The 134,368-nt window shown below is 39.1% G+C and overlaps 4 protein-coding genes across 4 annotated transcripts; 2 read left to right on the top strand and 2 right to left on the bottom strand.

Annotated features, from left to right (window-relative positions):
• Positions 1-1,278: 1,278 nt before the first annotated feature.
• Positions 1,279-14,590, bottom strand: LOC139716802 (trafficking protein particle complex subunit 12-like). The gene is made up of 12 exons (XM_071628334.1): positions 14,575-14,590; positions 12,561-13,942; positions 11,605-11,721; positions 11,005-11,118; positions 10,254-10,392; positions 9,336-9,448; positions 8,614-8,686; positions 7,478-7,551; positions 6,491-6,589; positions 4,417-4,514; positions 3,647-3,734; positions 1,279-1,683 (listed from the first exon to the last, which is right to left on the bottom strand). Exons 1-12 carry the CDS (start codon positions 14,588-14,590, stop codon positions 1,441-1,443), a joined length of 2,556 nt encoding a protein of 851 aa, XP_071484435.1. The 3' UTR covers positions 1,279-1,440.
• Positions 14,591-22,649: 8,059 nt separating this feature from the next.
• LOC139716801 (proton-coupled folate transporter-like) lies at positions 22,650-31,032 on the top strand. Its single transcript, XM_071628333.1, has 5 exons — positions 22,650-23,679; positions 24,304-24,435; positions 27,363-27,446; positions 29,225-29,381; positions 30,726-31,032. Exons 1-5 carry the CDS (start codon positions 22,650-22,652, stop codon positions 31,030-31,032), a joined length of 1,710 nt encoding a protein of 569 aa, XP_071484434.1.
• Positions 31,033-38,748: 7,716 nt separating this feature from the next.
• On the top strand, positions 38,749-49,981 carry LOC139716800 (WD repeat-containing protein 18-like). Its single transcript, XM_071628332.1, has 10 exons — positions 38,749-38,977; positions 39,384-39,494; positions 43,446-43,579; positions 44,056-44,200; positions 44,697-44,840; positions 45,808-45,875; positions 47,546-47,670; positions 48,196-48,374; positions 49,046-49,111; positions 49,838-49,981. The coding sequence occupies exons 1-10, from the start codon at positions 38,777-38,779 to the stop codon at positions 49,979-49,981; spliced, it is 1,317 nt and encodes a 438-aa protein (XP_071484433.1). The 5' UTR covers positions 38,749-38,776.
• Positions 49,982-63,382: 13,401 nt separating this feature from the next.
• Positions 63,383-127,898, bottom strand: LOC139716799 (tyrosine-protein kinase SYK-like). Its single transcript, XM_071628331.1, has 18 exons — positions 127,817-127,898; positions 114,565-115,187; positions 106,082-106,248; positions 102,196-102,334; positions 95,110-95,212; positions 91,576-91,596; positions 86,100-86,126; positions 82,615-82,680; positions 81,506-81,573; positions 80,564-80,729; positions 77,116-77,274; positions 75,297-75,406; positions 74,029-74,095; positions 73,176-73,257; positions 70,149-70,338; positions 67,121-67,261; positions 65,748-65,860; positions 63,383-65,224 (listed from the first exon to the last, which is right to left on the bottom strand). Exons 2-18 carry the CDS (start codon positions 115,174-115,176, stop codon positions 65,134-65,136), a joined length of 2,322 nt encoding a protein of 773 aa, XP_071484432.1. The 5' UTR covers positions 115,177-115,187; positions 127,817-127,898; the 3' UTR covers positions 63,383-65,133.
• Positions 127,899-134,368: the final 6,470 nt, after the last annotated feature.

Below are 134,368 nucleotides of genomic sequence, written 5' to 3'. Positions count from 1 at the left end.
CACACTCTAGTTTTAACAACGGCTGGATGGGAATGTATAATGTAATTGGCAGAGTGGATCGGTGAGAATTGGATGCGTAAATTTAACTTTGGAACTGTTTTAACCCACGAGCGCAGCAGATGTGTTACAGACTGTTTCCAAAGTTATACGAGAACATCTAATTCTCACTGATCCAGGAAACAGGCCTGTGCATCATTTGTTTTATAAAATGGGCCTGTAAATTCATGAAATTCAACCTTTTTCCCCATCATGCATCTGGAATACTTACAATACTATGCAAGGCTTGAGCGATGCATTCAGATTTTACCACACGCATGGCTCAGTGTGGATCAGTAAAAATCAATGCATGATAATTAACCAATCAGATTGCAGAGATTCTAAAGCCCATTTTATAACATACAATTATTTGCCTGTCTTCTCAACAACTCTGTATGCACCCATCAAAGAGGTTAAAATAAATTGTAAGAGTAGGTACTAGAGTGCTAATGCTTGAATTATGCCCTGTATAACTGCTTTGTGATTGCCCGGAGCGCAGCGCTAGGCTTGCCCCTCATAGCGGACAGTGCTCCATGCGAGCATACCAGTAGTCAAGGAGTAGCCAAAGAAGTGCAGACGCACAAATAGTTCAAGTAGTTTACCCATTCCGTCTGGGAACCTGGTGGCCTGCGCATTAAGTCTATGGGCATTTCATAATCCAGTATGGAATGGGTTAAGGCTTCAACAGTTAGGCTGCACAATTGTTCCGTAAGCATGCTGACCACACTTACACAAAACGCACAAAGCAATGTCCTCCATTGTGAAGTAGGGCATTCAAACCCTCCTGGTGATCAAAGGCATTACATAGTATGCCCTCTATAGGCAGTGAGTTAATCTCTTTGGCACCCATACACTTGGTTGTTACCTACCAAAACTTGCACCCATTTCCACATGCAGAATGATGCAAGTTAAGCTGAAACATGGATGTAAATTGGGTAATTGTGAATTACTTACAAACACAATGACCAGACAATCCTTATTCATCAATAGCTGGTTAATGAATACTTGTGCCAAACAATGAAGACTACACACAAGTAGAACAAATGAACATTTTTTAATGTTGTCTTTTTCGACATGGAAAGGGGTGGTCCAACTGATGAGCGTGATTGTAATGTGACCAAACAATACTAAACTCACATCATAATCATTACTTCATCATATTCTTGATGGTTTCCACATTGTAAAACTAGAAACATTCGCTGCATAAAACTTTTCGCGAATTGGATCCGACACTCTTTTTTTGCAGCATGAAACTTTCATGAATTGCCTCTGGCATTCAATGCATTGTGTAGAAAAAAAGTTTTGCATGCATTTTACTTTCGCAAAACTTGGCTCCTCGCAAAACTTGTGAAAGTTTTATGAATGCAAAAATATCTGGCTTCACAGCAAAAGCTTCTGCCCGAATCACGTCATCTTGAGGCAGCCAACGTTGAAGCCATCTCCCTTGCTCCGGCTCACCAGCCCAAGGAGGTTCTGCTTCTTGGCGGCGCTCTTCGACGACTCCAGCTCGTACAGCGTGCAGAGGTTGAAGACCAGCGCCTCGTCCAAGAACTCGCTGCCCTCGTGGTTCACCAGGTTTTCCAGGAGGGAGAGCGCCTCCTTGAGGCGACCCAGGTACAGGCAGCACACCGACACGTTGTTGATCGCCTGGTGATGACGGGCGGCAAAGGAGAGACGACGGGAGAAGAAATGTTGGTGAAAGCGAAAGCAACAGCACATACTTTCGTTTTCTTTCTGAATGTGTTTATTAAAGGGGACCTCCGGATGATTTTCAGACTTTTACATTTGAACAACTATAAATTAGTTAAAGTGATTACAGAGTTTCAGAATTTATAGTGATTGGGATGAGAAATAAGAATGTTTTCAAGATTTATAACAAATTGCACTGAACAAGGATAATGACATGGCAGCCTCACCATAAGAATGCATGAAATGGGGCTCAAGGAAGCAGAACAAAAGAAGAAGGCATGCATAGATTCTTCACAGGTGAACTTGTTGAGCAAGCGGTATTGTAATTGAATTCCACTGCTACATTTCTGAAATATGTGAGGCTCTGATGTCATCAACACTGTTCAGTGTAATTTGTTTAAAATTTTCAGTTAATTTGTTTCTCTGCTCAAGAACCACAATAAATTCCACAAATCTATACATGGAGCTGTCGATTTATGTACTACAAGACGTGAAATTATGAAAATCGTCTGGAATGCCCCTTTAACCATTTCTGTTTTGTCTCTGTCGTGGAGGAGAGTTGTGTGAGATCAATACACAAACCCCTCTATGTCACTTTCATCAAATCAATATTGGTTGCTTCAAAATAAACACATTTTCACAAAAGTTTGGTAAATGTACATTACAACTTTGTATAGCTGTGTTCCATATACAGGGGAAACTCGGTATAACGAACACTGCTATAACGAGATATCGGTTATAACGAGGAAATTTTCCCGGTCCCAAATTTCCTTCCACACAAGTCTGTGTAAAATGCTACTCTTATAGCGAGATCGGCTATAACGAAATAACTGCTATAACGAGATAAATTTTGTGACTTCCAAATAAAGAAAAACATAGTCAATCAAACCTGCTATAGCGAGGTAAAGCAAAATGCCTTCGGTAAAGCTTTACTTCGCCTGTGCTATCATCTTCCGAGCTTGTAAAGCTTGATGCGCCAAAAACTGTCTTGTACACACATTATCATTTTCTTCAGTGCACTCCAGATAGCACTGCATGTTGTACGTGTAAGTGTGTGTTTGCGCGCGCACTGACACATATGCAGAAAATGTGGTGGGACGGCCATATGTATACATGACATCATCATGACGTTTAGCGGGTGTAAGCCAATCTGATGCTGTGATTGGCCTTCTACGTAGGGAATTCCCCATCTTCACACACACGCAGTCATAATGTACATACAGCATGTGTCATATACATACACAGCATTGTGCAGACCATAATATTTATTCAAGCTTTCCACACAACACACACCTATACGATAACCACATACCAATCCACAGACGATCTTGATACAATCGCAAGCTATCTTATAAATTTACAAATTCAAACATCTACAATTAATAAGAAACTCATTCTTGATATTGGATTTCCTTGGCGAAAAACATCTTCTTACCCATCAAGGTGAGTAATTCCCTCACACACAATATCAAGTTATCAGTATTGATTGAAATATGATGAGTAGTCCCACATGTGCAAATTAATGTCTTTATGCTATGCCTTCTTTTATGCCTACTGATATAACGAGATATCGGCTATAACGAGGAAAATGACTCGGTCCCGACCATCTCGTTATATCGAGTTTCCACTGTATTATGAAGACAAGATCTGTTTCGTATACATCATATCCTTTTTTCTTTTTCAACCTCCTTCTTTCCTGTTTCCTGTGGTCTCCTAACCAACAGCCATTTGTATTTCGTTTTCTTTCTTCCCTCATTTTTGTAAGTTTTTGGTAACTATAACTCTGTTCCCTACAGGTTAGCCATGAAGTTAAGATGGAACTCAACTTATGATCCTTTGTAAATCTTTGTAACAAGGAGCTCCGACGATTCATAGATATGAGAGATATGAGATATTACAAGGTGACAACTGTTTTACTTACCATAAAGTTCCCTGGTTCGATCTTTAAAGCCTCATTGAAATGCTTGTAGCCTTCAGCATACTGGTTCTGAGCAACTTTCAGGAATCCCCTATGACGAAAAAGCATAAAAAATAGCACATATAGGTACAGAAAAGAACAGGATACCTAGTTCATTGGAGTACATTGATACGAGTCTCTTTATACACTTGTATTCCAATTCACCTTCTGTCTATATCGACACGGGAACATACACACAAAGCACATATATACAGACACACATACACATCCAGAAATATGTTTATAACATCAAGTGTGTTATTGAACAGAGGACACAGCCACATCCTTTACATTATTCCAGAGACTGCAATAGTTAAGCAAAAGGATGTTTACCCTTGTTTTTTGGACCAGTGATAATATAAGCATCTAAACAAAAAGTGTTATTCATTATGTTCACATGGGCTGCTGGGATAACAAATTTGCAATGAGTGGCTACAAAATGGCCACGCGGTACTGATAACATGGCTAACTGTCTCTTGCCAAAAGAGAAACGCTTGCCAAGTGCGCGAATACAGGCTGCTCTTTATTACTGTACACGTATGAACGGCAAGCCATCTCTTGGTAAGTGTGTAAACACATGTATGTCAAGTCCAGGAGTGACTCTTTGTTAGAAGTATGCGTGACAACATGTTTACTACAACTGTTGCCACTAATCAAGCGTGCTGCCAGTAAAAATTGATACACGGCTCTCGACCAATGAGATTGCAGGATTCTCTCGACCCTTTCTATGGTACCTGTTGATGTGAATTCTGGCCTGATCTTCCTTGCCTCCCAGAGCCAGCTTCTTTTCCACATCGCCGTAGGTTTCCTGGGCGGACTTCAGGTCTCCCAGCTATTGAAGACAAAATTAAAATTCATTCCTTTAAATTCTGTTTCATTGCCTAGTGTATACTAGAAGAATACACTTTTAATTTAAAGGGGTATAGTCCTGGTGGTGTAGAGGGCGCTGTTGATGATACTGCCGATCACCGTTAGCATTGATATGAAGATTACCAAAGTTGAGCTGTCATCAAGAGTAAAGTGCGTAGTTGTTGCTAAGTAACGTTGCCTGCGTTGTCTTCTCTGCGCATCGCGCAGTCTGTAGCAATGCCATGGTGCGTGCATATGTGCTTGTTATTATGACATCACAAAAGAACTTTGCTAAAGCTGTCTTCCCCCTCACCCAAATCATGAGCCGAACTGTGATCCGACCACTGACTACAGTGAATCGGACTTCTTCAGACTCGGGGAAGTGGGCCAAAGCGTAAGTGCTAGAGAGGGGTCGATAGCGTAGGTCTCTATAGGAAACTTGCGCCGTGCGCCCGCGTACGCATTTGACTAAAACACTGGGACCATGCACCTTTAAGACATGTACACTTGCAAGGGTACCTTTACTGTGTGAGCAATGAACTGGGATCATATAACAATAGTTGCAATCTCACTAAGTATTATCTTCACCCTTTACGTGCCCTGATTGATAGCCTAACTGGTTAAGATTTATCATCAGCACTCAGTAATCCATCCAAATTCGACCAAACTGCAAAGATACACTGTAGCAAGCAAAGATAGTAGAGATAACAAGATACGAAGGCGCGCAATAAAAATGGACATAAAATGGCTACCCTACATGACGATACAAAAGAGAGCTAAGTACAAACTCAGTACACCTAGAAACATCATTCATTTCCAAAGGTAGTGGTATTCTTATTATCTTAAAAAGATTTGAAAATTATAGTCGTAGCTTTTTTTCGACCAAGGGGATTATTATGAAGAACGGGATTTTAAAGTAATAAGGATTATTTCGTGGAGGTAAAAATTTGGCAACAACATGATCTAAAAATAGAGTTCAGGCTACACTAACCCTTAAGACGCTCGATAAACAACAACAACTTCAAAGACTGCGCGTCTCAGGCAAAGACGCACATCACCTGAGACGCGCTATCTTTTAAGTTAGGTACAGCTGTACTGTGGTCTCAGGTGACGTGCGTAATACGCTTGTCCATTTGTTTTGTACAGGATTGTGTAGCGCACACTTTCGTGTCTTATTAAGCCTACTCAGGTGTAGCATTGTGCCTCAGTCCAATAGGAAGGCCATGGTGACACAATGGGGATTAAGGGGATTAGGTAATCTCTGTTCTAAAAATCACTTTCCAGACACCTGTTCCAGTCGGGGAAGAAAGTGCTCCGGGATGCATGCTGATCGAAGAACTAACCAAGGTAAAGGTAAGCAGTGTGTTCAGTCAACTAAATCTATTCTCTACAAGTGTCCAAGATTCCCACAAAACATCGTACATAAAGTACAGTTCAACCTCGATTATCCGGCCATGTCGGAACCGGTGCTCATCCGGATAAGCGAATTGGCCGGATATGGGAGACACAATGTTAATGTACATAGCTGCCATCAAAGCTGCCGTCCCAGTGCACTGGCAGCTAGGCAGGTAGCGTACCCCGCAACGGTGGTTCTTATGGTGAATTTATAGATCATTACTGCTTACTTTTACGATGATAATGTGGTGTAAATTTATGTTAGTTCTGTCGGGAATATTGTAGATAAATCATGTGAGTTTTGTAGAAATTTTAATTGAGTTTAAAGTCACTGTTTTTTCTCAATTTTTGGATGAAAAAAAAGTCCTTCCCTGCGTGAACGCGTCCGGATAATAGAGATTTCCGGATAAAAGGAGGCCGGATAATCGAGGTTGAACTGTAAAACAGGGGACTTGCTGGTAATGGAGTAGAGATGAAGAAAGATGGGAAGATTCCCGTGTACACATGCAATGCCATCATGACCCCCAAAGTCTGGGAATGTTCATCAGAAGTGATTTCTCTCACCTGGAGATAAACCCTCGCTATGCCACAGAGGATGTTGACTTCATTGTCCGGTTCTTTCCCAATCAGGGATTTGAACACATTCACAGCCTGCAGGTACTCCTAGAAGGGGCGAAATTAGGCAAAATTAATGATACCTATCAGACTGTCAATTCAATTTTAATTCATTCCATTCAAAAACAATCATGTAAGGACATGTGTATGAAACACATGTCTTTACAGAAAGGCAGAGGAGCCTATTAAAAACACCTGTGGGTTGTATGCAGGGATGATGATGATGATGATGATGATGATGATGATGATGATGACGATAAAGATGGTGGCGGTAATAGAAATAATCATGATATAGTGGTGATGATAATGATGATGATGATGCCAATGGTGATGGCAATGATGATGATGTGGATGATTATCATTATGACAGGAAGTGTACCAACAAGGACAGGTAATAAACAAAATGATCTTTGTGAAAATATATTCCTTTGATTTTCATAAAAAGATAAAAATGTCAAGTAAGTTTGAATCCTGCTCAAGATTTAACTTCCATTCAACTTTCTATTTCTGTTTCTATATTCAAGATCTAATATTCCTCTCTAATTTGTAATTGTTCCTTTCTTTCAACCATGCAAATTTGTATGCATCAATCTCCCAAATCGTAAGAATAGCATTGCTATCTTTGAATGAATAGAGCCAACTGTATGAATGAAAAAAATAACCCAGAGTACTAGGAATAGCAGACTTTACTAACAGAAGAAAATTTACCCAACCACAACTATTTCATATCATTATAATTGTGACACTAAAAGCAACTCACAAGTAATAATCTACAACTGACAAGAAACAGATACTGACGCAACTAAAATCGTATGAAAGCATACACTTCATCTAGCAATTCATCAACTGAAATTTCCATGAACCAAATAATCTTTATGTTCATTTGACCATGAGATCTACTCAGAATATCTGCAGTAAGTTTTCTGAAATACTCACCTTCATGCTGACCAAACAGTTTCCAATGGAATGCAACACTCTGACCTCTCGAGACTTCCAAAGGTCAAGGGATGCTGCCGGAGTTTGAGAAAGGGAAATTACAAATTGTGAGGATAGTGTATGATACACACATGCACACACACACAAACACACACCAGCTGTTAATCAGCTGCTAGTGTCGAGGTGCACATAACAAATAATGCCCGATAGAGCAATAAACTTGCCCTTCTAACATTCGTCAAATACTTTGTACACTCTTACTGAGACCTATTGTGATATCTTTACAACACAAATAGAACGCTTTCAAATTCTAAACAGGTATCCGGCTTCTACACACTGGTGTTAATGTACACGCAGTATTAAAGGTGTTTTCTGCACTGCAATCAGCACATCACTTGGGTTGGTGATAACATGTCATCTATATATCCTTGAGAAGTTATGTCCGAGCAGTGCTTGAAATCTATAATAATTCTCTGAGACGTGTCTAGGTCCAACATAATGTGAGAGCCAGTCTTCTCTCAAAGTCCAGTGGAATATTAATTTATTTTCGTAGCCAGGGTAATTAGGATGACCATACACTTCATAGATATCATGGGAAGAGCTAAGGCACTGCTGGATATTACCTCCACCGAGGAGGTTATGTGTTTGCTGGCGTTGGTTTGTCCATCTGTGTGTTTGTTTGTTTGTCCATTTGCAAAATGACTCAAAAAGTTGTCAATGGATTTAGATGAAATTTATAAGGGAAAGTTGATACTGACACACGGAACATATGACTGAATTTTGGTAGTGACCTGGATCACCATGTGGATGCAGGAATTTTTGTTGAATGTTTTTCAGGATACTTTATCATTGGCTAGTGGGGCCAAAACACATGAAACTTCAAGCTGTGTGTATTTGAGATGTGCATACGCACGCTGAGCACATACTCACGGTACAGCAGGAAGCTATGAAGGTGGAGACACTAGAAAAAAAAAATGTTTATCATTGGGAAGCAGGCCCATTTCCAGCATATGCGTATATTGGTGGAAATTAGCTGGTCGGCAGAGGTCTGCACTCTCCAAGTACTTTTCTAGTTCCTGTCATTACTGTTGTTGTCTGTATTTCAAATCTCATCGCTGGTAATGAGAGATATCTACCTTTTCTGTTTTCCTCCGATAGTTCGATTTGTTGTCTGTACTCCGACTTCCCCTCCCTTAGGTTCTGGATGATCTGAAATCGGTTAAGGCACACATATGGATATATTGATGAAACTTTGAACTTTAGCATTAAGAATTTCATCTTTAGGAAAGTCAGAACCTGTAGTGGTCTTTGCAGCTGTTGTCATAGTTGAATGGCGATTTCATTCAGCTTCATAAAAGGCTGTATGCCATGACTTATGCTTATTGCCTGATGAAACAAATAATGTTTCACAATAATTATTTTTTCCCTCAATAACACAACTATCTGGAAATCTCTGCTTAGAATAATGGATTATGGTAGCAATAGCGTACTTACAAGAGGAAAAGAAAACAACGTAATCAAAGTGGCCAAACTACATCTTGTTTTGAGAGGCCCCTGTTGACTTGAATGATGAATAAATCCAAAACTAACAAACAAAAACCTGGACAATGCTGCAGGGCAGGCAGTCACTGATCTCACCCTGCCATTTCTACAGCAGCAATACACATTTGTCCATACTCAAAGATGTTCGTTGACCTCAGTAAAACAAAATTACTATAGAATGCCATTCACATTTGAACAAGCATTATCAAATGGGCTGGACAAAGAAGATCTCATCTATCGCCCACCAATCAAACTCAAGACAGGCAGGAATTCTTGACATCAACATGACCTTTGTGACCTCTGACCTCACTCTTACCCTCTGGCAGATGGTCAAGATGGCCGACAGTCTGTCCAGGCACACCTGGTGCTTGCTGACGTACATCGGCAGCTCGGCGTGGATGACACGGAAGGAGAAGGGAATGATGGAGCCTGTTAAGCCCACAACAAAAATATCCAAAGAGAGATTATGACATCATAATAGTTATGACTTGATAATAATTATGATGACATCATAATAATTGTGACAGAGCAACAGTGACAAGAACTCAAAAGACATAAAGCTTCTCTATGAGCAAACTAGAAAACCCTTGTTCATACTTCCTACTAGTTTAGCAATGAAGATTTGTTTTTTCTTTTTCACTTTTCTTCTGTGCCTCTTTCCAGTTCCTTCATCTTCTTCTGAAAGTAGGTGTCTGTATGTGCGTGTGTGTGTGTCTGTCTGTCTTTGTGTTTGTGTGTATGTACATGTACATGCCGCTGAAAAGCTGCTATCATTATACCGTTGTAAAATCAGCAAAATTTCGAATTAATCTTTTCAAATTACTAGTAACTCATGAAGCCCTTAAAACCAATAAATCAATGTTTCATAGAGTTACCATATCTATGTCCCATCCCTGGTCCAAGAATATTTGGGGAAAGTCATGTAGTTGAGCAGATTAAGATTGGAAATCTTGTGATGAATGTTGCATAATGGACGTCAAAAAATGGTGTAACACAGACTTTCGATTTATTCTTCCACCATTTCAATGGTGCGTAGAGCCAGTATTTATTCAAAATCATCGACGAAGAGTACTTTCGCCCTGAACTTGTATGTTAACTTTTCAGAGAAACCTTTAACAGATAGTTTTACTCATCACTCCCCCTCCACCTCAAACAACAACAAAAAGATGATAAATAAAAACAGGAAAATGCAAAATACATTGGGTTTGATTTGCTTTGCAGTTTCTCCACTCACCCTTTCTGCCTGGATAAAGGTCAGGGTAGTACTCAAAGAATAAATCGGGCTTGTCCATGTTCCCGAAGGGTTCCAGCTCCTGCTCGGCGACGGTGAACTGCTGCAGCTTCATGAGGACTGCAATGCGTGTAAACCAGACCTGCAGGGACACCATTCATTGTGAGGGCGCTGTTTATGGCATTCACAACCTTTACCCTCTACAAGCCCAGGAAACCAGCTGTTTTGCTATTTGGGTCGACCCCCCCCCCCCAGCGTAATTTAGGCAAATCTACTTTTAAAATGGGTAAAGATGCCAACATACTGCCAACTTTTCTACACTACGGATGACAAATATTGATCTTCAAATCACCTATTCTTTGGAATTTAGCTGCTGGGACATTTGTGCACTACACTAAAGTATTCATAAAGTCTTTCACACCCTGGTAACCAAGACTGTATTAATTGTTGAAAGTGATCATAGTACTTGCAGAAAATTACCATGACAACAACTTGAAAAACAATATTGTTCTTATGTCATGACACTCCCCATACACGTGTTGTGTTGCTTCTCTGTAAGAGTATATAGATACAAGAGCAGTATGAACACTTTCTCAAGGAAACCATAAAAATTTTTTCAACAAACTAAACTGTCAAACCTTGAGCACATTGCATTAATCACTTAAGCAATCAACTTTAGGGCATTACACCAAATCAAGCACCCAAAAGCACAAAAACATCACATTGTACACAAAATATTGCATGCTCTCTTTACCTGCATGAGGTGAGGTGTGTGTCTGGATGGCAGGCCTGATTGACCTTTGCCCTGACCTCCAGAGGTCAAGAGGAGACCTGTCAGATCAATGGCAGCTCGCAGACAACCAGCGTCCTTTATAGGGGTGCATCAAAAAAAGGAATACATGACCGTCAACAACCAGGGATTTTTGGTGCTGACAGCAATAATGATGATAGAAGAAATGAAGAAATTTGTGCACTTGCAGGGATTATCATTATATTATTATTATTCATTCAGCCAAATGAAAAAGACAATAATAGTTACATAATGTACATTCACATGGTAATGACACAGTTGACGCATATAAACACAAATGGTATGAAAAGGAATAATTTAATTTTTCAAGAAAAAGCAGGGAATTTGTTCTGTATGTACTGAAAATATCACAAACTTTAGATAGCAGACGATCCCAATATTTCACGATTGTGATTATAATCTTTCTGGTACATAATGATTCCACATACATTCCGGCTGAACGCATGTCTTTCGTTTCTACAATTTTACAAAATGAATAAAACAAGATTACACAGAAGCAAGCAGAGCCAAGCACTGAACGGGAGTGCGTGAAAACAAACTCACCAGCAGCCTCTTCAAGCCGGCCTCGTCTCTGGTCACCTGATTGATGGTCAGTACTGACCTCTTGGCACATTCCTGCTCACCCATGGAGCGGTAGACCAGCTCCTTCACGGGGTCTCCCTGCAGTTTGAGTGATAAGAAATTCCCCAGGGGCATCAGGTAGGGTGCAATGATCAATCAATCTACACATCATGTAAATTGAGCCTCGAGATTGGACTAGAGTATGTTTGGTGTACTGATGCTACTTGACAATTGAAGACTCAAAAAAAAAAAAAATGAAATAATGGAGGTGGATTGCCAGATCCTGTACAAACAGATTTACTTGTCTGTAGCAGCCGTCAGTTTCTGTTCCAATAATACAGTCAACCTTGCCTCAGCCAGATCTATTTGGACCGAAGAAATAGCCTTGACTTAGAAAAAATTTGACATATGAGGGATTAAAATCAATAGAATATAAACAGGACTTGAAAAGACCTTTGACTTAGTTAGGCAATTATTCAAATTTTGCAAAGGTCGACTAAAGCAAGGTTGACTGTAGTTGACAAGGACGAATATTATAGTCTCTTCATTTTCACAAGAGTAGCATAAACAGAGGCAGGTGTTGAGTCTGAAACTTTATGGTGAACTTTTCAGGGATTATAAATGCAATATAGGTCACACACTACGAGAACATCATGTTGTTGACAAAATATATGAATTTTGGCAATGTTTTGTTCCGAAGAATAACTTCAGCTGACATAATCCCCAATGTATTTATGACAAACAAAACAGACATAATGAAATTCCGCTTACAACAAAGTAAAAATTCAGGTCGCAACATTATCTGCTCTATGTCTATATTATTTATTTGTTTGGTTACAATGAAATTTCAATATAATGAAAGAAAACTGCCAGTCCCAAGGACTTTGTTATAACAGGAGTCCACTGTACTGGAACTCTGATTTTCATTGAGTAGTTACCTGAGGTTCTTCTACAATGACTCCAGGCATGGTGAGATGGTCCCTAACCACATAGTCAGTTCCCTGGAGAGCAATGCTTCTATTGGCAAGGATCTTCTGGGTGGCTTCCGATGGCAACCAGGCATCATGTCGACGGTCACTGTCGCTGCTCCGGAGAGCAGCCACGAATGGGTCGTCTCCTTCCTGCGAGCTGCTGGACTGGAACGGGGCCCGGGGGCGGGAGGGACTCGGGTTCACGAGTCCCGAGGGGGCACTGAAGGATGACATGAGCTGAGGCGGGGGGCTCAAGGTTTTCTTTGGAGGGTCCGGATTCTTCTCCTCTTCCAACGTGCTTGGGAGGGATGGCGTTGCTGGAGTTGATGGTGATGGTGGGGCATTCACTGTCGACAACGTTGGCTGAACTGCAGGAGTTGCTGCAGCGGTAGGGGTGTCAGCGTTGGTCTTACATTCTGGACCTTTGGCTCCCTCGTCGCATTCTCCATCCTGACCAGGGCTTGCTGGTGCAGCCTGGAGCGGGTCAGAAAAGGTGTCGTCCTCTTGGAGAGTGTTTTCACCCAGTTCGGAAGAGCTCTTGGTGATGCTGTCTTCCAGCAATGATGTATCTGTGTCCGGACTTTCCAGGGAAATGGCTGTTCCCAAGGCTTCCTGACTTGACTCTGCCTGGCTGCTGTCATCTCCAGCCTTCTTCTCCTCCTCTTTTCCTTCCACCACCTCCACCTCCTCCTCCTCCAGTTCATTCTTCCCATCAAAGCTGTCATTGCCCTGATCTATGCTATGTTCATCTTTGTCCTCCTCGGACAGAAGGTTAGTGGAGTCCATACTCACTGTGTCTGGGTTAACAGACATCCCTGGTTTTTGATCGTCATCTGCAAGCAAGTTGGCCGAGTCCATGCTCAGCGTTTCACTGTTCACGCCAGCTGCCTCAAGCGACTTGACCGACACCTCGGACCCAATGCCCAGCCGGTCTTCCATGATGCTAAACCCTGGTCCCTCAGGAGAGAGGGGTGTGACTCCGGTGGATGTTGGTGGGGTGGAGAACAGGTTGTTCTCATCCGCCCTCGCACTGGAGAAAGAGTCAAAGAAACTACCGCTGCTCTCCACCAGGGCTTCTTCTCCTCTGAAATAGTTGGCAGCAGAACTCAGCTTGCCTTTTCCAGCATTGTCTTCAGAACTTGGCAGGACCGCATCACCCACTCTCTCTAGGCCTCCGCTACCTTCCTGGTTTGGTTGGTTCCTGGTAATTTCCTCTTGGGCTGAGGGGTTACCACCGGTGGACATGAAGGGACTCTCCACTGGAAAGCCTGGTGACACTGGCTTTTCTACAGTGCCTTGGTCAAACAGGCTGGCATCAAAAGGTTTGGCGTTTGGAGCATTAGATGCTCCTATACATAGATAAAGATGTTAATGTGAAGGGAAGACAAAAATAACAATCTACTGTCAAAACAAGTGAATTGTGATGAAAGTCAAATAATGGAAATTATGCAAGTGAATGTGTTGTCATCCAGTGACTAATATTCAACAAACAGGTGTACTACCTATAGACATGAATATTCTGTTTTCAGTTGAAATGAATTAATCCGTTTGTATGACTGACCAAGTTATTGTTAGCATTCACTTTATTGATGTATGGAAATAGCATGCTATGGTGATTAATTTGGGATGCTTGTGACAGTCAAAAGAGGAATGACGTCCATGGTGCTCAGTGATCTCATTTTATGTCAAGCGGTCTATGATATGATTTTTAAAAAAAGAACAATTTTACAAGAAGCAGCGGGACAATTTATTTGAAAGTACACAAATGCTACCGTACTTGGAATTTCATGGCAATTCAAATGCATGTAGTACATTTCAGTCCACACTTCAAGGAATGGAAAGGAGAAACCCTATGTTGGAAAAAAAGTTGCACCAAATTAGCTGTATTCAATAAGTTTCATTAAGTACAATTTACAACCAGCACATCAGCACAGACATGCGGATGGGGGTAGAGGGGAGGTTGGTTATGCAATACATGTACCTATGGGGTCAGCCATGTAGGTTCCTTCTTTGTCAGTGCCTTTTCCTTTTTGATGATCTGTCTGACACACTTGCACGCACAAATAGGGAGAGAGAGGCAAAAGTAGAATGCATTGTGATTTGATACAAGTGTGTACACCAGCAAAATCCAGTCATTAAAGCCCCGGTCACAACCCACGGTGCGTGTTCTTAGTCGGTATGTTTTTGGTGTAGAGGAAGGCATTCAAGTTTTTTTCTGAAAACGTGGGGGAGGGGGGGAGGGAGTGGCAAGAGCAGGGAGAGAGTACATCAACCCATAAATATTTAGTATGAATCCATAGCCCGAATGCATCTCCATGTTCTAAAAGTGCTACGGGTGTCTGCATGGTCCAAAATCCGTATTGAGGCGGTACTCGTAGTACTTACTACGTACGGATCCCCAAATTTTGCCCACATATTTGTTAGTAGACAGCAACCGCTTGCAAATATGGCGTGTTGTGACCGAGACTTCATACACATCAATGAATCATTTCGCTGTAATGGCACAAAATGTATTTAGTGATCACAGTGAAGGGTTAGAGAGGCAAGTAAAACATACAGACAGAGAGAGATTAAAATGACAAATTAATGTTAGAGTCATAGATAACTTATCTGTTACAGACTGTCAAACGGCTCAAATAGGATGGATAGAAATGAAAGCATGATTGAGAGTCCAATCCTCACAAGCTTACCCCTGACGCATGAGGGTCAGATTTGTTAATTGGTGTAAGGATTGAGCAGAAAATAAGTGGCTCAAAATGTAGTGTTCACAATGAAATGTTAATGACTTGCAGTGGCCCTCTTGTGCAAATACTGTGCAAGCATTTCTAAAAGTGCAATATCCACATATATGATCTGAACAGAATGATAGCAGTTTTATAAAAAAAAACCCACATAATTTCACAAAACATGTTGGCACAAAAAAAAAGTCATATTTCATTGGTGGTGATGACATACATGAAAGCAAATAGGCTGAAGAAGTGATAGCGTTATCAATTCACAAGTCTCCCATTCGCAAATATCTGTAGGCACAGGCCTACGCAAAAAAATAACACTACTTAACAGCGGTCAGCTTATACTATACTGTAGCCCGCATCACAGTTCAACCTGCCCTGGCAGGCCAGGGTTCAACTGTGCGCAAAAGCGTATACATTATGTAGATACTACATGTAGCAGGCCGTTGAATTTTGGATATCGTTGTGGTCAAATCATGGGCAGGCAGGTTGTGTTTTTAAAGAGTACACATATTTGCACACACTGCACACATGTTCAGCGCAGCGGTTTGAACTGCTACCAAGACTGTATCAACCAATAAAGCATGCAAAATAGTGCAGTGTATTATGTATATTATAGGCCTCGAGGAATAAATCATGAATTGATGAGCTTAACTCTGTCCTTGGGTCTGATCTGATAAGTGTTGGCAATCACGGTTGGTTACATGTAAATTGAATTTAGAACTGTTTCTGATTCTATTTAATTAACGTTAAAATGGATAAAAGGGGAACAAATGGGAAATCCTAAGTAGTAGTAGTGATTCTACCCCGTGTCCGTGACGTGTCCTACTTGTCTGAATGTCGTTGTGCGTCGAGCGAGTAAGTCCGCACAGCATGCAGCAGAGTGAATGGAAGATATGTATCTGTCTGTTGTGAGGGGCCAATCATATTATTTACTGACCGCACAGTACCGGTAACAGTTAACAGGCCCCTACTGGGCTAGGCCACCGAACAACAACAAAGAGGCAGATATGGGTATGTCGGTCTACACTGCATTGCACTGTACGTTATTCTTGGAAGGAACACAAAATGCAAGGTATGGGACTGTGTCAGTGGTTGCTTGCTGAATATATGCGAAACTAACATCTTGCATGGGATGCATGGTGTAATGATGGATGCATCTTTATCACTCAGAAGCCCCATTTACAATATCACCCGCCAATATTCTCACATTTAATGGTCTAGATAGGTCAACATCTTGTAAACACATTCAAGCAATAACACTTACATCTTCCGAGAAGAGAATACGAACAACAGATGTGGCCAGAGAGGTGTATTATTGAATAATTGAACATACCACGCCCTCTACCATTGAGAGTGCAGTCAAAGATCCTTAACCAGGCGGGAGGTGGAACCAGAGTCCCTGATCCTACTGTTGGTGCCATCACTGTTCATCATCAGTCAGCAATAATGCGAATGGTTTCCAAATGACCTCTGAGAGTCTGATCCATAGATTTTTCAAAATGTGGATTAATCTTTTAATTAGATTGAGATCTGTTAAAAACTGCCATGTACAAAGAGGTAAATTTGCATGCAAGTGCTGCAAAATGGATTTGTTATTTTGGTTGAAAAAAAAAAAACATTCTCCTGTAGGTCCTACCTTAATGCACCTGCTGGAATAATTCCATTTATTGGTAGCCATAGTTTTCATTCAAATACACCAAGACATTAGTGTACCTCAGTTCCACCTCAGTTACAGCTTAATTTGAAGTGGAGGGCTAAAATGACCTATGACTTGCTGACGTTCAGATACTTATTGTCGGCTTGCTTGTGGTCTTGCATGATAATTAGAAGGCATTTTCTGCAAAGAAGAACCGAAAAAAATCATTGGGTCCATCAATCCAGACTTCTAGTAGGAAAATGCTTGGTTTTATGTTTCATGTGTTTTCACGAAACCTATAATTTGTCCCAAAAATTAGGCCCTAATACGTCTGAAGATTTAATGGCGCCATAATCTCCTCTCGACTCCAAAGGGACAACACAACTTCACCTCACACTCTGGTCACGGTTAGTAGGAATAGCAACTCATTAATATTTTTACAGTTTTCTGTATGGAGTGAACATACCCGGAAATGAAAAATATGGAGAGTATGACATATTTACCTTTTTCTATCATACCCAGCTTCTTATCTTTGTGATTCTAATGTCTTGACGTCAGGAATGTCACGAAGATTTGATCTGAATTGAAAAGAATTAACTAAAAACTATTAGTTTAACTGCAAAAGATGTAGGAATGATCTAACTAGTCAAAGTATATTTACAAAAACTGAAAATTAATGAAAGTGATTACTCAAGTCTTGTTTGAGGGAGTTTCAAGTGTATACACAATAAGCTCATAATTGATTCTTGTTTACCTCCTGAAAGTAATATTAAAAAAAAAATAGCAATTCAAAAGTACTCCCTTATTAATCTCGAGAATAGAAATTGCCATTTCCAAAGATTAAACTACCCAATTTCCAAGGGTTGATGTGGCGTACTTTTTTTCTTTCACGTCATTAGTAATCATTGTTTAAATTATTTACTTAGTGACTTAGATAGGTTCTCACCTGCGTCTATTAATTCATGAATCTAATCATTCAGCTGTATCTATCTATCTATCTATCTATCTATCTATCTATCTATCTATCTATCTATCTATCTATCAATTTGTTGCTCTGTATAATTCTCTTCGCTTGGACTTTCTCTGTCACTGTCAACTTGAACATAGAGTGAAGATGCCTTAATTCTTTCTGAAGTTTCTTTGAAATGAAAACAGGAAACTATAATAACTGCATACTCATCATCATTAGATCGAGTCAAATGACATCGAGAACAGAATTCAACAACAGGAACGCCGTAAAGAAACCCAAGAAGCTGCTAAACATTTCTGAAAACTCCATTATGATAAAGATTTGAATTTTTTGTTTCCTTCTATACGTGAAGACCATCCTGTAATCCAACTATACTTTGACTTCTGTTGATTTGTTCAAATGCTTTCTTTCAAACTTTCCACTACGACCACTGTGACATAACGCTAACCTCAAAAGCTATAAAGATGAATAAAATGAAATCAAGTTGAAATAAAAATATTTTCCTCTCGTGTTGCTATTACCAGAAGGAATGTGTTTTGTAAACAGCAGGACAGCATGACGCACTCTTCTAGGAATTCATCGCATTGACTGTTACCAGGTATCTAGCTCTTCATCATCAATATGCAGAAGGTAGTTGTCCATTGGACTGTCCTCGACCGAAGAGACATTGACAATGGTCAAGGCTCTATGACGTTAAGATCAAGGAAAATGTCCTGTCGATAAGAAACAAGAATTTTTCTCGCGAAACGGAAATCGACCGTGTTGTGACGCGTTCTTCTTTTCCCCATGGACCCCCACCCCCTTTTCAACAATGAACAAATTTACGTCACAGAGCTTCTCTGTAGAGTGCCGTCGCTTTGACTGTCATCCTTTTTTCTTTCTTCTTTTTTTTGTAGAGACATCGATCGATATCTCACCGTTAGCGTCGCTCTTTTCTTTGGCTTCCATGTCAATAAAGGATAGTCATAATAGCTTACATCAGGCTTTTGAAATTGAAGCATGGTTTCATGGTAGATCGGATGATACGACTATATCTCGTACGAGCCCGTCCCTCTCACTCTCCATCACACATGCACGCACACGCACACACACACACACATACTAGCACACACACACACACACACTTGCACACACTCACTTTTTAATGACAAAAGAAAACGCACGCACACACACACACACACACACACACACATATATACACTCGTCTTCGTTTTCTCTGTCTTACTATCCCTTTCCAATTTCTCTTTTCCGTAATATAGCCTGAGAAACTTCAATTAAAGCTCCTTAACATAACACAGAGAGAGTATGCAAATCACAGTTGTAGATTGGATGGTAAAGACACGCCTATTAAAGATCTTCACCAAAATTCATATCTTTTTCGAATTGAAGTGAAAAGAATATTGTTTTTCCCTCAGAATGAAATTATCGTAGAGTCGTGATGATGCACTTTAAGAGAGAAAGGAATTCGAGTTTAACTATATATCATGTTAAAAAACATAATGTTAGAATGACGTCTTGTGAATCGATGAAATAATTGTCTCATGAAATGTGTCTGTCAGTGTGGTTGTGACCAAGGTATTTTCGGTATTTACATTTTTGGAATTCTAACGCTCCATAACGTTCTTCGTCTATATCCGAAGTTGATGGCTCCAACAAGGAATAGAATTGACAATAATAATTTTCCAACCCTATTCACTACACACATCGATTACCTGTTGCATGTTTACTGCAAAATTAATGCATTACTGACTCCCAATTTTCTTAACGTTGTAAGATATTCAGGCAAATTGCTTTCCTTTCCGGTTTTCTGTGAAAAAGCATTTACCTTTTTTAAAACGTTCACAGCAGGAAAGACGAAATGGCGAACGTACAGCTATCCCTGAGGTTGAAATCTACTTAGTCAGAGTTATTCTGCGACGGTATAAACGGTTACAGCTCGTTATTCCGAAGGTTCGTTATTCCAAAGGCTCTTCAGTCCGAAGATTCGTTATTCCGAAGGTTCGTTATTCCGAATTTCATTTTCGGATTAACAAATCTTCGGAATAACGAACCTTCGGAGTAACGCCACAATTGTTCGGATTAACAAACCCTTTTTCATTTTCGGATTAACGAACCTCTAGGTATAGGGAATTTGTGTGTTTCGGATTAATGAACCTTCGGAATAACGAACCTTCGGAATAGCGAACCTTCGGAATAACGAACATCACCCGGTATGATGGTTTGAACACCCATTACCAGCAGATTCATGATTTAGATAGATTAATGAAGTCATCTGGAAAGTGATAGACACAAGCTTACTGAAATAATCTAAGTTTTGTTTGAGTAGTCTCGTTGTCATGCCCGAGAATAAAAAAAAAATCTGCACCTCATATCATCTGTCTGTTTGTTTTGTTTGTTTGTTCATTTCCATCTGAGAAGCTGGCTGGAGAGCCCATATCCAGCTACGTTAAGCTGGTCTTCCATGGGGTCCAGTTGGATGTGAGGTGAGACCACTTCATCGGGTTAAACACCCTGCTCTTTACGATGAATGAATGAGCGGGATCTTTTACGTGCATGAGTTGTTACTCTCTCATACACGGGACCTCAATTTTATGTCCTATCCGAGGGACAGAGTGTTTTGCGTCTTGCTAGAGGGGACGGTATATGCCAAAGACGCATTAGTTATCTCTACTATCTTTATGCTTATCACTCTACACACAACATTGCTCAGTCCAGACTCGGGTTCGAACCCTGGCCCTTAAAGGATCGTCAGGCAGACGCGCTACAGACTGAGCCAACTCACTTGCTTGTTTTTATCTGTCGATAAAAACAAGCAAGTAACGAGCAAAGACACTAACAAAATTTCACAAAGTGGAAACAAACACATAATAAACGACGAGTAAGGATATGAACAGGCTTCATAGAAATTGATCAGAATAAAACCACCGTACACCTTTCTGCCTCTTCCTCGCTTGAGCGCACCGAGTTACGCGTAGCTTTCCTTCTCCGACTTTGCCGAAAATCTTTTATTGTATTTTGTTATCACTGTAAAACCACGAGTGACGTCATATGAAAATGCGACATGCCAACTGAGCGCCCCCGTTTGACGTTTCAAAGAGAGATCAACGTTACTCAGAGAAGGACGACAGCATTTCAAGTCCTCTTCGTTTTTAGTAATGAGAGAGAGTGGTCACACAGACTGTACTTTGGGAGTGTGTTCATTTTCCTGCATTGCGGCGGATCCTTTTTGCGCATGTTTAAAAAAGTGAGTTTGCATAATGTCCACATCAGAATGATGTTTCAATCATTCGTGTTTTCAATCATTGATTTCTATCCGTTCCACATTAGAATGGTAAACGTTTTGCTAAAACTAAATGTTTAGTTGAAGTACTAAATGTTTTGCTTGTCTTTGTTAGAAATTAAAAGTGGTTAACACTTTGTTAATCTGCTGTAATGAGGTGTGAGGGCGCATGCAAGGTAGCACCTCCAGGGAAGGTTTAGGGCAAAGAGCTACTTAGTAGCTCTTTGGGGAGGTTATATCCCAGAGCATTTTTTATAGAAACGTTCACATCTCACCTCAATCACCCATCTGTCTCGCCGTAAACTAAAAAAACTACTGGAAATGCGAAGATTGAAACATGCAATATCATAATTTTGTTTATAAGAGTTTACACAATACGGCACTAAGACCTATGGAAGAAAGTGACATAAGTGAGTGTTTTGTAGTTATGGTTTGAGGACAGGTGATGCACTTGCTCTTCCTAAACCAGGAACAAATAATGATTATTTGATTATCGTGAAAATACCCGCTGGAGGTTTGCGATGCTGCATCGAAAATCCTTTTCCAGACCAAGTCTGTCGCCAAAAGTGTTTTTTTTTTCTAGAACTTAATTGGTCGTAAAAAGCCGTAGATAGGTCGCCAAACTATCCAGAACTGGTATTCAGTGAATTCTGATCCGTAGCATGGAGCTCTTTATTCGGTAACCAATTGCTGACCATTAATTTTGATTTGCCAAGACACAGTGATTACCGACGAGATTTAACCAACCAATCGGCGACCGATTTCTAGTGGTCTTCATGAAGTCGCAAATCAGATGCCATTTCTAAACCTTTCTGTGAAACAGTCACCTATTCATCTTCATTTTCATTCTTTTTTTGCTTTGTTTTGTTTTGTTTTTGTCCTGATGTTTTTGTTTTTAGCAAAATGTTTGCAAGTTCCAGCAAGGCTCGGTCGGTTGACGCCAAATGGTTTGGAAACCGTCGTCTACCTGTCGGCAACCGGTCGCTAACCGGTCTGCACCGTTGTGCAAATTTTGGTCGCCGATTGGTTGTCGATGTGCTTTTACGTTAATTCTATTGGTGTATTCACTTGCCTTTTTGGGATGAATTATGTCTACGTTTTGTCGATGTTTATGTAATTTACAGGACCCCTTGAAAAAGCAGAGATAGATCTTATCAAAGAAAATGACTCTGAAATGGAAAATGAGTTAATTTTTAATGAATTCAATATTTTGATTTTGCATGAGTCGGCCTATGTACATTTTTCATCGTAGCTTTCGGACAGAATTAATAGAAAAATAGATAAACAAGCAAGCAAGCAAACAAACAAACAAAAGTACAACGATTGTAACAAGTATGCAAATTGCAAAACTGTGCAATTACAGATAATTACTTTCTTTTTTTATGTGATATTTTGCAGGACTTAGGAAGAGAGCGCGGCGTTACTTTGCACGGCCATGTCGCCGTCCCTCGCGGATGAAGTCCAAAGTCGTGAGGTCGTTGAGGACGCCCTGAAAGGAAATGGAAATCGTGCTCGTGCTCGATCAAGGTGGATCACCGTCGAGCCTGTACTGCTGTTCGTAGCACTGGCCAGGAAAGCCATGATCGTAACGAGGCTGCAGTACCTGAAAGCTCGCATCAGCGAGGAGCATCACCAGCCCTTTAGCTTCGGCGTAACCAACTCTACGACTGAGTCGCTGTGCGCCCATGCCAATCACACTGAGGTTGAAGACGAGATTCAACGTCAGACGGCCGTATGGAGTTTGTACCTCTACGCGATTTCGACGTTTCCCGCGTTTTTCACCACCGTTTTCGTTGGCGCCATCAGTAACGTCGTCGGAAGAAAGGTCACAATGCTGGTGCCCTGTGTAGGGTTCATCGTTCAGTGCGTCTTGTTCCTTCTCATTTCTTACTTTCATTTTCCTCTGTGGACGTTCTACCTTGCCGAGTTGTTCCAAGGGATATCTGGTGGCGTGGTTCTCCTCTTCGCCGGGGCCCAAACGTACATAGCGGACACCACGGACAAAAAACAAAGGACACTGCGGATTGCAGTCACCGAGGTCGTGTATTTTTTTGGTAACGGATCCAGTCAGATATCGAATGGGTATCTCATTTCTTACTTCGGATACGAATCATCGTATTGGCTATCGCTCATTCTGCTGGTTTTAGCATTATTGTACGCTGCTTCGCCATTTATCCTGATCGAAACAGTCGATAAGGACAAGGATGCCGCTGTCAAAACGACTGCCGCCGCGACGGATGCAGCGGAGGGAAAAGGGACGGGTAGTACTTGCAGCCTCTTCAGCCTTGCCAACCGTTCCCGCAGCGCCAAGCTGGTCGCCGCAGGCTGCGTGCTCTTGTTCGGCCTCATCAGCGTGTCCGGTTGTCAGAGCGTCGTCGTGCTCCACGGGCTCGCGGAGCCTTTCTGCTGGTCAGCCCTCGACGTTGGCTTCTTCTCAGCTGCGTCCTTGGTGCTTCCGGGAGTAGGTAAGCATGGACGGGCAAAGACGTAGTTTCTATCTATGTCAGGAAATATGTGACGCCCTGATGAACAGTAAATAAAACCTGGTTCATTAATTGGCTTGTGATGGATTATATATCTGCACTGGAAAGACAATGATACACACTTACAGTCATAAAGGTCAATTTCATCTCGAATCAAACGGGTAGGATGGGATGGAGGTATAGGGGACGTGTCAAACGTTAACAAAAGCAGAAACAAGAACGCCGACTATGAAACTCTGTATTGGAAAGATTTACAGCAGTCCCGTTCTTACCAAGTTTCTACCTCGTGTTTACTCTGAAAGACATTTCTGTGAACGCCATTTCTGGTGATAGATATGTTTGAGACATTGTAATTACTTGCATAGTAGTGTTTTTTTTCTAATAGCAAATTTCATAGATTGTACTTCTATTGATAGACGGAGTATACGCTTGCACAGGGCATACAGTCTCTTCTCTCTATTTCACTCTATGTTTTTTTCTCTCTCTAATAATATCTCACTCTGCATGTTTTTGCACGAATCGGTTTGAAGGATGACTAATCCGTGATTTTATACTGACTGAGGAAAGATGATTGACAATTTTGTGTTTTCTTTCGGCGCATTGCAGGATCGATTATCGGTGGACAGTTAGTCTACTACTTCAGCAATGATTACTGGATGATGTACGCCAGCTTGTTCAGTGCGATGGCAATGAGCATGGTAACGGCTTTTGCAAAGACTACAACGGTTCTGTATATAAGTAAGTGTGGTTATCTTACTCACCAGTAGGCCCATAATTTTCTTTTGCGCTTGGTCACGCTATGCCCATGCTCTCAATGAATAGAAATAACAAATGAATAGTTAGTCTAAAACCATCAAAACATCGGTTGACACGAGTTTAGACTCACTTTTATAACTTATTTTACATCGCTGTTGATCGAAGCTCTCACACGAAGATACGAAATGTTGCAAGCCAGAGGGGGAAAAGAGTTAGAGGTATTAAGATGTATGTTGAAAATTTGCTTCTATATAGTCAGTCTTGTTCGTTCATCTATTCTACATACACAGTCAATATGTATTGGTATAGTAATGAACGTGGCGACAATCTATCACCAATGAAAAAAAAAATGATACGTATATAATTCAGAATGAAGAAAAAAAAACTCCGCATGGATGAAAGCCCCTCAGGCAACTCTCGCGGAATTTTTACTGGACCAAGTCATATTATTGTGTTTAATCAACGATGCTTGTTAGGATAATATGCATCCCACCGCTAGAAGTGAATACTGTATTATACCGTAGATCATCTATCATTGTTGGAATGCAGGAAAATGAAAATGCAAACACCATTCAGATTTAATAAACTCGACTAATGGACAGTGGTGAAGGGCATGAAAGTAAATCTTATGAAAGAGTTTTGTAAAGAATACTGGATAGCTGATTTCACCTATAGAAGGAACTGTTGGAGATCATGAACTAAACTAGGTCATACAGCATTTTCAATGTACTGGGAATCATGGTTCAAAATGACTTATGAAGGAATTACCATGACAATGATATTTGTCAGGTATCGTGTAGGAAAGAATTAAGCTTAACATGGAACCAGTCTCCTTGTTTGCACTTTGATGTGTGTGTGTTGTCAATTCGTGCAGCCCATGGTAAGATATTGTGCACCATACAGTTTTGCACTCGGGCTTTTACCAGAAGGAGATAAAGGGGAAAAATGAACAGAGGATTGTGATTGCAGGATTGTGTGATTGCAGTCGTGCATTATAAATGCTGCATCTCCAAACCCCTGAGGGTTAGTCTCCCCCTCCCCCCCCCCCTTTGGGACTAACCAAAATGAGCCATTTTTCTGATTTTGACTCACCACATAGAAAAGTAGCTATAGGAGCCTACCCCTGTGATCGAAATTGGGTATACCCGGGTAGTCTAGTGCCTCCTAACTGAAAATGTACCCCAAATTGCGTGTTGCTTTATAGTCTTGTGCCCTTCTCACTGCTCCAGTCTTCGAAATTGATCGGCCCTTTGGCCTGAATTCAAGAAGGTGGTAAAATCTTTGTTCATGGACAAAGATTGTACCACCTTCGTGAATTCGGGCCTTTAGTTTTAACCCCCCCCCCCCTCCTTTCAAAAAAAAAAATAACCCCCCCAAAAAAAAAACAAAAACAAAAACAAAAACAAAACACACACACACACACACACACACGCACACACATACACACACAAATGAAAAACCCGCCTGCCTATATATACGCAAATTATGCGCTGGTATGCGAAAAATATTAAAATGCTGTCGACAAAGCATTTAATTAATGTCATTAACAAAATACAAAACTAATACGCCACTCAAGAGGTCACCTGTTTTTTGAGTCATTCGAACCCAAATTGAGAGAGAAAAAAAGAAAAGTCACTTTTCTCATGTAATGCATGCGCATGATGAGAAGGTCTGTCGACAAACGATAGTATGCTATTCCGTCATGCCGATAAGAAAAGGCTTTCAAAATACAAAACTAAACAGCGCCTCGAAGGGGCATCCTTTTGTGCCCCCCCCCTTAATGAAAAAGAAGCTTACTTCTATTGTGCACATAATGCGAGAGATGAATAAAGTCGACAATGCAGTCCCCGAGAAAAGCCGTACAAGGGGGTCGTCGTTTGTAGTGTTATTCCAGCCCATTTTAATTGACATCTCCCAAATTTACATCAGGACATTAATGAGCACAATCTATCTATGAAAAGTGGAAGGAAGAATAATTCAATGTTTTGTGGGAAATACTCCAGGTAGGGAGGGGGTATTTAACATTTTATTAGCACTGAAATTCAATAATCTAGTGCGTTATTTGGGGGGGGGGGTATTTGGAAAAATTTAATCGAAAGATAGTAAAAACTAATAATCAAGGACATGGCTTAGTAGTACAATCTGCAATCCGTGTGTGTGTCTTCATTTTGTACTATGAGTCTATTATGGGAAGTGGACCAAAGGGGAGGGTATGGAGTTGTAACACTTTTAAAACTGAAATTCGCCGATTTGGTACACACTTTCTTCTCTAGGGAGGCTTGAAATAATATTGTCAATCGAAAAGTTTTAGCAGGGAGGTGTGTCTCACACCTCCCTGGTTTTAGTAAGAAAAATGAAAATTCAATGCAACGTGAATGGCTAATGTGGTATTTTGTCGCGTCATTTTCCGCGTCTGCGTCATTGCTTTACGTAAATGGATAGATATGGGAAGGATGTGGAAGGGTGTATCCCCCTCCAACACGAATAGAGCTTTTGCATTTTTAGAACTGAAATTGAACGATCTGGTGCACACTTGTATGTGAATATTTGGAAAATTTTCAATCAAAAAGAAGGGAAAATATGAATGTTGATGGACATTACGAATGGCTATAATTGTTGTGGTATCTGCAATATAATCACCTCTATTTCCGCGTGTGTGTTTTCATGTGTACTAAGTTTACAGCGCTGGAACAAAGGAGAGAGTGTGGAACTTATGTATTTTTGTTTTTAATGATTATACAATGTCCTCCCCACCTTGTGAACTGGGGGATGCATACCCCCTCCCCTCCCCCCGCTGTCTATACGCCCCTGTGTATTGAATACATCTACTTTAATAATCCGTGTACGCTGATCTTTTCTCTCTCCCTTAAAATTTCTGTTCCTACCACCCGTCATCGTCGTCTATACAGGCGTGGTAGCCGGTGCGATGTCCAGCTTCATCGCCCCGCTAGTCCGCGGTCTCATGTCCAAGATGGTGGACGAGCACGAGCAAGGTAAGAGATTAATCCTCCATAGCAATCTTCAAGGGTGGCCCCAGTTCTCCAATTCATCTTCACACGGGTGACGCTTGTCATTCGGAAGGGATGTTATTCTAAAACACACAAATTCCGTATTCCTATAGATGCTCGTTAATCCGAAAATCAAACAGAAACGTGTGTACTAACGAACCTTCTGAATGACGAACCTTATCGCGTTTTCGGATTTAAAAAATAACTTTCAGAATAACGACTCTTTCGGAATAACCCACTGTAATCGGGTAGGTCCTACTACCCGCAATTTTATCAGGCCAAGCCCTAATGGTCGTACACACCTGTTAAGGTTAAAAAAAATAAAAATAAAAGAATAAAAAATAAAACAAAAACTTGCCAGAGAAACTCGTGCCTTATATATTCTAATTTTTATTCAAAAATTTCAAGAATTTCATTTCAGAAATTTCCGCGAAGGCGACACTGTGACATCAGAAAGGCTGATCATTGCTGATGCTGAACATTAGGCTCTATTATGTGCTTGTAACCTCAAGACCATTCCTGGAATACAATAATTTATAAAATTTCAAAGACCATTGCATCGTATATTATCTCATACTATCATTCCAACCATTCAATCTACAAAACTGTTAGAAATTGGTGTACTGCAATGCAAATTATTTACTGCAATGCAATCTGTACGTCGTCACGTTATTATACATAAAATAATTATAGTGATAATAAGTACAATATTAACTTTTGTAATACACCATCTATCTAGCATTGTATAGTGGCCTATTCTGAGAAATATTTGATTTGATTTGATTTGATTTGATTTGATTTGATTTGATTTATTTCTGCTTAATTCCGTTACATCAGATATGTACAAGTCATTTATGACAAACAGTATATCGAACACATTGTTTTTTAGTACAAAACAAGACAAATACAAACAGCTTAGGGTAAACAGAAGGGTCTCCAAAATAAGCCGAGGCTTGACGGTATGGAGACTCTATGCTTAGCTACTCTGGATAGAATAGGGGATAGAGAGAGAGAGAGAGAGAGAGAGAGAGAGAGAGATAGGGAAGGGTAGGGGGAAAGGGGAAAATTACAGAGTGTATGTGTACCACTCCAACTACTTTACAATAATAGTAATGATAATAAATATGATATGATAATAATATTAAAGTTAACACGTTCAATTGCCTTTGCCATAGTAATGACCGAATATGCACTATGAAAATAGTAATGAATGAATATAAAGTATTCTGCATGAGGTTATCTGACATGAAATAACAAAATATATCATGGCTAATAATTGTGCACAGTAATGGTAAGGCACATGGTATGCATACATGCATACATGCTCACATACATAATATACATATTATGTACCTATCCTATGTCTATACACATACATACCCATATAACATTATATTGCTTCCATTTTTTTTTTCATGAACGAACAGGTGAAAAATAGCTTTTCATTAGGTATAAGGATCCGTCTGACATTTTTGGTAGACTCAATAAAGAAAGCATATAAAGATCCGTAAGGTTATTAGGTTGTCTATGACAATTATGTGTATTTGATATCATGACGAAATAGTATTTGCCCTTTTTAGGCCTACTAAAATACAACTAAAGATGTTTTCACAGACATGACTGAACTGCATCTTTGCAATTTCAAAAGAACCAAAGTTGATAAAGATTCAAAATTCACCTCACTCTACTTTCCTTGAATATACAACCATATATCTGTGACATCGTGAATAATTATCCTTGTTCTACCATGCTATTATGTCCAGCGTCCGTCTTCACTTACGGGGCGTGCATCGGAAACACGGTGAAGTTCATCGCAAAGGTCATGTCATTCGGTGTCTACGCGCACACCGTGCACACGCTACCGACTCTCACCTTTTACGTGTTGGCTGGGGTACCACTTATTCCTATCGTCTTGACCTTGTAAGCAATGTATCATGCTTTGTTTGTTTGTTTGTTTACTTTTGTGGATGTGTGATATTATTATATAGTTATTATATCGAACATTTTGGACATTTATTTTTTTACCTTAATATTCAGGAAGAATGATTCAAGTGTACCTTGATATGAGAGGAGATGATTAATTATAATGTTTCTTATATTCATTTTGCATAATTAAACATTCAAAGTGAAATGTTTAGTAACGAATGAAATAAGACAGACATTTGGAAAAATGTGTGTGTGTGTGTGTGTGTGTGTGCGTGTAAGTGTGTCAGTTTGCATACGTGCACAGAAGTGCGACATTGCACAGACACACAGAGATACTCACAAACACGCATTTCCACACTATATTATATAGAACGTCATGGAGATGAAATGTCACAGGTTTGTTTGAATGATAACTAAATAACCTCAGAGAAAACTGCATATCAGTATGACTCGGGGCATTTTTTTCCCGGAAGTAAACGGTCCAAATCATACTGCCATGATCCTCAACACATTTCTTTTAAAAGGCAAACATTTTTTTATTTGATTTGATTTGATTTGATTTATTGGTTTCTGTATCATCATGTACATACATATTCATATACAAACATAGATATAAGTTGCATTTTCTTCTTCATTGCCTTTGTACAATGTACAGCAAGAGTACAACAAAACATACAACAATGAATAATACAGAGGGACTGCAGCATTTATAAGCGTGGCTTGATTTGCGTGCAGCCCCCGTAGCATAACATAATATAATATACATCGGAAGGGGAATAGGAGGGAGGGATGACTTGCATAGAGATAGGATAGTTGCAAGGAGAAAGGGAAAGGAGAGGTTTGTCTGCTTTCACTAAAGGTTTATACAAAATAAAATCACCTGTGTCACTGATTAGCAAGGCATGACAAAATATTTTCTCACCGAGGTACATTACATTGTCATTACGTTGTCATAACATGTATCAATCATTCCTCCAACGTACTGAGTAGGAACCTGCTACGAAATTTCATTCGATTACCATTTGAAGCATACACGAATACTTCTCCGTCAAAAGTGAAATATAATGTAGCCATAAAGCAATAAGAAGGGGAACAAGACTTTGTGCATAGTGTGCTTTGTTTTCCTGTTAGTGAAGATTTAAGATTTAGAATACTTAACATTTTGTCCCCCAAAAAAACCTTTTTAAATGTCGTTTGACATCTGTACGTACATCTGTATAATATAGAAAACTATGGAAATTAACGACCTATTGTCACTCTATCTCCACTTTTAAAACGAAAATCCCTTCTCTTTCAATGTCTAATAAGTGAGAGGATCTTATCTTGCTTACTTTGCAGTATCTTACACAACTCGGCACCAACTGACTTTGAGACCACAATGAAGGGTGTGGCGAGGGATATCGCGGGAAGTGCCGACATCATGCAGAACCTTGGAGTGGCCTTCGGCTTCAACGCGGAAGAGATCAGGCGGTTGTACGCCGGAAGTAAGGGAGGCGCGCTAGAAATGCTCCGAGCTTGGCGGAGAGGAGTGGAAGAGGACGGGGAGAAGTCGTTGCCATGGTTACTGAGGCAGAAATTAATCGACGCAGGTCTGTCGAATGTAGCCGATAAGCACTTCGCAAACAGTGCAGAAAACCTTGCCTGATCACGATGCTCAAGACACGATGTTCGAACCAAAGTCTTACCTCAATGATGGTGCACTTTCTTAAGCTGATGTTACCGTTACAGGAAAAGTAAAGAAATACACTACTAGTAATATGATTCTTTCTAAATATTGTGAATAATCACACTTGCTGCACGTATGCTGTGTTAATCTCAAGGACTCGTTCACGACAATCATGTCAAAACGTTTGGTATCAAGATGGGCAGAGGTGAAGATAGTCTTGTGTCATCAGTCATCTTCACCTTACGATAGCATCTGATGATGACTTTGATGTTGGCATCATGTTAACTGTAGACAAAGTGTAATACAAATTTTATTGATTAATTGAAGCGAATGTTCTCACGCGTCCTTATTATATATATCTCGAATTTCTCTTCAAATTTCAAATCTCTCAAATTTCATTTCTTAATTGCTGCATTCACAATCTTCTTTGCAATTTGAGATGGAGACATGAAGTCTTTACGTATATAACTCCTTCGTTATTAGTCGATTTAATCGAGTGTAAGAATCTCTGTGTGAATAATGCTCGTCTTTAGATTTGGCAGTCGGCAATTGTATAAACTTTATGAATTGAGAATGTTGATACACTCTGTTTGATAAATGGATTACGTATCTATGCCATGCATATTATTTTCATATCATCTTTCACTTACGCACCAGACCAGTTTCATTTGGTGCAGATAGCTGTCATCTTACTTGTAAAAGTGTATGTTCTAATATTATGTCAACTTATAAGTATTCGGCTTTGGGTTTATTCACCCGTAGAGCAACTTATCAAACAAATTCAACCAAAGCGCAATCCTAATGGTAACTACATCGGAATTTCACTAGCTTTCTGTCAATCTTGCTCTTGGTACGAAAGCAATATACTGTACATTGTTTCTTTCTTTATATCATCTATTATCCACCTCACATAGCACAAGCAATGCACTGTGATCGGTTGTAACGGCATTTCACTCAGCCAAATCCCGTGATCATCATTGTATTAGTTGTACCTTTGCCAGTCTTATTTATTGGGATGGCACATTTCTTGGTGTACTAGTACTTACCAAAGTGTTATATTTCTTCTATCTATCGATAGCTAGCTCTTGGCACAAGCAATGCGCCATTTTTTCTAATATCTCTCGGCACAATATTATGCAAAGTAGTTGGTTGGAAAATTTTTTTCTCCATCAAATCGGATAATATTATTACGTTGTATTAATGTTGTACTTCTTTTTTTTTTCTTTTTTCCGGATCAATGCGCTTAGAAACATCAGTATTAAGCGCTATATAGATGTTATTCATTATTCATTATTATTATTCATTTGTATTATATTAATAAGTTTGCCAATTCACAAGACATCCCTGTTTTATCTGTTTTCTGCATCTGATCTCGAGGCAATAGTTTTTCTGTGCACGTGTGTGTATGTGTGTTATGTATCTATCCATCCATCCATCTATCTATCTATCTATCTATCTATCTATCTATCTATATATCAATCTATCCATCCATCCATCTATCTGTCTATCTATCTATCTATCTATCCATCTATCTATCCATCTATCCATCTATCCATCCATCTATCTATCTATCTATCTATCTATCCATCCATCCATCTATCTGTCTATCTATCTATCTATCTATCTATCTATCTATCTATCTATCTATCTATATCTATCCATCCATCCATCCATCCATCTATCTGTCTATCTATCTATCTATCTATCTATCTATCTATCCATCTATCTGTCTATCTATCTATCTATCTATCTATCCATATGCTCCAGCTAGGATCTTGACACAAACAATGCACCGTGATAATTATGTTGGAACGACAAATTTTCTTAACCAAAGTGATATAGGGTACATTATAAGTTTGCCAATTTAGAAGGATGATACACTTAGCGTACTTTTAAGCATTTTGCAGCTCTCGACCCGTGTCTTTCTATGTGTTTATCTATACATAGCTAGCTAACTAGGCCCTGACACAAACAATGCACAATTTCATTATATATTCTATCTCTTGGCGCCAAATATTGCATTGTGATAGGATGAAAAAGTATTTCTTCTTTCTACCAAATCGAATAGTTGTTGTGTAATATTCGTAGGATATATTCATATGTATAGAATTATACACTTGGTGTACTTTTACATGTATATTATACTGCCTGCTTTCTGTGACATCTGGAAATTTAATTTCCAATCAAATGCAAATTATATACAGTTCTCTACCTCTCTCTCTCTCTCCTTGCCTATCCATCTATCTATCTATCTATCTATCTATCTATATATCTATCTATCTATCTATTTTTCTATTGATCTATCTATCTATGTATCTAGCTATCTGTATCTCCTGTCTGTCTGTCTGTCTGTCTATCTATCTATCTATCTCTCTATCTATCTATCTATCTATCTATCTATCTATCTATCTATCTTTCTGTCTATTTATCTATCTATCTATCTATCTATCTATCTATCTATCTATCTATCTATCTATATCTCCTCTCTGTCTGTCTATCCATCTATCTATCTATCAATCTATCTTCCTGTCAGTCTATCTATCTCATTCTTGGTTTATAATGTATTGTAATGGTATGGAACGATAATTTACTCGGCTAAGTCGGGTAATTACAATACAATTAATTATAATTTTATATGTTTGCCAATCATTGCAATGACACGCTCAGTGTATATATTTATTATGCTGCCTGTTCTCTACATCTTGATTTTGATTGAATAAAAAAACATCAAATACCACACTCTTGTTGTATTTGCGTGTGTCAATTCGCATGGGAGCCATCAACATGGTCAACACCATAAACGTAATCTTGAGCTATTTAGAATAACCGCTGAAGAATTTTAGAATACATCACATTATACAAGAACTATATGCATTTCTCTTTTATCCTATGCCTGTCGCCTTTGCTATCCCCCACACAAAATTATTTTGATAGTCATTCTGTACAGAGTAATTAGTGTAGTAGGCCTATCATGAGCGCGTGACGATGTGTATCGAGTCATTATATTTGGTCCATGATCAATATGATAATATAATCTTCTATCAAGAATATCACGAGGCATTTCAGTGTAAGATTGCTGATCCGGTCTACGACAGAAAGATTAGTAGAAAGCCAATAAGATAAATCCATTATTCTTCATCGCGATATAAACAACAAAGATTAATGTCCTGCACATACAGCTATATTTCTATTTACACAGAGAGAAAAGGTACATTCTAGACTGCCATAGGCCTAACAGGTTACGTAAACTGTTTATAACCATGACAGTGGCTTGAAATATCTATATTTTGCATCACATGAGTGCCCTTAGGCAAATCTTTTATTTTCCCTCCGTTTTATCATCATAGATTCTTGTGAAAACCCTGATTATTTTAACCAACGTTCATATATCTCGTACACCTCACATCTCTCATGAGTCTTGATTGCAGAAGCAAATAAAAAAAGTGCATGAAAAAAAAAAATCCGCTTTATTGCTTTCTCAGTTTATTCCAATCTCGTAGACTCATTCTTTGGAAAAACGATTAAACATGCCCACCACAAATTGCAACGTCTGATGAAAACATGACTGTAGTTTATTAATCCCAGCGGCAGACAACCTTTATAAGGTCTATAAAAAGTTAATGCTAGCATAATTACTATAATAGGATTATAGCCTATGTGGGTATATAGGATTCATACGCCATGATTTATGAGCAAAACCTTTAATGCACTTCGTGATTTTGAACCATTGCAGTGACAGAATTAGAAACTGAGGTATTTTTTCTTTCTAGAAAATAGTAATTCTCCGTGCCATGCATATACAGCGCACAGTGGTTGTGGGTGAAATGAGTTTTTAAATCAATGTCAGTTATTAGCATTCTAAGCCTATCATTTGACATCTAAACATGAAATGCAAGGAGTTATGTAAAGTCATTAAGTATTACATGATACGATTCTAAGTGCATACCGCTGGATGCCGGAGGGTGGAGAGGGGGGGGGGGGGGACCGCCGAGGCCTCGCTCCTTCCCGACTGACACCGAGACGAGAAATCATTCGCGAAAACAAAAAGAAAAAAAAAACGACGCAAAATACATTGCTGACCTATATACATGAATACTATATAATAGACAAGTTGGGCACGTGCGTGATGGCCCACGTGTTGGTTCGTTTTTGTACAACACAAACATCCTTGAACCCTACTGCAGAGTTCAGCTAGTGATTCTATTATCCCTGCAGAACAGATTGCACATAATATCCAGAAACTTATTGAAAGAATTTCGTGGTTGTGGTTTCGAAATTGTGAGATTCTCGTGACAATAATTCATCAAAACTTTCCGTGAGACGAAGAATTTACGATGCCTCTTAAAGGCCCCCATAAAAGTCCATTGTAAAAGGTTCTGTTTACATAATGATGCCAAGTCGACCAGCTATACATTTTTCTCCCCAATTCCGTTAATCTATTCAATATGAATACAACATAGTCCCAGCTTTTGTGTTCATTCTTTGGATGCTCTTGACACAATTCCATTTACAGTGCATTATTACGAATACTGATGGGAGGCCCATACTCTAGTAGTCTAGGGGGGAGTGGGGTGAATTGGGACAAAAATTGTGATAAGATGAATTTTCTCGTATAACTTTCCTGATATTTAGAATGGGGCACTCGTGTATCGCACCCAAAGACTACTGATGCTGTAGGCCACATAATGGGTTGTTACTTCATATTCCTATAAGTATCATTACATTTTGTGATATCGAACAAAAAAAAACAAAACAAAACAAACTTCTTGAACGGGGTGAATTGGGTCACCTGGGAGAAGTGGGACATTGGTTGGGGTGAAGTGGGACAAACAGAAACTAGAGGCTTGGCAATATTACAATAAGCATATCATTAATAATGTGTGTGTATGTGCGTGTGTATATGTGTGTATGTGTGTGCACGCGCGCGTAGGCCCTATGTGTGTGAGTGTGTGAATATTCATGAAGAGTGATATATCCATTATAATACATACAGAAAGTTGCATATAGAGCATCTGAAATTTAAAGAAAATGATAAGAAAATCTTTGATATATGTTTATCATAACTGAATGTAGGGAGAACTTAGTGGCATAGTGGTGATGTCCTAGTTTACCCCAGAACCCCCTCCCCATTCAAAATGGCGCCTGAAATCACAATTGAGCTAATTTTTTTTTTGCATTTTTTTTTTTGCATATTATTGGAACTAATAAGGCCTACATATTGCGTGCTAAGTGCCCGCTAAAGCTGTGAGATGAATTCAGAAAACACTTCACACTGAATGAAAAAAAAATGCAATAAAAAAGTGTGGGAAAAATAATTCAAAATTAAACTTTCCCGCAGAATTCTTGCAGAGCAGTTGCCATGTGCTTGTACTCTGATGACAAATGCCTAATAGGCGATAAAACTTGAAAGCTGATTACTAGTAATTCAAAACATTTTGCTTGAATCTCCCGCGGCGTCTCGGGTCACCTCACTCTCTGATAGCATTAATTTAGAACAAGCACCAAACTTGAAATCACCCATTGTTTAGGTAAGCACTATTTGGGCGCCCGTCCCGCTTCATCATGAATATTCATCAGACAGTAAGATACTGTACAAGTAAGTGCCAAGAACGGTGGGTACGTGCCATAGAATGTAAAAACGTATCGCCGGGAAATTTAAAAATCTCGAAAAATTGCATCAACGGGGAATGTAAAAACGTTTCGCCGGGAGATGGAAAAATGTTCATCTCTCCCCGTCCCCGTTCACTTCCGGGTTTCTTCAGCTGACAAGCAAAAAAAAAAAAAAAAAAAAGAGGTCCTCAGCTCATCACTCCCCGTCCACTTCCGGGTTTCTTCAGCTGACAAGCAAAAAAAAAAAAAAGGTCCTCAGCTCATTCTCTCCCATCACATTTCCGAGTGTTATAACAAAAAAAGGTCTTCAGAGAAAACACTTAACCTTACCGCCGCCATACTTCAAGATCTCTATCTATTTCTATTTTAGTGCCACTTGCGTACTTCCGCGTTGAAAAAAGTGTGGGGGCCCAAAGTGATGACACCTTATGTATTCCTTTGTATGGTGCACAAAAAGTGTGGGGGCCCGAGCCCCCACGGCCCCCACGGCTGCGCCGCCCCTGCATGTATTAGATTTTCCAAGGTATTACGGATACATGTAGATGATAAAAAAATTGGAGTTTGGAGTTTTATGACGAATATTCATGATGAAGCGGGACGGGTGCCCAAATAGTGCTTACCCATTGCATTGTTTATATTGTACTTAGAATCACGCCATCTATTGACGGGCAGTAGCCTCAACATCTATGGGGCGCCAAGTCACGCATGGAATATTTCGTTACGATATCACTCATTTCGTCAACGAACGATCATTTGGAAACGAAAATATTAACATAGGGATCGAGTTTGTTAGGAAATGGCCATTTCATCGATGGACTTGGAAATAATGTTTATTTCGTTCTTTACACTGGACAGTAAAAGAAAGTACCTACTTCTGTCAAAGGCTGCACACAAATATTCACCAACTAGAAATAAACATGCAATTTTTGTACACAGGTATGCTGCAATAAAAGCACGTATAGGCCTAGTAATTACATACCCAATAGCAAGTGATTATCTTTATTACAAAGAAAAAAATGACATGCACAGCATCTTGGTCACTGAATCAAGAGTCACAAATGTAACAGAATGAGCGTTACAAGCCTTAAGACGTGGCACAGATTTCCTGGTGGAAGCTGGTCGACCAGTAACTATACACAGCCCGGTCGCTGTACGTAGGTACGTCGCGCACGGCGTAATTAGGGCCTATCACAGCGTCTGGTCGGGCTAGTCGACCAGTAGAATAATGTCCAGTCTAAAAGAGCTAACTGATTTTATTCTGAGAATTAGCATAATCAGGAAGGATAGCATCCCTAAATAAAGAATACACTCATTAACATTATTTTGAATAAAAAACAACAAAACAACAGGTGTTCACTTTGACACATCGGTTGTTTCAAAATGTTGTCCATTTAGTGGTCAGTTTTGCATGGTGGAAAGTGCTGGTGTGAAAGGGACTTTTGATTCAATGACCAAGATGCTGTGCATGCCAAGTTCTTCATTGTTATGAATACTACTTGCTTATGTGCATGTGATAAGTAAGGGGCATTGTAGCACACCTGTGTACAAAAATTGTATATTTCTACGGGGTGAATTTTTGTATGCGGTCTTTAACAGAAGTGGGAACTTTCTTTTGCTGTCCAGTGTACTTCATTACGAATCAATGAAATGTTCATTTTAATTGTTATAAAATGACTAGCCTATGATATTTTGTAACGACACAGCCATGATTTCGTCGATTAAATGTTCATTTATTTACAAAATTACTATAATTCGTAACGAAATCAGTCGATATTTCGTGGACGACGAAATGACTGATATCATGATGAAATAAATCATCTTGACGAAAATAATGGCAATTTCGTCGTCGTCGAAGTGACTGATTTCGTAATGACCATGCGACACTTGGCGCCCCATAGCTGCATACATGTGCTCAGACACGTGGAGTAGGTCAGCGAGAGCACTGTACTCACGTGTATGCAGCGAACACTCGAGTACCGACGAACGGGTATCGGGTAGCGGATATATAGCGAGCATACACAAAAACGACCGGCAAGCGGGCCGGTCCGACAGCTGCTGGTGATCCGATGGGGGTATGACAGACAGGCTCAAGAGATCATTTTCGAATATAACCATGGAGGCTCTTTTGACTACTGATACTTCTGGTCAACTTTGGACAGCTTCACTCTGTGACCACTTTACAGGTACATCTTTAGCCACGTTCAAGTCGGGATACAGCTGTGAAAGAAGCATTTGTGTTTCCAAGGACAGACTCGTAATCGCATCTAAAGACAGGCCAATTTTGAGCGTGTGGGATTTCAGGGCAGCTAGAAAGGTAAATGAAATATTTCTAATTGTGTAGTAGTAGTAGAAGTCATATCTAGTAGGTCTAGTATAATCTAGTACTAGTACAATCTATTTGTCAAGTACAGTATCATAGGCTCCACTCGACTGTGCAGAAATTCCCCCACACACAAGTGTGACCCATCAGGCATCACTTTTGTCTTCGGGCACATTGAAGTGCAGATTTGTCCCTTCTTTGTGTTGTTTCCAAATTTTGTCAAATTCTGTGAAAACCTCACTCTGTATGTTCATTAATAGTTGCTGTGAATTAGATCTTCTCAAATGGAGTATTAAAAAGAAAAGAGAATAGGTCTAGAGTGAGATGATGAAGAAACAATTTGTGTGTCTTTTTCTGGACCTATTAAAAGTTGTGTACATATCTATCACTTACTTCGAAGGATGGCCAACCCCAGCGGCAGACGTGCCCAGGTGTTGTCACTGCGCTGGAAGCCTCACCGGACAGCACCTACATCGCTGCTGGTATCGCAGAAAAAGTCCACATCTGGCAGGTACAGTGTGTCATGTCAACTTTACAATATGCCTCACGACATCAGCGTTAATCAGTCACAAGTCAACCAAATCACATGAAGTTTTTGTTGTCGGTGTATTTGAAGGGCTTGTCACAGTCGGGACTTGCATTTATGATTTGATGTGAAGGTGCTGGTACATGCAGGTCAAGTGTTTACAGATCCTGCCCTGCTTCATGTCATCTGCAAGGAAACAAAAGCCCAAAATGTTATATACGGATTGAGTGAAAGCAGCAATATTAGTAGAACGCATCAGTGAAAGTTTGAGGAAAGTCAGACGAAAGATATGAAATTTTGTGAATTCTTAAAGTTTTGGTGCTGTTATCACTGGATTTAAGGAGACTATTACACTTAAATATGATCATTATGGACAAGATAAAGAAAATATACAAAATTAATGAAATTCTTCCGTTTAGATGTTTTTCATTGCCACTGATTGACAAATTGCCCTACATCGATGTAAATAAGCACTGAATTGATCAGTGTTTTAGTAGTAGCCATGATAAAAGATCATGGGCGCACATACTTGAGCTGGATTTAAACCTATACAGCCGTACAACCTCCTGATCACCGGACAGGCGTCATCTCCACTAGACCACCGAGCTTTCGCTCGACAGCAAGTGTTGGTTCTAATCCTTATAGCATGCAGCTGGTACTGCATAATTATTCAAATTCTTATTTGCGTCGATGTAGGGCAATTTGTCAATCAGTTAGGTACAATAAAGAAAATAATTTATATAGAAAGTTCAACATACAGTGTAGTATCACTTTTCTATCTTATTGAAAGAGCACTTGTCTTACCTTTGCAGAAAGCAGGGGGAACATAACCCCAAAGATATGTCAGTAACAAGTTGATGGAATGTGTATTTTTCATGAGAAATAAGATTTTGTGGAATTGCATATTGGAAACTGGATAGATGATGGGGTGAAGAGATTGAGAGAAGTCATTATTCAAGGGCATACATGTAGGTTGTTGCCGCATCCCATGAAAATGTCTCATTTGTCTCTGAAACTTTGCTGTTTGCTGACCTGTTAGATGATAGTTTTCTCGTTCTAACTTTCAGCTGCCACGGTGTAACTCTCTCCAGACTTCCTCATATTTGGCAGCATGTATGAGCTGAATACGTGAAGAATCAAATCTCCCAGAATTATTAATGATTTCAGTGGGAAATACATGTAACTTGAGATAATAATGATTATGATAATAATAGTAATAATAATTCACATTTATAAAGTGCATAATACATGTAATTAACAAAATTCTCTATGTGCTTGACATTTATAACATATCGATTATGACATAACATACAATCAGCAATACTTGAACAGATAAGTTTTCAGTGCCTTTTTGAAAGAATCAAAGGAAGATATGCTTCTGATTGAAAGAGGTAATGAATTCCAAAGAGCAGGAGCTGATGTGAAGGATCAGTTACAATGTTTGTGTGATTACAGGATAGACTGACAAAAGATGTTGTGATGATGATCGAAGAGTTCGTGTTGGAATGTGATGATGAATAAGTTCTGTAATGTAAAAAGGAGAAAGATTATTCTGAGCTCTAAAACACTTACTGTAAAAGTGGTTTCTTTCGCGTACAGAAACTTTCGCGGTTTCCATCGGTGCCAACTTTTTCGCTTGTGTTTAAATTCGAGTACGTGTTTAAATTCGCGGTCGGTAATGATAGCGTTGTAACAAGCGACAAGTTCAAAACATTTTCGCGTGATGTTAAATTCGCGGTTCAACCTCAAAGCACGAAAAGTGCGAAAATAAAACCACCACGAAAGAAACCACCTTTACAGTAATAAGTATCTTAAATACAACACGTTTTTCAACTGATAATCAATGAAGTTTATGCGAAATTTGTGTAGTAAAGTCTCTAGAGTGTGCACCCATGCACCCACTATCAATCTATCTGCTGTGTTCTGAATTCTTTGAACCCAGTTGACATCTTTCTTTGGAAGGCCATACAACAAAATATTACAATTGTCTACTTGTACATGCTCAAGACATTATTAACGAGTGCACAAGAGTTTCAATAGAATTTCTGTTGAGATACTGCTGAATTTGTCCAATTTTCCAAATGGCTATGATTGCTGATGGACAGGTTTTAGTGATGTGATCAGCCATCGACAGATGTTTATGATGACACCAAGGTAGCGTGCTCTGCTGACTGCAGCCAGGGATACCAACACCATCCACAGTGATAACAGGAGGGAACAGAAGAGATGGGGCAAACCTAGATGTAAAGTGTACTTCAGTCTTTGACGCGTTGACAACCAACTTGTTCTTGAATGGCCAAGATGTGATGTCTTTGATGCAGCTGTTAATGCGAGTGATCGCCATCTCCCTGTCTCTTGGGAATGTCAGATATATTTGGAGATCATCTGCATATATCATCGAAAGAAGTCCATGCGCTTTGATGATATCATATACAGGTGCACTGTACAAGGTGAAAAGAAGAGGACTCATAACGCTGCCTTGTGGGACCCCACAGTCATCTGTGACCGAATGGGAATGATGATTTCCAATCTTCACTAGTATGGAAACGTCCAGACAAATGTGAAGAAAACCAGTTTATAACAGAACCTTCAAATCCATACCGCCTTGTGAGCCAGTCAAGTAAGATGGCATGATCAGTGGTATCAAATGCTGAGCTGAAGTCAAGCAATACCAAAATTACTTCCTGTCACCGATGTAAACAGAGTAAGATGTCGTTATGTGAACGCGTTAGTGCAGTCTCCACACTATGCTGTCTTCTGTATGCTGATTGTGTGGGAATATGCAAACTATTTTCCATCAGATAGTCCATGATTTGACTTGTGGCTGCCTTCTCTTTGATCTTCCCAAAGAAGTTCAAATTTGAGACAGGGCAATAGTTCTCAAGATCTTCCTGCGATGCACCAACTTTCTTTAGAAATGGAGTAACAACAGCCCTTTTGAACACATCTGGCGTAACACCAGACCTGAGACTTGCATTCACCATATCTGTAAGAATAGGAAGCAGTTCACCAATATATTTCTTGGTAAGTGGTGTTGGCAGAGGATCAAGTTCGCATGATGCAGAGGATGAAGACCTAATAATACGACTTACATCATCTTTATTGACCTCATGAAATAACTGCAATTTGATTGACAAAGATTGTGGAAATGATAGAGAAGAGAACTTTGAATGCGACATTTTTGATAAATTCTGTTTTGAAATACTGCTCTAAGTTTTTTTTTCTGTTTATTTACTTTACAGTGTGTTTTTATGTTCATTCTTTATTTTTTGCCTTTTTGAACTATACTCTCCCCCCCCCCCCCACTAACTCAAAGACTTGACAAAATGATAAGAAAATGAAAGCTGTATAAATCTGTAAGTGTTGAGGTCAGATGGGGAATTATGGCAATTTTTCAAGCATTTTGAAACAATTAGAATTATAGATGTACGTAAAATCTGCAGCAATCTGAAGGGCAACAGTGCTTAATTCTTTCTTCATTTTATTGAGTAATTCAACATGTAGACCATCATGCATGGAAAAAGTTCAAAAAAAATCTATGAAGTTCTGACACAGAAGGTGTCAGTTCACAGTTTTGCAACAAACGAAAATTTCTGGTTAAAAATGTATCAGTATACAAAGAGTTCATGGTCAAGAGCACAATGGTACAATATTTCACACAAGGTGTAAGATGAGGTGATCTATTCAGGGATGCAAACCCAAGTCGACTACGGCACCTGGGAAAATTTTCAACAAAAGTAGGCGAGTTTTGAGAGGTCACTGTCTGGGCACATGTACACTATGTATGTGTATCTACCACTAAGCTTCCCGTAGGTTGGAGGATATTCTGTGCCAAATAGCGCACAAACCTGCCACTACTGGTAGATCAGCTGAAGGCAGGTGGGGTTACAATCTACCGCTGATTGCAATGCCGCTTAATCTCAATATTTTTTGCAGTTGACCACTGGCATGCTGGTGGCAGTGCTGACCAGTCACTACCAGACGGTCACCAAGATCCGATTCTCCGATGACGGCAGCCACCTCGTGACAGCGAGTAGGGACAACCTTGTGCTCGTCTGGGCAATGTCAGAGTAAGTGATCATCCTAGATGCAGGGACCACCTGTCCAAAGAGAAACACCTCGCCATGTTCAAAGTTAACATATTGATATTCTCATCAAAGTATTGTAGGCATATTATCACTAGGCAACAATAACTTTTAGGGGTAAAGTGGTTGCATTTACTAATCATTGACCAAAAGTGCGACTTGGAGAAGATTTTGACAACATATCAGTGGGAGATGGGATGGGAGGAGATAAAAGCGTCCCCTCTTCCAAGGGACATGTATTGAATGAAAGCATGAAACTTTAAAAGCCCATGACTTTCTCCTTCTGGGTGGATGAAAGCATGAAGCTGTAAATGCCAGAAGTTTCTGATTTTACGTCCAACTCTGAGGAAATGCCAGTCATCATGCTCATAATCTTCATCTATTGATGTCACCTTGAGTATAGTTTGGGTCGAAATTGCCCTTTCATACCATGTCTCTTTGCTAAATTTGTCATTTTTCAGAGTCGTGCGTCAGTGCACTCTTGGGCGGTCATGCAACCCCCTCCATGTCATCTCGGCCCACTCCCTCACAGTGACGGACCTGTTTGTAGGAGCTGGTGGCCCCTTGGCTCACTTCATCTCATCTTCCCTCGACCATTCCTGCAAGGTGCTCTCATTAGAACTCGAAAGCCAACCTGCCTGCCGCCATTTTATCCCAAAATTTTATAATGGTATCAAGATTCAAAATAATGTGTGAAAAGTACTGTTTCAGTGAATGTAAACCAATTGCATTTGTCATAGACAAACTAGCTCTGTATAGAGCTTCAAGGGAGCCCAAAAGCAAAGGGGCAAGGCAGTAGGAATACACATTTTATAGATTCCAGTTTCTAGTATTATTATGAGATTTTAAGATGTAACTTGATTTATATGATGAAATTTATGTGATGATTTTCGTAGTGAAAAAACAAAAAAACAAAAAGAAAGAAAGAATGCTGGTACCTGGGGGTTAGTATAGAATTTCACAGTCATGAGTCTCCGCATGAATCAAGTACTGAAGAGCAGTGTAGCATTAATGCAGAGAAGTTTCTTAAAGCTGCTATTATCTCATTGTTGCTTTTTTGCAGCCATGTGGTTTGTAACATGTTTCTTGTCACACTCGACAGGTTTGGGAGCTATGTACCGGCCAGCTGCTTTGTAACTTGTTGTTCGACGCACCAGTGGAGTCCGTAACGGCCGATGCGAGCGAGACATGTCTGTTTGGCGGATGTTCAGATGGCAGCATATACCTTGTTTATCTGTTCCCAGAAGTATAACTGACAATCCTATGGATAATGGCTTGATATCTCAAAAACAGCTAACCAGCAATCCTTTCATAACTCATGAGTGGACCTCAGGTACACGCTGTGGTTCGCTATTTTTTAGATCCTTACCGTGCTCGTCAATTGGTAATATGCTGGGGTGCTTTCTTTGCTAATTGTCACAGATGTCTGCAAGCTATAAACTGTCTTGGAATAGAGATTACCTAATCACCCCTAATCCCTATTGTGTCACCATGGCCTTCCTGTTGGACTGAGGCACATTGCTACACCTGAGTGGACTTACTAACTTTACTACTAGGTTATAAAGTTTGGTAGGACGACTTTCTATTGATGAAAAAGCTTTGCAAGTTAAGCTGAGTGCCTGAGCAGATACAGGGTTAATCTACATTCTGGTAAATGATAGTAAAAAAAAATCATGTTGTTTGTGTAAAATCCAAAAGTCAAACCAATCCTGAGAACAGACCAGTGCAATCAAAATTTCGTTATCCAGAACAAGGATATTCCATACTTCTCTTACTGTAAGCAGTAAAAAATTCAATCATGGATTTGAGACTTGCCTCATGTTTAATAAGCTGAGCTGTTGGTCATCAACACGAAACCTGTATTATGCATTTCTTCTGTTGGTGCTGCACTGACTGGATTATAAGTTTTGCTACCAAGTGCTGGTAGCAGAGTTTGGTGATTCAAAGGCCCAGGTTAAGAAATTCAAAGAGATAGCCAAAATTCCTCTTGCTAGGTCTCAGTTTATGAGGTTGGCTTGACTAGTCTCACGTGAAGACCCTCTGCTTGCTCCTTGTGCAATCACCACAGAATCAGAAGGGTCTTTGACAAAGGCTAGTAGTAGGCATACTGAAGATAAAATATATCTCTACAGTGCATAGTGATCATCATTTTGGCTTCATGCCTGTGAGAATCGGTCTTCATTTTGTTTTTCTTTTTATGCTTTTCCTCACAGAATGCGAGTCAAGAAAGACACATCACGCCACAAGATTCTGAAAATACTTCTATATTCAAAGGGCACAGGTTGGTTTTCTCCCTTAAACCTTATTATTAATCTCTTACCCCCCTTTTCTTTAATTGTGGTCAAGTGGATTGTGCTCTATGTCTGAAAGTTCCAGGATTCAAGCCTTGTCAGGCCACTAGTGTCCTCAAGCAAGACTTCTTTTTTTTCCCATGATGCTCCTCTCTACCCTAGAGAGTATTTAATATACCTGATACGAAGCTGAACATTGAACCATCAAGTCATAGTTCGGGAAATTGGCTGTGGAAGTCATCATCTTGTTATCAAATGAAAAAGGGATTCTAAGGCACACCTAATCACACTGTTCTTTAAAAAAAAATACACACACACACACACACACACACACACACACACACACACACACACACACACACAAAACTGTTCTAGGAGCTCTGCTAAGAAGACAATTTCCCATTCATGTTGTGGTCTCACACCAAGCATAATGTAGAAGAAGACTTGCTCCTTCAGAACATATTATGAAAAACTTCAGATTGGTTAGGTTGACCCATTACACCTATTTTGAGCCCTCACACAAAATCAGTGCATGAGACTTTTCATGCCTCTGCCCGAAGGGTGCTGAAGGCATTATTGTTGGTTTTGTGATGCATAGTCACATATGCCATAAAGAGGCAGTTTGACCAGGGAGGTGAGTCTCACCTCCCTGGTTTGACTGAATTGCTCAGTGGGGAACGCAGTGTATGATATGGGTTGATATCAGCGATGGAAAAAGAAAATTTTATTTTGACTCATAAAAAAAGGGTCCTAGATTCAAATTCTACCCAGTGCACACATCGAGTCACAGAGTACATAAGCCATGATATATTGCAGTTTTGTTTTACGTTGTAAGAGTGACTGATGAAAAATAATTTTGATAAGCATCATAAACTGTTCAGACAACAACAACAACAAAAAAAGAAAAATCAACATCAACTCCCTGGAAAACTCAAATTCTTTCCAAATACAGTGCACTTGGGTTATAACGAAATGCTCGGGACCGCCAGTTTTCTTTCACTGTAACGAAATTTCGTTATAACCAATGTATAACGAAAACAAGGAAGCCAGTTATATTCTGTTTGTTGAATACTCGTCATACAATGGAAAACTATGTGAACAATAAAACAAATAGTTATTCAATTCCAGATTATTGTATTATAATAACGCAAGTTCCCCTCGGAAACTGTGCTTGACACACGAAGCGAACACACAGTGATGTGACGCGTTTGCGAATGCACTGATGCTATAAACGCTTGTTCCGCTACGTATTTTCGAAAGCAATCCTCAGTTCGTTATAATGGAGCACGTTTCTTTTGTTTTTCTTTGTCAGTGGCGCTTGGAAAAGACTTCGTTATAGCGAAAATTTCACTATAACCGTGTTCGTTATAAGCAAATTTTGTACCATAGACTGTAATGGCGATAATTTTGGGACCAGAAGTTTTACTTCGTTATAACCGTGTTCATTGTAACAGGAGTGCACTGTACTTTTGCATTTTGCAAACAGAATAGGATATGTTGCAATGAGTTTACAGTTGAAAATGAAATCCATAGTTTCAGGAGGCCTTGGTCATTATGTCATGTGATATAGCTGTGTAGCTTTCTTATTAGGAACTTTCATAATCCTACCGGTTGTTATTGCTACACAACTCTTATTGTTTTTTGTTCTTTTCGGTCGTAGTGCGTCCGTCACATGTCTGTCTGTCAGTATGGATGGCACAACACTTGCTTCGGGCAGTACAGATCAGACGGCTAGGGTGTGGGACATAGGGAGCGGTCAGTGTCTGAGGGTCCTTCAGCATAAAGGTGAGAGTGGGTGGACAGTTTAAGTGGTCGTCTTTATTGCACAAAAAATAAAAAAAACAAAACTGATTTTGGAATGCAGTTTCTTTGTGATATGCTCCTAGCATGATTTGCCCTGTGGAAACTGCAGCCTTGAATTGGCATTATTTGTTCAATCATTGTATCACTGTTTATCAATATATGACATGTCATAAGCATGCTTTGTTACATCTGGTTGATAATGCAGCCATGCTTCTGACTGTTTGTTGTTCAAGCCATAGTTCAATTCTGCAAGTAGTATTATTATTCATTTATTTTTTTTTTTTTGGTGGGGGGGGGGGGGGGGGGGGGGGAGGCAAATCACCACTGGCCTATGTATAGACTTTGATTTTGTTATGATAAATACCATTTTCAGTGTGAGTCTTGACCAATTCATACCTTACTTATTGTTCCCCGCACATCCAGTTTCAAGTTTACATGTACAGATGTAAATACACAGGTTTACAAATGCTATGCATTCCTATCATTCACTCTTCTCATGTATGCAAGGATCTGTTGGGGCTGTCCAGTTCGTCCTGCGGCCACTCCCTACCGCCGGTGGCACGGCTCTGCCCAGGGCCCTTCCGCCCCTCCCCGCCTTCCAGCGGAGCTTTCCCTGGGAAGGCGAGTCCACCGTGGGGAGTACAGCGGAGAGCGGATACGCTGTGAAGATCTCGAGACCGCTTGAGGTACTGTATGCTGCCAAGATACATGGAGTAGTCACTATTAGCGAGGTTTAGGTCTGCCACACGAATGCTAAGACATCACTATTTAGGCAAAAAAATAATGTTCTGCATATGCATGAGACAGCCGTTTTCATTGTCCTGCCCGGGAGGAGATGTCGTCTTAGTGTTCGCATTGCAGATCAAAAGCTCGCTATAAAGCGATTTTGTTGTGGGGAAAGTGTGCTGTGGAAATGATCAGCTTGGAATTGTGAAATAAGCAACATCATTTCATTGCATATCTCATATTTTGTAAAGATTTTTGTGATGGAATTATATAAAGGAACTTTTAAGTCTTCACAAAAATCAGAAAGAAATTAATGAAAATCATTAAAAAAATCATATTCCTATTCATTGTAGTTCATTGTAATCATGTAAATTTGGCTTGGGTTTACTCCAGATTTGGCCGTGAGAAATGAAAGAAGGTTACAGAACTTTTTAAAGCATCTGATTGCTAAACTTATGAATGGTCCTGAAAATGGCAAAACACATTTTAGAAGATTGAAGTTTACTTTTTTGCCTCAAATTGGCACACTTTTGTAAAGCTGGTTTTGATGACAAGATGGTGAATTTCTCCAGCAAAGTGTGCGCAGGACTTAACAATGGATTAATGAGTGTATTCTTATTACTCCGTACAGGAATCTGAGAAGAACTACGAAGAAGCCGTTGGCCTCCCAAGGAGTCTGAGAGAGGGAAATGCAAAGGTAAGCAGTCCGACAGTTGAATTCTCATGGCCTCTCTCTCTATGTACAGAGAGAAGAACAGACAGCAATCAATGTGCATGGAGGTGACCTTGTTTAGAGTAGACCCTAAACAAAAGTTATGAGCCTCACAATGTGAAGACCGTGGCAAAGGCCTTTGTTAAGGCTCACCCTTCTACATCATTTTCACATCAACCTCTCTCTCTCTAGATATTTGACACTTGGAATCAGAAGTGTGTACTGTATAAACTTATTTTCGCATACAGAAATGTTCGTGAATGAGGCGGTCACAGACATTTTCACAAGATGTTTTTTTTTGTGAATTGACACTGCAATGAGGCATTGAAGTGCACTATCACCCAAGCACATGGCGACATTTTCACGTGCTGTTAAATTCGCGGCCCAACAGTGATTCGCCAAATTTTCAAAAATTAAACCCTCGCGAAAATAGCAGCTTATACAGTGTTGAAGTATTCAGTTCAACTTAACTCTGAGTTGTGCAGTTCTGGTGAGAGATGATAATATTCCGGTAAGTTGCATAATAACAGTTACTGCCTGAGGCATTTATTTGTGTGTGTGTGTGGGGGGGGGGGGGGAAGCATTGATAACAAGTGATTTTTGCTACATGTAATGGTTACGCTATGACTCCATTTATACCTAGGAATTTGAAATGCCCTTACATGGTGAGTGCACAGTTTTTCAGTTCCACGCATTTTTGGCGTCCAACAGGTGTATCAGTTGCAGAGCCAGCCACGGTCAGACGACGAAGTCCGGCGGTTACAGCGAATCAACGCTCAGCTCTACCACCTCTACGCACAGACGATAATGGGAGAAGCTGACATCGCTTCCTCAAACTCAGACAACGAGCATTAGACGGATAGTTGCGTGCTTCTAGCGAGGGAAAAGATTGCATCTTAATTTGAACATTTGCCATCAATCAAGTCAAGAAGGTGATGGCTTTTTCTTGTTCTCTTTTCGTTCTTTTTCATGGTTACCACTTTTTGCTGCTGATATCAGGGATATTCATCAATGCCTTATAATTATTTGCTTTTCTTTAATAGTCGTACTTCTGCCTTTTTTCTTTTAGGTACACAGTATCAAAATTCAATGGATTTATGTAGTACCTTGAAGAATTGAAAGCCTCTAGACATTTTTCTTTTTCTGGTATGTTAATTTTTGTGTTTGTTTTTTTTTTAGATGTATGCTGCATCAAGTGTTGAGCAAAGTGCAAAGTGAAAAAGCCAGGCGAACATTCCTCCTCTTATGCTTGAAAGATTGACAAGAAATTATCAATTACATGTAGTTTGGACAAGATATGATTGTAATATTTGGTTATTTCTGGACGGAAACATCCAGATGCCAAAAAGGACAGTGCCTTAATTGTATTCAGAAAACTGAACTCTGGTTTCGGCAAACATTCAGGCTCAGTGCTTTATCGATGGAAGAATTTGTCAGTCCAGAGAGAAAACTGTACAAAGTGACCCTATGAAACTATTGTGTGCCTTTGACAAAAGTGCCTTTTTATGGTGGCATTATTGATATCATATGAAGACAGTGATTTTATTTTTATACTTTTTTTCCTTATATACCACAGTGCCTTGTACCAATTGAAATAGTTTGCCAAGAATGGCAAATATATTTTGTAATGTTTTCACAGCATAAGAGGAATGATGTTTATATTAATTATAAATCATGCTTCCTTTTGTAGCCATTAAGAGAGGATGGCGATTGTAAGTGGAGAGTAAGTTGTATTGAAAACACATATATGATGGTCCATTAATGCCAAACAATGAGCGAGGTTTGTACATACATGTGTATCTGTCAGCCTGTAAAAAATCTTATGTCAAAAATGACAGAAATCTACTACAAAAACCTTGATACAGCATGTCATGTATGGCAAGAATACAAAGTCCACAAACTTGTGATTACGTACAAATTTCATTGAGGTTTTTTTTTTAATGTATTTACCATCTGACGTACAGGGATATGTAATACTTCCAATATTTCTCTGCATGTATATGAATACTCAAAGATTTGACTGTAAGGAAATTATTTACCATGTTCTGGTTGTTTTACCAGCCCGAAACTGCCGTCAATACGTCTTGCCCCAAAAGTCTTTTCGAGTTCATGTACCACCGAGAAGTATATATACCCTGCAATGTGTCTGCTACTGTAGCTGTACTCAAGGGATTTTTTTTTTTTTCATCTGTGATGTAGAGAATGTATATGTAAAAATCTACTGTAAAACGGGGAATGTTTGCGTGCATTTTAGTTTCGCGAATTTCACGAGAGCCGAGATTCACAAAATTAAAATGCATGCTAGAATTCTTGTCTACCCTATGCATTGAATGCCAGTCACTAGCAATTTGCTAAAATTTCATGCCGCGAAGAAGGCCATCGGCTCCAATTTGTGAAAATGTCATGCCGCGAAGATACATGCATCTTGCTTTACAGTAACTTGCTGCATCCAGTATGATGATGAAGAAAAGCATTACAAGTCTTCCATCAATCCAGCGACATTTCTTATACTTCTGTATAGGTGCTCGTCGATCGATTCATCATTCTGAGAATGGAATCTAGATCGTCATGACAACAACAAAAAAGTAGTAATGTGCCAAAGTTTCTTTTTTGTTGTCCTAGTCCAGCCATTGAACGATAGCTGAAAAACTGGACTGAATACATTGTTGTACCTCAGCATACCATAAAGGTTAAGATTAAAGTGCCTCCCCCTTGCAATACAGTTGTAGTATGTCACCATGTGATTTGTTCTTCCTGTCAATGAGTGCCTTCAGTTGATCGCTGTCCGTTGTAGTCTTCCATTGTTTCCTATTGTATGGCACATATGGAAATCTGTGCCTGTTTATTGTGTGGAGAATCAATTGATTCTTGCCCAACAGTATTTTCAAAACAGCCTAAGATGCTCATAAGTGCCTTTTTTGAAGTAGTGTGTGACATGTGATTTGTATTTCAAAGAATGTACATCATATAAAGTAAGCTGTGCACAGGGCTCTATTTTTGATACAAGACAACCATAAAATGATCAAAAGTTCACTTTTTATTTATGTTTCTTTCATGTAAGTCATCATTACAACAGTGAAAAATGTGCTTGATTTCATTTATTTTATACTAATCTCTATTTATCCACCAAATATTTTTGAAACAGATGTTACAGTACCGTAGCAGTAGCATATTATGTGTAATTTAACCATCAATTCCTTGAATATTTTTTTTTTTCTGCAGAAATCATCTCTGATTTGCATTCTTTTTAGATGACATATTCACTATTAGAGAAAGATTATATTGAGTGCCACTGGGTTATTTTAATCAGACTTGTACAAGGGTGGATTATAATCCCCCAAAGTTGCCCTTTTCATTCAGAAATACTATAATCTTCTCAAAGGTGTTATCAGTTTAAGGTTCAAAGAGTTCAATTCCTGCAGTATTCCCATATTTTATGCAGCTTTAGTGTGTTCTGCATGGACGCCGAACAGGATATGTGTACTGTAATTTGCATGTTTATGTGTGTACACGTGTTGTATTCTACCATTCAGACAGATAATTATAATAGTTATTGTTGTCATAATCTTTGGCAAAATTTAAACATCTATGTATTGTGAGCATTGTATTTTTGACCAATATTCAAAGCCACATATACCTCCAAAACCAAAGCAATTTTGTAACAGAAATGATGAGATCATTCAGCTCTTTTGTACTTCCATTTAGATATTCGTATTAATTATGTGCTATAATCATTAACTCGGGTGTGTAATCATTTTCCTTGTCTGTAATGTGTACCGTATACTGGCATATTTTTGTGACTTACGATATTTTTAGGTGGTGTAGAATACACTGGAATCTTCATTGCTTTATACCCAGATACACTTACGATATTTTTAAATAGTGTGGAATACACTGAAATCTTAATTGCTTTATACCCAGATACACATACTGTCTTAATTAGGGAGGTAAGACAACCTCACCGTCTTAACACGGATGCATGTGGGTAGTATGACATGGCAGCTAGGTGCTGTCACCCAGATCTGCATCAGTAGCTTCATTACTCAGTCACCAAATCGACCAATCAGTATTTCATACATGGAGATTGTGAATGGTATTGTCGTTTAATAGCAGCAATTGATTACAAACCTCTGTATTAATAGAGGTCTTTTGGGTCCCAGCAGATGTTTCTCTTCCAGTATTTCCAATGTAGGTGCTGCCTTATGCCTTTGGTAACCATAGAAACATGAAGATGTCTGCCTGAGCTGTCCTGTCTCCTTTCATTATTTGCAGCAGTTGTGCTTCTTGTCTGCTCTGCTTCCATGTATCTAGGCTGCTCTAAAGTGATTTTGTCCATGCGTGTAGACAGTAGACCTGTCTGTGTCTACAACGTTCTTTTGCCTGACCTGTACACTTTTCCTTATCAGGCATAATGAAGTTGTCTGTTTCTCTCCCTGCAGAAAGCGATGATGGTTTTGAATGGTTTTTGTTTGATTCTGTTCATGTTGATGAATAGATGATGATGGATTCATGAGAAGTGTAGCTTATTGACAATTATAGTCGGTGATTTATGCTTTTGACATCTCCCCCATCCCCTCCTTGTTTTTCACATAAACATTGAGGACAAAATTGTGTGCACAATGATTTCAACGTACCAGTTAGGCAGAATTTCATCCCAAAAATTGTTGATTATGTGACAAGTGAATGATCAATTGATGATAACCGATGTCATGCAGGCAAGAAAACGTAATGCTCTTTCTTGTCAAAGTTATATTTTCAGATGACTGTCCCTTAATGGCACTGAAATTTTTTTTTTCTATGCCATTCATCCCTTCTTTTCTTCTCTCTTGCTCCACGCCAGGCTGAAAAGGTTCGGCCATTCACGTATTGTAATGGATAGCATGGGTTCTTGTCTGTCTCTCTGTGTGTACCCAAGAAGAATATCTAGAACCCGAATGTTTATACATAAATGTCTGTACAGATGTACATGTATCCCCAAGTCTGTGATGTTTCCAATGGATATGCAACACCAGAGCTTCAAACTAGTTTGTGTAGCTTTTTCTTAAAGCCATATGTTCCATACGCTTTATGTGTCCATCCAAAATAAGATGTTATACAGCACGTAAAAAGAATGTAGCTATCCGATTTGTTGATTGCTCGTCACGTGACATGCAGTTAAAAAATACCATGGCACGCTGTCTCTGTCGGCTGTGCAATTTTGTTTGAGCAAAAATGAATATCGCATGCGTGACTTCATCCATTGATTCCCGTGTTAAACTCACAATTCACACGGAAGTTTTTGTGCCATTTCACGGCTATGATGTCACAATAAACAAACATTTGCCACATGCACTCAACCATACAAGTGCGCTTACAAGCACATACGTACCTTGTCACTCAGTTAAGTTTGTAAAGAATTTAAACCGATCAGTTTTGCATGTGTACGTGTACATGACGGACTGTGACTGCTGCTCAGTTGGTTCCCATTTCTGTGCCAAAATTCAAGGATCTGTGTGGACCACATATCTTGACATGTGAGGTGTTAAATAGTGTATGTTCTTTACTTTCGCAATGGAACAAGATTTTACACTCAGTGAAAGATGAGGTACATGATTCAACTTAGCTTTGCCTTGTTGTATAGAGCACCTCTATATGTCACGTGGTGTGAAATCTTGTATCATTGCACTAGTTCTGACGAGCATTCACTATTTGTAGGCCTACGTGTATACCACAGTGTAAAATGAAAAAAAAAATGTTGTTTGCTTGTTTTTTACTTAACTTGATACTATCACATACGTGCAATTGCCCTCATTTTATAAATTGATTATTGGTATGTATTTTCCCTTCAGAAAATGTCTTGCACTGTCTATCAGTATTTTAACTTGTTGAGGATGGGCTAATTTTGCTACAACATGCATTTCCAATAGACCCCTGCCCAAGTATACTCTTGACTCGTCCTCAACGGGTTAATTTTTGGTAGCTAGCACCATTACCTATTTCATGTACATTGCAGCATTGATTTGCCCTGTACAAATCTGTACAGCTGTATTAAAATTTGTATATTGCATGACTGCATGGTATGATAAACCATGGGTGTGGCAATATGCCAGCTTTATTAACCTGTTACAGATCATGTTTTGACTACATTATTTGAAAGTCAACCCTGCAGAGTTTATCTTGACAGAACTGAAACCCTCCCCACCCCCCCCCCCCAAAAAAATACATTAGCTGAGATTATAATCGACTTATGTGTGTACAGAGGAACACCTATATCAAGCTGTGAATGTAAATTGGGATCTTCTTATTATCATACTTGTATCAAAGCTCAATGCTGTTTTCTACTTCATCACACTGTAATTAGCACTCATCCTTCCATTTCTGGCATGATGTAAACTTCGTAGTCGTGGTTTTGTTTGGTTTTCTTCTCCTTTGTTACTTTTTTTTTTTGCCCTGAAATGCACCTTGGTTGCTTATCTTTTCTCCAAATATGTAGTATCTCGCACTGTGTAGCTAGGACATGCTGAAAGTGTTCAAGTGACTTCTCTCATCATTTTGTTGAGGTTTCCTATCATTTTGAGAACAAGAGCAAAAAATCACCAAAATAAATCAAATTGCAAAACAAAGAAAACTGCATCCCGATGGCTTTGTTGTTGTTCTTGTACTGATATCAACAGTGGACAAGTATTAGTCCTTTCAGGCTATGGTTGGTGTGTATTGTGAGATATTAAATTCTGTCCATTGTATCTTTCTTTTGTTCTTTGACCTGTTGGTTATGCATCAATTATTGTGTAGCAATCAGCAAGTAAAGAGTGAAAATACAGGATCATTTTTCATGCTGGTTGTATTGCCACCAGATAGGGCGTGAAGGTATGTGATTCTAGAGTTGGTGTGTATTTATTATCAGGTAAACCTACATTACAAGCTCAAGACACAGGCACAAAAAATTTCCTGACGTGCTTTTCATTGGTCCAAGTTCTCAAAACCTGGGATATTGGTCAAGTACCTGTGCTTGTGAATGATGATAGGGGAGTACATGTTGCAAAGAAATATACCTCATGAATAGTTACATTGCATTACTTTTCTGTGCATTGTGAGCTTGTTACACTGTAAAAACAACCTTTATACTCCAGTTCAATGGATGCCTCTAAAATTAAGTGGTGTTTAAAACCCACACATCTCTATTCATTATTTCCCTCTAATGCCAGAGATATGTGGATCACCTCCTACAACTGGAAAAGCACTCTGAGAGCGCAGACCTCCGCCAAGCATGCAAATCATTTTCACCGCTGATCTTGTTCTTCCGTAGAGATATCAGTGATTTTAACCCATACGTACTTATAGCATTGTGTGCTGAAAGTTGCCAGATTTCCCAATACAGTGCACTCCCGTTACAACGAACACGGTTATAACGAAATTTCGTTATAACGAAGTAACACTTCTGGTCCCAAAATCATCGCCATTAAAGTCTATGGTACAAAATTCGCTTATAACGAACACGGTTATAGCGAAATTTTCGTTATAACGAAGTCTTTTCCGAGCACCACTGACAAAGAAAAACAAAAGAAATGTGCTCCGTTATAACGAAATGCGGATCGCTTTCGAAAATACGTAGCGGAACAAGGCATTTACAGCGTCTCTGCATGGGCGAACGCGTCACATCACTGTGTGTTCGCTTGGTGTGTGTCACGCACAGTTTCCGAGGGGAACTTGCGTTATTGTAATACAATAATCTGTAATTGATTAACTATTTGTTTTGTTGTTCACATAGCTTTCCAGTGTATGACGAGTATTCAACAAACAGAATGTCATATATGAGTGGCATCCTTGTTTTCGTTATATATTGTATTTGTTCGGTTATAACGAAATTTCGTTATAACGAAAGAAAACTGCCGGTCCCGAGCATTTCGTTATAACGGGAGTGCACTGTATAGAAGCCTTTGTTACGTCATAAACACTCAGCTGCACGGCGCGCCTCACCCCAGCAGAAACTAGAGCATGCGCTTTAATGCGCGCAGGCAAACCTCAAATGCGTGCAGGCAAACCTCAGATACGCGTAGCCTGAACTCCCAAGTTCATTGACCCTACCTGCCAAAATGTCAAAAATCCTTCATAAATTCCCCCAAAATTCTCGGATCACTACCAAAAGTTAATCGTTTGGTACTTGTGTCATTCTCAACCTTTCCTGCAAGTTTCATCCTAATCCGTCAACTACTTTTTGAGTTATTTTGCACATGGACAAACTAACTAACTAACTAACAAACCAACGGTAACCAAAACATACAAACTGTAACCTCCTCCCTTGGCGGAAGTAATAAATACATTGTAGCTTGAAATGTCTGGGGGCAAACATACACATACTGCAGTTTTTATAAAAGAATTTCTCATCTGCCAAGCTGTTTATATTTGAATGACAGTATTGTTATTGCTTTTAACTTTAATACTCATTACTGTGGACGGGTTGCTGCTTCTCAGTGAGGAATTACCACATCTTGATGATCACATACACTTTTGGATTTGCAGTCATTGGCCCAAATTTATGAACTTCAAGTTGGTTTAAATTTAGACCATGGCTTGCATTGTATACAAATTTCCTCTGCATGAATATGTGTGACAGATCATGTACACTGTCAGACGTCCAGTAGCAAACACGCATTAATACGCACATGTCAAAGGTAGGCTTATGCTTATTTTTATAGTCTGTGGACTGAATTTAAACCATGATCTAGATTTAAACCACCTTCATGAATTTGGGCCATTGTGTGTGTGTACAAATGTATGTGTGTGTGCTCATGATTTTCATTGCCTGTACCGTTTTCTGTACTATAATGTTGTGTGCCTCGTTGTACTTGGTGGTCCAGGAATGCTCTCGGGATGACAATTTTGTCCCTGTGGGTGTGTGTCTGCCAGATACAGGACGGTGCAGTTTGCATATCAATAAGAGAAATGAGTGAATGACTGAAATTGCACCACTTTAGAGCACACATCATACAAACACACACATACAATGTATATCTCTACCATAATCTCCCATTTTCTCTCTCTCTCTCTCTCTATTGATGGTATATATTGTACGTAGAATGGTACACATATAGAAGTACATTTAATACAACGTGTAATAAATTTCAACCCAAATATATATAATATATATATATATATATATATATATATATATATATATATATATATATATATGTATATATAACCTAAATCTCTCTATCCATCTACCTGTATGTACAATTGTATGCATGATACATGTACAGGCACACACGCGTGTGCACACGCACACACACACACACATGTATATACAATATATAGATATATATGTACAATTGTATGTATATAGAAAGATAGATTAGACAGATAGATAGATAAATGGATAGATGAATAGATACATTGTACTATTAAATTGAATATACAGTATCTAGAGATTTTTACTTAATAATTTCCTAGCATGACAACCCTCCCCCCCCCCCCAACTATCCAACATAATCCCTCCTAACTTTAAAGAACAGGAAACAAAATCAAGGGCATCCATCAAGTTTTCCCCATTGTAAAATCTCTGATGTCCATTTATTTTGGATCTCGCTTGCGACCAAATTACTGATCTTAAAGCACTTATACTGTACAAGAGTAAAGCTTCCAGACACACAGACAGCAAAGAACATAATTCGCAAATAACGTGGCAGGAAAACTAAAAAAAAAAAAAGTGAAGGAAAACTGGTGTGAAATAGAAGGCATATACTTCTTTGATATTCTATATGCTGCAAACTATGATGAAATTATAAATTTCATCATGGTCTAGACTTTGTATACACTCTCTATTAAGCAAGCTAGGCACACATTCAATATTATGTTCTAGAAGTACTCTTTCTCACATGTACGTACACTTGATTCACTGTTTTTGAGGGGAGGGGTCTCTTTACCAACCCCCTTGTTTTCTTCATTATTTCTCCATATACAACTGTACAATAGAAGCAAAGCTTTTATTAAATAAACAATATGCAGTGCAGATCATCCCCTTCCACAACTGCTGAGTCGCAAAACAGAACAAAACACAACATAAAAACTTCTTGGAAGTTTGAAACATAACAGAATTAAATGAATGACTTATCAACTTCTGCTCTTTAAATTAATAGTTCTACCAAGCACATATAAAATACATAATATTTTAGAACTACAAGGGAATGTACACACTTCAAAGTTTGAGCAAATTAAACCTCCCCTCAAACTAAATCAGAAGTAACAACAAATTATGTATTCCTTCTTCCAAGGGAGGGGATGTTGGAGGAAGAGAATTTTTTTCTTGACAGCATATTACGTTGGTTTCAATGAAAGTGCAAATAAAATTCCAATGACATGGACAGTACAACACATACATTAATTTTCAAAACACCCACAGACAAACTAAAGCAATGCAGAGTTTTGTTGTGATGAAAAAATACTCGTACAAAAAAAGAGTAAATGTGAGTTTATTCATTTCAAGAAATACTCAACACTGCATACACTTTATATTGCAACAAATATGTGCATGTAAATCATACCTTAAATGCAACAAATTCACCTTCAAAATATGCAATTACTGTATCCTAAAGCATTTAAAATGTAAGAGAAGTATTGTGTAAAAAATGCAAACACACCACGTGAACAAGTAACAAAATTTACACAGAACCCTGCAAGAAAATTTCACTTGCACAAGTAAAGGGGAAAAGAAGAAAGGAAATGAAATAACAAAAACTTCTGCAAGTACAATGCCAATATCCATGTACAGTTTTCTCTCCAGAGATAGGCAATACAAAGCCTGCAATAGATTTTAAATAATAAAAAAAGGAAGAAAAATTGGCTAAAAATCTCTGAGTAGGAGCATGATGATTTGACGTCATCAGACACTTTACGCTGTACATGATTCTAACCCCATTAGTCCCCACACAAAGACATTTCACTCTCACAATGCATGAAAGAGAAAAAGATTGACAGGTTGAGAGAAAGAATGAACTCACTATGATACACATGACACGTTTAAAGTATGCCCAGCCGCTGAACGCTAAAACTGAATACCTACAGCTACAGATGCTCCTGGAGCTATTGTTTATCACTACTAGTAGAGAATGAAATGACAAATGCAAAAGCCGCTAAAAAATGGATACAGGGCACCCATTATGCTTTGCTTTGTGGGTTTTTATGTGGGGGGGGGGGGGGTGGGAGCAGGATATTTTCTTGCTGATGGCAAATTTTGGCATAAAAATTGGGGAAATCCCTCATGACATCACATGCCTGAATCTAAAGGACTAGCCCTGAACAAATTGGGAGCTGATGTGACACAAATTTCACTTTTCTTGCATCATACTAGCCGGTTCAATTTTGGGAAAGGTGTAAATTCAAGATTTTTCCACGTTGTTTATTCAACATTTCTGTCGATTGCTCCATGGGAAATTGATTTGCACAACCATTAGGTGTGCCCAACAAATTTTGGGACAGAATAAATTAAACAAGAAACCTAAACTAAAAGAAAACTGGTATTCACATGATTCTGATCGATTGATGAAATACATGATATCAAGATATCCGACAAAAATGATCCAGAGATGAAAGAAGCAAATGTACCATCTCCTCATAATGGAGTCAATCATTATCTTTCGACTTGGATAATCATTTGACGGCCCAGTGATTGCCTGTACGCAGGGCTCGACACTAACTTCTTTCTCCAGTGGCCCGGTTAGGCCAATAAAATCCATGAATTTGAAATTTTTGTGGCCCAAAAAAAGAAATGTAGTGGCCCGAAATTCAAGGAAACGTAAAAATCATCTTAAATTTTAGCTGCCTGTTAGGGTCTCCAAAAATATAGCTTTCCTTTTAAAATTTGGTGGCCCAACATCAATTTTTAGTGGCCCGGGGCCACCCGGCCACCGGGCAATTGCTAATGTCAAGCCCTGCTCTACATCAATGTAGCTCTCTTTGAAGCTAATCAACTGTCCAAATGGCTTTCTAAATCTGCCCCCATCCCCTCACTTCACACGAAATGATTGACACTGTGTGTCACCCAATGCGAACATGTTTTATAGCTGAATTTTAGCTTCAGTTCCAATTGAACACTCTCTTTCTCCCTGTTCCAGCGAATTCCTGGAATTCAAACAAACAGCTGATCAATATTTTCGACGCTATCCACCGTAACTGTGTATATCTTATTACTGGATCTGTAGCCTTAAGCAAAAATCTAACACTACATTTCTTTGTGATTTTCTCTCTTTTTTTTTCAAGCCTTTGGCTTTTTTTCTTTTTTTCTCTCAACAAATAGTCTACTAAACAGCCATCACTACATTCACTGCATTTGAGGACAAAGTGGAGAATAGATTTATATAACTCACATATATATATATATCTATATATGTATATAAAATAAGACGACACAACTCTCCGTTATCACAAATTCTTACTCAAATTTCTTCATCGACATTTATAGTACCTCGGACTAGTAGTGCTAACTCGTTTGCAGCTTAATACATGATATATATATTTATATATCTATTTATATATAATATATGTATAGGAATATATACAATCTGTGTATGCATTTCCTTCGCTGCCTGCAAGACTACATTGCTAAATGTCATACATACATTGTACATGTAGAACACAATCAATTATATCATGTTTTTGTACACGGAGCGCTCACATGGAATCTTGGACGATCCAATCTATTTCATTTTTTCCCCACTTTCTGTTACACTCTTCAATTTCTCTGGACACACATTAAAAAAACAACAGTGAATCAAACTACCTGTCTCTAAAAATAACTGATAGGTGAAAGACAATTTCATACTCTTCATCTGTTTAAGGGAAAATATTAAAGGAGAAGACACTGAATATGGAATCACATCAAACATACAAGAAAACTTGCTCCTCTTATATTTCATTGTGAGCTATAGAAAGATTTTGAGACACTGAGAAACATAGTATTAAAAAAGCCACAGAAGCATATATGTATATATACAAATATACATATATATTTTGTTAATTATCCATTGTCAATGCATACCTGATCTGTCTTGGACAATGTCTATGGCTATCTTGGATTCTCGTAAAAATAGGGTGAACAGAGCCTACAATGCCAAATTTGAGCTAGGACATTTATGTGGTTTAATGGGTTCGGGTTGCTTCCTCAAATCTTTTTACTTAACTGTGATCAACAAAATTTTTAATCTACAAACGAGGCCATCGCAACAATTCAGTAATATTTTGTTTTCGACTGTTGATTTACGGGTAGACAATACTTTATACATATACCTCATATTTTAACAAACAAAGGCATTTATCTTTTTTTTTTTCAGAAAATTCCAAGAGATGGCGCAAAAAGACCTGGTTGAGCGATGTAGGCACGTTTAATCATTTAAGGCAAATGATGACCAATGCAAAGTGTGGACACACAAAATGCACGGGTACAAATGGATGGTACAGACATGTGCGCATGTGTGCTTGATAGGGAAGGATATTACTATTCTTCAGTCTGTATACTATCGGGAAATGATTACTGCATGAATACATTCATATCCTAAGTGAGACTCACAGGTGCAAAGGAATGTCAGATATACAGTATATCATGTTTAATATAGCATTTACTGTCGGAAATGAAAATTTAACGCCTTGGGCAGATGTAGGAATAACTGTGGCTCTCAATTACAACTAAAACACAGAGATCAATTATGAAGAAATGGACTTTGCCGATAGTTCCACACTTTAAAGTTAACACTCTGGGGGGATGTCACTTTATAAATGCTAGATTTCACCTTTTTTTTTGGGGGGGGGGGGGGTTGGAGGGCAAAAGTTGCCAGTGGTTCACACAATGGATGAAAATCTCAATATTAGACTATACTTCTGAGTATGATATAGTTCAGGGCAGATCTCAATTCAGTATCATGCTTTGAATGGCATACTGTAGCAGTCTGCTCACCAAGTAAATTCAGTGGTGCTAAAACCTCAAAATTTCCAGTAAAGTCCCCCTAACTCCATGTATATTCTGTGGTTTGGTGCTGTGTCTTAGTATAATTTGTACAGTTAATTGCTAAAGATAAAATAAAAATTCACCTTCATAATGAGCCCTTCATTACAGTGCATGTACATTTGTTTGTATTTGCTGAAGAATTTTGAAAAGCCTCTTAATTGCTGATTCCTGATCTGATTCTTAAATTAGCAACATATTATTTAAAAAAAAGATTAAATTTCCTGTTTCTTTCTTACATTGGCAATTTGTACATTTTTTTTTTTTTTTTTTTGTGTGCCAGATTAGTGAATTCACCCATTCCGCCATATATTCCTTCAGTATAGGATATGCTGTAAAAATTCAGTGATACCAATTTAATGACCAGGTGTATTTCTTGCAGCAAATCCTCTTTAATAGGATTTGATGTATTTAATCTGCAACCTGGTTTCATTATAATCTTCACGAGTGGATCATGTAAAAAAAATAGAAACGGGGAAACAAGCAACACAAAATAGACTTAGTGGATTTAACTTGACATTTGTACTACCTGGATTGCTGCATACATGATTCCTGAACACAGCCATGTCACCCTTAATTCTAATTCTGCTAGCTTTCACTCATTAACAGCCAATAGAATCAAGAATGATTGATATGAAATGAACACCCAAAAGAAGAAAAGAAGAACAAAAGGCATTCAAAGACACTTTACGGCAGAACCATAAAAATTCTCCCTCACTTTTCCTATCTCCTCCGTCACGCTGTCTTTTTGAGGAATTGCTCTGCATGCTCAAACAATAAGCTTTCTGCTACAGCGCCATCATTTTGCCTGCTCAAAATAAAAACTCTTGAACGGAAACAGAAACCTCTGTATTGCCCCATACAAAACAAACAAACTCTCTTTCCTTTTTTTCCAGTAAACCAATGCTTCGTGTCACATGATTTGAATGGGTTTAATTGGCACTGTTTATACTGTTACGAATCACTGTTGTCCAATCAGCTCCACCATGTACGCACAGCCCGCTCTAGAACACTTTACCATTGTACAAAATGATGTACACTCTCTATGAACACACACATGGTGGGGATCACATCATCACAGATTTGTAAATGTAGCATACTTTAAGGATCGCTGCGCGTGTAAAGTGTCTCGGCAAACATTTCCCAACAGAAGAGGTGGAAAAAACAAAACAAAAGCAAGAGTTGACATTTCATGATGCCTGCCTCATCATGACAAACAGAAGTTGCCTGCCTCATCAAAAAACAAAAATCAAACAGGAAGTACAGCTGTAAAGGGTGGGCATACAATCAAATGGGAACCAGCGAAAAGCAAATTGTTCTCTTGATGCTTAGGACGAACACAAAAGGCCTTCCTGTATTGGGTATGGCAGTATGTATGTGCATATGTCTGCAGCGAAATAAAAAGAAAGATGAAGCGACAAATATCTACTCCTCGTCCGCAAAAATGAGTGCGCTCCTACAGTTGCTTTGATATCATACGGCATCGCTCGCGAGGAAGAAGTTGTCGCTGACAGATCATGGAGATGAGTGAGGCTGAAAGCAGCGGTTTCAGCGCTTGACGTCTGTCTCTGCGTGAGGCTGCTTCGTTGTCCCTCGGAATGCAGAGTGCATTTTATATAAAAAGCAGATGGCACACAACTGATCACAGAAGCTCCTGGAAAATAAAGCACGACATTCACAGTGTCCAGGTCTGCCTTTTCCAAAATCTTTTGCAGCAGGCCCTCCGTGCACAATAGAATCTCCAACATTTTCCTTCCACATCGACCGTAAGTGTTCAAAATCCCGCTCGAGATTCCATTTTACTGGTTGTCCCGTACGAGGGGGAATGCCGCAAACATCGCCTTCGCGTCAACGTTACTCCTCTGCTTGCTTTAGTACCTCCTGGCCAGAGCCACAAAACGCTAGAGAGAAAGTAAAAATTCCAAAGATATCCACCACGCCGCCTTTTTGCTACCCTCATGGGGCGATGATCAGAGGACTGGTAGTGAAAAAAATGGAAGGATCGAGAGCCCATGGTAGGAGCTCTTCCAAAGTCCTATCTCAGTCGGAGTGTTCCCGCCTGCAGATGCTTCAAGATGTCAGACATCATGTTGGTGATTTCCCGGAAACATGGTCTGTCCTTGGCCCTACAGCAGACACAAAGAAAAGTATTTTTTTGCCTTATTCATATACTCATCTTTATGTTTTGTTTTGTTTGTCAATGACAAAGTAAGCACACTTCAAAAACATGCTAAGAAATGCATGCTTGATGCGTCTCTACAGGTAGAAGCATCATCTATTGTTTTTGCTCTTTGCAGGGGGAATAATTGCCACCCTCAACATATGTCAGTACCAAGTAGATGGGACGTGTAATTTTCATGAAAAATTATTTTTTTGCAGAATTCCCTTTATATTTCTTTGTATTGTTGTCCACATGTATGTCATAACCTCTAGTAGTCTCCTCATCCAGCAGTTCCAACACCAACACGTGAAAGATTTATAACTTTTGCATTGATTGTCCGATTTTCCTCAAACTTTCACTGATGTGTTCTACTAATGTTGCTGCTTTCACTCAATCCACATTGTTCTTTGGGTTTGGGTTTCCTTTAATCAGGAAGATTCCTACACCGGTATCATGAGAAATGACATTGGTAAAGAAAAAAGACTCACTCAGCCTGCCAGCAGCGTCTCATGAGGCTGTAGACATCGTCAGGGCAACGGTCAGGCTGGGCCAGTCGTTCTCCGTTCTCTATGAACTGCATCAGCTGCTGTCCCTTCATACTCTGTCCGCCGCAAGAGAGCAGTGCACACAAAAAGAAAGACAACAGTTACAAAAAGATAGACAGACAAACACACACACATGTAAGTCGGCAAAAAGCATTCAATAGTATAGTTACTATACCTAACAGTAGTACGATAATAATGATAATGATAGTAATAGTAGTTGTAGTTGTAGTAGTAGTAGTAGCAGTAGTAGTAATAATAATAATAACCACAATAATAATAATAATCATCATCATCATCATCATCATCATCACAATAATAATGATGACAATAATAGTCACAATAAATGATATGCTCTGAAGGTGCACTCAAAGACGAAAGTACAGCAGCATGATAGAAAAATTGGAAACGTTCAAAAATATCGTGAAACAAATAAGTCTTCAACTCATTCTTAAATGACTCCATCAATGACCCAATCCTTTTAATTGCATAATTCTTTCTTCTTATGCTTTTTTTTTTTTCCTGACAAGAGGACATTCAAGACATGATGTAGCTGTTGAGACAGTAACAGCAAACTTTGTGTCCACCAACACAGTCTATGTCTATCCTAAAGCAGGGCTCGACACCTACGGTGGCCCGGTGGCCCAGGGCCACCAAAAACGCACGTCGGGCCACCAAAATTTCAGAAATGAAGAATTTGGTGGCCTGATCGGGCCACCAAAAAGGTCGGATGTTTGTCTTTGGGCCACCAAAAATAAAAGTTAATGTGGAGCCCTGCCTAAAGGATGTCATCTCAACAATACACCTTGGAAGCGGTAGCAGACATGCTGTAACACAGTAGTCTGGATCATGTTCAGGTGGAATACCAAATGATCTGTATCTCTGAATATCATACGCTTGGAACGACACGTTACTGTGAAGTGCCTGCCAAACTTCTTGAGCACTGCTTGGCATGCTTGCTAAAGGCAGCAATACACTATCTGTAAAAAAATACTGAACTAAATTTGAATGTAACACACTGATGCCTTCTAAAAGCCATTATTGCCTGTGTCGTCTTGTGAGTATGGACATTACTCCCATCACTTCAAGACAGACAGAGCCTGCCTTGTGAAAAGCACCCCTAAGACACTGTACAAATGAGAGCCTGCTCTGTGAAAAGCACCCCTATGACACTATAAAAATGAGAGCCTGCTCTGTGAAAAGCACCCCTATGACACTGTAAAAATGAGCCTGCTTTGCGAAAAGTACCCCTATGACATTGTAAATAAAAAAAAATGATGTCATTTCTCGTTGGTGACAGCTACAGGTGTAGTACTCACAGCATACGGCCTCTTGCCAAAGGACATGGCCTCCCACAGCGTGACCCCGTAGCTCCAGACGTCACTCTTGCTGCTGAACTTGAACTTGTAGATGCACTCGGGGGCGTACCACTTGAGCGGCCACTTGCCGGCCGTTTCTGCCTACAAGCGACCAAAAACAAGAGCAACAAAATTGGTTACAGGTGCCACTTAACCCATTGAGGACCAATTGATTTTGTTATAACACACAGTTCCCATAGGCACCTGCCTGAGTATAGTCAAGACTAGTTTTCAACAGGTTAAAGTCCAAGTTTTAAGGGCGTGTCTCTCGACACTCACTAATTTTGAATTTGCCAGTGACACGATATGTGACTGTGTATCACAAAACCAACAAAAAACTGCATGCACTGATTTTTGGTGAGGACTCAAAAAACAGATGAAAATGATCAACCTAATCTAATATTTGGTTTTTATACAGTATTTGCTAGAAGAGAAATTCTTCTTCTACATGATTCTAAAGTTTGGGATCATAAAATGAATGTGAAATTGCGTGTTTGGTTGTTTTTTTTTTTTTAGTTTTTCTAAAACACACTTTTTTTTTAGAAAAGTGTGATTAAGTATGTCTTGGAGGCAACTTTTCATTTCTTAAAAACCCTCTACATACTCCACACTTTCAACTCTTTGACAACTTTTGAAAAGAAAGTTGGAAGTAGCCATAAGACATGAATAGAATGTACAGGTGTACTTAATGAGTTTGGAAAATTCCAGCCTAATCTAATAATCCCTTCATTGTAGTTGCTACAGAGCTTTACATCCTGTTTCATCCTATTCACTGCACAGAGCCCAGTACAATGAGATCGAGCACTTGAATAGACCCTATTTTATCAAAGCCTCTTTCCTAACACTTTTCCCAGAATGTGTACTTTCTTTCCACTATTCAGATAGGGTGCGAAGGCCCAATGTGTTGAATTATGCATCACTTCAAAGCTTAGAGTCTGCTCTTTTAGAATCTGCCTCTCACTACATGGTGGTGTGATGCAGGGTCACATATCGTCGCTGGGGTGATAAGACCTTTTATCTTTTAGTGATCGTGAATTCTGTAATCTCATTGGTCAATCAACCACTTAATATATCCCGTATTATGTGGATATGACGTCATGATACTGTATTACACAGCCAGCTGCGCGTGTACCAAAGACGCTTATAGGAAAGTGCGCGCTAATCCTGTACAAAACAAATGGACAGCGCGCGGTCCTCAAGCGTATTGCGCACATAACCTGAGACCACTAGACGCTTGATAAACAACAGCAACTTAATATCTATCTGGCTACTGCACTGTAGTATCTTATGGCGTGTACGTGTACGTATTTGTATGCGCGCATCGCATGCAGTAATCAGCTCGTGAGACGTAGGCCTAAGTCAACATGGTCATGGCTGACAGCCGGCGATTTCAACATCATTCACGAGGGGAAATCAGCGAGAAGAAGGTTAGCACTTACACTAAAAGATAAAATCGTTACCCCCTGCTTGTTCTTACGAAATACGGGAAATTTCTACGGTCTGGTGCCATATTCCATTCGGCCTTCGGCCTCATGGAATATGGCACCAGACTGTAGATATTTGCCCGTATTTCGTGAACAAGCAGGGGATAACTAATAGTATCTGCAATTTTGGTGAAAATGAGTTTTTTGGATTAATGGTCAAATAATGGGTTAAGTGATGTCCTGTCCAAATCCCAACTGTCTTACTCCAAAAATGAAGCCACCACGGCATGTCAAAGGAAAGGCTATCCCATTCGCCACAGTGCTTTGGCCGCCATGTTTTTTGGCTCTCCTGAACATTTGACATTTCGTACATACGAGGTCTTATCGCCCCAGCGACGATATATCTTTTGTATCAAGTGAGGATAAGAGAGTGAGAAAAAAAAAATTGATTAGTGGAAAAATGAGTAAAGAAAATGGGATTCCATCGAGATTCGAACCCTAGACCTCCAGATTGCTAGCCCGGTACTCTACCGACTGAGCTATAGAAAGCCCTAGTACAGTGTTCGGCCCAGAAACCCTTCATTCTCAATGCTCGATACTCCTTTCTTCACTCTTTATAATGTGTCCAGGCAGCTGGATTAACTTGCTGAGTATTTTTTCATCAGCAATTGCTACTCAGGGGAGGATCCAGGAATTCCGTAAAGGGAGGCGCCTTTACAAAATTAAATGGGGGGCGCACATGCTACCCCATTTTTTTTCCTTTTCATTTCTTTTGTTTTAACAAAAAATAAAGAGGGGCGTGAGCCTGGTGCGCCCCCCTCTGGATCCACCACTGGTACTCCACCCAAACCTGACCTCATTTTAATGCACTCAGGTGTAGCAGTGTGCCTCAGTCTGACAGGAAGGCCATGGTGGCACAATAGGGATAAAGGAGAATTTAAAGGGATGGTACAGTATTGGTGGAGATGAGAATTGGGCGTTTAACTTTTTGCGAGATACTTGTACTAAGAAAACACTTATGATATAGTACAGTCGCAACAGAGCATACCATTTTAAGAGGAAATCAAAGTTTATTTGATGAAAATCGGGTTTGGAATGACTGAAACATTAAAAATACAGTAAAACAAAGCGATCATAATAAAGTGTGGGTCCCACACACTTTATTAGAATCGCTCTTTTTTGGGTATCTCAGCCATTTCAAATCCAATTTTCATCAAATAAACGTTGAATTCCTCATAGAATTACATGCTCTTTCATATTTCATAAGATGTTTCTCATTATCTCACCAAAAAATGTTAGAAACCTGAAATTAGGTCTCAACCAAAACTATTGGATCCCTTTAACAGGTAATCTCTATTCATTGACAAGTACATGTACTAGTTTTCAGACATCTGTGCCAGTCAGCGAAGAAAGTACTGCAGCGTGAGGGCAACTGACGAACAGGGCACAGCAATGATTACGAGAATCTGTTTCTCTTTCTTATGACGAACAGTACAATCAAGGAAAGTCAATTTATATTCTTTCTTTTTTCTTTTTCTTTTTTTTTCCACCCCTGCTGAACTTACCACATAGTACTGGCTGTCGAGTCCAAGAGCCTTGGACATGCCAAAATCGCTGATCTTGGCGAAGGTCTCGTCGACGAGGAGCACGTTCCTGGCGGCGAGGTCGCGGTGCACGAACTGTCGGCTCTCCAGGTAGCACATGCCCTTGGCCACCTGGTACATCAGCTCCAGCACGTTGCGGATGCTCATCTCCCTGCAAAATCACGACATCAACACCATATCGTTAACTGTCATGGTTTTTTTTCAACAGCAATGACGCAGCTCAATGGCTGAGATGTGGTTTGTTTGTTTTACAAAGGTAACAATCCAAAGATGAAATCACACAGTAGGAACGCAACAGAAGTCCAACACAACTGTTTCAAAAGAAAATAAATGTGATTTATGCTATTGCTCATACAACTACAATGTAACTTTAATATCAACTAATGATACAACACTTTGTACATATGATCGCAACACACTGATAATTTGAGTGACCGATACACTCAGTAGAACGTTCCATCCATACGCCATGGCTAGTTACATAAAAAGGAATACAATCTATGCAGCAGTACTCGCAGTAGCTGTGCATTCTTGAAAATGTAGTATTTGAGGGGAAGAAAATTGAGAAAGAGAGAGAGGAATGGGGAGGGGGGGGGGAGGGAGAGCTGAGAAGGGAATGCAGCACTTTACAAGGATCCTGATTGAATTTGTTATATTCATCCAAATGCTGCATTTACGTACAACTTAAAACTCACAAAACTCCTTTGAGAAGTGCACTCCATGCAGAGTTGTACAGCTTCCTGACATTTAAAGTGTCATATCTTTGTTAACATTTGACAGATTTGCTTACAAAACAACAACAAAAGAGTACTGTACTTTTAGGTTGCTGTTTGTCCATCTTTGCGCAACAACAGTTCCTCTTTAGGGTACATCCTGAAATAACCTCTTATGCATTCAGAAGTCAAACCTTGCCATGGGTTTTTTTTCTTCTTTTTTTTTGGCTGGCATTCTTTTTAATATCCCATTAAACTTGGCTTGTGATTGCTGGAAGACAAATCCATTTGGGCGTGACGATAAAACTGTCCCACAATCGTAAAAGGCCAATACACAATAATTGAGAATTGTTTAATCTCAATTCACCCACTGGGGAGTGCTGATGCAAACAAGGTAGCGAAAACGTAGTTCTCTTATGCCAGCAAAACTGTTGATAATTGCCTGAAAATGGACACGTATGCATAAGAAATGTGTGAAAAGATACTGTAATAACACGATTTCAGTCGGGTAACAAAAATGCAAAATATTAGCCAAAAAAGTTCGCCAGAAGTCCATAATTTCAGAGCTTACCCGATTGTGGTTGCTAATCAATTATCAGCAATCAACAAATTGGGCCACAGCGACATTCAACGCTCTTCCGCGCTAGAGTCAGAAAATATGATTGCATCACGCAATGTTCTACCTTCCCACAATGCTGAACATGGGGGTTAACGGGAAGAGCTCTTCTGGAAATAAAGTTGTGTACTATGACCGAAATTATTCAACACTTGTGATCTCAAAACACTCCAAAACAACTCATCATTCTGGTAAATCGTATCAGCCAGGTAAGTTTCTTGGTAGACCCTTTTAATGTGTTGGAAGCAAATTCTAAATGATGGAAGATGAATTTTGAGCTCCTCCTAGAACAATGTTTCTGCTTCTAAGAATACCTTACTTTCATGAGAGCTTGCATCCCAGAATAAACACCAAAGTATTGGGATAAGTCAAACGCAATCGGGTTGTTATCTATCTTCAAAGACCTTTTCAGAGAAGGTGGTTCAAGGACGCTCAAGACTCCCATCCGTTCCTACAAATGCCTTGATTCGAATCAAATCCCTTTCCTCATCTCGCCAGCACTTTCTCCGGTGTGGTCAACACCCTTTTGGGGCACGGATGGACATACATCTGTCCAATTACGATTTCGTTGCTTGACACGGTCACGGCCATGTAATGTGATTAGTGGCACACCTTCCCCCATTACACTGGAAGTGACCAATTACATGCCATGGACACATTGTCCATCTTAAGTGGCCAGGGTCACCAATGTAGCGAGTAACTAATTCTCAGAGTTGGTCAGGGATGTAACCCCTTTTCTCCACTATTAGTAGCTCCTGCTGCTCAGATCTCGTTTATTTTGTTTTTCTTCAAGACAAAATTTAATGATAAATGTAAAATTGTTTATACCACAGTGTCTTGTCTTATGACCTGTGTTTGGAGAATGTGTTGTTTTGGAGCAGGAGAGAGTACGAATCACCATTAGTAAGCGATGTTGGTTTGTTTAGCAGAGGTAACCGTGTCATTGCCAGCACTGTTCCCCAGGCTGGCCCTGCCATTATTACTATCCCCGGCTCTTCTGGGTAGCCATTCATACACCCAGACATTATGGGTCAATTCACCTTTGGGGTGCATTTATGCTCAACTTTTCAGGGCCATAATCGAGAGTCTTGAAACATGATTAGCACAAAACACGGTTGCGTTCCACTCACTTTGATAGAAACACTGTTTCAAAACACTATTTCAAAATGCTGATTCAAAATGCACAAAAAGTTTCTGTAACGATTGGCCATTCTCTTTAATCAAGTTTTATACAGGGGGAGCATAAATGCAAAACACGTATAAAGATTTTAAATGCCTTTCCATTTTACGTGAGACTGTGAAACACAACTCAATTCATATCTCACGGCCAATCGATATTTTCCATTATTCGATGGCACATGCAGTTGACCATGGAGAGGAAACAAATGTATACACGTACATTGACTGCTTTTGCACAGGTAGATTACTAACATGTCCATTTTTTCTTGATGGGAAAAAAAGAATCTCGTTTGGGGGTATGGAAGATTCTCAAAGAATTGCGGAAGAAACAAGTTTAGACTTCTTCCTCTATGACACCACCGATATCTCAAATAGTGCGGTTGCCTCCAGTAATATCCAGGTTAGAGATTACTACAAGGCCTACAATCAAAGCATCTGCTGGGATACAACTCATAGTGAGCAAAAATTAGCGCCACTCACTGATGTTTCTTGAGGTATTTGTGGAGAGGACCGAGCTCCGCCAATTCCAGGACTAACATCATCTCTGCTCCATGACAGATTCCTAATTCGGAGGAAGAAAGACAAAAAGACAAATATACAGTATGAGACATAATCCAGCTCTCAATCCTGAAGATTTACTATTATGCACATAGTATACACTTAAGTTTCTTAAGTTTGAAAGAAAAATTATCATCAACCCATTGCCTATTAAAAGATATTGAAATTTCCCACAGAGTGGATACAGGGCTAATTGAATCCCATACCGGGGATGACAACCTTGTAACACAGCACTGCAGTGTTCTGAGGGCTGAAAAGGCATATTTTTGGTGGAAAAACTGTTATTTTCATCTTTTCTGCAATAGACAAGTGTAGAAATACAAATTTAAAAAAAAAAAATGTGCAAACAAGCACAATTTGATTCGCGATGCGATCGATTCACGCTTTTCCAATGCGTGTGAATGAGTCTATTGTGTCTGCATCCAACAGGAAGGCCATGGTGACACAAACGTGATTAAGTGATCTCTATTCATTGGTGGTAACGGTACTGTAAAACGCTGAATGTTCACATGCATTTTAATTTCGCGAATTTCGCGAGAGCCGAGTTTCGCGAAATTAAAATGCACGATAAAGATCTTGTTTACACTGTATGCATTGAATGTTACAGGCAACTCGAAAAAATTTCATGCTGCCAATAAGGCTGTCGGCTCCCATTCCCGAAATTTCACACCGCGAAAATATCGTGTTTTACAGTAGTTTCAAAGATATCTGTGTCAATCAGCACAGAAAGTGCTCCAGCAGGTATGCAACAAAACACTGTAACAATTTAACTCACCGATCATTCTGACTATGTGAGGATGATCCAAACCGGCCATCAACTCTGCTTCCCGCATGATTTCAGGCTTGAAGGATAGAAATCACAAGGAAAAGACAAAAAAATGTCATAACCCGTTCTCTACCGGAACCTGGTGGCCAATGGGGTCAATGGGGATTTCAGAATTCAGTACGGAATTCAGTATGGAAAGGGTTAAGTGGAAAATTTTCATACAAAAAATATATAGATATTAAAAAAAAATGAGTTATTTAATGCATGATCCTTGAAGATGTTTACATGTTGGAGTTCCACAATGTTACTTAAGGGATTCACCTCATGGCAATACCATTCACTTTGACATCTCAAATATATCTATCTTCTACCCTTTCTTCCCTCTTTTTTTTTTGCAAGTCTTTAGAAACAAATTTGTTTTCTTCCAGCTACAAGAGGGCCTTAGTGATGATATATTTGGAGACTAATTACCTACAAACACTTAAGAACAGAGATAAGGAACAGATAACATAAAAGTTTGATGTATATACCAAAATAGAACATTCTATAAATAATGAAAAAAATTAAAAAATCTAAAAATAACACAAACAGCAGGAGTGTTTGCAAGATAAAAGCAAAACAGAAAGTGTGAGTCGAGGCAACACAAATTTCTTGACCTCTAAAGAGAACAGTATTCATAGTAACTGAGACTGGAAAATGGGTCACTGTGACAGAGAAGAAGGGGAAAAAGGTAACATGCCACACAAACTGGAGCAAAACTGAGAACATAAACAACAGCAGTTTGACAACTTCAGTAATGTAGAACGTCAGCTAATCACTGCAGGACGGTATAATTATGGCAACAGCAGTCAGCTGATCAACTTCTTCTGTGAATCCCTATAAGCTCTTGGCAGTCTTCTTATTTTGTTTCCTCACAGATACTGCCTTCTCTCCTTGGACAATCTTCCAGATTTTAACGAACTCCGGAAGTCATTTATCTCATCTTCGTACAGAGATCAGTCGCACACTATCACTGCATCAAACTATTTAAAACGTGAACTAATTTTTCGTGCTTGGCTGGGTAAGAAGAGTTTCGCATGTTTTTAATTCCGCGGAATCAAGACATCAACTACTGGAACGTATGGCAGGCAAAAATATTCACGTGCTTTTATTTTCGCGCTAGTTTCTGGTTGCGCGAAATGCGTGAAAATTTCAACACCGCAAAAATGTCCCACTCTTACAATATATGAAAATGCAAGCTTTGCCAGTGGGGCGATATATTAAGATTCAATACTCACCTCTGAGTTTGGAATACCCAGATCTGCCTTGAGCGTTTTGACGGCGACTGGAATGGGTTGACCATTCACCAGACACTTTCCCTTCAGTACCGAGCCAAAGTTGCCCTTACCTGGTGGATCATACAGAAGTTTCAAGTTAAAGTTTCAAGTTTATTTATTCATTTGTCTTTCTTCCAACAATAAGCAATATAACAATAACATAACAATAACATTGACACTTTCTTTCAGGAGTATATAGGAACAACAACAACTAACACTAAAATTTTGTAAATACATAAATATAGAATTACATGATGTGTATGTGAAATGATAAGAAAGGGTAACAATATTTTGAGAAAGGCAAACGAGGAGACCTTAATGAAGCATAGCTTGTAAGACAAGGTCCCTCAGGAATAAGAGAGAGAAAAAAAATACATGTATATATATATATATATATATGTATACATAGTGGAAGAAAAAAAATAACAAAAAAATACACGATCTCAAACGAAAACAGGGAATAGACAAGGGAGGCTATGTGCAACGGGGTGAAGGGAGATTATTTACATAAAACAAGGGTAGGGATGAAGGGAGGGGGTGGAAAGGAAAGATAAAGAGAGGGTTATGTGAGACAATAAAATACATACACAAACACACACACCCAACAAAAGCAAAACAAAACAAAAATCAAAACAAAAAAACAAAACAAAACATAACAAAACAAAACAAAACACGACAAGAAGACAACTGGGTTTCAATAATATTATACATCGATACTTTCTTTTTTAAAGGGAAGTCAGACATAAAAGTATATGCATCTGTAATGTAACATACAGGACTTACTTTCAGGAAGTGAAAGTTTCATATTAGTGCCTGTGCTAGAGCCAATAACCAAAAGCGCTCCCTAAGCCCATGTATCCATAGGTATGTAGTTGTACCATGGTGATAACATGATTCTGCAATTGACGTAAGTTAATTGCTGCTCTCTGTTAGTAACTGTTGACTTGTCAGACATGTTGACATGGCTTTAAGGTCAAAGAGTTTACTGCTTATGATTACTGTCATGGTAGCTGACATTTCTCACTGATTACTTTTGAAAGGATGATGCTACTGCATTTTAAAGTTGCTATCGGTCATGAATAGAATGTGCTTAATAGGTGGGGAATCTGTGTGTAATCTGATCATTCTTTCATTGTGATTGCTACAGAGTTTACATCCTGTGTGTGTGTTTTTTTGTTGGTTTTTTTTTTGGTCTCATTCATAGCACAGAGCACAGCATGATGAGATAAAGCATTTGAATAGATCCCCATCACTTCTACTAGCCTCTTTTTCTCAGTAATCACTTTTCCAGAATGTGTACATGTTTTCTTTCCATTATTCAGATAGGTTAGAAATGCCCATTTGTTTGGAGTTACCCACCATTTTATAAATTATAGCTTAGAGTCTGCTCTTTCAGAATCTGCTCTTAACTCAAAATCCATGCCTGGCTATTTTTGGGTGGTTTTGTGATGCAGGCTTAGGGTCGCATACTATGTACTAGGATGAAAGTAGACAGTTTATTGCCACTTGGTATACTATCAGATGGTCTACATGTAGTTTCCAGTTTGTCTAACACCACTACAGCTAAACTCATTTGGATCATGTGACCTATCAAAAGCTAGTTTCTAATCATTTGTTTTTTTATTGCTGGAGAAAGTAAGCCAGTAAAAGTGCTGATCGTACTACCATATCATGTCAAAATGGTAGCAATCCTGGCTTTAATCTGGTAAATGCCCGGTATCACATCTGCTAGGAATGTTGAATGCATAATATTTCACACGGAGCAATGTGTAAAACTGACCAATGGGCTCGCCAAGGTCCAGGCAGGACTGGTCCAGCTGTTTGGTGGTCTTGGTTTTGGCTAAATAGTCATAGAGCTTCTCCTGGTCATTCGGAACGCCATATATCTTGTCGTCATCATTGGCTGGATACTCCCGTGGTCTGACGGCTGGCAGATCCTCTGGTACAGTGGAAAAAGAAAGTAACGAAAGCCTGATGACATACTCCGTATACTCAGGACATTCAACACAAAGCTGGTTCATTATACACCTACATATATTAAAGACTACACTGTACTAGAAAGTGTGTCCAATATTAAGATATCTGGTGCCATTATATGAAAAGCACCTATTGGTACTTCTTTTGTTCATAACAGACAGTTTATAAGACCATACACTTAGTAAAAGAAAAATCTCATGCTCAAATGGCTTTGAGGTCAAAACTGTGCTTTCTACTATTTTTTTTTTTTCACTACAGTATCACTGCCTACCAATTTCACCAATTGACACACACGCATAAAGGTTTCAAGCCATGCTGAAAAGGTAGCATTTTGAGAGAATTATACGATGACAGAAAGCAATTCTGGCTATCAATAAAAAGACAAAAAAAAAAAAAAAAAAATCACCTGATGTGTTGGACATGTATTTCTAAGAACCAGACACACTCACCAGCAGCAAAAATTTGCATGCATCAACCATTTACACACTGTATGCACAGAGCACATGCATTCGATTGCACACACTGTTTGTGTGTATGATGAAACTGCCACGCAGATGTGATTTTGCCGCATACATGTAGGAAACACAGGAGTGCTACTTTTGGCACAATTCAGGTTGACATTAGACATGTTGAGACAACTGTCAGTAACCACAGCCCACACGCAACCTTTTAAAAACACATATATGACCCAGAACTCCTATCCTTTCTGACTGAGAAATAGGAATGATTTGGCTCAAAAGTAGGAAAGACAGAGCAGTTACCACAGGAGTATGTTGTAAAATCATTAAGAAAAATAAGAAACTCCTTTTGAAACAAAAGCTGGGAATGGTCAAAATTCAGATTCTTTCCTCCGAATTGAGAATGGTTGGGAGGTCTGTTAGTAATGACTGCTTAATGAAAGCCTAGAAGAGTTGCTAAACAGCAACATCCAAGTTTTCGAGAGTCCTTTATAATTCTTCAAACTTAAAATGAATAATGAATTTTGATTCTTCAAGTGGTCTAGCAATGTTGAATTTGTCTTTTCAGTTGAAAAAAAAATGCAAACAAACAAGAAAAAAAAGCCCTACCACTGAAAAGCTGAAAAACCAAAACCTGTCACAGAGTTGAAAAAAAAATATCAATTTTAAGTTGCAGATGATGCTAAGCTCGAAAGAACAAGGGCATCCACACACAACGGCTCAATTTGACGTAATGTAGTAGCACATTTTGTTGGAAACTGAAACATGTTGAATGTCAAAATACATTTAGACTTCCACATTTAGAAGGGGGTTGAAAATATCCAACTTTTATATACTTTGTCAACTCTGTATTCCTTTTTTCCTATAATTTTGTAGTATGTGTAATCACTTTTCTGACGTATTCGCCTTCATATTTTTTTCGGTACTAATGCTTGTGACCCTATTAGGCCAATTTGAAAGTGGGTCGTATTTTTTTCAATGGACCAATCAATAATTGTACAAAAAAGTAATTATAAAGTCATATACCTGGCATTACAAATTACTCAAAACCAGAATGAATCCATGCAAAGAGTTTTGAAAGAAGACATTTTCATCTTATGTCACAATAATATAAACAGAATATTTCATGGCGTGGACATCTTTGAGAGGTTGGGCTCAACTGAACAGCACAAATGATAATACACAAAACAAAATTTGAAGTTATTAAGATGAAAAGAAATACTCTTATTCATCACAAAATTTTTTGAATAAGTAGAATTCACTGAAATTGGCCCAGAGCGACATACATGAACACTATATTAAACTGACAACAGTGTTTGCTTTGACAGCACTGTACATGACACTGTCACGCACAATTTTACTAACAAACAGTGTGTGCAATCAAATTATCACTGATTTTATTTAATAGGGATAAACATTGATGGCACATTCCCATGCAGCCAGAAACCATGCCGAGCCAAAACTATCATTTGGCATTCCAGATTTGTTTACGATGACCTCTAGCTGGCTGACTGCCAACGCCATACAATGCACAAATCCCTCATAGCATGTAGAAACATGGCGTGGCATGGGGAAAGACAGTACCATTTTGCACACACTTGTTTTTCCTGAGGCAGATCCATGGATTCAGAACTTCATGCAATGTAGAAACAATAGCAAACCTCAGTACACACTACACATGAATTAAGTCTTCCATGCAAACTGGGTGGCATACACTCCGTATCCAATTTGCTGGTTTCATCATTCGTGTTTCGTGCAGTATAGTTTTATGAGGATATGCTGACATTCCATGGAGTCGACAAGCTTACAGTGGATCTTAACCCGTTGAGGACGGACTGATTTTGCTATAACATGCCATATACTCCGGACTAGTCTACAACAGGTTAAACGGGTCTAGGGCAATTACCCCCGGACTCTTCCCCTGGCCCGAATCCTAATCCTAATCCTGAACCTAATCTTAACCCTAACCCAAACTCCCCACCCTAAATCTAAACCTTAACCCTAATCTTCACTCTAACCTTACCACTAACCAGTATTTAGCCAGGGGGTACTTGCCCTCTGGGGGTAATTGTCCGGATACAGATTAAACTACTGCCAATGATCATCAGGAATGAATTCTTCAAATTCATGAAATTCTTCCGTCGAGATGTTTTCACTGCAAATGATTGACTAAGACCCCGTTTACAGTGAGCGAAAAGGCCGGGCTCGGCCGCGGCCGAGCCCGGCCTTCATTTCAGTGTAAACGTGCAAAAGGCCAAATGCGGGGCCAAAATTGGCCGCGCATTTGGCCACGCTCTGGAGGTGGTCTTGGCCAAATAAATAAAATATTGAAAGCAAAACAATGTATGTTTTGATAAAATGCAAATTATTCTAAAAATAAAGTGTCTAGTGAAATCAATTTACATTCACTGTATTACTGATACTGTTGGTCCTTCTAGGGTAAGATATGAAGTGTTTAACAACAACAGAAAAAGAGCTGTAGGTTTGCGAAACTTCACACTCAATTTACTGGAAATGATGTTGGATGAAGATACGTTGTTTTGCCATCTCCAGGCCGAAAGACACGATGCACTCCTGGAGCATGCCAAGAAACTCACAATGCCCGCGACTCCGTTCATTCCGTTTCCATTCAGCATTCCAAGAAGGGAGGGGTGGGTGGAAGAGCGTGGGAGATGGGTGGAGGAGGGGTAACATTCTGCCCCCCTCCTTCCCCCATCCCAGCCTCATTGCTCCACCCCTTCCCCATGACACCACACTCACCAACAAGGATGAACTCTTCCACCGACGTCTCACCTTCGTGCCCCGGCTCGTCCCAGTGGGGCCCCTCGACCATGTGCGACAGGTGGGGGTGGTGCATGTCGTGGTTGAATTTGGAGCGGTCGGGCGGGGTCGGGGAGTGCCCAAAGTCTGGCGTCGCCCGCATGCCGGCCGGAGGGCTGGACACGGACACACCCAGGGGCTAGGGAGGATGAACAAAGCAATGCAGGGTTTCATATCACATTTGATAATCTCTTGTCTCACGAAAACTTCATTTAAGTCACCTACATGTGTACCTACTACGGCAAGCTCCATACTGACGTATATTTAACCACAAGAGCGTATAAAGTTTTTTAGAAAATAAAACTGAGAACTTGACCTGTTTTCATGCACACGCATTCCTGCACAAAAGTGCTTAAATGATTTGACATCTATACATTCTCTTGTGGATTTTTTTTTTCAAATAATAAGTTTGCAATGTAGACAGAACCTACAAAACATAACCCCACTAGTTGTATGTACAATGTAGATAACTTCCCAGTGCATGTAGGACATCGAAGTACAGCAACTGTACATTGATTATAATGCTGTATATCATCATGGTAGTAACAATAGTTAGTTATATCAGTAATGATAAAGATGCTGATATAATAATGATCATGATAATGACAATGATAGTAATAATCATAGTAAAAATAACAAGACTACAGAGAAGAAGAGAAAGCTGGAAAAAATCAGGAGAAAAGGAAGGATCAGAAGAAGAAGATCATAAAAACACAACAAACACTTCGGTAATATCTTGAGAAACCTGTGTTTGAATATGATCTCAAGTTGGACAATGTCCTTTATAGCAAAACACAAAACTATTATATGAGATACTCTGTGAGATCAATCAGGGGGCGGCCTAAAGATAAAAGCATCTCCTAAAAGTCAAGATCGTTCTTTGTTTTGGATCTGACAGAAGCTTTCCAAACTCACCGGTCTTGGAGGCGTCTGGGGAGAAACACCGTCTTCCACTGACTGAATGCGTCTCTGGCTACGGTCTCCTGCCGCACAAAAAAAAAAAAAAAATAAATAAATAAATGAATAAAATCACAAAATACTTTGCTGTTCATAATAATATATAGCAAAACAATGTATGTGCTCCCTCTTCAAATCATGAATGGTTTTAAAGGGGCAGATCCAGGAATTCCGTAAAGGGAAGGCACCTTTACAAAATTAAAGGGGGCGCACGCACCACCCCCTTTTTTTCTTTTTATTTCTTTTGTTGAAAAAAAAATAATAATAAAGAGGGGGCGTGCGCCCGGTGCGCCCCCCTCTGGATCCGCCACTGTTTTATATGATGACATTAAAAGTGTTTTTACTGTTTTGGAAGTTTCCTCGTTAAGACTTATTCAGAACCAACAAAAATGTAATGACCTCATAGATGCAATTTTACAAGCAACTACATCCTTCTGGTATAAAAACACAAAGGGAAGAGTCTGTGCCGAAGATTTTCATAAGTTCATCTCTCAAAATAACATTAATGATCTTGCATTTGACTCTTAATAACATTGTATATAAAAATATCACAGAATGTTTGATGAATACTGAATTTGCATGTGGTGGAACCTAATTCGGTCTTTGTAGCAAGTGCCTGAAAAGAATTGGCTATGCTCTGATTTAGAGACACGAAAGAAGCGTTTCTTTCAACAACAACAACACAGAAAAAAAGAAAGAAATAGTGAAATTAGATAATTACATGTCATGTATGCTCATATGCATTAGAAGCATTTTAATGGAAATAATGCCATAGCCACAAAGGTAGGGATGACACTTGTAGAGATGTCTGTAGGAAGGTTGATACGATGTGAAAAAATAAATATTCAAATATTTCTTTAAAAACTTTCCCCACTTTCCTTTTGTTTGTCAACGCAAGCAGAGACCTGCAAGAAATCCTTCAACTTTTAAATAGGTTTTCAAGCTTTCATTGCATTCTGGGCAGATGAAACAGAGAACACAGTGAGGGGATAAATACACTACACTGCACACAAAAAGGAGGCACACTTCTGCCCACTAGATACTGAGGGTATGATCTCTATGTCTACCAGTGGGCGTGGCATTGGAAGGGGCGAAAGCACTGGTATACTCACCCGGTCTCTGGGGAGGCACATCTAGATCGGTTCAGCAAATGGCAGAGCGGTGAATGGATGAGACAAAAAAAAAAAAAATACAAAAAGAGGTAAGGACAGATGACAAAAGCTTATTAAATATTAGTGAAGAGCCATCATGGACAAGAAAATATCTCTATTTCTTTTTTGCCTTTTTTTTTTTTTTGGTTTCAATAGCAGCACAATGCTATCTTTGTATTCAAGCTTCCAACCCTGCTCAAGTATTAATGAAATGCTTCTGAGCGGTGCAAAAGCATCGGTCCAGGCATATGTGACCCGCCACCACGTAAGCCTGATGCAGTCGCCAGATATCAAATTTCTGACTTTGGTATTTCTTTGAGAATTCTCCAGACTAAAAGCTTTCCAAACACATGCACCATGTCCTGTTCTTACTTCCAAATGCCTACCATGGAAATGATATTCAAGACAGGCATCCACCTGGTTAAAAGAGACTTGAGAAAATTAGCTAAAGATGCAGGCAAACATGTGGGAATTTCAACAGGCATTACAACTCCATGGGCAAATTCAAAATACATTGGTAAAACACTTTGTAAAAGCCAAAAATCATCACAGTTCAATACATTGCTGGATGTTGATATTTTGAAAAGAAAGCAATGCATACAGTGTATATCAAAGCTTTGATTCCTAACCAATTGTCTCATTCTTTTTATTAAGCTTCCCCTCCAAATCAGCTTTTTTTTTTTGTCTTTATTGTTTTCATTCTTTTTTTTAAATCTGATAGCCTCACTGTCTGCAAGTTTATAACAGTGAAGTGGTGACGGCTCACATAAAATAATGTATGACAGCATGGAATCAGGTGCAGCAGAGCTTTGGGGTCTGAGCGGAGGGTAAATTACCCTCCAACGCTTCCTTTGATTTTAAGCGCATCTGACATTCTCCCTCAATTGCTCGCGCACACACATACACACATACAAACAGACACAGACATAGACACACACACATATACAAACACATACAAATATAAGCAATCACATGAAAAAAAAAAGCCAGTACAGAAATAAGCAGGGAGAGCAAAAGAAGAAGAAAAAAAAGGGCTAACTCTCTCGCATATAGCGCTGGGGCATGGATGCAGCAAATCTTCCCAGCATGTGTAAAAGCAGAATCTCACTCCCATGTATATACATGTATTAAACAAGAATCTGATAGACAAGTGTGTCATATAAAATACTACATAATAATATTTCACCTACAGCACTTGTCTGATCACTCAAGCAGGCTACTACACAATCTTCTATAGCAAAACCTGCGTGCGGTGACCTTGAGGAGAATTGGAGCACAGTTACCACCAAAATTCAGAATACACTACGAACTGTCACCAGCAGCATGTGCTCAGATCCTATTATTGTCTTTAGGCATCAAATTTTGCTCACGTCTACACTACATCCTCCAAAAACCACTGTCTGAAGATCGTTTACACTAAGGAACTATCTAGTTCTGTTGTTAAAATGTCTCTTAAAAAGAAAACAATTAGAATTCTAACCACTGGAAGACTGAGTGATTATTGAGAATCTGCAATTTTCTCATGCACGATAATATCAAATTTATCTTAAACAAGGCAGGGTCAAACAAACATAGAAAAGGACAATAGCAAATAAGAATAATATTTTTTAAATGACAGAAAATAGATAAAAGAGTATAACTGAGCAAACAGCAACATAGAGAAAGTGAACAAAGGACAAAGTACAGGAAATGATCAATTGAGACATACTCAAATATAGTCTGAGTAAAAAATTACATGCAATCAACTTCAATCCATGTCTAAGTATCCTGAATACTTGTCACAGACTCAATAGATAAAGCAGTAAGTCTGCTGTGGAACTAAAGCTACCGTAACAATAAAAGATGTGTATGCCTCTTTGCAAAAACAGGGCTCGACACTAACTCTTTTTTTTTTGGTGGCCAGTTGGGGCTACTAAAATTTTGAATTTGAAATAATTGTGGCTCAAAAATGAAACCTAGTGGTACCAAATAAAAGGAATCTTAAAAATCCATTTTGAATCGTAGTTGCCTGATTGGGCCACCTAGAAATAAAACCTTTTTGGAAATTTGGTGGCCCGACATAAATTTTTAGTGGCCCCAGGTAACCAGGCCATTGCTAATGTCGAGCCCTGAGATACATATAATATATGTACAATGTATATATTCCACAGCACTTCCTTCAAGTGTGGTAGAAGAAGAAAGTGAGATCACATTAAGGGTGGGAAAGCATACACTGTATGTTAAAATAGTAAGATTCTCCTAATGCTACAAGTGTGGTAGTATTCTAGTTAAAAGGACACCAAGAGGGTTACAAAAAAATATTCACCCTTTCGGCTCTGGGTTGGAAAGGGGATAGGGGATGATGTGAGGAGAGGGGGGAGGTTGACAGGGGGTAATATGAATATCCATCCATCTGAATGATCTCATTTTTTTTTTGATCACATATCTTTCAACCCCTTTTTTTAAAATCTCATTTTCAAAGTCTTTCTGCATTTTACTCAACTTGATGATTAGGACTAAAAAAAAAGAGGGAGATTGTAACACATAGCAAACAAACACAAGTCAAGAACAAAAAAACAAAATTCGATAAAGTAACATTATTACGCATAGTGCATGAATGAAAAACAATGTCAAATCTGGCATGAATATTGATTATACTCTTCCTATTATCATTATTATTATTATTATTATTATTATTATTATTATTATTATTATTATTATTATTATTATCATTATTATCTATTCGGCATTTGCAAAACAATGCAAGTGATAACAGAGAAACAAATAAAACAAGCAAGTGTCAGGCTTTCCCTGTTGAGCTTCCCTATTTCAACAATACATTTAGATCTTGCTGAATACTTGTAATTTAGGGAAAATATGACTGCTATGATCATACATCTGTCCACTCCATTATGTCCTCATGCAGGGTTTCATTTGTCATTCCCGGATTGACTGGTTGACTGCAAATTGAACAAAGATTACAGCCCCCCCCCAAAAAAAAAAAAATAAATAAAAAATAAATAAATAAATAAAATAAAAGCTCAATCCCTCCAAAAACAGGAACAAAAACCCCAGAGATCAAAGCAAAAAAAGAACAAAAAATACCAGTTCAGTTAGGGTTAATAATCGCAAGGAGAAAGTTCTGGAGATATACATAGTACAAGGTGTACACCACTATTACCAGGGAGTAGAGATCTACGTGGGTCAGTGCCTATATAGAAAGTCCAAGGCAGTTACTGATAAGGATATCACTATAAACTATAATCACAGTCTAACAAAAAGTACTGTTGCATGGTGAGAAGTCAGTAATCTTGCCCAGACAGTGTGCAGCGGGGGTAAAAAAGAAAAAGAAGGTAATGTAATAATTTGGCTCTGTAGTATTGGAGCAGGTTAGATAAAGAAGAAGTACAATGTACACCTACCAGTACCATCATCAGGTATATCCTCTTCTGTTAATAGAAATAAGTTTAGAAAAAAAAAATGTATAGTAGACAAAACACTCAAGACATACATTTGTATGCATTCATACCCACAATGAAATACTGTAAATAAAATCAAAGCAACACCGATAGGTTTTTCTGTACTGGAAAGTGGTAGCAATTAAGAGTTCTAAATGTTTGCATGAAATGGAGATCAAATATCACTTGCCAAGTGTCCCTTTTGGAAGAAAAATAAATGGCACACCTCATGAATGATCACCATAAAAGGGTACCTACGATGACAAAGTGCTAAGACTTGATGATGAGCAATTATTATAGGGAAGTCACACCGAAAAAACCCCCAAGCATTGTAATGAAATACTATTAATATCAAATTCACCACCAGTGGGAAAAGGGACTTCAAGCAAGTTAGGCACATTTAGAACTGGTCACCCATGTCCCTTGAACCAAACATTTGACAGCAATGAAACACATTTCTTAATCCCCTTTCTGTGTTTTGAGTGCTGATTGGCACTGAAAACCCCATGGTGTTGTACACACTGTACAAAGTCCCCAGCACATGAGTTAAAAGCTCACTCTCTGTAATTTCCCATGCCAGATCTCATTAAAGGGATGGTACAGTTTCAGATGAGAAGAGGTTTCAGGGTTTTTAACATTTTTTATGTTTTTTTTTTAGATGAGAAACCTCATTTGAAATATGAAAGAGCATATAATTCTATTAAAAAGAGGAATTCACAGTTTATTTCATGAAAATTAGATTTGATATGGCTTCTTAAAAAACATACAATTTCAACAGGAATTCGAAGTTTATTTGATGAAAATCAGTTTAAATGGCTGAGATGTCCAAAAACAAAAGTAAAACATAATGATCCTTATAAAAGGTGTGCCCCACCTTTTATTAGAATCGTTTTGTTTTGATCTCAGTCATATCCAATCTAATTTCCACGAAATAAATAACTGTGAATTCCTCTTCGAATTATATGCTCTTTCATATTTCAAATGAGGTTTCTCATTACTGAAATTGTATGTTTTTTAACATTTCATGTAGTAGTTTCTATTTATATCTTACAAAAAAGTTATAAGTCTGAATCCCCACCTCCACCAAAAATGTATCATCCCCTTAAAATTTACTGTACACTGCAATTTTTAATTTTTCATCAATTCTAATTATCTGTCATGCTTGGTGGCATATCTCTTTCATAAGGAACACTATATAATATCTGCAAAATATGGCTGTATGCATAATTAAATTTCTTCAAAACGATCACCTGAACTGAATTGAATGTGCATAAAATAGTGCAGTGAGGAATAAATAATATAAACCTTTAAAAGGAAATAGAGAAGTTGTGTGCCTGTAAAATTATGAATTTTATACCTTTCAAGGTAATAAAAGCAAACAAAATGCAGGCCATCAAATGACACGCAAGGGGAGAAAATAGAGCATTTGATATCAATTCCATTATTCATGACTGAACTTAATACCTCCATTAAAATCTGCTATTGCAACAAAAAGAGACAAAAATAGAGCATTTCACATTTATTCCATTGTTCATGACTGAAGTTAATATCTCTATCAATATCTGCCATAAATTGCAAATAAAAACACAAAGCACAAAAAAATTCCCACTGCTCAGCAATCCCAAATGGAAAAAAAAAAGGAGAGCAGAATTGACCTATCAAACCAATGCATCTGATTCAAAAGGGGGAAAAACCCTATCACAAACTTTCAGAGATGTTTACTCAAATCTTACCTACTTACGAGGACTTTGTACCTACTTAACTAGCACCCTATCATGCATAAACTAATTTGTAAATACCTAAAAGCACACAAATATGTTTGCTTGCTATATGTTCCAGTAATTCATGTCTTGATTCTGCAGAATTAAAACCTGTGAAACTCATCTTACATGGCCAAGTGAAAAAAAAATATAAAAAAATTACTCACATGAAAATTACCACTTTAACAGTACTACAATGTGCACACACCAACTTGCTGTGTACTACCACCAACCAAGGACCTTTCAAGTGAGGACAGTTTGTTGAATAGGTAAATTGAGTGCATGGATTCCATCAATGTGGATTTGGAGCAAGTTTGTGCTTGTCTGAATGAAAGGGGGCAATGGGGGGATGTAGGATGTGTGAATGAAAGTGTTCATGTTTTGCATGTCTGTATTTGTATAGTATATACTAGTTTTGTTTTGTTTTTTTTCTTACATGGGTCAAAACAGAGAAGAAAAAGTACAGACTCAAGCTTTTCAGAACATATTTTTAACTCTATAGAAGAATTCTGATCTCTAACAAAATATACAGAATGGGAGAAAAACGATGGTACTAATTATTTCTCAGCAAAACACCACTACCTTGTGTATACACGTGTATGTACGAATTGACTAAGTATTTGCATATCGACGAGGAAATCTACACAATCTAGTAAAAGATTTGGGTGCAGGTTGGTGGGAGGTATTTCAGTTGATGCTATCATCATGTCATCTAATTTCCATATTGATGTGACATGTGACCAGTGCCACTGTGTCCTCAAAATGGGCATGTCTTAAAAATTCCTCAATTTGCTTTACTAATTTTCAGGTCAACTCTTCAAATAACTTCCATCATTGATACAGTTTGTTTAATTCTGTCATATACATATCATCGCTGGGGTGACAAGACCTTGTATCTCAAATTTTGGTGAAAATGACTTTCTTTGATTAATGGCCAGATAATCAGTTCAGTGATGTCTTGTCCAAATCCTAGCTTTCTAATACCCGAAAAATGAAGCCACCACGGCATGTCAAAGGAGAGGCTATCCCATATTTGACATTTTGAAGACACTAGGTCTTGTCGCCCCAGTGACGACACAGCACTTGGCTAATGACCCAATTCGGGGGTTCCACTTTGTGCATGATCAAAAAAAAAAGGGGGGGAAAAAAAGGTCATTTGTACCAACAGGGCATGTTCTTTTGGTTTTTGAATTCACCAAGATATGTATTCATGTACTCCTTATAAACACTGCTTGCCAGCACATCCATCTGACAGCAAAAGGGGTCTTGGCCAATATCAACAGAAAAAAGATTGTCCACATATTAATGCAAAATAATGAAATAGTATTACTTGATAGATGATTCTGGTCACCTTGTCTACCCAAGTTCATTCTTTATTTGCACATGAATAATGAATTCCATAAATTGTCACATCGAGCAAGCTTATGAAAAATGCATTTTGTCACTTTGAAAACAAGTGAACTGCCTATAAACCAACTTGCTGAGTGCAGTGTGAAGTGCAAAGCCTATTCAACATGCATGTGCACATTGAAAAAAAGTTACAGCCTCTATCACAAGTACTCAGTCACACACATTAAAGCAAACAAAATAATGCACATTTTAATTCAAGGCTAAAGCAGTCATCGATAGGGGTTCACATGAGCTTTGGGATTCCAACATACTCTAGGCTATAAAACCAGTCATTTGCACTTCAAAGTAATAGCATGCCACCTCTACCTGCCTGATAAAACACTCATAAAACAACCATTTACAGGGGGTGAGGGGATATCAATGTCCACATAATCATTGAACACTGTACAAAATGATATATTAACAACATTTCAGCCTTGTTAACTCTGAGAAATACCTATTACTGACACTGAACATGTCTTCTTGTATTTGATCAATGGGGTCATCCAGATGGTAGAGTGTCATATAAGTTTTTTCCTCTAAACATTGTGCTCTTATCTGTAGGAATTATTATTTTCTGTCTTCCTCCTTGATAAGGTAGTTTAATGTTATCTTTCATAGTGGGCTTATACCTCATTCTCACTTCATTTTATTGTGTCCATTAGGTCGGTACTCATTTTCACTTTTTTTTTTTCATGTTAGTATTGAACAAGAACTGTCACCATTAACTTAAAACAAAAAATAATGTCAAATCTTTGAGTTAGAAACTGTATAAAAAAAGCCCCAAACAATAAACATCATTATTAAAGTAAACCCCGTCAAATACTACTCCCCTTCGCCTCGTTAGAAGAGAGCCTGTATAGGAGGATTGTGGATATTTTAAAAACCTAAGTATATTTTAGCCAGAAAAATCAACATGTCCAAGCAAGCAGAAACATTGGAAATCAAAAATTTGGGTAAAAAGACAAGCACAAAAGAACAGAAGCATAAATCCTAAAAATGGTAGGAAAACAAATAAAATACAGCAAACATGTGGATATCAAACACAGAGCAGTTGACAGCTCTAGAGCACAGCACACACCATTACTAAAGCCTCTTTCCTTTGTATGTGACCAGTCATCACAAAACCCTGATATAGTTGCCAAACACCAACTTTTTTTAAAATGATTTTAGAACTTGTAAATTCTCTTGACTCCAAACTTTATGTGACCAATTGTTATGCATACAATTTAATCCCACTTCTCAAAACCTATCACTTTGACATTATAAAGAACCAGTCAAAGCAAACACTATTTTGACGAATAGGCTTGGACACTTTAAAAGGTGCTCAAACCTGCAGGAGATTAGGAATTTATTCACTTTTTGATAATTCAAGACACGGCAAATATACACTTCATAAAAATACCCATATCTTGACTATCAAATCATCGCAAATGCTGAAATTATGGCAGGTTGCAGTTAAGCTTTTGAGCTGTTCAGTATTTGAACTAACATCACATATTGCTCTTTTTTTTCCAGCCTTGTCAGTTACTTCATGAGTTATCTCAGCTTTTATGTCAGCAATTTCATCAGGGTATTGTGGTCACAGCTCACATAATACATTATAAGGGAAAGAAACCCAAATAAACTACTATTCCCAAATGTGGATAGAGCAAATGCAGCAATACTCAAAACACATTGATCAGCAAAGTTTGAGGAAAATTGGACAATGATATGAAAAAAAAATCCACAATTTTTTTTTTTTTAAAGTACACATTCCCTCAACTTGTTACTAACAGAAGTTAAGGGTAACATTAGTCCCCCTGCTTTCTAAAAGAGGTAAAGTCAAGTGCTCTTTCAGTATGCTAAAAATATTCAGATTTGTTGAATTTCTTTGTATTTTCCTTGAATATCCTCATGCGTGACGTCACAAAATATTGTAGTCTATTCATCCAGCGATGACAGCACCAAAACTTGCCAACTTTTATATGGACTTTCTGATTTTTCTCAAACTTCGCTAATGTGTTCGACCAACACTCCTGCATTCCCTCTATCAACAAGTACGAATATGTATACATTGTTCTTATATTTGGGTTTAATAAACCTTTAATGTAATACATGGCACACAAGCACACACAGAGCCCACATATTCATACACACAGGATACTATGTGACAGAAGTGAAGTTTGGATAATTTGTGTAGAGTGTTCTTCATATAACACATTCTTACTATAACTACAGAGAAACAATAAGAGGAGAAAAAAGAGAACCTCTGGAGTCAGATTACACAGCAAACATGGATATAAACCTACCGACTTTTGCATCAACTTCATCTAAAAATAAAAACAGGGAAACAGGAGAGGAAGCAGTCACATCACAATTCAAAATAAACCAGACGTACAACATTCGAGAAAGAAAAGAAAACCAATTTTGTGGTGTATTTACATGTACTGCATTATTCAATTGCTCTTGTCTACATTTTCAATTGATTTGAAAATAGTGCACTAGGTATTTCTTTCAGGTTAACTTAATACCTGCTCTTGTCATAGACAGTGTGATATCATACATTCATTTGTTGGTGTTGTGGTTGTCGAAAAGGCAGTTTACCGTGACTATGATTCTCTGGTTTGGGTTCCAAATTTATGTTCCATCAAGGCCTTGACAAAAGACTGATTGACCATTGAGACTACTACCTAAACTCACTATGCTCACATCGGTGTGATTTTTGGCCCATTTCCCTACATTTGCAAATTGTAATAATAACAGCAATATGGTAAAACTAACAACCCTTGGTATAGCGCAAAACATATAGTGTGACTGTATGTCCCTATGTGCTCACAAAAAAAGAAGACTATAATTGAAAAAAAAATATACAGTTGCAACAGTACCAAGATTCATGTATGCTCACACTGTAAAAAGATGCAATTTTCAAGGCTGATTTGAATCTATTGATATTTGGTATAAATTTGTCTTAGATTTTAAGATAGACGAGCAAAAAAAAAAAGGACTAAAACACTACTAAAATCATGCAGGGGAAGGAGAGGGAGACAACTGTCATTATTGTTCACAAAATTATAAGACACCATAGGGAATACACACCTACTGAGGTTTCAACACGATATTTTCATAGATGACATTCTAAACATAAATACATACATTAGTTGCAAGGTATAGGACATCAAACATTTCATATCATATCTCCTAAAAGTGTTTTGATGTTTTCCAGCACCTGTACACAAGCAGAAAAACCTATGTTTATGTTCCTCTTTAACAGTAGCAACCCTCTTGACTTTGAATAATAATAAAAAAAAAAAAAATGGCCTTACATACAATTTATTTCAGAAGCATTAATCTAAAACTTCATTTAAATGTCCTTCATACTATCCAAAAGTACTATCTTAAAGGGATCGTACAGTTTTCGTTGAGACCTAATTTCAGGTTTCTAACATTTTTTGTGAGATAATGAGAAACCTCTTATGAAATATGAAAGAGCATGTAATTCTATGAGGAATTCAACGTTTATTTGATGAAAATTGGTTTTGAAATGGCTGAGATATCCAAAAAAGAGCGAGTAATAAAGTGTGGGACCCACACTTTATTACGATCACTTTTTTTTACTTTGTTTTTGGATGTTTCATTCATTCCACACCCGATTTTCATCAAATAAATTTTGAATTCCTATTAAAATGGTATGCTCTGTACTATATCATAAGTGTTTTCTTGGTATCTCGCAAAAAGTTAAAAGCCCAATTCTCATCTCCACCAATACTGTACTATCCCTTTAAACTGAATGCTGTCCCTGATTTTAACTCTGCTCTTTCAATAAGAAAAACAAACTATAAGTCAGATCTATTTTCGTCACATTCTTCACATCAAATGTCAGACAGAGGTTGATAGACAACATGACAACAAAACCTATGGAATGAACATGCACATGGAGACATTTAATCCATTCAAGACACATATCAGGGGAAGAAAATATTCTGGCTGTCCATATAATTTCCATGCATTTAAAAACTGCAATTGACAATCTGTGACCGCTTTGCAATACAAACGCCAGCCAGGAAGTGCTATATAGATGCATTTTTTCTTGGGGCTGCTTCGCTAGCGCACATGTACTAGGAACAGCCATGCAATACATTACACACTACTTTCTAGGAATAGCACAAAAGTTTTATACATATAAGACGGAAGCTTTTCAGAGTGGCACAAGATACAATGTATAACAAAATATGACCTGTTGCGTAGGACACATGCATAACTTGTCACCATATGACCCTGATGAAGTCATAGATTTTTGAGCTGAACAATCTAATAGAATTGCAAAATACAGAAATTTACCTCAAGATAAGAAATTCTATGTTCCATTATCAAGGATCGATATCTTTGTACCTTTCTAAAGTCTGAATTTTTGAAATTCAAAGTATATGTTGAATAAAGATTTCAAGTTTTTTTATTTTACAAAGGGTGTTGCTACAGTGTTTTAAATTGGAAATTGTGTTTACATGACTTATGCTTGCTTGATTGAATCTGAAACTCCAAAAGCGATTTTATTCAAAACAAAAACTAAATAACAATATCTAGTGGCAGGCTCTCTTGCAGTTTCTGTGGTAGGTTGTTGGATATTAAAGTTGGACATATAATTCATCACCGGAAAACCTCAAAAACTGGCAAAATATGATGATGCTAACAATGGAATATCAATGCACTGAGACTTCATTAGGCTTTGTGGTGACATGCAAAGACTGCTCCTTGTCTGTATACCACTGTAAATACATCTAGAGGTGTACAGGAAATTTGCGATAGTACTAGGGAAATGTGCGATACGTAGTCATGGACAAATCGGATGACATCGCAGATGCAGTCTATACAGCCACACTGCGTGCTGAGTCTACGCACAGTACATCTACACTGTACATGTTGAAGCTGAGAATTCATGACGGTATGACGTGATATTGATAAAAGCCTATAGGCCCTGGGAGGTGTTTCATAAAGCTGTTCTTAAAGTTACTAAAGACTTAAGAACGACTGGTGATCAGTTCTTGTGCTGAATTATTGAAATTCTGATAAATAAGCACTTCAGAACTGATCACCAGTCGTTCTTAAGTCATTTGTAACTTTAAGAATGCTTCATAAAACACCCCCCTGATGTGATATGGGTCTAATGTTGTTGTTGTTATTGAGACGGAAAGGAGCAAACTAAGCATGGGTTGGGTGAGTAGCAGAAGGCACGGTGCCAGGTTTGAATGACTTCACTGCGGATCTTGTAATATCATGTGATTGCCAGTATACACTGTGTGAGAACCCCATAACATTGCTCGCCGACCATTTTGTTTATTACAAGGTATCAGCACAGTACCAGACACACCTCTAACATACATGTACAAACAGCACCTGAATAACAGACTTGAGACTGTAGGGAACAGATGGCGTCCTGTCAAAAGATGTTCATGGCTTTTGCTGATATTTTGAAACTACTTCAAATCTACATACACCTGTACCTATATGGGAAAGTACAGTATTACGGTTTAAAAGGGCAACTCGCAGGTTGAAAGATAATGATGATTGGAAAAAGCTGATCTCAATGAAGATTCTGTTAAGTTTGCTTATAAATGTCAAGAATAATGAATTAAAGGCAACATGAAACATGTTCACATTGTACGGAAACAAAAAGGAACACCATATGATTTCATTGTGTGGGTATGTGTGTGTGACTGAAGGATGCTTCAACATACATGTATGGCGGTTCAGTGTTTGGGAATGGCCTGCAGGCAGTCAAGGGATTAAAATGATTAAGCAGCCGCCAAACTCGTGAGGGCGTGCTTGGAGGATGTTGCCATAGTTACCTGAATGTCTCCTCTTCTGGTTCTTCTCCCTGGTCATGTCATTGCAGGGAACCAACAGGCAGCACAGGAGGCCATCCTTCTTGAGTGTGTAGTGGTCAACCATCTGGCAGGCAGGACATAATGAAAGAAACAAAACATTACAGATTTAGCGAGAACTCTCCACTCCCAAATTCAATCCTCAGTCTCAGCTTCAGCCTCTACACTGCTGGTCTTTTAGGTGTTGTCATGTTGTTGTTGTTTTTTCATTAGTAAAGTTACTTAAATCTTCACTGTTAATCATATGATAGACATACATTTGTAGACTGACCGACTGAATAAATTAATGAATAAACTTCATACATAGAGTGTGTTCGGGCGCTCTCTTAAAGTGTACCGTACTGTACCGTACCCATGCAAGAGGAGCATCAAAATACTCGCAAAGCTTACCGTACGTTACCATATCCTGCCATATGTGGACCACTTCCCAATGTGCTCCACAAGCATACTGTATCGTACAATAACATACATGTACCAGAGAGCGCTCGAATGCAAACTGGTCTAAAAGTGTACTTTACCAGAAGTTGTTGACATGAGACGAGTGTGCTTTAATAACACACTACATCATGCTACAAAGGTGTGATTCTCTTTGCTAGGGGCATCTGTACGTAGCGTAAGCATGCTTTGCTAAAAAATATGTGGCCCCTCTGACTGGAGTCCAGAAATCACTCATGAGGATACTAAAATCAGCTCCACAGAACGCTTGAACTCTCCCAATCTGGCATGGTATATGTATAGTACAGTTCGGTTCCTTTTTAGCCCTTTTTATACTTGTGTTTCTTAACGCCGGACTTTCTCTGACCCAGGACTATCGTTAGTCCTGTACCAATTTTTTCAGCTTTTTACACTGGCCAATTAGTCCCGTACTATCTCTTGTCCGGGGCTAAGGAGAAAACTGACCTTTTTACACTCGTATTTCTTAGTCCGGTACTTTCCAAACCACATGAATATTCATGATTTCGCTGTGTACTGTACACGTACACGCACGCACTGGCAGCACTTGATTACCTCATTTCTGATTGGTCAGTGAGGGTCGGACTTCGTCTCCATCGCTTAGCCCAGGATTATTTTTTCGTTCTGTTTACACTCACTTGCTTGGCACCGCAATTGCGGTGCTAACCCTGCTATTTTGCAGGGCCAGGTAGTACCGGACTATCGGTGGGGCTAGCCCACTTTGGCAAAAACGAGTGTAAACAGAAAGTGGGCTAAGGATAGTCCCGTACCAACTGTGGGGCTAAGGCCCCCCCCCCCCCCCCCCCTTAGCCCTACCGTTGGTACGGGACTAAGCAAAAATTTACAAATGTAAAAAGCCCTTTTGAGTGCTTGAACACAGCCATAGGTCAGAGATGGTGATGAGATCCAAAAGAGTGGGTAGCTTTTGGAATCTGGCTAGATGTGGGGGATCACACTATGCTTGCCCTGTTACAATAACAATATTATCATTATTCCCTTTCAAATATAAAAAAACAAAACAAAACAAAACAAAAAACCCACACTCATTCATAAGTGGAAAATGAATGGGGTGGCTAGAACTGATCAAAATCTACAGAGTTCATCTTAGCGCCTTCCAGGATCTCAAACTATGCTTTGTATAGGGCCCTATCATGATTTAACTCAGCGTCTACTGGAACATGGTTGGTCATGTGCCGAGTCTATGGAAAAGTTTGGAATCCAAAAAGGGAATGGGTTATAAAGAGAAAATGAGAGAGAGAGACAGCGAGATGAGACAGAGAGGGAGTGGAAAAAAAAAATCAGCCTTTTACAACGTTCGTGCCACCTAGAGGTCAATGGCTAACTTCTTTTGCAGGGCAGGCCACGAACATGAGCCCTCATATATATCACGATAATCTTTTCCCCCTTTTTACACTCTCCCTCACTTTCCAGGGGTATCGCCTTGCCAGTCTGCAGTCTGTGCACCACCCTTTCAAGGCTGCGGGAGCCTGGAACATCTCATATTTCAAAACATATCCCCCTCTTTACCCCTCTCATCCAACCAAACCACCTGCCGCAACTTTCATTAAGAGGGGGATAAGAGTAATAACGTTTTATTGCTCGCTAAGTGCACCTTTTGGCACATGTACAAGGGCAGTACATAAGCACCTATTTTCTTCTCTTGTAATTTGTATTGGGCCCACACCCACCTTTGGGCACACAGGATGAATAATCCCAGTCGCTTGGTCTCTAATATTGACAGTGAATAAATGGATTAACTCCGGTAGTCAAGAGTTGAGGCCCTATTACACCAACCCTGGAGTCACATCTTCTTTTTTCTTTTCTTTTCTTTTTCCTTTTTTAATGTACATTGTATGGCTCTGATTTCAGAAAAGCCTAGAACCAGAATACAAATGGTTTTATTATCCTCAGTAATGATACATCTACATGTTTGTATGTCTGAAACTTTGAATAGTGAGTGAACTTAATATTTCATAAGCTCGCGTACAACTCATCAGAATGACACACATTTTTTGAAACCTGTCCATTCACCTGAAATCTGACATCTTGGAATGTCAAAAACACAATGACCACATAAGTATACAACTCTCATCTGGTGTCTACAAAACTTTTCTGTTGGTTCCAGGACGCAAGTGTGTAGCTAATAATTGTATTAAAATGCTTTTATACCATGTACTGTCCGACAGAAGTCACTCTACTCAAGTGAGTTATGAGAAGAAAGACTGCAGAGGAGATGAACATAATAAATCATGGTAAGATGGTATTACGAGGTGAATACTAAATGCCTATAAATTTAAAAAGAGATGACTTAAAACAACCTTTTCAAGTTAAGAGAGTGCTTTTGATTTACAAAAACAACTTAAAGGAGGTGGGTATTTCACAAGACTGGGCTAACTATACTGCGAAAGCTGGATTTCTTGATGGATGAACTACTGTAGAAAATATGAAACATGAAATTAATTTTCAGGTCATTTCCCTCATTTTTTTTTGTGTGTGTCCCTTTTTCTAGGAGAGCTATCCCATACCTAGACTATTCAGAGCAAAACAAGAAGATCTTCCCTCCCTTCACAAATCCTCATCACCTGACACCCCACCCATTGCCGCGACGATGATTCGTCCCTCCTCCTCCTCCACAGACGCAAACATGTCGACAATCAGCGCCATCTCTCTCCCCGATCTCATCCTCCTCGTCTGCTCCGCCCCTGTCTCATTGTCACCGACTCGCAGGCTACTGGGGGAGAGGAGGGTTCGGGGAGGGGGGTGGGGGAAGGGGTGGAGGGAATAGCTACCATCTCCCCTGATCTTCTCACTGATGAGTGCAGATCCCCCCTAGAGCCTGACCTTGGCATGGTCATCCACAATATGTTTGTCAGAATGTGCCGGGTGTTCTCATTGTTAAAGACACCTCCACCGATAAAAAACATACCCTACTTTTTAACTGCCCATGTCTATCATTTCGTTACAAGTAACGTACACCACCCTCTGTATTATCATCCCATCCTTCCACTTTGTGGTATTGTGGTAAATGACGAATCAAAATGAATAAGGGGCATTGTGTGCAGTCTAGCGACAAAACAAAAACAGCAAACAAATATGCGGCAAAACCCAGATTACCCTCGCTGGACAAAAACACAAGGTGTCTTTCAGAAAAGAAAGACACAGTCACAGGTGCATGCACACTACTGCAGCAGTCTAAACTTTAATGCAAGATGGCAGGAGGGTGGTGTGACGAAATTAGCCTTTGTTAAGGGCTCTTCACTGTGGTAGCAGCAAGAGAAGTGAGCCGAGAGCTGTCTCATGTGGCAGAGTCAAGCCCCCAGCGAGGGGTAATCCCCCAGGGAGAGGGCCTATGAGAGGTCTCCCCATTCAAATCTCTCAACTTTACCACCCTTTGAAATCCATCGCTCCAAGCATGCTCACAGTGACGACCTGAATCATTCTCTGTCCGCATTATTCGCTGGGAGCTGATTTTTGCAATTTCTCCTGGCTCATGACCAACATTCACATCACAGATCTCAAAAGGCCCCTGTTTGGCATCAGCGAGCTCCCCTTGCAATTATCAATGCTAACAATTAAGAGAGGGCCTTTGAAAAGGCTACAGTGGAATGGATGTTAGTACACTGACTGGAAGTGTAGTTCAAAGGATGAATACGTATTGAAGCACACACTTTATACTCTACAAAGCGTTCTCATTTCATAAGATGGTAGATGTAAAATTCAAAGAGAATTGACCAAAGCAAAGTTGACAAGCAATTCTCATATCACATCATTGAAAATCTGGAGACTGGAAAATCTCAACTACACACGTACATTATGTCCATGTGTTTTTCTGCGCAACTAGCTACCGTTCTTAAGGTGGAAAAAATGACTCGGTCAATGGCATGACTGCCGCACACGCACATACACAAGCACAAGAGGTCCTTGGTTCAAGCCCAGATCAAGACCAACTGTGCAAAATGTTGTGGTGTGTTGTCAGACCGTCCCCTCTGGTATTACAGAGAGGAAGCCTCTGTCTGTCTGATACAACATAAGATGCTAGCCCGGTGTGAAGGAGGTCTTCACACTGTTGACTGATCCCACTTTACTCCTGGAGCAGATCAGAGAGCGATTTAATATCAGACATGGTGGGCATCTTCCCTTGACATCCAGAAAACTGATGAATGGTTTCAACCCCTTGCAGTTTCACCCACAGGAACTTCATACTGCTCAGTAAATGGTACAGTGTACCACCTGCTCATATCATGCAATATGAGGATAACACTGCCATCGTTATAGAAGAAACCTGGTGAGGAGAATGGTGAGAAATCCTCCATGGCTACAGCATTGTGATGTTCACTTTAATAACTACAAGGTGTGCTACAATGTGTTCTACACATTTTCTCTAAAAATCTATATTACCGGCATCGAGTTTAGAATATTTTCCAGTTTAAAAAATCTGACCTGCATGGCCAATACGTGTCTCTGGTATTGCTGGAGTATTTCTTCATTCATGTGAACATCATTATACAACTTGTTTAGCAAAGCTACCTTTTCTTTCTTTCTTTTTTTTTTTGATTGAGCCACCAAAATACTGAAAGGTAACAAGTGGGATCCATCTCTGTTGCAAAAGTGACGAGGATACCGAAAGGGAATTCTCGGTACCGACTGGCAAATCCTCGACACTCTGAACATTTCTTTCCATCATCTCTCCCCCATATTCCCCTTCTCCCCTCACAAAAAAAAAAGAAAAGAATTGTACATAAACTATCTAACTATTTAAACAATGCAATTATGCTCATGTCCTCTAAAACACAGACTAAACAAAATAAAAAAAATCTAAAAATGAATTAAATCAGAGCGATGCAACAAGAAGTTTTGACAGAGCTAAGAGACAATCATACAGGGACACAAAAAATTACAATAAGACAGAAAAGAACTTGAAAACACGTCCCATGGTGCGTGACAAAGGGAACAAACAGTCAAATTGGCACTTCTGCTGGGGAAAAGTCATCAAGTGGCATAAATTCAAGAGAGACAGAAAAAAAGAGAAATCTTAGCTGGATCTACCACTGGATCTCCAAACTTTCACCCGCCCCGACCCTGGAGTCGCGGGCACAGCAGAAAAAAAACCGCACGTTTTGCCTAATCGGTCGTGGATCTCCCGGCCCCGGGGTCCCTCAAGGAATGTCAACAGGACGTATTAATTTCCAGAGCCTCATCCAGACAGGGGCTGACTGGAGAAGCTAAGTGTTGATGCTTGGTTCCGATGGCTTCTCCATGCAGGAGTGCAACATTTTACTCCATTCAGAGTTTTGTTTACAATTTGATGGGCTAGCCATCAAAGATGCAGATGCATAATTTATTATTTCTTCTTCTTCTTCTTCTTCTTCTTCTTCTTCTTCTTCTTCTTCTTCTTCTTCTTCTTCTTCTCCTCCTCCTCCTCCTCCTCCTCCTCCTCCTTCTCATTCTTCTTCTTCTTCTTCTTCTTGGTCTTATTTTATTGTCACACATCCATGATTTATCTGTTTTACTTCTATTCCTATCATTTCTTATTATATTACATGTCCCAGATCAGGGCCTTGTTGCATATAAAGAATCAAAATCAAAACATAAGTCAGAAATCAAATGTAAGTCAGGTATCAGGCAATCAGAATTGAGCATTCAGAGACTTATGTTTGATTTTCTGACTAATGTTTGATTTTCTGACTAAAGCTTGATCTTAACTTTTATTATGCAACAGGGCCCAGGTTTATCATGTATGAAGAATAGAGATCAAATACACCGTTAGAGATGTACACTTTTAATCACAGGGAGATATGGAACATCAGGCCTTTTTCAGATCGCATTCTTGATATTTCTATTCTTATTTTGTTGCTTTACTCTCTATATACAAATGTATCTCTCTTTCCTCTTCTTTCCTCTTGCTCTCTTTCTCTTTATTGCCTTTTCTTCTCTACTCTCTTACTTTGTAGAGAGGGGATTGACGTGTTCTATCACAAATAGTCCCCCACCCTCCTCCAAGTTGGGTGCCACGTGCAGTTCACAAACTGTGGCCAGGTCAAACATTAAAGGCACTATTTAACATTGGCAGATGAAACAAAAACCCAGCTTTAGTGCTTCAAAATAGTAATAAAATGTGAGTTACGGATAAAAAGAACCAGAATAAAAAAAAAAGTTAATCAGTATAATCAATACTAAGTATTGTTAAATATACAAAATGTGAACAATAGTTTATCAGAATCATTTTTAGAATGAACCGTCTACATTTATGGTTTATTGAGAAAATTAGGGACATCTCCTTGTATTTGTGGCTTTATTGCAAAATTTGTATGGTACTATGTTTTGTGATATAACTAAACTATACATATGTATCAAATGTGATAACTTAGACACTTTTTTTTTTAATCACTGCTCCCAGTGGTAAACAGTAGCTTTAATTTATGAATGCATTCTTTGAGAGATGCTCATCCTCCCCCAAAAAACAACAACAACAACAACAAACAAACAAATAAACAAACAAACAAATTGATGCAAAAAGAGATTCTCTGACAGCAGAAAGAAAGGAAAAAAACAACAACAACAAAAAGTTTGAATGTAGTCAGAGCCATGATTAGTTACCTGAATGAGACTGTCAAACTTTGGGCCCTCCTTGATGGACAGCTGACCCGTGCAATCCTTGTCGATCTTGTAGTGGTAGACGAAGTTGTTGTAGCAGAGCGAGAGCGCAAAGCTGCCCTCTTCCGTCCGCTCACGAACCCTGCGTGCGACAACAGACAAAAGGCAGAATGTGATTTTTTTTTTCCGTCATCAAATCTACCTTTTGTGTCTTGTCTTTCCCTTAAGGATATAATATATCGGATGCAGTCTGTGTAATGATGAGGTCAGTGAGCCCCATAGTGATTGTGCCACAGTGTCTAGTCTTCTTGAATTGTTTCCAGTGAACTCAACTGCTCAACGTAACCAGATTCTGAAGTAGGTGGTGTGAGGTTAGCCCAATTTCTCAACTACCAGAGGGAATAGAAAGGGGCCAAGTTTTAATTCCAAGAAGTTGGTGGGGTTCATGGGGGAGGGGGAGGGGGATATTATCCCAAGAAATGATGGCCTTTCCTTGCCAGTGGAAAAAAAAATATTTTCCATCATTCCATTGCTTCGTTTGTCTTAATATACAGTTAGCAACTATGCCAATGCCTTCATTGAGAGCCCCATACAGTTTATAGAAATGTTGCATTTTTTGGCAATGCCTAATAATAAGACATGATACACCTTCAACTTAGCCCATCAAGTTTGATCAGAAGCCCATAATGCTGCCGCCTGAATGGCACGGTGACCTCTAGATATTAGCACGCCTTCAGAAACAGCTGCATTGGTTGCCACAGAGGAGGAGATGACGACATGCAACATTTTGCTTCTCGTTAGGAAAGTCATTAATATTTTTGAGCACCCCCTAATAGTTGAGCTGGTTTTCTTCCTGGTACAAAAAAAGAAGACCTCAGGAAAACTCATTGTCTTTTGGCAACGAAAACACGTTGGCCTCCGAAAGAATGCGATCTGCATTTGTTGCAAGAGCCTTCACGGCAGACGCTCTGCAGCAACAGAATGCATTCGTCAGCCAACTGTTTGAAATGCTCACTGCAGTTCATTCATCCACTCAAGAAGGGAATAAGATGCTACCTACTAGACGTTCATGTCCGATCTATTCTTACGCAGCTACTCACGTGCATCAACTGGGATAGATCTCAACAATTGTTCAAGAATATGTATACCTGTCTGGTTCTACAGTGATTTACTCACCAAGTGCGATGGCTCATAATAAGTGGTGCTGCATCATCATTCCTACCAGCAGCTTATTTTGGGGAACAAGCTCTTGCTTAGCATAAAGGTTTTCTTAAAGAAATATCAAGCACAAGTAGTCTGGCCTTGCCGGCACATGCGCAGCAAACTTGTGCACAATCTGACGCCACTTGAGAATGAAGTGTGCCATATTTAGCCTCCGCGTGCAACATAAGGTAATAGTGTGACCTTGAGTCCCTGTATGTTGTTCCCTGTTAACGAGCAAGGTGGGTTGGGGGGGGGGGTGAGCTTTGTGTCAACGGCAACAATTGTTTGGATGCTACCTAAATAGACCCCCAAGGCCTAAACTGGGAGTGAGTAGCAGTGCATTACCATGGCAATGGCAGGGGTTTGATACAAAATTATCAGCAGGCTGGGAGTGCATCTTGTGAGCATTGATTGACGCATTGGCAGGTTGATGCACGCAATGCAGTCTCTGTAGCACAGTTTGGATGCATATCAAGATCATTTGGGGGGTTACTTTGCAATAGCAATACAAACATCATTAGTATGCATCTCGATAAATCTTGTACACTCACAGAGCGAAAAAAATACAAATGGGAGACAACTAACCACAACTTATATGTACATTAATGAACAAAAATATATTATTATCAAAGATGAAAACACATTAGTTATAATTATAAACACACATCCAACACATACATGTGAAGAAGTCAATTGGAGTCAGTCACCCTGATTTTTAAACCATCAACCACTTGTATCCAACTTTCAATCCTGATTGGCACATACACATAAAGCAAGCACAAACACAAACACAGAGTAGACATACATGACAAACTCACATACATGTGTTGGATGGTCATTACTCCGTATATGCCTTCAAATAAATTTGTCTGCAGAAGGTAAAATCACTTCTTTTAGATGCACCTTGTACACGATGGGATGTTCCACCCAAACTATGTGTACAGTATTCTACAAGTATATGAGCAGAGCTTTTATATCATTGTTTAATAGTGCTTTACTCATTATATGTGACCCTGCATCACAAAACGAACAGAAAGTCGCCAGACATGAAATTTTAGTTTTTAAAAGAGCATATTATGAAAGAGCAGACTTTAAGCTTTAAAATGATGTATAACTCAAATCAAACGGACTCTCCTAACCTATCTACAATGTAAATACTGGAAAGAAAACACACACTCAGGAAAAGTGTGAACTGAGAAAAGAGGCTCTGAAATGCAGTGTCCATTCGAACGCTAAATCTTTACCAAGCCGTGCTAGCTGTGCAATGAATGGGACAAAAAACAGGATGTAAACCACCAGAGTAACAACAATGAAGGGATTATCAGATTACACTGAAATTGTGTGTGCCTTATTAACACATTTTGTTTATAATTGAAGCCAATTTTCAAAGCAGTAGCGTAATCCTTTCAAAAGATATTAAAGTTGAGAGTGATGAGCGGGTACAAGGTTTTTAAGAAATGAAAAGGGGACTCTAAGGAAACACCTAATCACACTATTCTATCAAAAAATGTTTGAGACAAACTGCTAAAAAACACACTTTCCTGCCCGTTTTATGATCCCAAATTTTAGCATAATGTAGAAGAAGACTTGCTCTTTCAGAAAATATGAAAATGTCAAGATCGGTTAGGTTGGCCCATTTCACCTATTTTCAGTCCTCACACAAAACTGTGTGTGCGACTTTATGTTCGTTTTGTGGTGCACGGTCACATATATGTCCAGCTTTAGGGAGACAGTGTGTAGAGAATGTACACTGTATACTAAGCAATGTCAGCAGTAAATATTACATAGCTGAAAACACTAAGGAGACACAATTGTCTCATTAAGAACGAGTGTCTCCTTTATTATAGTAATTATGAGCAAAAAATGTCTCCCTAAAGCTCAATCCATAGGTATAGATATCTACAATACCTGTATGTTATATGCACATGTACATATATGAAGAGCATGTTTGCAAAAACCGATAAGTCCATATTTGCCAATAGGAGATATTTGCGATTAAAGGTCAAGAAAAATAAAGAGAATAATAAGAAAATTTTTGCTTCTTTTGACCATAACTTCAAAAATTTACCTTTATGCAGTGACCAATATATGGTATTATTTTGTACTTTATGACAGACACCGTACTTCAAAATCTTCAAGAATGGACTTATCAGTTTTTGCGAACAAACACTATATATATAAATACATTTTTTTTCTTTTTCTGAGGGCTGTGGGGGAGGGGGGGGGGGGGGGGAGACAATGCAGAGCTTCATATGACTGATAATTGGTCCCTCCTACTCCCAAGCTGGACTAGTACTGTAAAAGTGGAAATTTTTGCGCATTTCGCGCAACCAGAAACTAGCGCGAAAATAAAAACACTTTAATATTTTTGCTTGCTGTACATTCCTGTACTTGATGTCTTGATTCCGCGGAATTAAAAACATGCGAAACTCTTCTTACCCGGCCTAGCGCAAAAAATGAGTTGCGCGAAAATATCCCCTTTTACAGTATACAAACATATCTATGCTATCTATCAATCTATCTATCTAATGGATAGCTGACATCAATACAATTAGCATCTTTAGTATCTATCTATTTATCTACATGTATCTATCTACACATCTCTCTAAAGGTGACATCTATACATCTACACTTTGTATGAATATATACAGTATCTCATTCTATATATTGTACTCATTATACTCACAGGAACTTGCCCTGCTGTAGGCCCGACGCCATGATGCGGTGCTCCGCCTCCTCCCTCGTCAGCTTGTTGTGGAACCAGAGCTTGTCCTGGTGCATCAGCTTCTTCAGCGCCCTCTCCAGCTGGGGGCGTTGCGAGGAGGACTGGAAGACCCTCTCGATGACATCACGCTGCCGGTGGGACGGCACGGCGGAACAGAACGGAACAAAACAGAAGATGAAACATCAGTGACATGAAGTGCCTAGCCACAAAATGTCCACGTTCTCTCTTGATTCAATAATTATTATGCATAGTTATTAAAATCTATGCCTGTACACTGACCCGCACTTGTCTAATAGTTGGGTTGGCTTTAACCCTTTTTAATACAATGTGCTTTGAGTGTAGATTGGTACAGAAAACCCCATAGCCTTGTGCACACTGTCTGAAGTCCCTGGCTGACAAGGGGTTAAGTGGCATGGAGTAATCACACACATGTTCACTGAGACATTAATAATGATAATAATAATAATATCAATTTATAAAGCGCAAAACTTATAGACATATATTCTTCTGCGCTGCAAAAGCTTCTGATGTGCTTGATAATAACAAACATTTAAATGAAAAGATGTGTTTTGAGTCGTGATTTTAAAGACTGCTACTTTGGGGGATTTCCGGACTTCTAATGGTAGATCATTCCAGAGTTTGGGAGCTGCACAGGCAAATGCTCTGTCTCCCAATGTTACTTTTGTTTTACATGTTGGAATTTGTAGAAGAAGAGTGTCCTTAGAACTGCACAAATTATGAGTATGTCGATGAGATTTAAACACTAATAATTCGGATATAATTATGTAACTGGGGGCTTGACCGATGAGTGACTTGAAATACAATCAACAAAATCTTAAACAATATTCGTTTACAAATCGGAAGCCAGTGTAAGGTCTTTCTAACATCTGATACGATTGATTCTTCACAGCAAATCAATATGAAATACCTAAACCATAGTCTAACCATACTTGCTGCCATATCAGTCATAATAATACATACTCTGCGGTGTAGTTTTGAGTCATTTTGAATACATACTATGTACATGCATGAAAATAAATCTGTAATAATACAAGCAAAATATTAATATAAAATCCACTTCAGGCTTTTATGCATATTGAGCCATATCACTGCTATCATCAGCATTTGCTATAATTTGCAGTTTTATACAGTCAAACCTATCTATAGTGGTCACCCAAGGAAGAGAAGAGAAGACAGGTCTAACTGTAAATTGTTGTTTACTTTCTACTCTTATCATCAATCTTCATCAAGTTATAAAATGAAGTGGAAAAGAACTCCTTTCATTCACATCATTCCACAGGTGACATTGCACCATGCTCCTACACATTTTCACAAACCTTTCTTTCCAGACACATACATGTACACGTATAACATGAAATAGGCAGTAACATATCAAAACTTGCTTTATCATGATCCTAATCTGAAAACTGAGAATACATCCTAATGATACAGCAGGCACTACAAGACTCGAGGACTTGCTGCTAACCACATCTTGCACTTTTCAAAGAATAATGTGAAACACATTCAACCACAAGCTTTCACAGTCATTCAAAACATTTTATTCTCAGGATACCTTCCTATTCCCCCCCCCCCCCCCCCCCACCCATGTGCTCCCTCCTACCTTCTTACCCCATCTGGTTTTTCATAATGCCCAGATTTTTTCCCCCTTCACACATCAACTGCCAGACCAAGAAATGTGAATTGACTGAACTCTGCCATTTTTATTCATGCCTAACACAAGTTATTTCCCCCGGCAATAACAATTCATATCATTTGTTGGCATCCAGAATCGCAGCAGCAGGACTTAATTGTATCTGGGGCCAGCGGCGTGAAGTTTTTGGCACCGCAACAATTATTCTGCATGCATCGGGAGATGGCCATGCCAAAAGAGGTGACTTTTCAAAAAAGAAAAAAAAAAGTGGACAATCTTCCGACTGTTTTCTCCTCCTTAACGTCTTCAATACTTCCCATGGAGTAATTCTCTAAAGTATCCCATTTCCTTCATTCATCTAAACAAGCCCTCTCCACCCTGTTTACCCCCCCCCCCCCCCCCCCCCCGAGGAAGGGTGCCCTCATAGGTTGCATTCCAATCAAGGAGGTAACACTTTTCATTCTATCAAGAGTTCCCTGCCTAAAAATGAATATGATCCTATTCACACCTCACAACACTGTGGCGTCACTGGCCAGCGTAGGTTTTGCATTGTTAGAACTTATTATAAAATGGGTTCAAGAATGTAGCCAATTGGAAGCGGTGAAATGAGTCACGTGTGCGTGCATTAATTTCTCACTAACATGTTCGGCCTGATGTCACAATGTTTACACTAGCAGTGCGCACTCAATCAGTTGTTACAAGTGCGTCGCGCGCTACTATACGCACTGTCAATCCTGTAAACAACTTCTAGTTCGGGCTGCCGGCCGGCCTTTCTTGTGCGCATAACATGTGTGGCGTACGTATACTCTTATACGTACAGTACTTATATGTGCGGGATTTCCGAGTGCGACGTGCGTAAATGTTTGGGACGAACATCTTCGGACATCGATTCTTGAGCGAGTGCTAAACGCACTCTATCCTGTGCATCATTTGTATATCACTACAGCCGTAGGTCATCCCTAGCCCAATGTTTCACTTGAGGTCTTTATTTGAAATGTGACTATAACATACAGTCTTTGTTTTTTCCCTCCCATTTTCTCTTCCTTTCTGGATACTTTTTTCCTTTGACTCTTTGAAGCACTACAAAATTCACATCTTTAATTTTTTTAACAAGCAGTAAAGAAGATATAAAACAAACATTAAAAAAAAAACATACACACACACAAAGTAGACAGTCTCATACTTTTGACCAACTTTTTTAAAGAAGGTCTATTTCTAAAACAACTATCGATCCATATGTACAACTTAGTAGATCGACAGTAAAGCTCTTGATTACAACTCATCTATCAAAGATACACTCAGCACAAAATTCAAAATTGTGATCCCACAATGTATTAGGTCCAATTTGCATTAAACATGCAATGTTATAAGCCAGTCAAAGTGAAAAGGTTCCCTACCCCAACCCCACACATACAAAAAGATGATAATTGAAATCATATTAAAAGTGTATGAAAAAGAAAATTATACACTGTATCCTGCAATGCTTTAAAGGGACTGTACAGTACTGCTTGAGGTATCAAGGATTCATGTTTTGAACATTTCTAAGTGAGATAATGAGAAACCTCTTATGAAATTTGAAAGAGCATGTAATTTTAAGAAGGATTCAACATTTATTTGATGAAAATTGGTTTTGAAATGGCTGAGATATCCAAAAAAGTGATAATAATAAAAGGCGACAGGCCACAACTTTATTTAAGGATCTCTTTGTTTCACCTTGTTTTTGGATATCTCAGCCATTTCAAAACCGATTTTCATCAAATTAACTTTTGATACCCTTTAGAATTGCATGCTCTTTGACATCTCATAGAACGGTTTCTGAATATCTCGCAAAACGTTAAAAGCTAAATCCTCACCTCGACCAGAACTGTACACACCCTTTAATCTCTAAACAAGTCAATCCAAAAGCTATATGAACACACCAATTTTAATAAATCTGACAGAGAGAGTGCATTCACAACCTAAAGCAAAAATGTTGTCACTGTCCATGAAAGTTCAACGAGGCTCAGACAGCTTTACTACTGGTCTCTCCAGACACACACCCCTTACCATGTGGGCTAGTGATTAAAACCCTGCATTATGACTCAAATAGGCCCCAACAAACCACTGATTGTTGTTTTCTGACTTTCTGTTCTGTATTTTTGTTATTCTTCACGGACATGTCTGAGTCATTTTATAACATTCTATCTGTTATCAATTGACAAAAAAAGAAGAGAAACTGTGAACGAACAACTACCGTGGTCATTTTAGAGAAAAGTCGTGGCAATGAAAATTTTAACCATTGTGCATACTTGAAAGCATGTGCTAGTTCTACCATTTAATCGATCTATTTGAATTCACTGGACATGTTTGTTTTTGTTTTTGTTTTTGTTTTTTTGTTTTGTTGTTGTTGTTGTTTTTTTGTTTGTTTGTTTTTTTTTTGGGGGGGGGGGGTATCAAAGAGGGCTTTTGAGAGTACAGGAAAGACCCTTGTGTTTTTTGCCGCTAAAATGACCACTCTCACGCTGACCGGTCTCACTATCACACAACTGATTGAATGCTGAAGTGTAAACACACTGGTCAACTATGAAACAAAACTAAAGGACAAAAAATAGGGGGAGAGAAGCCTATTAGATCAGATGTCTATTAATGTAGCATCCTGCTCATGATTATAATAAATAATACATTTACTGGCTCTCAAAATATCTCACAATTTCACAAGAGGAAATAAGTGCCAGAAAGATATACAAGGAAATCAGTTTCAAAAGGGACAAAAAGACACTATTTTCTTCTAACAAAAACAACAGTATTCCTCCCCCTCCCCTTCTCCTCACCACTCCCCCCCCCCCCCCACTCCCTCCCCCTCCCCTCCCCCTCCCCTTCTGGAGTAGAAAGTGAAACCAGTCTCTTTTCTTATCCTTGTTTTCTTTTCTGAAAGCATGTACTGCAGGAGTTCCTTGATATTTGACACTAACAAATGGTCATGTGGATTTCAACTGAAATACGATACATAATTACCGTTTCTTTGACATATCTTGTTTACAGTATAACCAAAAGATGAGCCGGAACTACCTCGAGAGGAAAAGACTACTCCACATCTCCTGCCCTGTGAGTTGCAACATGGCTAAAAAAAAATGTAGTTGAATGATTGGCTCGACAAGCCATCATCGCATTGTGATGAATAAAACCACAGGAGCCCATTTCTCTCGCAGACGCCATCGGCATCTATGCAAATAAGGTGCAGCATTGCTCCTTTCTCTCAACCAGTCTCACAGCAGCCTTGCCAACCACTCAACTCTGGCTAAAAAAACGATGTAATTACGTCACATCGTACCAAAGCATTGTTATGACACATATCGAGCGTCTAATGCAGGCGGCACGATGTCGAACAAACCTGAAGGCCTTGTTACTTGCATAGGCCGGTGCGTGCAAGTGACTCCTACGCTGTCACCCCCTTCCAACACGTTACCCCTAGACTACCAACCTATCCCCACCCCCTCACCCCTCCCCAACCTCACACACACACACACATGCATACCATGTGATAGTCATTGGATGCTAAAGTTGGAAAGCCACTTGTTTTTGAACTTTCCAGCCATTTTAGGCTTAATAGGACTGACAAAGTCATAATATGTGGGGCCACAAGGACTACTGTTGTAGCCCCAGCTCCCTATTTCTCCCCCACTTAATACTTCCATTGAATCATATATGATAAATCCAACCTTTCATGACCCATTTACAATTCTGTCTGTGCCGTACCACCGAGATTTAGATTCATCAACACCCCTTGATATAAATGCTAGTTGAATTCTTTACAGGCCTGAGGTCATATGTATTGTTCTATTGTCAAAGCTTTTCCCCCTTCAAGTGGGAAATCAGACCAAACAAATAAATGAATGAAACAAGACACAACAGCATCCAACTTTTAACCTGTGATTCACACTGCATTATGGCATTTGTTGTCTGTTGAAATGCAGCTTATTAGAATTTTTTTTTTTTTTCAAATCTAGTAGCGTTCCTTAACCTGCCTCACTTTCAAAATAGGTCTGTAACTACCACTGTATCTACTGTGAATTCGCAAAAGACCAACTTTAATACATGAAATATTCTGCATATATGTTAGTGTTAAAAATTATCAATTACAATGGTCCAAACGAGAGATTTTGATGTCAAATATACGCTTATTCCACAGTCACTGTTATTTCATATCTCAATTCTCTGAACTTTAGATGTGTTACTTAGAATTACAAATTGTTTCTGTTTAACCCTTTGAACCCGAAAGGCCGCACGCAGAACGTGCAAATACCCTAAAGGCTGGTATACCGGCCAGAAATCATGTGACTTTGATAACTTGAGTTTTAACTGCCAGGTGACCCCCTAGATGACGTCATCTCACTACAACGATGTGGAGAGATTCTTCAGTCTATACTTTCGTTGATTACGGCTTGGATTTGCAAGTTTTGAGCTATAAAGACGGCAAAAAGATGCTATTCTGCAGAGGAGGCTCGTGCGATAATCTTAGGTGAATCATCTGGTGATTATGAGGAAGCTATTGACAAGTCATACTATAGTCAAAGCAGTGATTTTGAAGATGAAATGGACACAGATGATGAGCTAGATGCTGCACAAGGTGATGTACAATCTCAGCCGGGTACCAGCGGGGGAAATAGCAGCTGGGATGCCGTTAGAGCTGGAGCTGGAGGTAATCATGTTGGTGATCGTCAAAGTCAAGGGGGCGTGGCACAGTCAGGGAGTGAGGTAATTATTTTTATAGCTAACATTACTATTGTTGATTATCATAATTATGATTATAATCATTATTGTCATACTGAGCTATTATTGCAGCTCAAATAAAATTGGAGTAATCATAACCACACTTCACAGACCTGCGGTTATTTGTTTTTGTTGTATGTATTACCAATGTACAATTCAGTCATTTAGCAAAATATGCTCAATATGTGCAAATAATGCAGGGTGAGGGTCACGACCATCTCAAATAATGCGGGGTTCAAAGGATTAAATATGCAAATTCCTGAAGACAAGTGTATGAATAGGCAAATTTCTGAAGACAGAACTCATAAGCAGATGGCATATTCTGCACTTACTTAACCCGTTGAGGACGGACTGATTTTGCTACAACACGCATACCAATAGACACTTGCCCGAGTATACTCAGGACTCATCCTCAATGGGTTAAGAATTAGAATTATACAAATCAACATGCCTATACATGCAAGCATCTAATGTTAGATGCACGGCTGGCATACTGCCGAGATTTTCGACGCAAGATATCAATACTAGAATGTATTTCTGTTGCTTCCAAATTAAATGTAAAGTTGATGTGACTATAAAATGCAACTTTATTCAGTCTGTGATGAACCCTAACTTGGGTATTTTGAGTTTTGAGTGTGATATAGACATAGCTTGCTACATTCATCCATGTATGTACATTTACATTCATTCTTTGATTTTGTGTCAGTGGCAATACTGTGCATTGAAAGGAGGAAAGGACAAGAGAATTTCTACCAAAAAAGCTGCTTTTCTTCTTGGGTAGCCGCTGACATAAATTCTTGCTTTGTTTTGTGTTATTTGTGAGATAATTGCCGGGTACATAATCGATATCTAGTTGCCAGCTGGTCAACAAGTACCAATATAGACTGTTGTACATGTATGTCGTAACTACTCGTATTGGTTTCTATCATGGCATTGTTAAAGCATAAAAGCCATAACAAAACTGATATGACACATTTGAAAAAAGGTCATCCCTAGATATCCATTACCTTTGTATAATTCTTTCATCTGCCTCTTTAAACATATGAAGACCATTTCAGCAACTGACAACTCTATCTTCACACATCCCAGCACACGCTAGTCGCTAGTCTCGTGTTGTACTGGCAAAATGGGTCAACTTCACCACACTTTATAAATATTTAGAGACAGTTATAAGGCACTGACCTTCATCGATCATAATCAGGGCAAGCTTTGTACTTGGAGGCACGGATAAATGTTCTGGAATCCAGTCTTCTCAACCCACTAACATGATCCTATTCTATTAATAGGGCAGTAGGGATTGATTTTCTGGAGACCACTTCCTGTCTTTCGGTACATTTCCGAAGGCTCCCTAATGAGCTAATTGCCGCGTTAATTGGGAGGAATTTGTACGGCTAACCGCCACTAAAACTGTTTTGGAGTGATTAACTCTGTTATTGTCGGCCAATCTCATTAAATCTCAGAATGCTTCAACAGCACTTTAATGGAAGTCTCCGGCACTCATTCACTCACTCAAACATCCCTACCTCTCTGTTGTTTTGACCCTGAAGAAGACTGCAATTCCAGCTGTGAAATATTTGTTCCGATCATCTGCAGAACATTATAGTCAAAACTTATGACACAATTCTTGATAAATCCGGAACCCATGCACACCAAGATTTTGGTTCACACATGGTGTGAGGCCTACAATGATCATGAAACATGCTACAAACCCCCTCTATCCCCCTCCCCCTGCAAAAAAAAAAAAAGAAGCCCTTTACTGACATACAACTCAACCTTATTGTTGTTCCTATCACAAATGTTATTCACTTCAGAATCTATATTCCATATAGGTCAAAATTTGAAATAAAAGTTTACATAATATATATATGTACACATCAGGTGCACTGATGTCAAAAAGGTCGGATAAAAACACATTAAGGTATTTTTTTTTTTTAATGAGAATATGCAGCAAAAAGAACCCTAACAAACAAATGACTTCATGATTGCAGTTGACTCTTGATGAAGAAGCAACCTTTTTATATCTTTATTTAGGATGACTACTTACACTCATGCCTTCTCTCTTGGCAATTTCAAAGAGGGCTCCCTCCATCTGCTCGTGGTTCATGTCGTTGAAGGCACGCGCCGTCATGCCCCGAGGCAAGTTGCAGGGGACAAGGAGACGCCAGAGGAGCCCGTCCTCGTTCTGCATGTGGTTCTCCACGAGCTCGATGGGGCCCGCGAAATTCTTGCCATCCTTGATGGCCACCGTGCCGTCGTACTGTCGCTCGATGGAATAGTGGTAGACGTCGTCATCGTAGCAAAGCGAGAGGGCGTAGTTGCCCTCGCGGCCGAGCGACTCGCGTAGGAGGAACATGCCCTGGGTGCAGCCGGCGCTGCGGAGTCGAGCCTCGGCCTCCTCCCGCGTGATGCGGCCATGGTAGAAGCGCCGGGAGAGGGGGTCCTGGGGCATGGTGCGCGTCAGGTGCGTGAGCGGCTGCCTTGCGTGCTGGTACTGCTGGGACTGGGGCGGCTGCTGCTGCTGCTGGTGCTGCTGATGCTGGCGGTGCTGCTCTTGGCTTGCTACGGGAAACGGTTGCCGATAGTGATGATGGTGAGATGGATGATGAAGCTGGTGATGATGATGGCCTGGTGGACTTATCAGGGGGGTGTGAGACATAATAGGCGGACCTGTTGGAATGCATGGAATAGAGGAAAACACATTAATTAACCAGCATGCAGTCATTAGAGAGCACACAGTCAAATGCTATGTTGTAGCTCAGCATGCCAGGCTGCATTCATACAGAGACATTACTATGCCTGTACAACATTTCGCCAAAAATTTCATCACTGCATGTACATTACATTACCCTGTAATTGCCTCACGATTCACAAAAAAATTTCTAACTCATGCATTCTAGTTCTATGCTTACAAATTATGATTCTTACTCACATTTTGCCCATTTAAAAAAATACAAACCAAAGAATCCATAGATTTACATTGAGAAAGAGATAAAGACTGTTACAACAGATGTATTCGATACTGAAACACAGAGAGATGATAAAGATACAGTTATATGCATGTACACACACTACACACAAACATGTACAGTACCTACCTACACAATACTTACTGTGCATGAATACATAAAAAGACAGCCTATGCATTTCATCTTACATTTTGTACATACGTACCAGTATGTACCCTACTATTACTTAATATACAAAGTACAGGTGAAGACACATTATACCCATACCTGCATATTATACAACTTACATACCTGTACAAACATGAGAACACGAAATGAAAATGTATCTATAGCCACAGAAAAGGTGTGACCAGGCAACCTCAGTCTGTGTCTACAGCATACAAACATAAATTTATGCATGACTTGATTTTCAATTACATACCAGTACACATGTCACAGCCACGAAGACTCTCAAGTCTGTGCACTCTTTGGAGTTGCAATAAAACATGCGTACCACATATTTGACCATGAATTCATATTCTATCCACAATCTCAATATACTCATATCCCAAAGCACAACACACAGAGTTTATTGGTAAAGTGGTGATTTCGCCCCTGGCTTACCTCACTGATCTCCCCCCCCCCCCCCCCATATGCTTTAACTGGGTCAGTAATTGAATTTAATGCTATCTTGCACTGATTCTATCCCTCTCAAAATGCCCCGTTCACACTTCAAATGTACTGCTGATGGTATATTCTGTTGCATACTGAAGTATAAAGGTGTGGGTTTGTGTGTATGTGCGTGTGGGGGGGGGGGGTTGATTGGGCAATGAAATGTCATGGGTATGCCGTACAGTTTGGTTGAGATGGGAAATTCAGATTTTAACTTTTTGTGAGATAATTAGAAACTGAAATAGTAAAGAGCATACAATTCTAGAGGAATTCAAAGTTTATTTGAAGAAAATTGGTCGTGAAATGGCTGTGATTATATCCAAAAACATAGTAAAACAAAGTGGTCCTGACAAAAGGTGGATCCCACCTTTCATTAGGACCTCACTATTTCTGGATATCTTGGCCATTTCAAAACCAATTTTCATCAAATAAACTTTGAATTCCTCTATAATTGTATGCTCTTTCATATTTCATAAGAAGTTTCTCATTGTCTTACAAAAAAGTTGGAAACCTGAAGCTTCATCTCAACCAAAACTATACAGTGCACCATCCCTTTAATTAGCAATAACATCTAATCAAATATACCAAAGCAGTGCAAGCTTTGAAATATTAATTTTGTACAATCTCATGAACACATTTTTAATTATCGGTGATTGATATAAGCTGGCCTTGAGACACTGAAGAAAATATAACATTAAAAAAAAAAGTTTAACATAACAAATATCTTTACTAACCATGCCAAGTAGTGTATTCATCCTGTTGGAATAATAACTAAAGGCCAAAATATTTGTGCAATACAGCTTGAAATCTAAATGCACTTTTGCTTCATAGTGAAACATCTGTGATTATTGGCAGAAACGATCCCAGTGAAATGCACTGTCATTCTGGGTGCACACTTGAGTCGCCACCCGATTCCACCTTTGCGTCGTGCATCGAAAACCTGAGCCGGGTGAGCGAGTCTGCTGCCCCCAAGCAGTGTCGGCAAAGTGGCTCGCATCCAGCCCGAGTGATGTCTATCTCAATTACCCTAATTGCCGCAATCCCCACTGGAGGGGAAGCATCCGCCTTTCAGTTAGCCTTCGGTCAAGGCATTGCGGGGTATTTCTGCAGTTCCACGACACAAACGGTACAACCACACAGACGTTAGACAGACAGACAGACAGACAGACAGACACAGGCACAGCAAGTGGCCTATGTTGTTGACATACAATGAGACACTTCCACTTTCATCTGAGAACATCAAAACAAGAGGATGGGGAGTGGCGCAGAGAGTGTGATGGGAAGGGGACGGCATCCTTGGAGCACAGAGGAGTTTCACACTTAAAAAAGGACCCCGTTCGTAATGGCATTACTAAACGAGTAACTAGCGTTGCACTCTGTATACAAAGAGTTACAGAGTGCCAAAACAGACAAATGTTTTTCCTTGCGGAAATGACTTTCCATACAACAGGCATGTCACACCATAGCCTGGCACACAAACATGGAACTCTCCATACACTTCACATGAAAGAGTGAATAAAATAGGGAATACACAGTAAATATGTGTAAATGCATGCCCAGAACTGAACTACACTCAAATGAAAAATGCTTCCACATCACAACCGGATTTGAGAAGTGTCTGGGGAGAGACACAACAAAAACGTGCTTTCACACTTTGAAAAAAAAAAATTACTCAATTTGTATAAAATGTATTTCTAAACCATTTTAAACGCAAGTTGTTCACCAATCTGAAAGGGGTCCTTGACTCTACCACAATAAAATGGATTGGGAACATGAATGGGGTTAAGCACACATCTGCTGTAGTCCCTCTTCCCAAATATTGCAAAGAGAGACCCCTGTGGGCATAATTTTTGATCATGACTGTAAAGACAAAACAAAGATGTGGGAAAAAATTGGAAGAGTGGAGCCTTCATTTCTGCATTACTGACAATACTCATAAAGACAGGTTGTTGCTCTTGAACACAGTATTGCTTTTAACAATCTATGATGGCTTTTTTAGCCCCTTTCTTTTGAGATTCTGCAATCAGAATGGAATTTCCATAAGCCTGAACAGGTTTCAGTAGTTTGTGGGTTGAAGTACAGTACTCGTGTGAGTATGAGCCTACGCAAGAAGCTTATGATTGAACACACAATTGAGGAGTTTTAATCTTCAGGATCATTTGTATCATAAAAATCCTACGATACTGATCAGATTGTTTTTCCATACTGAACAGTATCCTCAATTGAGGGGGGTGGGATAAGGGGGTGACCAGAATCATAAATTTTATTATTTTAAACCTCAGTTAAAAAAAAAATGAAAAAATAATTTGGACCATCCAGGTATAACCCCAAACTGTGTGTGGCATGTACAATAAAAATGATGTGTTAATGATTTTTTTTTTTTCAATAAACAGGATTCCTACTCGGATGAGGCTTACCACAAGTTTGTTTGTTTATTACATTGTGTTTTCTATCAATGAAAATTGATCAACTTTTTATGAGGTCAAATGAATTGTAAGCCATGCTCTCACAGGAATGCAACCTTCACACACTTTACTATTTGTACATCATCAATTCTAAGACCCCTCCCTCATTCTTTTTTTTTTTTTGGGGGGGGGGGGGGGGGGCATTGCTTTATTGCGGTCTGTCTTAAAGTATTTAAGGCTACTACAAACATGTGCTTTTCACTTTTATTTCAAAGTGAACATAATACTTGCACTGAAATTTTACAAAGTTAAGTCATACCATATATCTATTTGCAGTTAATCAAATGGCAATGAATGAAAAGAGATACACAGTAAAGAACTACTGTCAGTCATGTTGCATGCAATAAAGCTGAGATTACAGCAATTCTTATTTCTTGGACAGAGCCTACAAACTATTAACTGAAATCTGCTAGCTTCTGACAAGAGGATTCATCATGGCGGTTTTTCCAAGGAATTTCAGGAGAATTTGACAATGCATTCAAGTATCAATTCCAAGTGGACAGTGTCAATCTAAGAACTTACCAAGCAATCTTAAACATCTAACAGGATATTAAAAAGTCTGAATAGCATTATGATAATATTTGTTTCTCCCTCTAATGAAATAGTCTGGATAGAATCATGAAAACATTTTTTTTTCTCTCTCTCTTATGAAATAGTCTGGATAGAATCATGAAAACATTTTTTTCTCTCTCTCTCTTATGAAATAGTCTGGATAGAATTGTGAAAACATTTTTTTTTCTCGCTTCTTTTCTTCCCCATTTTTTTTCTTTTACCTGAAAGGATATCCTTTCCTGAGACCAACGCCTGTTCTTTTACAACAAAAACACTTTTTGAGTGGATTATGAATGGCAATATTCCAAAGGAAAAAATCTTCAGCAATAACACAGAAGTGTAGACATTGTGGCCGGGGAGGGGTAGGAGTTTTATACTTTTGATAACAATGCAGTAATAACACATAGCAAGACACTTTGCACTGAATGCCTGGCACAAATAATTTGAGAAGAGCCTGATGTGTTTTTTGTATCAAGTGCCACAATCTTAAAAACAAAATGACAATATTTATGATATACATGGAGATTTGAAACTCTCAGTATCAAAATGAATAATAAAGACTTGAAACAAAGCACAATAATCTGTTTTCCTACCTAAAAGTGAATTTGCATGTAATGATTCTTTAAATGATTTTTTTAAAGGATATTTAAATGATCTTTTAAAGGATATTTAAATCTAAAGATCGCTGACATCACGAGAGGCCAGATATAAATTTTCAAACCTTGTAACAACCAAAAAACTATGATCACACCAACACACACACTCCAAAAAGAAGACCAAAAAAGGTGAGAAAAAGTCTCAACAAACGCACTGAGAAAACACAGTAACAAAACAAACAAAAATTTTGAAAAAGCTCAGCACTACGACAAGTATCGATGAAAATGAACAGGATTAATGAAAAATAGCCAAAATGACAGTCAAAAGCACTTCAAAAAAATCCTCTGATGTCATATAAGCCTCCAAAAATACAGGTCAAGAGCATAAAATATGAAACGTGTGAAAGGGCTTACCTAACTGAAGACTACACAGCTTGTTATGGATCTCCATTGCCTCTGATATCCTAATGGACAGAATACACAACGCTAGATCACTGAGGGGAAAAAATAAACTTGCTGGTGCACAAACTTCTTTCCAACCCCTGTGTGCCAACAACGAAGGCAAATAAGTGGCCAACTCTACGTCGCGGGCTGCGAGAGCAGTAGCAACAGACCCATCACCCGCGAGCCGCGCACGCAAATCTGACAGCCCCGCGATCCGTAATTTCTGTCGCCATCTGACGACTGCTGGCACGACAGAGTGCGCGCAGACGAGTACCAGGTCGCAGAAAGTTTGTTAGAGATAGGCAGAGATGTGTCGGGAGAGAGGGTCAAAAGATAGACGGAGAGAGTGAGAGCAAGCAAACGATCAAAATTTCTTGACACTCCGTCGGGACAAACAAACAGGAAATTGAACTCATCCTCGGCTGCTGCGGAAAACGGACAATAACCGTTTCCGCCGCGGAGCAATATGAAGCCCGACGCGTTCCGTCGGGCGGGTATTTTCGGGTCCCCTGGATTTATTTATGGCGGCGGAAGCAGGGGCTTCTTACTTCCACCCGAAGGCAGAGGGGCGCAAGCGCACACTTGTGGGACTGCCAAGCCAGCACACAGCTGCTCAGATATCCGACAAAAGGGGGTGCTGTCTCTAGTCTTGCGCCCCAGGATACGACTCAAGCAGCGCAGTCTTTAGACAGCCATGTTGCATTTGCAAAAATCACACAAAAATCTAGGAATGGGAGGCTAGCCAGAATCCTTGCATTCATGATTTTTGTTTGTTTGTTTGTTGTTTGTTTTTTTCATTGAGACAAGGAAGTTTTCAAACTACAGTAGATATCTAATGAGTCCTGACTCAAACGTTACATTTGCAACTTTTGGATAGATTTCAGATACTTAAAGGGGGGAACTACCCAAATGTGCCAGAGGGTTTGAATGGATTTAGTGTCTTTCCGGGGACCATGGTGTGTACAAATCAAGAAATCCAAAAAGCAACAAAGTTGTAAATTTTTACCTTTCTCTCACCCTTCCATGGAAATACATGCGGTCATAGGCAATTCAAATGCCAGCATTCAAATCGGTTAACCAGCTGAGGACGAGTCCCGAGTATACTCGGGCAGGGGTCTATGGGATATGCGTGTTGTAGCAAAATCAGTCCGTCCTCAACGGGTTAAAAGCGATATTTCACAAATGTAATAAAGCTCTTCTGGTTCTCAGCTGATGTAACACCCAACTTTGTTTAACCTACTCCCCTCCAAATACAGTGCATTTCTGATTAAGAGTTGGACAAGGCAAAAGCAGTTAACTACAAGCAAAGAGTTAGATTTCCAACTTGTTACAACTGGTACACTAGTATCTCTTGCTTGAAAAGCATCTTTTATATTTTTCATAATTGTACAACAGAATCAAATGCTTCAATTTATTCCATGGCTCTTTCACTAACTCGAGGATTCATTAGAGGTGAAAAGAGAATAAATACATAGTATGTTTTCATGTACACCATTTTAAATAATAACCATTTCACTTTTAGAAAGGGATCTAATGCAAGATAGTTTCATAGACTATAACTGACAATGAATGAACAATCTACCAATGTCAGTTTTACTGTTAACACATCCATTAAACTCTTTATGTGCCATGTTCGCACGCCCGACTCAGTCAACGGCATGCCAACTTCACATATTCTGCTCAAACGCACAAACCCACCAAAACCGATCTATAAATCGCCAAATGCCACAGTATATGAAAGTATTTCTCGCGATTCTGTTCCTCTCACATATACATGTAGCTTGCATTTTATGGGTGATCAAGCGGTGTACCCATCTGGATTTGCACATAAATTCTAAGTTTCTGTCACTGGTTTGTTTGCAAAAGTTATGCCTTTACAATAATGTACACTTTTGTAGCTACTGGTCATTTGAAAGAAAATCAGTCATAAGACTTGTCATACAGTTTACAACAAAGCAAAGCTGGGCATTTTCTTTACAACATGGCTCACAATATTTCTAGCTTAACTAAAGTCTATAAAAGTTACATAGATTTGAAAAACAGAATGTTTTCCCAAAGCATGACTATGCTGGTTTCTCAGAATAATGTGGTACACAGGGAATTTCCACCATGGCACATAAAGAGTTAAAGAGCCTGACTTGTTGATACATCTTGGTCAAGATTATAACTAATCAAATTTCAAACTGCAGACATACCGTTCAAATTCTGAAAGCTGACAACTGTGAAATGCAACATGTAATTTTTTTTTATTTTTTATGCTATATAATCATTATCACAACAAATGATAAATCTGGATGCTCCATGGACAAAAGTAGTACATCAACTTGTCGGATGTTTCTACTTTAGAGCAGCAATGTTCTCCAGGGGGTCCTTCTGGTTTCTTGCCAAAAGTTTTGCTTTTGCCACAAATGAACCCCTGGTGGGCCAAATGGATGACTGTTCCTGACATGCCAGGCACATCTTTTATCTGGTTATTTCTTCCCCCATTCCATTCACGAACTTCCTGTATATTGATAAAGGCAATGATTCTTTATGCATCTTGTAATATCATGTTGATGTCCGTTCACGTTCCAAAATTTGTAGTGGATGATTACAAACTGTTTAAAATTATCATCTATCGCTCCTTCAAATGCTTGTCATTTTGCTTTTTTTTCACATCTGCTCATCCCCCCTTTTTTTAAGGTCAATCTATTCAAAAATGACATCTCGCTTGAAACTTTTCACAGAAAATTGACTGAATTCATAGATGTCCTCGCTCCAGTCATATGTTCACTTCCAGGCGAACCTGTTTTGGGAAAAAACACAATATTCAGCTTACACAACGGCACAATCTCACAGTCTATGACCACACTTCTCATCGGATCTAATTCCTGACAGGGAAGTGCTATATGAAACGGGAAATTGGGTTAACCCAGGCAACAATCTCTGAGATGTCATTGATTCTCATCATCCTAAAACTACTTCTGTATACCTCACACGCGTTCATTATTTTCTACAGCTTATCACTCAAGCTGATGCTAAATGCAGGCACTTTGGAAAGTGGCTGATTCACACCTGAAACCTATTTCCCAGAATAATCGTTTGATACCAAACACTAAATCTAAAATCATATTGGTAATTAAAAAAAAGGAAACAACAAAAACACCAAAGAAACAAGCAAAAAAAAAAAAAAAAAACCTCTTAGGACTAGTCATCAAATATGGACCAATTATGAAAAAGAAAAAAAAAGTCAAATACATACCTGTCCCTCAAAGAGTTTGAATATTACAACAAATTTTGTCTGACACAGAAAATAAAAGGGTGGATAATGATTCACATCTTTGATGGCACTGACAGTATACATCACAACATGTTGCATGAGGTATGTAGGGCCATATAGCACAAAGCCGAAGATGAGTGGATTGAACATGTGGACGTTCTGGGGAAAATTATTTCACCATTCAGTGACTGAACCATTAAAATCAGTAGCACTGAATCATGTCTACGCATCTTGATTTTGAGAGTTTATGCTGTGCTGTACATGCAAGGGCTGGCATTGCTCAAGATGTGCAAGGAGTCTGCGCATTTTCAATAATAATTTGATGGGATTTCAGGCATTATTGCACAGTTTAGCATCGACAGATGACAAATGGTTGCTCAGACAAGTCACCGCTTCTGACAATGCGTCATTTGGACCTGGCAAAATGTGTGCAAATAATTATATATCGTCGCTGGGGCAACAAGACCTCGTATCTACGAAATGTCAAATGTTCAGGAGAGCCAAAAAACATGGCAGCCAAAGCACTGTTGCGAATGGGATAGCCTTTCCTTTGACATACCGTGGAGGCTTCATTTCTGGAGTAAGACAGCTGGGATTTGGACAGGACATCGCTTAACCCATTATTTGACCATTAATCCAAAAAAGTCATTTTCACCAAATTTGCATATACAAGGTCTTGTCACCCCAGCGACGATATGTTATCCACTTTTCCACTTTTACAGTAATTAAAACTACCGCTGCCTGCAGACTCCAATCCAGGGACCTCACAACTGAGAATCCACGGCCTTTAAAATCTATTCTATTCACTGGATTATCACAGATAATGATAATTCATATCTGGGTGCACCCAGATATGAATAATAGACAGCAAGATTTTGTGTTTTATTCCTCACACATCATTAGCTCCTCATTACACTGCACGGAACTGGTCATGTCACACCTACAAACGTGTAGAATTTAGAGAACAAATATTTTCATCAACCGCAATGATAACACTGAGTGACAGCCTCCACTAAAAATGATCAAATAGCAACTTTTGTGCACGATATCAAACAGTTGATAATCATTATGATTTATACTTTGTACATAAACTACGTAGCTCAGTGTACTGCACATAATGTGTACATACATGTATTGTGTACAAGTATACGTACACATGTACATTACGTATCACTCATTTACGAGAAACATCAATTGGCATGCCATAGCAGATGCCCTCTAAGCACTAAGCTAAAGTGGAAGAATAGAAAAAAAATGGCAGAATATGACAGAAACAAAAGAAAAACATGACACATGCTCAGAACATGTTCAACTCTTTCTGCTGAAATGCAGAGACGCTTGATAATTATGCTAGACCTCTAGCTCTCCAAATTTTCTCTGAACATCACAGTTGAACCCTTGTATAATATTCAAATTTAAAAATTCATAACATATGCATGTAAAAAGAAATGTACTGATTTTTTATATTTCTATTTTCTAGACTTTGGCTGTGAATGAAGTACTGAACATGCCAACAGTGCTGTGTTGTGAGGGCTCCTACTCAATAGCAGCTGCAGGTACTAGCTCTGTATAGACAACTGCACAACTACTGTCTGTAGAGGGCAGCAGACCATTTTTGGCCCATTCTATTAACAACATACATGTACAGCTGTATGTGATACATTGAACTATACATGCTGTTCAACCACAGTTCAATGGTGTGATCTTACACCATTACAGTGTGATCAAGCAGCACACTGTACTACCGCGTGACCACGATCTAAGTAGAAGAGAGATCCAGTGCAATACAAGCCACAAAGGCCAAACTACACGGTATGTATACTGAAGTTGCCCTGAAGCCATCTGCCACTGACACGGATGTCCTAAATGTGGGCCTTGCCATGCAAAAGGGGACTGAAAACACAAAAATATTCGCAGTATAATGATTTTCGAGGTTTTCTTTTCAGATTACAAGCTATTTTTGGCAAGTCGGAATTCATAACCCTGTGAAATATCTTGATGATTTTCTATTATGTACATGTTGAATCATGGTACATGTATGTAGTGTGTGTAATTTGCAAGTGTGTACATACAAAAGTACCGTATGTACTCCTTGTACAGCTGTCTGTACTATATCCTTTAATGTGTCCTAGTATTCATTTGAGTACGTGTGTTTATATGCTTGTGTACTTGTAGCTTTCTATGCGGGCTGTCCATTAAAATGAATCATTTACGTGTACTAATAGGCCCTACATCAATTTTCATGCATGGAGATGTTAAATCAAATTCTGGCTATAGTGAGGTAGATGGAAACACACGTGATGTTAAGATCCCGCACAATATGTTTGGAGCCACTACGTGCAAAAATAAGGACGTTCACAGTACTGTTATAAATGAAGGCCTACGGACAATACAGAGGAGGTTTCACAGAATTGCTGCCGTCTACACAGTCCCACTCATATGTTTAAGTGTTAGCATTTTTATTTACTCATTACGACCAAGTTTTGGAGTCTGGGCAAGGTAAAAATAAAAATTAAGTACTTGGGCACCGAAAGGAATAACAACAATCTGCAGTGCAGCCTAAAAAACTGTATGACCTGTAAAAGAGAGGTATATGTGTAGCATTGAGTAGTCTACTTAAAGAAGTGGCTCAACAGACAAAGCATTTGATGTGCAAGTCGACGGAAGTACTCTCTCATTTAAGTTTGCCCCTGTATCCTCATATGGTGAAAGCCAAATGTTTCAACATTAGCTGGAATTTACATCAATCAATAGATTGCACAAGTGTGCAGTAAACCTGGTTGACAGATTCTCTTTGAAGAAAAAAAAAAACAATAACCAGTATATAGGAATATAGCCACGAATACTCAAGTACAACTGTGCACAGGGTTCTGTGATATTTATCACGAATGTCCTGTTTACTGTGAAATCATTGAGCAACATGTCACCTTGTGTTATCTGCCTGATACAATGGAAAACCCATCACTGCATATTGTGCACATAAATAATCAACCACATGCCAGTTGACAGTAGTCTATCACATCAGACTCTTCTCTGCAACTCGCCTCTTGAAACACACTGTCAGATTACATAAGCAACTACACTGTAGAAAAGCACTCTGAGAGCGCGTACCTCCACCAAGCAGCTACTTTCCACCGATGATCTTGCTCTTCCATAGAGATCAGTGATTTCCATCCGTGGATATGTATGCATGCGGAAAAATCGCCCGATATCCTAGAATAGAAGCCTTTGTTACGTCATAAACCCTCAGCTGCGCGGCGCGCCTCGCCCTAGCAGATACTAGAGCGCGCACTTTAGTGCGCGTCTGAAAACCTCAAAAATTTGAAGCTTGAACTCCCAAGTTCATTGATCCTACCTGCCAAAATATCGAAAATTCTTCAGAAAATCCATAAAAATTTCCGGATCACTACCAAAATTTAATCATCTGTTCCATGTGTCATTCTAAACCTTTCCTGCAAGTTTCATCCAAATCCAAGCTCAACTTTTTAAGTTATTTTGCACACAGACAAACAAACAAACAAACGGTAATGAAAACATAACCTCCTCCCTTGGCGGAGGTACACTGTAACAAGTTTAAACAGAGCATGGGAGCACCATCTGGTGGCTTCACTTGTAGAATATGATCTTTTGGACATGGGCAAGACTTTGATGCGTGCCTGCTAAAGTAGACTATAGCTTGACAGTTGCTTCCAAACACTTCATGGTTTAGATAGACATTACATGATGTAGCTGGAACACATTTAGTAGTTTAGATTCCAAACCTTATTGTGACAAAGAGAATTCAGTCGGGTCTGGGATTGCTAAAACACACAGAATTGAGCTACAGGGCACACAGAAAACTTGGCGACTTTTACAGAAGCAAACCTTTGCCAAGAGAACAATTCACTTGGCTTCTGCAGATATGAGCTGACCCCTACATTTAAAAAAAAAAACTTTACCCATGAATACATCAAAATTTGCATTTATCACTGATTGTGTCAGATCACTTTCTTGTTTACATTTGAAATTTCTGTAGATAGAAATTTGAGGGTAGCCCCTTCACTGTTGCCATTGGTCTACAGAGAGTCCTGCCAATATTAATCATAATCACCCTAGCATTGCCAGGTACCCACTTTCTAGGTCAAGAAGGACATGGTGGGTAAAAACATCTCATCAATGTGCACGGATGCACGTGATAGGATTCAAACACCAGGACCTTTGAGTGAAAGTTGAGTCTTATTCACTATGCAAAATTTTCCTCTCAGAACAACAAATTTATGTCAATGGCTTACTTTTTTTTTTGTGTGTAATTATGCAAGTACTATGTTCTACAGTAAGAAGAGTGATGATCTCAATTTACTTCCTTTTTGTACGCTGTACTTACACTCAAATTCCAGTACTGGATCCTGCGCACTTCAGTGTCCGCAGTGAGCATAATGATGCAGCTCTCAGAGTGATGCTATCCCTGCACCACTACTGTTGCCGTAGAAACCGCATCCTCCTCTGTTAGAGAATGTGTATGAGAGAGAGGGGGAGGGGGAGTGGGGATGGAAAGAAAGAAAAACTTAAAGAAAATGCACAGACGGATCCAGATCCACTTTTTATGTCATTCCAACTCTTTTCTTCAAGCTCTTCAGCCAGTCGCTGACTTGGGCATCACAACCTGCAGAGATAAAAAAGGAAAACAAGAAAGAAAGAGACAAAGGTGTCAAAAAGAAATCTTGCAAAGAAAACTGGCAAATATTCTGAAGCTCTGTTTTTAAAAGAGAACATCTTTACGTTCTCCTAATTCTGGCAGAACAGTGTATTACTCAGCAATGGAATATCAAATGTTCTAGTCATAAATGAGCTATATTTAATCACTGGAATATACTCGAAAGATGAGACCGAACTTGGCAGTGTAGCCTGGAAGCCAAGGAATCTCCTTTAATATTTCTTCCTTCTGCCTGATTTCTTCTGCTTCCAAACCATCACCGTCTGCATCAACTCTTCTTTTAACTGACCTCTCCTCTCTTTCTTCTGTTTTTTTTTTTCATTCTATTCCTCTCTTCTTCCACTTCACTAATATTGCATGCCACAAAATCTTGATACAATATCTTCCTCATTTTGTCGGGAGGCACCATACATGTCCTTTCACGTCTCGTCGAAATCTGAAATCGACAAGCGTCTCAGCCCCGTTGCCTGTCTTATTTATTTTCCTGGCTGCTGCAAGGCGTAGTCAATTGGATTCACGCTCTTTTCCGCCTGCCATGCACTGTAAACAAACAACTCCCGACTCCAGCCCTCCGAAAAACCGGCAGAGACGCTGGTTGGCCGTTCCCGCTGGATTTCGTTCAAAGTCGACCATCCTCTAGAATCTCTCTCTCTCTCCTCTCCGACACAGGGAAGCAGTGAATTAATTAGTGCCCAACAATTCCATTCTACTTCCTTGTACCGTCTCTTTGCCGTTTCCTGTTATTCGGGGGGGGGGGGGGGGGGGGGGGTCTGCAGCAGGGCCAATGAATGAAATAGCAAATTTTGAGCTACAAGTAGTCACTGCATCCTGATGGCCCTCACTGGCTGCACTGGGCGGTCAGCCCACCGAGTTTGCTTTTTAATAGGCTCTTACCATGCCATGCCATGCCAGATGGCAGGGTCTGTGATCTAGGATGGTCATCCACGCACCTGCCCCAAAGACGCCGGCTGCCCGGTGTCTTTCCGCGACACAAAAACATCCAGCCAAGAAATCTGACTACTGCTTCTACTTGCAATCTGAGCGCACCCAGAAACACCTGTACGGCTTCCAAAGGCAAACTTGCAATGCAATCAATTACAACTGAGGAGATCTAGCTAGCTATCTCTATGACTCTTCAATGAAGAAATTCTCTGTTATTTCAAACTCAGCAATCCATTGTAAAATATAGGAACTTGCATTTTCAAAAAAATAAGAAATAAAAAAAGACCATTGAACAAAACTGATCGATTTTACCTATTACTGGTCAAGTATGTTCAAGTCTTGGTGGTGATGCATTTCAAATAGATACAAGTTCAGCTACAGCAAGGGAATTTTCTGAAATCTTGGAATAAATTTGATGTCCAACAGACATGACATCAATGAGGACTGACAGTCAAAATGTAAAGTAAACCCCATAGACTCTTAGAAGGATACCAACATGAACATGGGACACTTGCATTTCATTCTTTTCATTTTTGGTTAAAGGGACTGTACAGTTCTGGTTGAGGTGAGGATTTAGCTTTTAACGTTATGCGAGATATTCAGAAACCAGTCTATGAGATGTCAAATAGCATGCAAATCTAAGGGGAATCAAAAGTTTATTTGATGAAAATCGGTTATGAAATGGCTGAGATATCCAAAAACAAGGTGAAACAAAGAGATCCTAATAAAAGACGTGGCCTGTCGCCTTTTATTATTATCATTTTTTTGGATATATCAGCCATTTGAAAATCAATTTTCATCAAATAAACGTTGAATCCTTCTTTAAAATACATGCTCTTTCATATTTCATATTAAAGGTTTCTCATTATCTCACCTAGGAATGTTATAAACCTGAATCTTCACCTCAACCAGTACTGTACAGTCCCTTTAACATACACACACACACACACACACACACACACACAATCACTTTTAAATCTTAATTGCATAAAGTTTAGTCCTTCATTAAAATCTTTTCACTGATTCTTACATAGAGTTTTCCTTTCATCCAGTATGAAAAGTATTTTTTGAAATGCAAAACTTGGAAATACATGTATTTTTTTAAACCAGAAGTGATATCATTGGCTATTGTTTTGATTCACTAAAACTGGAGGTCATTCATTACAGAAGAAGGCACCCAACAACGAAACTATGAATGCTAAAAGAGACAAAAGCCATTCCACAACATTCCACTATGTGACTTCTGCACAGCCAAAGACAAACAAACAAACAAACAGACAAACAAAAATACTGCCTTGTTCCTCATCCAATTTATATTCATTTTCCTACAAACTGCCTTAGAATGTCAAACAGGAAGTAGTGAACACAAAAAAGGGACAAAAGACAAAATGCAGCAAGGACAATGAAGACGGGAACAGGGGAATAACCAATCATGCAAATGTCTGAATGCTGCAGTGCTCTACTCATAGCCCTTTCAGGCAATTGAGAATAATATAAATTAATGTTCTGTCATTTTAAGATACAAATGTAATATGATAACATGAAATGCAACTGGACGCTAAAATTGTCCCCATTATTCTTGCTCTTTTCTTTATCATCTCAACAATAGCAGCACCATGTATTTAAAAATGATGCAGATTTCTTTTGAAAATGCCTATTAAAATGCGTTTCCCCGCATTGTTTGGACTTGTAAGCCATATCAAAGATCACTTGATTTCTCACACATGACCTTGAGTGCACATGTGCACTATTGTGAGTATGAATGTGGTTTTCCACCACCCAGCATGCACACCACTGGCCGCTCAGATCACAACGATACACATACCTCTATAGTCCATGGGCCAAAACCCGAAAAATGGGTTGTTGGTACCATCTGAGGTGGCACAACCTTTTTGGTGTCAGTTTGTTTATCGGATATAGATATGCTTATCAAGCTATGATAGCATTTCCAAATGAGTAGCTTAGTCATAATAAATGAATTTTTAACCAATTTGGTCTCGTTTTTATATCCCTATACTTCTGAATCGAAACTAAACCGCTATACAAGGAAGAGCATTGCCTTCTGTATGTCCACAGGTGTTCTGTTGTAAACGCAGTGCGCTTAGTCTTTATTCAAGGCAGCGAAGGGAATATCCAAAGAGTTATGATGTCCACAGCTGTCACGCGGTGCGCTTAGTCTTTATCTAGACCAATGTACCGTTATCATATCTAAAGTTCCTCATAAAAGGGATTATCTATACTGTTTTTATACTACCCTATCAACAAATACATCAGTTGTAAACAAAAATCACTCTGTTCATTTACAATATCATTTATTATAATGTATCGTAGTGTACCGGTACATTGTTTTTGCATTATCTTATATTGTTGGAGGGAAATAAAGCGACATTGGCGTGGTATCAGCGTTTTCACCGTAGCGTTTTCGCCGGAAAATGATAGATAACTGAAAGATACGGTAAAATTCACGAGGAATTGTTTTGTTGTTGTTATTGTTTTTAGATAAAAGGATATACACTGTATCATATGCTTTGGATATTCCCTTCGCCGTCTAGAATAAAGACTAAGCGCTGTGGACATCATAACCTTTGGATATTCCCTTCGCTGCCTTGAATAAAGACTAAGCGCACCGCGTTTACAACAGAACACCTGTGAACATACCATAGAGCTGCATTTTACAGCTCTATGGAACATACAGAAGACAGTGCTCTTCTTTGTATAGCGGTTGTTTTCGATTCAGAAGTATAGGGATATAACAACGAGACCAAATTGGTTAAAAATTCATTTACTATGACTAAGCTACTCATTTGAAAATGCTATCATAGCTTGATAAGCATATCTATGCCCGACAAACAAAATGACACCAAAAAGGTTTTGCCACCTCAGATGGTACCAATATCTGGCCTGGCCCATGGACTACTAGGCCTAGAAAGGAATACAGCCAGAAACATGTCATTATGAAGTCTTCCAAAGGTCATACAGTGTATGAATGGAATCTTTTTAGTTTCCTCCACATGATTTGGATTTGGGAATCCTAACCACAAACTTCAGAAAGAGGTACTTGGTATGTGCATTTGATAACCCCATTCCAAGAAATTGAATAGTCTAGTTTTCAGATGGTGTACAACGTGTATGTTTACAAGCTGCGTATATACATGTATATGCAATTTATAAAAACATTACATTGAGAGGTGAATATTATACTTTTATTGAAGGTTTTGATGGGTCACATTCTGTAACAGTACTGACTAAAATCTTTTTATCAGTACAAGGTTTGATTTAAACTTCATGATCCATCCCATGCGAAACCTTCAGATGCCTAGCCTTTAAAAAGATCTAGTGCTTGTGATGGAAGTTTGCATGTGACTCTGCATCAAATAACCACCAAAAAGTCGCCAGACATGGATTTCAGTTAAAGGGAGAGTATAGTATTGCTTGAGGTGAGGATTCAGTTTTTAACTTTTTCTGAGATACTTAGAAGCCACTCTATAAGTTCACAGCCTGGTCGATGGTCTTGTCCAAGATTTTTTTCCACATTTTTCATGAGAACGTAAGAGCCATGGCAGATTTTTGTAGATTCAGTAGGGTCGCGACACAATTCTAGAATCCGCAAATTCTTAAGATGATCATAAGAATGCCTGAAGTTGTTTACAGAGGGCTCTTTAATACAGCGTTTGCAAGAAAGCCTTATGAATGGAGATTTGTACGGCGTTTATATGAACGACTCGTAGCATTCATAATACACTCACAAGCTGCTCATAAGGAGTATTAAATACACAATTTGTACAGTTGTTGGCTTTAGGGAGACTTAAGCCAAATGCTGGAAGTTCTAATTCTCATTCTCATGGTGTTCTATGAGGAAGCATCTCCTGTCAAAGTTTATGCTATGGTACTTACAACAGTCATAACTAGAGAAGCACTCTGAGAGCGCAGACCTCCGCCAAGCATGCAAATCATTTTCACCACTGATCTTGTTCTTCCATAGTGATATCAATGATTTCCACCCATACGTACTTATAGCATTGTGTGCTGAAAGTTGCCTGATTTCCCAATATAGAAGCCTTTGTTACGTCATAAACCCTCAGCTGCACGGCGCGCCTCGCCCCAGCAGAAACTAGAGCACGCACTTTAGTGCGCGCAGGCAAACCTCAAATACATGCAGCCAAACTCCCAAGTTCATTGCCCCTACCTGCCAAAATATCAAAAATCCTTCATAAATTCCCCAAAAATTCTTGGATCACTACCAAAAGTTAATCGTTTGTGACTTGTGTCATTCTCAACCTTTCCTGCAAGTTTCATCCCAATCCGTCATCTACGTTTTGAGTTATTTTGCACACAGACAAATTAACTAACTAAGTAACTAAACGAACAAACACACAAACCAACGGTAACAAAAACATAACCTCCTCCCTTGGCGGAGGTAATAAGTGTCTACAGTATACTACAACAACTTTTTTTTTTTTTTGCACTCGGATAAAATATTCAAAAATTCATAAGATCTTCTTACAAATGACATGAGAATGCTGTGAGCTGCATGTACGACTATCTTGCAACAACACAAAATCGTAAGATGTTCATAAAGCATTATGACGTAATGAGAACTTGTGGCATTCTTGCAAAAAATGTACGTACAGTACTCTAAGGCCATTGTATATCCAAAAATCACTTCACTTCTCAAGAAGGTCTTAAGTCATTCTTTCAAATAAAACGCCACTTGCACAAAATTCTATGAACTCCTGAATTTGTACAAATAGGGCAATTCGTACGAACACATCGTTTGTACAAATATTTGCGACCATAGTTTAATTCTCACCAATTATTTCAAAAACTCTCTATGTCTTTCTGACTGCCTAGAGGAACGCAAGCATCGAGTCACCTCTTGAATGATATTCAGTGGCAAATTTGTCAGACCCATCAACATTCCGATTCCAGCATGTTTTCACCTAGCTATGAAATATCAGACACAGCATGTATGATGTCTTCCTCCTTTGTCAAAACGAGTTGGAGAGGAACGCTAAGATGGCGGTGTTTGTCTTCGTTGGTTTTTTCCCACACTACACTTTAGAAAGTTTGCAGTCTTAAAATGTAATAGAACACTTCATGGACTTTTCACCCTTCTGAAAATCTTACAATACCACTTCACTCAGCAATCCCAGGTATCAGCTTTTGAAGTGGTTGTGTTGTAGGGTACTCCTCATTGACATGGTTCACAACCATCCAGGCATCGGTGTTTTTAAAACCTCTTATCATTCCGTCTGTCCGTCTGTCTGTCTGTCTGTATCT

This window comes from Diadema antillarum, unplaced genomic scaffold (genome assembly GCF_040938485.1).
Source record: "Diadema antillarum isolate AM-2024a unplaced genomic scaffold, OU_Dant_1.0 scf00000070, whole genome shotgun sequence".
NCBI classification, from domain to species: Eukaryota; Metazoa; Echinodermata; class Echinoidea; order Diadematoida; family Diadematidae; genus Diadema; species Diadema antillarum.
This window is presented reverse-complemented; position numbering and strand designations above follow the sequence as displayed.

Coding starts and splice junctions, on each gene's coding strand:
- LOC139716799 (XM_071628331.1), bottom strand. CDS start 115,176: ATGTCTCACACCCCCCTGATAAGTCCACCAGGCCATCATCATCACCAG. Junction 75,407..77,115: donor GGACCTTGGCGAGCCCATTG/GTCAGTTTTACA, acceptor ATGATCCACCAG/GTAAGGGCAACTTTGGCTCG. Junction 74,096..75,296: donor TGGGTATTCCAAACTCAGAG/GTGAGTATTGAA, acceptor CTATCCTTCAAG/CCTGAAATCATGCGGGAAGC.
- LOC139716801 (XM_071628333.1), top strand. CDS start 22,650: ATGTCGCCGTCCCTCGCGGATGAAGTCCAAAGTCGTGAGGTCGTTGAG. Junction 23,680..24,303: donor CTTGGTGCTTCCGGGAGTAG/GTAAGCATGGAC, acceptor GGCGCATTGCAG/GATCGATTATCGGTGGACAG. Junction 27,447..29,224: donor GGTGGACGAGCACGAGCAAG/GTAAGAGATTAA, acceptor TATTATGTCCAG/CGTCCGTCTTCACTTACGGG.
- LOC139716800 (XM_071628332.1), top strand. CDS start 38,777: ATGGAGGCTCTTTTGACTACTGATACTTCTGGTCAACTTTGGACAGCT. Junction 43,580..44,055: donor CTCGTCTGGGCAATGTCAGA/GTAAGTGATCAT, acceptor GTCATTTTTCAG/AGTCGTGCGTCAGTGCACTC. Junction 47,671..48,195: donor GAGGGTCCTTCAGCATAAAG/GTGAGAGTGGGT, acceptor CATGTATGCAAG/GATCTGTTGGGGCTGTCCAG.
- LOC139716802 (XM_071628334.1), bottom strand. Junction 8,687..9,335: donor TCTTGACCATCTGCCAGAGG/GTAAGAGTGAGG, acceptor AACCGATTTCAG/ATCATCCAGAACCTAAGGGA. Junction 6,590..7,477: donor ACTGTTTGGTCAGCATGAAG/GTGAGTATTTCA, acceptor CGCCCCTTCTAG/GAGTACCTGCAGGCTGTGAA.